The 144,179-nt window shown below is 47.1% G+C and overlaps 2 protein-coding genes across 10 annotated transcripts in view; both read left to right on the top strand.

Moving 5' to 3' along the window:
- The window catches only part of LOC136592634 (disintegrin and metalloproteinase domain-containing protein 33-like), an 81,902-nt gene extending 31,406 nt beyond the window's left edge, over positions 1-50,496 (top strand). The window contains exons 3-23 of the mRNA XM_066588620.1: positions 22,801-22,874; positions 30,838-30,916; positions 32,380-32,456; positions 32,567-32,756; positions 33,260-33,325; positions 34,229-34,300; positions 35,266-35,426; positions 36,520-36,604; positions 37,423-37,565; positions 38,061-38,238; positions 38,310-38,399; positions 38,804-38,999; positions 42,511-42,619; positions 43,496-43,700; positions 45,270-45,350; positions 45,796-45,904; positions 46,067-46,205; positions 46,728-46,839; positions 47,084-47,311; positions 47,438-47,565; positions 47,659-50,496. Of these exons, the coding sequence (XP_066444717.1) occupies positions 22,801-22,874; positions 30,838-30,916; positions 32,380-32,456; positions 32,567-32,756; positions 33,260-33,325; positions 34,229-34,300; positions 35,266-35,426; positions 36,520-36,604; positions 37,423-37,565; positions 38,061-38,238; positions 38,310-38,399; positions 38,804-38,999; positions 42,511-42,619; positions 43,496-43,700; positions 45,270-45,350; positions 45,796-45,904; positions 46,067-46,205; positions 46,728-46,839; positions 47,084-47,311; positions 47,438-47,565; positions 47,659-47,716 (2,580 nt within the window). The 3' untranslated portion in view covers positions 47,717-50,496. The remainder of the gene's footprint in view (positions 1-22,800; positions 22,875-30,837; positions 30,917-32,379; positions 32,457-32,566; positions 32,757-33,259; positions 33,326-34,228; positions 34,301-35,265; positions 35,427-36,519; positions 36,605-37,422; positions 37,566-38,060; positions 38,239-38,309; positions 38,400-38,803; positions 39,000-42,510; positions 42,620-43,495; positions 43,701-45,269; positions 45,351-45,795; positions 45,905-46,066; positions 46,206-46,727; positions 46,840-47,083; positions 47,312-47,437; positions 47,566-47,658) is intronic.
- Positions 50,497-88,694: 38,198 nt separating this feature from the next.
- On the top strand, positions 88,695-129,084 carry LOC136592629 (PC-esterase domain-containing protein 1A-like). Of its 9 annotated transcripts, none has more exons than XM_066588607.1 (10): positions 88,695-88,745; positions 106,518-106,613; positions 115,778-115,857; positions 120,292-120,524; positions 120,603-120,744; positions 121,764-122,013; positions 125,011-125,070; positions 125,151-125,201; positions 127,157-127,231; positions 128,735-129,084. In XM_066588607.1, the coding sequence occupies exons 2-10, from the start codon at positions 106,541-106,543 to the stop codon at positions 128,911-128,913; spliced, it is 1,143 nt and encodes a 380-aa protein (XP_066444704.1). In that variant the 5' UTR covers positions 88,695-88,745; positions 106,518-106,540; the 3' UTR covers positions 128,914-129,084. The 9 variants fall into 9 exon arrangements, with proteins under 9 accessions (XP_066444704.1, XP_066444707.1, XP_066444705.1 ...); XM_066588608.1 differs by having other exon boundaries at positions 88,708-88,731; XM_066588606.1 differs by lacking the exon at positions 88,695-88,745 and adding an exon at positions 102,150-102,174.
- The last annotated feature ends 15,095 nt before the right edge of the window (positions 129,085-144,179 follow it).

Here is a 144,179-nt window from a genome sequence, read left to right as displayed (position 1 = left end):
TGGAGACACTGCTGTTTGTAAACCTCCATTGCTGGTCCTGTCCTCAGCTGAGGGTTTGTTACAGTTGTAGGCAGAGTCGTAACTTGAAGCTTCTGGGCCCCAATGCAAAAGCTGTAACAGGGCCCCCAACTATAAAGCTTTATTCATAGTACTGGGCTCCCTATATGGAGAAGAGAGGCCTTATGGGCCCCTAAGGCAGTGTTCCCCAACTCCAGTCCTCAGGGACCGCCAACAGGTCATGTTTTCAGGATTTCCTCAGTCTTGCACAGGTGATGTAATTATTGTCAGTGCCTCAGACATTGCTACTGGTGTTCTTACCATAGGATATCCTGAAAACATCACCTGTTGGGGTCCCTGAGGACTGGAGTTGGGGAACACTACCCTAAGGCTTCTGGGCCCGGATGCAACCGCATCCCCTGCATCCCCTATAGTTATGCCCATGGTTGTAGGCAATGCTCTGTGAGCTCCACGGGCCAGCAGCAGCTGCACTCCTCTCCCTGCCAGTGTTACAATGTATCAGTCTGCAGTGGATACAACGGTATCCGCTTCTCAGCTGATAGCAGCACCAGCTCTGAAGAGGAAACCATGAGATTCTTATTCATTGACCACAAACAGAGAGCTTGGAACTGGTGACAAAGCTTATTAGAAAGTTGTAGAAGTTTTAGTTTAAATTACGATTTTAAGGGGTTTTCTGGGACATTAAAAAAATTATAAACTGTTAAAAGGAAGAGAAATCGAATACTCCGCTGCAATCCCAGCAGCTTCCCGTCCAGCGCTGCAGCCCCGCTGCCCGAACCCGAAAGAAGCGGCAGGTGGTCACATGGCGTTCATTGTGTATGTGACCGGTCAGCCACTCACAGCTGAAGCCTATGACTGGCCAAGAGGTAGGGTGCACAATGAACGACACATGGCTGTCCGCCACGCTGGATCGGGAGCCACCAGGGTAGGAGAGTATTCCATTTCTCTTCATTGTAACCCTTTATCATTTTTTTGAATATCCCCGAAAACCTATTTAAATAAGTTTTAGGTACTGAATGTCTGATCTGAGGTCCAACCATTATGATCCTCAGTGAACCCAAGACCTGCGTACATTGAATGCCCCATGTGAATGGAGTGGCAGTGCACATACAGGACAACCATTCACTTCTATGAGATGTAAGGAGATCGATGCACTCGGCAATCGTCTTCCATCCCATAAAAGTGAATGGAGCAATCATCATCTATGTGCACTGCCACCATATTCACATGGGGCATTCAGGGTGCCCAGATCTCAAGGGCACTGAAGGTCCCAATAGTAGGAGCCTCAGCTATCATACACTTATCCCCTATCCTGTGGAGGAGGGGGGCGATGAGTTGCATATGTTTCTGCCCCCCTACCCTCACCTGGTTCTTATAGCAGGAAACATACAGAAAATCTTTCAAGTCTGCATTAAAGGGTTGTCCCGCGAAACAAAGTGGGGTTATACACTTCTGTATGGCCATATTAATGCACTTTGTAATGTACATTGTGCATTAATTATGAGCCATACAGAAGTTATTCACTTACCTGCTCCGTTGCTAGCGTCCTCGTCTCCATGGTGCCGTCTAATTTTCAGAGTCTAATCGCCCGATTAGACGCGCTTGCGCAGTCCGGTCTTCTCCCTTCTGAATGGGGCCGCTCGTGCCAGAGAGCTGCTCCTCGTAGCTCCGCCCCGTCACGTGTGCCGATTCCAGCCAATCAGGAGGCTGGAATCGGCAATGGACCGCACAGAAGACCTGCGGTCCACCGAGGGTGAAGATCCCGGCGGCCATCTTCGCATGGTAAGTAAGCAGTCACCGGAGCGCGGGGATTCGGGTAAGTACTATCCGGTTTTTTTTTTTAAACCCCTGTATCGGGTTTGTCTCGCGCCGCACGGGGGGGCTATTGAAAAAAAAAAAAAACGTTTCGGCGTGGGACAACCCCTTTAAGTTATTGTATAGTTTGTCTCTATTTCTCAATGAAGCTCTAAAAGAATGCATATGGTGGAGGGACACATTTAGAGAAAGACCCCCTTGGTGCTCACACCACCACATACAGGAAGGAGCCCTGACACTTCTTCCCCCCCTGCAGGCTCAGGTTGCCCCCCACCACCTCCTCTTTCATTTTTTTCCCATGGAAAGTGGGAATCCTATAAATAATGAGACCCTGTGGCTTCTGGCAGCGGCAGGTATAAGATGTACCCCATGGATAATCTCTTATGAGGAAAACAGCTCTTAGAAACATCAACCTTCTCACTGGGATTGATGATCGCTTGATGACTCGATATATAGAGAAGAGGTATCAGCCGCGCGAATCTGTTCTTAGAAAATTCATAAAATCTAATTTCCTGTAATCACTCCTCCGAATTTTATGTGTCTGCTGCCAGATTACCCATTTCCCACTCAAACCCCATCCTGTGATAACTATCAATGCTGACACCTTTCCTGACCGCAGGCTACTTCTGCTCCGATTCTCAGTAATACATGTTACTCTGCACCTGTACTGAATAGAAGAGCAGTGAGGTTACCTCATTACCAGAAATACTATATTTATAACACTTCCTCCTCTGCACAAGAATATAACTACTATAATACTGCCTTCTATGTACAAGAATATAACTACTATAATACTGCCCCCTATATACAAGAATATAACTACTATAATACTGCTCCTCTGCACAAGAATATAACTACTATAATACTGCCTCTATGTACAAGAATATAACTACTATAATACTGCCCCCTATATACAAGAATATAACTACTATAATACTGCCCTCTGTGTACAAGAATATAACTACTATAATACTGCCTCCTATGTACAAGAATATAACTACTATAATACTGCCCCCTATATACAAGAATATAACTACTATAATACTGCTCCTCTGCACAAGAATATAACTACTATAATACTGCCTCTATGTACAAGAATATAACTACTATAATACTGCCCCCTGTGTACAAGAGTATAACTACTATAATACTGCTCCCTATGTACAAGAATATAACTACTATAATACTGCCTCCTATGTACAGAAATATAACTACTGTAATACTGCCCCCTATGTACAAGAATATAACTACTATAATACTGCTCCTATGTTCAAGAATATAACTACTATAATATTGCCCCTATGTACAAGAATATAACCACTATAATACTGCCCCTATGTACAAGAATATAACTACTATAATACTGCCCCTATGTACAAGAATATAACTACTATAATACTGCCTCCTATGTTCAAGAATATAACTACTATAATACTGTCCCCTATGTACAAGAATATAACTACTATAATACTGCCCCTATGTACAAGAATATAACTACTATAATACTGCCTCCTATGTTCAAGAATATAACTACTATAATACTGTCCCCTATGTACAAGAATATAACCACTATAATACTGCCCTCTATGTACAGAAATATAACTACTGTAATACTGCCCCTATGTACAAGAATATAACTACTATAATACTGTCCCCTATGTACAAGAATATAACCACTATAATACTGCCCTCTATGTACAGAAATATAACTACTATAATACTGCCCCCTATGTACAAGAATATAACTACTATAATACTGCCCCCTATGTACAAGAATATAACTACTATAATACTGCCCCCTATGTACAAGAATATAACTACTATAATACTGCCCCTATGTACAAGAATATAACTACTATAATACTGCCTCCTATGTTCAAGAATATAACTATTATAATACTGTCCCCTATGTACAAGAATATAACCACTATAATACTGCCCCCTATGTACAAGAATATAACCACTATAATACTGCCCTCTATGTACAGAAATATAACTACTATAATACTGCCCCTATGTACAAGAATATAACTACTATAATACTGCCTCCTATGTTCAAGAATATAACTACTATAATACTGCCCCCTATGTACAAGAATATAACTACTATAATACAGCCTCTATGTACAAGAATATAACTACTATAATACTGCCCCCTATGTACAAGAATATTACTACTATAATACTACCCCCTATGTACAAGAATATAACTACTATAATACTGCCCCCTATGTACAAGAATATAACTACTATAATACTGTCTCCTATGTACAAGAATAGAACTACTATAATACTGCCCCCTATGTACAAGAATATAATTACTATAATACTGCCCCCTATGTACAGAAATATAACTACTGTAATACTGCCCCTATGTACAAGAATATAACTACTATAATACTGTCCCCTATGTACAAGAATATAACCACTATAATACTGCCCTCTATGTACAGAAATATAACTACTATAATACTGCCCCCTATGTACAAGAATATAACTACTATAATACTGCCCCCTATGTACAAGAATATAACTACTATAATACTGCCCCCTATGTACAAGAATATAACTACTATAATACTGCCCCTATGTACAAGAATATAACTACTATAATACTGCCTCCTATGTTCAAGAATATAACTATTATAATACTGTCCCCTATGTACAAGAATATAACCACTATAATACTGCCCCCTATGTACAAGAATATAACCACTATAATACTGCCCTCTATGTACAGAAATATAACTACTATAATACTGCCCCTATGTACAAGAATATAACTACTATAATACTGCCTCCTATGTTCAAGAATATAACTACTATAATACTGCCCCCTATGTACAAGAATATAACTACTATAATACAGCCTCTATGTACAAGAATATAACTACTATAATACTGCCCCCTATGTACAAGAATATTACTACTATAATACTACCCCCTATGTACAAGAATATAACTACTATAATACTGCCCCCTATGTACAAGAATATAACTACTATAATACTGTCTCCTATGTACAAGAATAGAACTACTATAATACTGCCCCCTATGTACAAGAATATAATTACTATAATACTGCCCCCTATGTACAAGAATATAACAACTATAATACTGCCCCCTATGTACAAGAATATAACTACTATAATACTGCCTCCTCCGACAAGAATATGACTACTATAATACTGCTCCCTGTGTACAAGAATATAACCACTATAATACTGCCCTCTATGTACAGAAATATAACTACTATAATACTGCCCCTATGTACAAGAATATAACTACTATAATACTGCCTCCTATGTTCAAGAATATAACTACTATAATACTGCCCCCTATGTACAAGAATATAACTACTATAATACAGCCTCTATGTACAAGAATATAACTACTATAATACTGCCCCCTATGTACAAGAATATAATTACTATAATACTGCCCCCTATGTACAAGAATATAACAACTATAATACTGCCCCCTATGTACAAGAATATAACTACTATAATACTGCCCCCTATGTACAAGAATATAACTACTATAATACTGCCCCCTATGTACAAGAATATAACTACTATAATACTGCCCCTATGTACAAGAATATAACTACTATAATACTGCCCCTATGTACAAGAATATAACTACTATAATACTGCCTCCTATGTTCAAGAATATAACTACTATAATACTGCCCCCTATGTACAGGAATATAACTACTATAATACTGCTCCCTATGTACAAGAATATAACTGCTATAATTCTGCCTCCTATGTACAAGAATATAACTGCTATAATACTGCCCCCTATGTACAAGAATATAACTACTATAATACTGCCCCCTATGTACAAGAATATAACTACTATAATACTGCCCCTATGTACAAGAATATAACTACTATAATACTGCCCCTATGTACAAGAATATAACTACTATAATACTGCCCCCTATGTACAAGAATATAACTACTATAATACAGCCTCTATGTACAAGAATATAACTACTATAATACTGCCCCCTATGTACAAGAATATTACTACTATAATACTACCCCCTATGTACAAGAATATAACTACTATAATACTGCCTCCTCCGACAAGAATATGACTACTATAATACTGCTCCCTGTGTACAAGAATATAACTACTATAATACTGCCTCCTATGTACAAGAATATAACTACTATAATACTGCCCCCTATATACAAGAATATAACTATTATAATACTGCCCCTATGTACAAGAATATAACTACTATAATACTGCCCCCTATGTACAAGAATATTACTACTATAATACTACCCCCTATGTACAAGAATATAACTACTATAATACTGCCCCCTATGTACAAGAATATAACTACTATAATACTGTCTCCTATGTACAAGAATAGAACTACTATAATACTGCCCCCTATGTACAAGAATATAATTACTATAATACTGCCCCCTATGTACAAGAATATAACAACTATAATACTGCCCCCTATGTACAAGAATATAACTACTATAATACTGCCCCCTATGTACAAGAATATAACTACTATAATACTGCTCCTATGTACAAGAATATAGTTACTATAATACTGCCCCCTATGTACAAGAATATAACTACTATAATACTGCCTCCTATGTACAAGAATATAACTACTATAATACTGCCCCCTATGTACAAGAATATAACTACTATAATACTGCCCCCTATGTACAAGAATATTACTACTAAAATACTGCTCCCTATGTACAAGAATATAACTACTATAATACTGCTCCTATGTACAAGAATATAACTACTATAATACTGCCTCCTATGTACAAGAATATAACTACATAATACTGCCTCCTATGTACAAGAATATAACTACTATAATACTGCTCCTATGTACAAGAATATAACTACTATAATACTGCCTCCTATGTACAAGAATATAGTTACTATAATACTGCCTCCTATGTACAAGAATATAACTACTATAATACTACTCCCTGTGTACAAGAATATAACTACTATAATACTGTCCCCTATGTACAAGAATATAACTACTATAATACTGCCTCCTATGTACAAGAATATAACTACTATAATACTGCCTCCTATGTACAAGAATATAACTACTATTATACTGCCCCTATGTACAAGAATATAACTACTATAATACTGCCTCCTATGTACAAGAATATAACTACATAATACTGCCTCCTATGTACAAGAATATAACTACTATAATACTACTCCCTGTGTACGAGAATATAACTACTATAATACTGTCCCCTATGTACAAGAATATAACTACCATAATACTGCTTCTATGTACAAGAATATAACTACTATAATACTGTCCCCTATGTACAAGAATATAACTACTATAATACTGCCCTATGTACAAGGATATAACTACTATAATACTGCCTCCTATGTACAAGAATATAACTGCTATAATACGGCCCCCTATGTACAAGAATATAACTACATAATACTGCCTCCTATGTACAAGAATATAACTGCTATAATACGGCCCCTATGTACAAGAATATAACTACTATAATACTGCCCCCTGCGTACAAGAATATAACTACTATAATACTGCCCCCTATGTACAAGAATATAACTACTATAATACTGCCCCCTCCGACAAGAATATGACTACTATAATACTGCTCCCTGTGTACAAGAATATAACTACTATAATACTGCTCCTATGTACAAGAATATAACTACTATAATACTGCCCCCTATGTAGAAGAATATAACTACTATAATACTGCCCCCTATGTACAAGAATATAACTACTATAATACTGCCCCCTATGTACAGGAATATAACTACTATAATACTGCTCCCTATGTACAAGAATATAACTGCTATAATTCTGCCTCCTATGTACAAGAATATAACTGCTATAATACTGCCCCCTATGTACAAGAATATAACTACTATAATACTGCCCCCTATGTACAAGAATATAACTACTATAATACTGCCCCTATGTACAAGAATATAACTACTATAATACTGCCCCTATGTACAAGAATATAACTACTATAATACTGCCCCCTATGTACAAGAATATAACTACTATAATACAGCCTCTATGTACAAGAATATAACTACTATAATACTGCCCCCTATGTACAAGAATATTACTACTATAATACTACCCCCTATGTACAAGAATATAACTACTATAATACTGCCTCCTCCGACAAGAATATGACTACTATAATACTGCTCCCTGTGTACAAGAATATAACTACTATAATACTGCCTCCTATGTACAAGAATATAACTACTATAATACTGCCCCCTATATACAAGAATATAACTATTATAATACTGCCCCTATGTACAAGAATATAACTACTATAATACTGCCCCTATGTACAAGAATATAACTACTATAATACTGCCCCCTATGTACAAGAATATAACTACTATAATACAGCCTCTATGTACAAGAATATAACTACTATAATACTGCCCCCTATGTACAAGAATATAACTACTATAATACTGCCCCCTATGTACAAGAATATAACTACTATAATACTGCCCCCTATGTACAGGAATATAACTACTATAATACTGCTCCCTATGTACAAGAATATAACTGCTATAATTCTGCCTCCTATGTACAAGAATATAACTGCTATAATACTGCCCCCTATGTACAAGAATATAACTACTATAATACTGCCCCCTATGTACAAGAATATAACTACTATAATACTGCCCCTATGTACAAGAATATAACTACTATAATACTGCCCCTATGTACAAGAATATAACTACTATAATACTGCCCCCTATGTACAAGAATATAACTACTATAATACAGCCTCTATGTACAAGAATATAACTACTATAATACTGCCCCCTATGTACAAGAATATAACTACTATAATACTGCCTCCTATGTACAAGAATATAACTACTATAATACTGCCCCCTATGTACAAGAATATAACTACTATAATACTGCCCCCTATGTACAAGAATATAACTACTATAATACTGCCCCCTATGTACAAGAATATAACTACTATAATACTGCCCCTATGTACAAGAATATAACTACTATAATACAGCCCCCTATGTACAGGAATATAACTACTATAATACTGCTCCCTATGTACAAGAATATAACTGCTATAATTCTGCCTCCTATGTACAAGAATATAACTACTATAATACTGCCCCCTATGTACAGGAATATAACTACTATAATACTGCCCCCTATGTACAAGAATATAACTGCTATAATTCTGCCTCCTATGTACAAGAATATAACTACTATAATACTGCCCCCTATGTACAAGAATATAACTACTATAATACTGCCCCCTATGTACAAGAATATAACTACTATAATACTGCCCCCTATGTACAAGAATATAACCTCTATAATACTGTCCCCTATGTACAAGAATATAACTACTATAACACTGCCCCCTATGTACAGGAATATAACTGCTATAATTCTGCCTCCTATGTACAAGAATATAACTACTATAATACTGCCCCCTATGTACAAGAATATAACAACTATAATACTGCCCCCTATGTCCAAGAATATAACTACTATAATACTGCTCCCTATGTACAAGAATATAACTACTCTAATACTGTCTCTTTTGATGGAAGTGTATAGTTTATAATCCCTCCACCTCTATAGTAGTAATGTGGTGACATTATATGTAGACAGCAGGTGTTTAAGTCACCTTAGTTAAGTGTCTTAGTCGTATTATTCTATACGTCGGGAGTCTCATGAGTGACGTTACGTTCCTGGTATCCTCCCAGCAGGGCACTCAGCTCTGGGAACATGCAGTGTGAAGGACATCATCTGAGATGTCTGCTCGCCTTATTTGGAGAAGTGATGTGACTTGTGTGCCGCGCCGCTCTACTAATAGCTTACAAATGCAACAAAAATTACAGCGATATGAGGAAAACCACTGGAAAAAGCCCAACATTGTTACAGGACGACTCAGAAAACAAGCTCCACCATTAACTCTTGACGGCACCAGAGTTGTCCCTTCTAGGGAGCGCACTGTGCAACTTCTAGGGAATACAGTCATATTCCTGGGTAGAAGTATTGTATTCTGTCCAGTAGATGATGTGTGAGGAGAAGCCTCCTGAGATGTCCTCAGGGACGATTGTGACGGGAAATCTATTAAGTGATGTTATAGAGAAGACTAGGTGCATCAAGTCAAGATTTATCCTCATCGCACCCTCCTATAGTTGCATCAAGTCAACATTTAGCCCCGTCACCTTAGTCAAACCAGGGCACAGCAAAGTCAGGAGTAACACTGGTCATATTGTCACCAGGGTTCACCCTAGACCCAATGGCTCTTATATATAGTCCCATATCACCTCCAAGAGCCCCATATCTGCCCTCTATGGCCTTGTATCCCTAAGATACACTATAGCCCCATTCAGGTCATAAGTCCTCATGAATGTAGCCTGGATCATGTAGGGTTAACTACCACATATAGCCTCACATCCCATGTCTGACTCTGGAAACCTTATAGGATATGAAACAGTTCTGTGCTGGCATGAATCCCCATGACGGTTGTATTAATCGCCCGGGCCGTCTGCGCCGTCTGACATTCCAGAGATATGAGAGGCTTTATTAATACGCGGCCTTTATGACTTGTAGAAGGTGGATCATCATGAGCAATCCAAAACGCGTGGGTGGTAGAGGATGCCTATAGGCCCCTACACTAATCTATAATGTCCTCACCATAAAGAGCAGGTCCTGTAAAACTAAAATAGAGACCCCGGTAAATCTAAGTCCTTGAGTTGTCTCTTCTGTCTGGGCGGCCACCACTACAACCCCGTAAAGGCTTCCATCCAGATGGCTGAGATTACTTAATTTTTTTTGGGGGTGGGGTGGGAATTCTGACTTTACACTATTATACACTTTGTAGACAACCAGAGGTTAAATCTGAGGACCTGCTACCCCAACCAGTATTCTAGCTCTGCCGCAGTGACAGGAAACGTAACTGTTAATTAACGCACCCAGCAGCCCTATAGTTTAAGGCGAAGATTATTATTATTCTTGCTGGAAGTCGCTGAGAAATAATAGACTTTCTATTTTTGCAGCAGAGGTAGAATGTGGCGCTGAGGACCTCCGGGGAGGTAATGACCATCATCTCCCATCAGGTCTTGGAGCTTTAGACGTCCTCAGGGAAGCACTATGGTGATGGGGAGCCATCTGCACTGCCAGGAGATAGATTTGAGAGCTTAACCTTGGTCGCAGGTCTGGATAGTTGCAGCAGTTTTATTGTCTGAGTGGCATCAAATCACATCTCGTTATAAGAAATGACAACATTTTGATAATAAAACATGGACAATCGTTGGTTGCATTGTTAGGCCACAACCCTTTTATTCTAAGCCACATCATCGATGTCCATTCAGAGCAATAGTGCCTCTCAGTAACCCCCTCACAGTAATAGTGCCTCTTACTGTTCCTTTCATAGTAATACTGCCCCTCAGTGACCCTTTCACACTAATAGTGCCCTCCAGTGACCTCACAGATTAACAATGCCCCTAGCGTCTCCCTCACAGTAATAGTGCCCTTCAGTGACCTCACAGATTAACAATGCCCCTAGCGTCCCCCTCACAGTAATAGTGCCCTTCAGTCACCTCACAGATTAATAATGCCCCTTGTGTCCCCCTCACAGTAACAGTGCCCTTCAGTGACTTCACAGATTAACAATGCCCCTTGTGTCCCCCTTACAGTAATAGTGCCTTTCAGTCACTTTACAGATTAACAATGCCCCTTGTGTCCCCCTCACAGTAATAGTGCCCTTCAGTCACCTCACAGATTAACAATGCCCCTAGCGTCCCCCTCACAGTAATAGTGCCCTTCAGTCACCTCACAGATGAACAATGCCCCCTAGCCCCCCCCCTCACTGTAATAGTGCCCTTCAGTCACCTCACAGATTAACAATGCCCCTAGCGTCCCCCTCACAGTAATAGTGCCCTTCAGTGACTTCACAGATTAACAATGCCGCTTGTGTCCCCCTTACAGTAATAGTGCCCTTCAGTCACTTTACAGATTAACAATGCCCCTAGCGTCCCCCTCACAGTAATAGTGCCCTTCAGTCACTTTACAGATTAACAATGCCCCTAGCGTCCCCCTCACAGTAATAGTGCCCTTCAGTCACTTTACAGATTAACAATGCCCCTAGCGTCCCCCTCACAGTAATAGTGCCCTTCAGTCACCTCACAGATGAACAATGCCCCCTAGCCCCCCCCCTCACTGTAATAGTGCCCTTCAGTCACCTCACAGATTAACAATGCCCCTAGCGTCCCCCTCACAGTAATAGTGCCCTTCAGTGACTTCACAGATTAACAATGCCCCTTGTGTCCCCCTTACAGTAATAGTGCCCTTCAGTCACTTTACAGATTAACAATGCCCCTTGTGTCCCCCTCACAGTAATAGTGCCCTTCAGTCACCTCACAGATTAACAATGCCCCTTGTGTCCCCCTCACAGTAATAGTGCCCTTCAGTCACCTCACAGATTAACAATGCCCCTAGCGTTCCCCTCACAGTAATAGTGCCCTTCAGTCACCTCACAGATTAACAATGCCCCTAGCGTCCCCCTCACAGTATTAGTGCCCTTCAGTCACCTCACAGATTAACAATGCCTCTTGCGTCCCCCTCACAGTAATAGTGCCCTTCAGTGACTTCACAGATTAACAATGCCCCTAGCATCCCCCTCACAGTAATTGTGCCCCTCAGTCACCCCACAGATTAACAATGCCTCTTGCGTCCCCCTCACAGTAATAGTGCCCTTCAGTCACCTCACAGATTAACAATGCCCCTTGTGTCCCCCTCACAGTAATAGTGCCCTTCAGTCACCTCACAGATTAACAATGCCCCTTGTGTCCCCCCTCACAGTAATAGTGTCCTTCAGTCACCTCACAGATTAACAATGCCTCTTGCGTCCCCCTCACAGTAATAGTGCCCTTCAGTGACTTCACAGATTAACAATGCCCCTAGCGTCCCCCCCCTCACAGTATTAGTGCCCTTCAGTCACCTCACAGATTAACAATGCCCCTTGTGTCCCCCTCACAGTATTAGTGCCCTTCAGTCACCTCACAGATTAACAATGCCCCTAGCGTCCCCCTCACAGTAATAGTGCCCTTCAGTCACCTCACAGATTAACAATGCCCCTAGCGTCCCCCTCACAGTATTAGTGCCCTTCAGTCACTTCACAGATTAACAATGCCCCTAGCGTCCCCCTCACAGTATTAGTGCCCTTCAGTCACCTCACAGATTAACAATGCCTCTTGCGTCCCCCTCACAGTAATAGTGCCCTTCAGTCACCTCACAGATTAACAATGCCCCTTGTGTCCCCCTCACAGTATTAGTGCCCTTCAGTCACCTCACAGATTAACAATGCCCCTAGCGTCCCCCTTATAGTAATAGTGCCCTTCAGTCACCTCACAGATTAACAATGCCCCTAGCGTCCCCCTCACAGTAATAGTGCCCTTCAGTGACTTCACAGATTAACAATGCCCCTAGCGTCCCCCTCACAGTAATAGTGCCCTTCAGTCACCTCACAGATTAACAATGCCCCTAGCGTCCCCCTATAGTAATAGTGCCCTTCAGTGACTTCACAGATTAACAATGCCCCTAGCGTCCCCCTCACAGTAATAGTGCCCTTCAGTCACCTCACAGATTAACAATGCCCCTAGCGTCCCCCTATAGTAATAGTGCCCTTCAGTGACTTCACAGATTAACAATGCCCCTAGCGTCCCCCTCACAGGAATAGTGCCCTTCAGTTACCTCACAGATTAACAATGCCCCCAGCGTCCCCCTCACAGTAATAGTGCCCTTCAGTCACCTCACAGATTAACAATGCCCCCAGCGTCCCCCTCACAGTAATAGTGCCCTTCAGTCACCTCACAGATTAATAATGCCCCTAGCGTCCCCCTCACAGTAATAGTGCCCTTCAGTCACCTCACAGATTAACAATGCCCCTTGTGTCCCCCTCACAGTAATAGTGCCCTTCAGTCACCTCACAGATTAACAATGCCCCTAGCGTCCCCCTCACAGTAATAGTGTCCTTCAGTCACCTCACAGATTAACAATGCCCCTTGTGTCCCCCTCACAGTAATAGTGCCCTTCAGTCACCTCACAGATTAACAATGCCCCTAGCGTCCCCCTCACAGTAATAGTGCCCTTCAGTGACCTCACAGATTAACAATGCCCCTTGTGTCCCCCTCACAATAATAGTGCCCCTCAGTCACCCTACAGATTAACAATGCCTCTTGCGTCCCCCTCACAGTAATAGTGCCCTTCAGTCACCTGACAGATTAACAATGCCTCTAGCGTCCCCCTCACAGTAATAGTGCCCTTCAGTGACTTCACAGATTAACAATGCCCCTAGCGTCCCCCCCACAGTATTAGTGCCCATCAGTCACCTCACAGATTAACAATGCCCCTTGTGTCCCCCTCACAGTAATAGTGCCCTTCAGTCACCTCACAGATTAACAATGCCCCTTGTGTCCCCCTCACAGTAATAGTGCCCTTCAGTCACCTCACAGATTAACAATGCCCCTTGTGTCCCCCCTCACAGTAATAGTGTCCTTCAGTCACCTCACAGATTAACAATGCCTCTTGCGTCCCCCTCACAGTAATAGTGCCCTTCAGTGACTTCACAGATTAACAATGCCCCTAGCGTCCCCCTCACAGTATTAGTGCCCTTCAGTCACCTCACAGATTAACAATGCCCCTTGTGTCCCCCTCACAGTAATAGTGCCCTTCAGTCACCTCACAGATTAACAATGCCCCTAGCGTCCCCCTCACAGTAATAGTGCCCTTCAGTCACCTCACAGATTAACAATGCCTCTTGTGTCCCCCTCACAGTAATAGTGCCCTTCAGTCACCTCACAGATTAACAATGCCCCTAGCGTCCCCCTCACAGTATTAGTGCCCTTCAGTCACTTCACAGATTAACAATGCCCCTAGCGTCCCCCTTACAGTATTAGTGCCCTTCAGTCACCTCACAGATTAACAATGCCTATTGTGTCCCCCTCACAGTAAAAGTGCCCTTCAGTCACCTCACAGATTAACAATGCCCCTAGCGTCCCCCTCACAGTATTAGTGCCCTTCAGTCACTTCACAGATTAACAATGCCCCTAGCGTCCCACTCACAGTAATAGTGCCCTTCAGTCACCTCACAGATTAACAATGCCCCTAGCGTCCCCCTCACAGTATTAGTGCCCTTCAGTCACCTCACAGATTAACAATGCCTCTTGCGTCCCCCTCACAGAAATAGTGCCCTTCAGTCACCTCACAGATTAACAATGCCCCTTGTGTCCCCCTCACAGTATTAGTGCCCTTCAGTCACCTCACAGATTAACAATGCCCCTAGCGTTCCCCTTATAGTAATAGTGCCCTTCAGTCACCTCACAGATTAACAATGCCCCTAGCGTCCCCCTCACAGTAATAGTGCCCTTCAGTGACTTCACAGATTAACAATGCCCCTAGCGTCCCCCTCACAGTAATAGTGCCCTTCAGTCACCTCACAGATTAACAATGCCTCTTGCGTCCCCCTCACAGTATTAGTGCCCTTCAGTCACCTCACAGATTAACAATGCCCCTAGCGTCCCCCTCACAGTAATAGTGCCCCTCAGTCACCCTACAGATTAACAAGGCCCCTAGCGTCCCCCTCACAGTAATAGTGCCCTTCAGTCACCTCACAGATTAACAATGCCTCTTGCGTCCCCCTCACAGTATTAGTGCCCTTCAGTCACCTCACAGATTAACAATGCCTCTTGCGTCCCCCTCACAGTAATAGTGCCCTTCAGTCACCTCACAGATTAACAATGCCCCTAGCGTCCCCCTCACAGTATTAGTGCCCTTCAGTCACCTCACAGATTAACAATGCCTCTTGCGTCCCCCTCACAGTAATAGTGCCCTTCAGTGACTTCACAGATTAACAATGCCCCTAGCATCCCCCTCACAGTAATTGTGCCCCTCAGTCACCCCACAGATTAACAATGCCTCTTGCGTCCCCCTCACAGTAATAGTGCCCTTCAGTCACCTCACAGATTAACAATGCCCCTTGTGTCCCCCTCACAGTATTAGTGCCCTTCAATGACCTCACAGATTAACAATGCCCCTTGTGTCCCCCTCACAGTAATAGTGCCCTTCAGTCACCTCACAGATTAACAATGCCCCTAGCGTCCCCCTCACAGTAATAGTGCCCCTCAGTCACCCCACAGATTAACAATGCCCCTAGCGTCCCCCTTATAGTAATAGTGCCCATTAACAATGCCCCTAGCGTCCCCCTCACAGTAATAGTGCCCTTCAGTCACCTCACAGATTAACAATGCCTCTTGCGCCCCCCTTATAGTAATAGTGCCCTTCAGTCACCTCACAGATTAACAATGCCCCTAGCGTCCCCCTCACAGTAATAGTGCCCCTCAGTCACCTCACAGATTAACAATGCCTCTTGCGCCCCCCTTATAGTAATAGTGCCCTTCAGTCACCTCACAGATTAACAATGCCCCTAGCGTCCCCCTCACAGTAATAGTGCCCTTCAGTGACTTCACAGATTAACAATGCCCCTAGCGTCCCCCTCACAGTAATAGTGCCCTTCAGTCACCTCACAGATTAACAATGCCTCTTGCGCCCCCCTTATAGTAATAGTGCCCTTCAGTCACCTCACAGATTAACAATGCCCCTAGCGTCCCCCTCACAGTAAAAGTGCCCTTCAGTCACCTCACAGATTGACAATGCCACTAGCGTCCCCCTCACAGTAATAGTGCCCTTCAGTCACCTCACAGATTAACAATGCCCCTAGCGCCCCCCCTCACTGTAATAGTGCCCCTGCATAACCCCTTAAAATAATAATGCGTCTTGAGTCCCTCAGTGACCCTCTAACAGAAATGGTGCCCCTAGTCTATAAAAGTGCCTCTATATACCCCACTTTATTGCCCCTGCATGCCCTGCCTCCATAATAATGCTCACACTCACTAATGCCCTTTTTTATGCAGTGACAGTGACTCTGGTCAGCGCTGCCCTGCTTCTCCACTGACTTCCGTGCAGTGAGGTCACATAATCCCTGCAGCCAATCTCCAGTTCTATCGATATAATGGCTGCGGCCAGTGATTGACCACAGTGACTGTGTGCTGGACGGCATGTGATCGCCGTACTAGGAAGTGCGCTGTGCACAAGAGTGAAAGAAGAGATTATAGGCTGATTTGTCTGCGTTCCCAGCGGCCCCTGTGGATCAGGTCTCCGGCCTCCCAGGATTGTGATGTAGTCCCCAAAATCTGGGACTGTCCTGCCAAACCCGGGGTGGTTGGAAGACCAGTATAAGGAGTTACCTTTACCAGCTGCAGTAGTACTATAGAAGGAGGAAGAGAAGTGGCCCCTCGCTGATGTCACCACTGAACCCCCCAGATATTAGAGATAACTCCCAGAAAAAGAAGCCAGATACAAGATATATACTGCAGGGAAGGCTCCATCTCCATATACCCTGGTAGTAGCATGCAGCAAGCCAGATTGCAATATAGAGGAACCACAATGTTCATGTGCAGACTGATTGAGCAACCACTCAACTCAACCCAAGGCGGGGGAGGGGTGACTGCTGACAAACCCAGTCTGCATAGTATGAAGGGATACCAGGATGACTGCCATAGATAGGTGTGCCACACATACAGGCGAACAACCCCCACTGACTAAGCAGGGGATTGCCCTGCATAAATAAGTGTACCACACTGGCATGCTGCATGCTATCAGGTTAAACGGTGATCGAGCCTTTCCTGTAGTATACATCCTGTATCCGGCTTCTTTTTCTGTGAGTTGTGTCCTTGAGCATTTTTTCTCACCTTTGTGATTTCCCCAGATATTAGATGTTTTACTGTTCCTTTAAATCCACATCTCATAGTTAGTTTCTAAAGCCAAGCAGGAGGCGGCCCTAAAGGATATATTTGCATATGTAATCACACCTTGCAGTTTACCTGGCTCCACGTGGTAAATCCCTCCTTAGCAGGTATTAGTGCTATATAACTACATGTGATCAAACATGAGATCAGCACACCTTACATTACTGATGTTAACCAGGCTGTATGTGTTATGTGTGCTGCTGGGATCTGTAGTTCTAAGCTTCCTAGCAGCACAGCCCTCACAGTGTTAATTGATTGAGCTGGCTGGGTGTGGTACTTCCTGCTAGCAAATCTTCTGGGTCTGTGCTCACATATAAACCCAGCTCCTGGTCATTCTCTGTCTGGTGTTCAGGGTGAGCAGTCATGAATCCTTGTCTGTTGAAGTTTGCTGTGTGATCTGTGTCTTGCTGGTTCATGTCCGTTTATATTCTGTCCGTTTTGTGTTAGCTTGCTGTGTGACCTTCTATCTGTGTCCTGTCCTGTTGCAGCGTTCTGTGTGAACTCTGTCCGGTTCTCCTGGACTCCTGGTTAGTGTAGGGAGTAGCAGTATAACCAGGAGCCGTGAAGTGGCCCACTAGCTTCCATGTTTTGTACAAAATGTCAACTAATACCTGATATTTATATTCAGCTTCCTATCTGTTACTAGTGGTTGCATTTTGCCTGCTGTATGCTGTGTATTCTGGCTCTGTGTGTCCTGTTGCTCTGTCCCTGTCATGTGTATGTCTCCTGTTCTGTGGCGTGGTTCCTAGGAGCAGCTAGGGCCCAGATTTGAAGACTGCTAGGCTGCCCTTATTGGGGCAATGTCCCCGCTTAGGTAGGGGCAGGTCAACCTGCTGTCAGCACAGGGCCAGTTTGCCAGAAACCTGTGTGCATGTCCAGTCCTCTCTTTGGTCATGATCGTGTGGGCCCGTGTTTAGTTTGCCCACACGATCGTAACGGTATAGTTATCAAGGTTGCCGTATCTCATATTTGATCACATGTAATTATATATGAGATGTCATCAGAAAAGGATGGAGCTGTGATCAGTGTCATCAAAAGTGGGCGGGGCTGTGACTACCTGTCAGACATGATATAGGGGCTGGTTGTGAGCAGTAATAGATGATGTTACTGTAATATAAGTTGTGCAGTTCTCATATTTGATCACATGTAATAACATCAGTGATGTCATCACCAGGGGGCGGGGCTATGACTTCCTCTCGGACAGGATATACAGGCTGGTTGTTAGCTGTAATAGATGATGTTGCTGGAGTATTTACGTTTACTTGGGAGGATTGTTGGCATCTCAGCCCAGTGATAATCGCTCTTGTGCTTTCATAAAGGAGTGAGGGACGGAGATGAATAGATGAATGATTGACTATTTACTCAGGCTGATCGTTGTTTGATTTTTATGCCTGTAGAAACTGAACGATGAATGAATTATCGCTTGTTGTTCTGTCGCCGCGGCATTTACACGGAACGATTATCATTTACCATCCCGCAATCCAGCGCAAATCTGACAATGCACAAATATTCAGTGTAAAGGGGCCCTGAGGTGCGCAGATCTCATGTCTGATCACTATTTGAGATACTGGGTGGAGACAACGTTTAAATTGGCGCTCTTTCAGTATCTTATCTCTCAGGTTCAGTAACAAACAGGAACCCCCCCCCACCCTCCAGCAGCTCCAACCGCACCTCACACGTGAACATGTCTGCACGCTTCCAGCACTCTCGGTCTGTGTCATACCAGCAGTGTGTGGCTTACCAGATCAGCCGCCCGCGAACTGACTGCGCCAATACCTGCTGACAAGTGATTTATCACCTGCAGCCATGGAAGCTGCAGGGTGTGATTACATATGAAATGATATCCTCAGGGGCGCCTCCTGCTGGGCTTTAGAAACTAACTGAGATGTGGATTTAAAGGAGCAGTTACACCTCTAATATCTGGGAGGGTTCAGGGGTGACATCAGCTTCCCCCCTCCTTCTATAGTATTACTGCAGCCTGGGAAAGGTAACTCCTAATTCACATTCAGCAAGAGGGCATATTCTACAACGCTATTTAAGTATATTCCATCCTGTGTGCAAGGTTCCTGTGAGCGGCCGCGCTGTGGAGCCCCCTATCGTGAGAGCGGCCGCACTATGGAGAAGCCTCTACCGTAAGAGCGGTGACACTATGGAGGAGCCTCTACTGTAAGAGCGACCATACTATGGAGGAGCCTCTACTGTAAGAGCGACCATACTATGGAGGAGCCTCTACTGTAAGAGCGACCATACTATGGATGAGCCTCTACTGTAAGAGCGACCACACTATGGAGGAGCCTCTACTGTAAGAGCGACCACACTATGGAGGAGCCTCTACTGTAAGCGACCACACTATGGAGGAGCCTCTACTGTAAGAGCGTTCACACTATGGAGGAGCCTCTACTGTAACAGTGATTACACTATGGAGGAGCCTCTACTGTAACAGTGATTACACTATGGAGGAGCCTCTACTGTAACAGTGGCCGCACTATGGAGAAGCCTCTACCGTAAGAGCGGTCACACTATGGAGAAGCCTCTACCGTAAGAGCGGTGACACTATGGAGGAGCCTCTACTGTAAGAGCGACCATACTATGGAGGAGCCTCTACTGTAAGAGCGTTCACACTATGGAGGAGCCTCTACTGTAACAGTGATTACACTATGGAGGACCCTCTACTGTAACAGTGATTACACTATGGAGGAGCCTCTACTGTAAGAGCGGTCACACTATGCTGGAGCCTCTACTGTAAGAGCGGTGACACTATGGAGGAGCCTCTACTGTAAGAGCGGTCACACTATGGAGGAGCCTCTACTGTAAGAGCGGTCACACTATGGAGGAGCCTCTACTGTAAGAGCGACCACACTATGGAGGAGCCTCTACTGTAAGAGCGACCATACTATGGAGGAGCCTCTACTGTAAGAGCGGTCACACTATGGAGGAGCCTCTACTGTAAGCTCCTCTATGTTGCAATCTGTCTTGCTGCATCCTACCAAGCCTTCCCTGCAGTATCTATCCTGTATCTGGCTTCTTTTTCTGGGAGTCATCTCTAATATCTGGGGGGTTCAGTGGTGACATCAGCGAGGGGCCGCTTCTCCTCCTCCTCCTTCTATAGCACTACTGCAGCCGGGAAAAGGTAACTCCTTATACAGGTTTTCCAACCAGCCCGGGTTTGGCAGGACAGTCCCAGATTTTGGGGACTACATCACAATCTGGGAGGCCGGAGACCTGATCCACAGGGGCCGCTGGGATCGCAGACAAATAAATCGGCCTATAATCTCCTCTTTCACTCTGGTCCACAGCGCACTTCCTAGTACGGCGATCTCATGGCGCCCAGCGCATAATCACTGTGGTCAATCACAGAGGGGCACCTTTACCCCGAGGAGGGGCACCGTTGCCCCGAGGGGGGTCACTGAGGGTAGTTTCGTCATCACTGGTATAATTACATGTGATCCGATATGAGATCAGCACACCTCGGTTGTCAGTAAGACAACTGATATAGTATTCTAATCCTAGTCATTCTAAGCTTCAGTATGTACTATCCGGTGAGGAGGGGGATGCAGCTGCAGTGTCTCTCCATAAGGGTGTCTGTGATGGGGAAGTGGAAGGAGCAGCGGGGACACATCTGTGTATGACTGAGGAAGGTCATTTAGAAGGAGTCCACAAGTATGTATTACTATTCCTCCACACAACCATGGGCTCGTGCTGCTGCCTACTGACGCTGGGGCTCTGCTCTCACGATTAGGCCCTCCTGGAACCCTTGATTTGAAGCATCCGCCCCGTTACTGACAGCTGAAGCTGGAGTTCCTCACAGGGAAGGCTTTTGCCAGACTTTCTGTAGGATTTTTTGGCATCTGGAGCTCGGAGAGCTCAGCGGCGAGCCTCGCTAATGAGGCCCAGAGACGGCGGTTTATTTATACCCCGCGCTTGTGGGAAGAGCTTGTTGTTTCTGACTTTCATTCACAGCTTGAGGAGAGGGGGGTGAATACTTTTACTTTTCTATAAATAAACAGAAGGTGCCGTTGTGAAGGGCTGGATACTCGGACGTGGCGGAGATCCGAGGAGGACAATGCCTCGGTGGATGGAGGGACCATGTATGGACACGGCCTTCTCCACACAACTGATATAGTGACGGAAAATTGTGTTTTCTCCTATCCGGCCTTTCATGGTTATGTCTGATGGCTGGCACTGCCCGGTGGTGCCCAGACTGATGCCAAGTTAGTGAGTTGTTCTCTTCTAGTCCTACATCTGAAGCTGCCCACAGATAGGAGATAGCCGGTGGCCAAACTCCATATACATGCCCATTCCATAACTCCTGCGAAGACTTACCACTGGCACCAGTCATAGCAGGAGGAAACAATGGATCAGATAGCTAAAAACCTGACCTGGTACTCAAGCGCTACATAGAAATCATGTGATCGCAAAGTACCAATGGGTTCCCACGACAGCCAGAAGCCTGTCAAAGGTCTCCATGTCTGCCATATATCACAGCCTATAAAACAAAGTGAAAATAGTTTAAAAAATGATCTGACTTGTGGGGAATAGGAGGCTACGCCGGATCTGCTGCGACTACTACAAGGGGCCCTGCTGCAGTAATAGGGGAACGTATAGGCACTGTGTAGCTGCTGGGGCCCAAATGTAATTACTAGGGCCGTGCCTTGAGTTGGTAAGTGGCAGCGGTTCCTCTCAGGTCTGTCACAGATTTCTGTCAAAACCCAGGATGAAATATTGCGGCATGCCCGGCTTCACCCGGGGAAATACCGGAGGGCACTATACTAAGAAATCCTGCTGTGACTGCTGGGGGGAGAGAGTGGGCATTAATGGGACTACCTTTTTGAGGGTACAGCTGCACCAACAGTTTTGGGGCAGTGTGGTTCTCCAGTTTGTTTTGAGGGGGGTTAAGTGATATGTAAGGCCAGCTCACACACCTGCAGAGAAGAAGTTGGAGTTCAGCTCCTGCCTCCGGTTCCCCCACCCCCGCAGCAAGGACATCATTGTAAGCAGAAAATCTATTTTTTGCCTTGTTCTTTCGGCCTCCGATCCGCTGATCCCAATGATTTTGTCTCTCAGGTGGCTCCAGCCCGCGGAGAGATCTTACTGACGTCAGAAGGAAGACATCTCACCTTGGAGGTGGAGAGGAACCAGTAGGTGTCTGTGTGTCTTGTCTGTTTGTCCATGTTAACCCCTGTGTGACCAGGCATCATGTCTGTATTTCTTATTCTGATTGTGGGTCAGAAACGCCATCTTTTCTCCTTAGAGAGAGCGCCTTAACGGTGAGTGAGGAGACTTGTAAGGCCATTCATGCTCCTCTGGGTAATATGCAAATAAGGGAGATGGATCAATACCACCACAGTGCCACCTATGGGAGGTGCCGCCTATTTTATGCAGTCTATGGATCTTGGTTTGTCTGTTGCATCCTGGGAGGTGAGAAGTAGAACAGGGCCGTTCTCCACTATAACCAGCTTCAGCATAGATTATATTGGACTCCACTGTGACCCCCGGGGTCCTTTCCTTCTAAACCTCATCGCCCGCAGTGATCACTACCTCTGAGCGGAGTGTCCCCTCTTTAGATTCTGGATCCCACAGCAGCTACTATGTCTACTACTCTTATAGTTTTCCCCATTTTTCCACTAGTTACTATATAGCAAAGTCACTAAGCTTAGAAGTGGTGGCCGTGAAGAGACCCCCACAGCCCCCAGTGTTAGAAGGCCAGAGGAAGTTGTGGATATGACCCTTCACTGAAGAGCACTGGATCAGGGGGACAACTTCATATCTATGACTACCATAGAGTGGAACTGAAGTGGACCCCAAGAAAGAGTGTGATGGCCACCGAGTGAGGCTCAATCGTCGATGATCGCAGCTTTTACTAAGGAAAAATCCCCATTTGTCAGCAGCTCTTGCACTCGTATAACCCAGATGTGCTGCCAACAACATACAAGCTGTATGGGAACACACAACCGCATTAATGATTTCTCATCCCCATACAGTTTGCATACCGCTGATGATTGCCACATGTGCCGATGAACAAGCTATATCATCAGTCTGCGCTCGTTACACGATCTGCTCATGTCCAAGGACCCTCGCACTCCCCCACAGCTGCACTCAGTTAGAGCCTCGCTGTCCTAAGACGACTGTAATGGATCTATCTTACCCGTCTGTATTGGAATGAGATCCAGACAGGACGTGTTCGGGGTGAGGAAGTAACCGTGGGCAGGAGAAGAGTCAGCGTCTCTGGAAGACAGAGACAATGGAACAGATGAATCACTGTGGAGCCCCCGCCGCCTGGAAGGGACCCTTAACACGGGCCGCAATACTCTGTGATAAAATCCACAATGCCAACTGCAGATATTGATGTGGAATTGCCAACTGGATTCGGCTATTTTCAATTTCACACCAAAATATTCAAGTTAGAAGTGCAGATTTGGGGGCTGAATGTTCAGCAAGTGGGCATATTCTGCAACACTATTTAGGTATATTCCATCCTATGTAAGGTTCCTGTGAGCGGCCGCGCTGCCGAGCTCCCTACCGTAAAAGCGGCCATGCTGCCGAGCCCCCTACCGTAAGAGCGGCCATGCTGCCGAGCCATCTACCATAAGAGCGGCCATGCTGCCGAGCCCTCTACCGTAAGAGCGGCCATGCTGCCGAGCCCTCTACCGTAAGAGCGGCCATGCTGCCGAGCCCTCTACCGTAAGAGCGGCCATGCTGCCGAGCCCTCTACCGTAAGAGCGGCCACTCTGCTGAGCCCTCTACCGTAAGAGCGGCCACTCTGCTGAGCCCTCTACCGTAAGAGCGGCCGTGCTGCCGAGCCCTCTACCGTAAGAGCGGCCGTGCTGCCGAGCCCTCTACCGTAAGAGCGGCCGTGCTGCCGAGCCCTCTACCGTAAGAGCGGCCACTCTGCGGAGCCCTCTACCGTAAGAGCGGCCACACTGCCGAGCCCTCTACCGTAAGAGCGGCCACGCTGCCGAGCCCTCTACCGTAAGAGCGGCCACGCTGCCGAGCCCTCTACCGTAAGAGCGGCCACACTATGGAGGAGCCTCTACCGTAAGAGCGGCCACACTATGGAGGAGCCTCTACCATAAGAGCGACCACACTATGGAGGAGCCTCTATTGTAAGAGCGGCCACACTATGGAGGAGCCTCTACCATAAGAGCGGTCACCCTATGGAGGAGCCTCTACCATGAGAGTGGTCACACTATGGAGGAACCTCTACCTTAAGAGCGGCCACACTATGGAGGAGCCTCTACCGTAAGAGTGGCCACACTATGGAGGAGCCTCTACCATAAGAGCGACCACACTATGGAGGAGCCTCTACCGTAAGAGCGACCACACTATGGAGGAGCCTCTACCGTAAGAGCGACCACACTATGTAGGAGCCTCTACCGTAAGAGCGACCACACTATTGAGGAGCCTCTACCGTAAGAGCGACCACACTATGGAGGAGCCTCTACCGTAAGAGCGACCACACTATGGATGAGCCTCTACTGTAAGAGCGGTCACACTATGGAGGAGCCTCTACCGTAAGAGCGGTCACACTATGGAGCTCTCTAATAAAACAGCAGTTGCAGTAAGAGATTTTTCTATGGACTGATTTGATCTGCACTAGAATGGGGCCCCTACAATTTTTTTATGGGCCCTTCCCCCTGAGTCTAAGCCCCTGGGCGGGATATCACACTGACCCGTAAGTCCGTTTTCCCTGTAGCTCGCAGCGGTGGCGCTCACTGTGGAGACGGGCTGAGGGCTGATCAGGTTACTTCTGCTGGACGAGAAAGCACAGACTAAGCAGAAACATCTGTGTGACGCCCAGATCAGGCCTGAGATAATGGGACCGTTGTTCAGGGGCCACAGTCATAGGGGGGCGGCCGGGTCAGGGTTCGAGTTCCCATGTGCCCCGGGACTGCTGCTAGAGCTATTGTTCTCAGGAGTCTGTTCCTGCAAGATGAACCAAGAATTACAGCAAGGAGTATAGAGACTCGAGGAGGAGTCCACCCGGGTGCAGGATATAATGGTATACCAGTTGCTTATAGAAAGGGTTAATTTCTGCGCTCACATGAGGACCCACACACATGTTCTTTTGTTGAGGTCATGTCTGTGCCGCTCACGGCTAAACTGATAGACTTGGCATGGACTGTCCTACCTCGTACTATACTGATGTAGCAGAGCTGGAGTACAGATGATGTAGTAGATGTGATATCTGATGACAGTATATTATATATGGCATCCCCATCTCCACAGCAGCACAGATCCCCCTCCTGCCCCCACTGATACATGGTGAGGGGTCGAAGGGTCTCTTACACCCGAGGAGTCAGCAGCCAGGAAGAAGTTAAAGGGACCCTGTCGCCTCCCTCAGCACTGTAAACCAGGTTATATGGTGTCGTTGGAGGTGACAGGGGCCGGGGATGTAGTTTTTTTAAACTCACCCGTTCTCACGATCCAGAGCTTATCTCCTCTGAGGTCAGTGTGCGGCACAAAAACCTGACACTTTTCTTTGTCCCATGCGATGATGTCAGAGGGGAACACCGCTGGATCTCGGGCGAATATAAAAATCCATCACCCGGCTGCCTGTCACCTCCCCTAACAGCACCAGTTTTTGTGGGGACGTGACCGGTTCCCTTTAAATACCGCCACATGCCCAGCTTGATTATTAATGTTGTAAACTATAACAAAAATAAACAGAGCAGGGCCAGGTGACTACCTCGCCCACCGACTACCTCGCCCACCAGCACTAAGGCCCCTTCACGGATCGGCGTGTCGGGCGCAGATGCTCAACAGGTCGGCCCAGCGATAATCGTTCCTATGCTTTTACACAGGAACGATCACCACTAGTGATTGGAGGTGGAGCGAGTCGGGGATTGTTCCGGTCCGCCCGCCTCCATTCACGGCCAATGGGGCCCGTCTCATAGATGGGGGAATCTGGATGATTTATTGGCCGGTGTAAAAAGGCCCTGACTAAAGGACACTTTACACGGGGCAATTATGACCCAAATTCTCACTGGAAGCCGTGAATTTGGGCAGTAATCATCCTGTGAATGCCGGCCACTGACTGGGCACCGAGGGAGAAATCGCTCACCTGTCAGGGTCACTTGGTTTTTAGGAGAACTGGCAGACCGTGTAAACAGGAGTCACTCAGTGTTTGAGCAACTCCTGTCTACTGTGAATGAAGGCTGGTGGGCCAGAAGGATCACGGCCCGCTCCACCTCCATTCACTTGTGTAAAGCACAGGAGCAATAGTTGGGCGCCCGACAGTCATCCATGGAAAGGGACTTTAATACACAGAGTATCTCTTATTGTCCACTAGAGGGCTTCTCCCTACCAGCCATAAAAAATGCACTTAATTAATAATCCTTACTTACAGATCATCTGTTTTGGACTCACACAGAGCAGCTTCTGTGTCTCCGGTCGGATCAGCTTCTGTGTCTCCGGTCGGAGCAGCTTCTGTGTCTCCGGTCGGAGCAGCTTCTGTGTCTCCGGTCGGAGCAGCTTCTGTGTCCCCGGTCGGAGCAGCTTCTGTGTCCCCGGTCGGAGCAGCTTCTGTGTCCCCGGTCGGAGCAGCTTCTGTGTCCCCGGTCGGAGCAGCTTCTGTGTCTCCGGTCGGAGCAGCTTCTGTGTCTCCGGTCGGAGCAGCTTCTGTGTCTCCGGTCGGAGCAGCTTCTGTGTCCCCGGTCGGAGCAGCTTCTGTGTCCCCGGTCGGAGCAGCTTCTGTGTCCCCGGTCGGAGCAGCTTCTGTGTCTCCGGTCGGAGCAGCTTCTGTGTCCCCGGTCGGAGCAGCTTCTGTGTCTCCGGTCGGAGCAGCTTCTGTGTCCCCGGTCGGAGCAGCTTCTGTGTCCCCGGTCGGAGCAGCTTCTGTGTCCCCGGTCGGAGCAGCTTCTGTGTCCCCGGTCGGAGCAGCTTCTGTGTCCCCGGTCGGAGCAGCTTCTGTGTCCCCGGTCGGAGCAGCTTCTGTGTCCCCAGTTGGAGCAGCTTCTGTGTCTCTAGCTGCTCCTTATTTATCTACCCACCAGTTTATCTGATTAATCAGCCTGCAGGTAGTACGCTCCCTGTTGCTCCACATACAACAGAAACCAAGGGGAGATGCACCTCTGACCACACCTCTATCTGTAACAAATGCTGTCTGGAGTCCAGGATGTTTAGTTCACTGAGAATTGTTTAAACTAGATACAACGTGACAAACTCCCAGCTGTGAGAAGTAGTAATCAAGGTAGGGTTTACTCCATGCCTGTAAAAGGGATGAGTTCTATTCACAAATAGCAAGCAGAGATATCGAAAACAGTAACTTGTAATACAAAGTCTATTAAAAAGTTTCTCCACTTTCCATTCCACAATGTTGCAGCTTCAGAGCCGTTTATTTTGGATGCTGCTTGGGGTTGTCCGCAGCTATCGGTCGCGTTCAGCTCTCACTTTACTACAATATATCAGATTTGTGGATTTCAGCTTATTTTTCTGCAAATTTGTGTAAAGTTGGAGATTTGTGTTGTAGCCAACACTTCCTGCTGACACATGCGAAAAGACGAAAAACAGAGCTGGGTGAAAGCCGGGTCTCCTGAGGGAGGGAAATGTGCTGATCCTGAGGGGCATCACATCCTAGTCAGATTTATGGATGACGTACGAATCATGGTTCATATGTGGGTACATGTATATATGTGATACTATATATGTAGTTATATAATACACTGCAGTATATGTACATATGTGACTCTTTATATGAGACCCGCGTGATACTTTGTGTATATTCAATCCTTAGGTTATGCAAGTGTATAGGATGATCCGTTATATGATACTTTACATGTACATATGTGACTCATTGTATGATATTTGTTTGATGGTGTATGTTTTATTTATACTTAGATGCTTGATGCTTTAAATGTGATTTATATGAAACTATGCACATACACTTATCCGCATAAACCCATCCCTCCACTGGTAGGAGCATATATAACCTGTGGGTGTGGCAGAACCTAAAGATAAAAGTGGCAGTTCCTGCCACACTCAGGTGGAAGTGATGGCTCAGTGTAGCTGAAAGGGATGTGGGGGCCTTGATTTGGACAGGTACAATAACCCTCAAATCTTACCCTGGTAAGGTCTAGTGTGGACCAGTGGAGGCCTCAAGCCGTCCAGGGACGACAACCCTCCACTCTTACCCTTTTGGGGGTGTAAATGAACTTTGTGTTAAAAGAAAGACCAATCTCACGAGTTTTCCTGATGTGATGCAGGTGGGCGTGAAGAATCTTGTACCCTATTGTACGGCCTTTAGCTTGGATACAAGATGTGATACAGGTAGGCATGGAGGCTCTAGTACACTGTTGTACCACCTCTAGCTTGGCTACAAGATGTGATACAGGTAGGCATGGAGGATCTAGTACCCTGTTGTACCGCCTCTAGCTTGGATACAAGATGTCATACGGGGGGGAAGGGGACATGGAGGCTCTAGTACTCTGTTGTACCACCCCTAGCTTGGATACAAGATGTGATATGGGTGGGCATGGAGGCTCTAGTACCCTGTTATCCCACCTCTAGCTTGGATACAAGATGTGATACAGGCAGGCATGGAGGCTCTAGTACGCTGTTGTACCGCCTCTATCTTGGAGATAAGATGTGATACCGGCAGGCATGGAGGCTCTAGTACCCTGTTGTACTGCCTCTAGCTTTGATACAAGATGTGATACCGGTGGGCATGGAGGCTCTAGTATCCTGTTGTACTGCCTCTAGCTTGGATACAAGATGTGATACAGGCGGGCATGGAGGCTCTGGTACCCTGTTGTACTGCCTCTAACTTGGATACAAGATGTGATACGGGCGGGCATGGAGGCATACAGGTTCCATATGGTTTCCTGCAGTATATTGCTCCACATTTGCTATAACCAAGCCTCTGGATCGTGTAAACTTGTAGACTGGAAGTTGGCATCCCAGATGGTCCCATACATGTTCTATTGGTGATAAATCTGGCAAACAAGCAGCCATGGAAGTGTGACAATGTTGTGGGGGCTCCTGTGACCCTCTTGTGTGTGCGGCCATGGAAGTGTGACAATGTTGTGGGGGCTCCTGTGTGCGGCCATGGAAGTGTGACAATGTTGTGGGGGCTCCTGTGACCCTCTTGTGTGCGGCCATGGAGGTGTGACAATGTTGTGGGGGCTCCTGGGACCCCCTTGTGTGTGCGGCCGAGCATTATCTTGCTGGAAGCCACCATGAGAAGAACAAATGTGGCTGCAGGATGTCCTGACCATATCGCTGAGCTGTCATTGTCCCTCGTATCACCACTAAGGGTGACCGACTGTCATATGCTATGGCCCCCCAGACCATCAAACCAACAGGGGGCAGTGTGCCGCCCCACAGCAAAGGCAGGATTGAGGCATTCACCCGAGGTCTCCAGACACGAACATGGCCGTCGTCAGTGCCCAAACTAAACCTGGATTCATCACTGAAGACAACCCGGTTCCACTCAGTAGCATCCAGTTTCACCATTCATGATACCACTGCAAACTGAGGTGATGGTGGGTGTCAGAGGCTGTACATGTAACGTGAAAGCAAATGTCCTTCGTCCAAGTCGGACGCTCTTCTCTACTGGTGGTCTGTCAGACGCTCTTCTCTACTAGTTGTCTGTAGGGGGCGTCCTGAGCCTGGTCATCTTGTGTGCCCTCAGCCACTGGTCCCAACACCTCCTAACAGTCTGGTCAGAACGGCCCTGCGGGGGACAATTCATCAATACGACCATCCAGCTTCTCACATTAATGCGCCCCTCTAAGACTCTGGTAACAGAGATTCTTCTCTGTGTCGGAGGGGCGTCTAGTGGTCAACAAGCTCTACAAGCGAAAGAAGAGGTCACTACACACAAGGAGCCTCCGAGAGCTTCTTATAGGCCAAGGGAGGAACCACTTTTAGGGCCTCCGGTGACAAGACCGTTCATCTAATCACCACAACTCTCACCATTACAGATCTGCCTGAGATGGAATTGCATGCCAGGGTTTTACAACATAGCGACTTCTTCTGGGGGCGGAGTGTTTTGGACAAAGAGTGTAAATATAGAGTATATATTAATGTGTGATACTTTTTGATACTTTATGTGTATGATATGCTGTCTATGAATACTAACAAGCATCTTCTATCCCCTTCCAGCCTCTTGCTTTCTCCAGGGTTCACAGAGACGCACTACACCGAGGACGGAGAGATGGTGACTCTGAGCCCAAATCACACAGTGAGTTCTGCAGAAATGACAAATCTTATTTCCGGTAAACATCTGATAGAGATCTGCGTGAGATAACGCTTATCTCTCAGGATCCGGGTCATATTACTGCACCATCAATGACAACATGATGTAGGAGGAAATCACCGGAGATGTGTGTCACATCGGTTCCTTCCTGAAGACGTTACTGTAAGAAGACTGCAACACACTAAGAAGCTGTACAACTGCACACTGACGCTGTGCATACAACCCTTAAAGGGAAAGTCCCATCCTCAGCATTTATGGCATGTCTACAGCATATCCCTCACCTATCGGGTGAAAAGGGGTCCGATAACACCCTCGCAATGCAGGGCATTCATTCACAACTGCTGCAGACTTCAAACATTAACCCCTTCAGGACAAGAGATTTTTCATCTTCGTTTTTTTTGTCCTCACACATCAAGAGCCACGACTTTTTACTTTTTCCCTTCACACGAGTCGTAAGGGGGAAGAAATTTTAAAATGTAATTGCGAAATTTTTAGTGAGGGAGGTTTAGCTTTTACAGCATTTACAGTGCAGTTACAATGACCTATGAGCTTCGTTATGTGGGTCGGCCCAACTACGGTGATACCAAACTCAGAAGAGTTGTTTAAAATGTTTTTATGTTTTTAAATAATGAATACGGTTTTTTTCTTTAAAAAAACACAATGGGTTTCTGAGATTTTAAGTTTGGAGCTTTACGTGCACAGCGATACCAAATATATGAGATTTCTTAATTGTTTAGATTTTTATGGGGAAAACGGGTTGTTTCTTAACTTAATCATTTTTTTTTACCTTTTTTTTTACCCCTAAAAAACCTTGTTACATTTTTTTACACTTTAATTTACTTGAACTTGTGATTATTTGATAACTTGTACTATATACTGCAATACTTAAGTATTGCAGTATATAGTGATTTTTGATGTTTATCAAGTGGGCAGGGCTTGATAGGCATCGGTGCATAGCAGCCCAGGAAGCCGTCAGTAGGCTCCGGGCTGCTATGCTAGCTCATTAGCAACCCCCGCATCATGTTGCAGATGGTGCCGATAAGGCAAGAAGAGGGTGGCTCCTCTCCCTCTGACTGATCAGTCAGCTTTGACCATGGCATCTAAAGAGTTAACTGCCGTAATCAGAGATAACTTTGATCTCAGCAGTTCTTGGTAGCTGTCAGAAACAGGTGATAGTCGCCAAATATGGAGTGTACTTGGCTCGAAAGCAATTCCATACACACTTAAAGACCGCCCAATGTAAATTTACCGTCAGTGGTTGTGAAGGGGTTAATGTGTCGCTCCCACTGTTGAAGTCTATGGGAGTTGGTAAAGATATTCAGCTTAGTGAGGTGGAAGGCTTAATGGGTTTCCAGGCTTCTCTCCTCCCAGGTTACAGAGAGTATGGGATGATGGGAATGGCGCTCCTTCTATCCCTTCATTCACTCCCATTCTCATCCCATCTATAGGAGCATTGTTACTACCACGGCCGGGTGAAGGGTCATGACACGTCTTCGGTGGCTCTTAGTACCTGCTCAGGGATCAGGTGAGACAAATCCATGAAATGATGATATTTGATTATAAGAAGTGTTAGATCTCTTATACAATGCATCGTCACGTATGATAATGACCCGGGCCATGTGCTCTTATTTCCAGTGGCCTCATTGCCCTCAGTGCCAACAACAGTTTCTACCTCCACCCTCTTGCGGGGCCAAGCTCCAGAACCCACATGCTGTACCCGACTAAGGACCTGCCCATTAATGGAGGGAGCTGTGGGCATGAAGGACACTCCTATCCTGCCACCTCTCAGCTGGATGACTTCCTCTCGCAGCCCGGGCACCACAGGGTAAGGCTGTAAAGAACAGGGCAGAACAGCTGGGCAAGCAGTGTATTGTGCTGTATACACCGAGCAGAAGTCTCTCCAGTCTATGAACCACCCATTAGAGAAAAACCTGGCTGGCAGGGTTTCCCTTTAAGGGCTGATTCAGATGGGAGAGTACCCACCACAGTATGACAACATGAAAGTCATGCAGAATAAGCCGCCTGATGATATGATGATATCTCTCCATGAGCCTGGGGTATAGAGAATAAGCATTGCATCTCTAAGCTTTAAACTGCCATCTAGTGGTCATTGTATGGAACAGGTTTAGCACTTGGCTATCACAGTACTTTGTCTCCACCTGCTGGCTGAGTGCTGAAATGCCTCCTGCTCTAAAGATGATAGAAGTGTCATGAAATAATAACAATAAATCATGTTTTATAGTAGGTCAGAGATTTAGAAGAACGCCCCCTACTGCTGATACGTGGCTATATGTACAATCTAAATGTTAATAATCTCTCGTATTGCAGATGAAGAGGAATGTCTGGGGGGCTCAGAAGTACATGGAGTTATATATCGTCGCCGACAACTCACTGGTGAGGTTTTAAGGTTATTAAACAGAGATGCATACACGCTTTACTCACATCTAAAACATATATATGTGACCCGTATCTGTCAGTCTTTATTTCATGTCTCCTTTCCGTACAACAGACTATCCTCTTCTGTGGCTCTAAAATGTCACCCAGTCTCTTAGGCTGATAATGCCCTCGGCTTTCGCTGACTCCAGATCCTTCTTCCCATCTTCTATTTTAAGTCTCTGCATTTTCTTTTCTGTATGCCTCATGTGTTTTCAAATAGATTTAGAGGGTAGTTGAGGACCCCATTGCTGTCCCCATTTAATTAGTTTTGGATAATTCTATTTTATACAAGCCACTTGGAAACATAGAGAATTGATAGCAGAACAATATCATCTGGTCCATTTAGTCCGCCCTTATATTATTTCTCTCTTAGGATAGATAGATGCTTATCACAGGCTTCAATTCAATGCATGTTGCTTCTGATCCTCCCCCAGCTGGTCTCAGATTGTGCCCCTTGGTTCTGGTCTCTCCTTCCCATTATCCATTCTCTCACTATGTATGTCTCCTTTCTGTCTCATGTTTCACAAACTGACTTGTTCTGGTTATTTAGGGATCCCACTGCTCTCCCTTTTTCATTAGCTTCTTCTCAGTCTAGCGTATTTTACACAAGTTCTCTTCTTATAGTTCTGGTTCCGCTCTTCCCTTTGCAGCCCTTCTCTGTCTCCATGTATGTCTGCTCTATTCCACATGTGTCTTATACAGCATGGTTGGTTCTTGGGTAGTTATGGATCCCATTGCTGTCCCCTTTTTTAGCTTTGACGTTCTACACTTTGTATTACTACCTGGAACACCATTTATTTCAGTGGTGCACAACATATATTGTTGATCTCTCCATGAAATCGTTGATTCTCTGTTTGACAGTTCAGGAAACAAAACAAGGATCTGGGAAAAACAAAGCAACGTATTATGGAGATCGCCAACTTTGTAGACAAGGTGAGTGCATGAGAAGGGAAATGTTATATGTCATAGGCAACCTTAGTGGAGAATGCAAAGCTAAACGGTTCTGTGGGCCACTGTAAAGACTTCAAGCTGACTATACCCATACAGGATAGTGCTCTGATTACTATAGGGGGATGGAGATAAGCAGCCGCCAGACACCTCGGGACCAAAAATCTCCTACAAGAATAGAAATGCAGGCTTATAAAAATCTGGCAGGTATGATCTTGTGTGATCGCAATGTTTGCTCTTGAGAGTCAGTCAGGATGCTTCCTTCGGGTGCCTACCCACTAGCGCTTTTTTTCCGGTGCGAATTCGCTGCATTTATTTTTCAATTGTCAATGGGACTTTCTAATGTTAAAAACGCAGCGCACCAAAAACGGCAACTTGCGTTTTTACTGTGTTGCATTTTTAACATTAGAAAGTCCCATTGACGATTGAAAAAAAGAAAAAACGCAGCGAATTCGCAGCGGATAAAGACCCCTAGTGGGTAGGCACCCTTATGCTTCAGACTGATAGAAAATCCCACAAAATCATGGATAAACCACTTTAGTAGGACCCCCATCTAGTAGCGTTGGGCTCCTTTGGTGTTCACAACTACAGCAGTTCATCGTGGTGTAGATTCCACTAGGTGATAAATCGTCCTGCAGGAATATTGGCCCCTGCGGACAGGAAGCTTCTTGTTGTTGCTGCAGATTAGATGGAGGTGCTGAAATGTTCTGACCGGCTGACAGGAAGGGGTCAGCGATTCATGCTGCTTGCGCCAAATTCTGACCTCCCATCAGCAACAGACATCTGGGTCCAGAATTGATTTTGATAATGGTTACCTCTACAGCTTATTGTCAGGAGATCCTTCTAGCAAAGGGGGATTCTCCAAAATGCCCAAGGTGCCATTTAGATAGGAAGTGCAGATTCTGATCCCAGGTCGTGGGTGTAACTATTGTTCTCTGTTGTCTGAACAGTTTTACATGTCCGTGAACATTAAGGTTGCCCTTATCGGCCTGGAGGTGTGGACCGAGAGGGACCAGTGTGATATTCGGGATGACGCCAACTACAGTCTGAAAACTTTCCTGTCCTGGAAGCAGAAACTGAGAAAGAAGCATGACAATGCCCAGCTGATCACGTCAGTATGATATCATTGCCTCGTATATTAGTATATCGCTCCATCTTCAGTATTACATCATGCTGTACCTTCACTTATTGATAACTGTTAGTGAGTAACCCCACATGTCAGCTTGGGGGCGCTCTTGCTGCTTCACCCTAGCATACACCCGGTCCTGGGACATCATTCGCCGGCTCTACTTCTCCTCAGGGTCCTCTCCTCTCTTTCCATCTACATGGCCCCTATTGAGCAGACCGTCAGGAGATTTGAGTTTCTATATGATCTCTACACTGAAGCCACCCAACCATATACATCTTCCTGTGACATCACACCTTTGCTACTACAAACCGCCAGTGATTGTCTGTCCTCTGTGACTCTTACAAAACCTAAACTTCTTGTGTTTCCGCCATCTAATATCCGGCCTCCTCCTAACGTCCATCTGAGTCTGTGATACCACCATAACTCCTCGCTGCTCGCCCCGTTGGCTTGGGGTCATATTTGACTCTGACCTTTCCTTCACTCCCCGCATCCAGTCACTTGCTCGCCAATATCAGCGGCAACTCAAAAACATCTCCTGAATCCGCCCTTTTCTTACTGTGGAGACATTGAAAGCTCTTATTGTTGCCGTGATCCACTCTCATCCTGACTAATGTAACCCACTATGGATTGGTCTCCCCCTCACTGAACTCTCCCCTCTCCAATCTATCCTGAATGCAGCAGCCATAATTATCTTTTTATCCAGCTTCCACACCAATGTCTCCTCCCTGCACTGACGTCTCGTCCCGGGGCCGGTCGCCGCGCTGACGTCTCGTCCCGGGGCCGGTCGCCGCGCTGACGTCTCGTCCCGGGGCCGGTCGCCGCGCTGACGTCTCGTCCCGGGGCCGGTCGCCGCGCTGACGTCTCGTCCCGGGGCCGGTCGCCGCGCTGACGTCTCGTCCCGGGGCCGGTCGCCGCGCTGACGTCTCGTCCCGGGGCCGGTCGCCGCGCTGACGTCTCGTCCCCTGGGGCCGGTCGCTGCACAATATGTTGGAACTATATACAGATTATTATTCTTAAAGTTCTGCATACAAAGTGACTTTATATGTTGTTAATTATTTGTTTGTGTCTCTTTAAGGGGTGTGACCTTTAGAGGAACGACCATCGGAATGGCGCCCCTAGAAGGGATGTGTACTGCAGATAATTCTGGGGGAGTCAGTATGGTAAGAACTTGTAATTAGATGTTAGTGATCTATCCCTAATTAGCTCTACCTTATTCAACCATTTACACTTTGGGCCCGCCCCCGAGGAACCTCACTATACTTAATATGGCAGACAAGTGGACAAGAAGTTTCCACTAGAGAGAAATGACATGCTTTATATTGTGCACCCCTCATATATAAGTGGTATAGTCCACAGTAAGGTTGTGTTCACCATGGCGTTATCCCAGACGCCCTACTTCCCTTTTTCTGCTGTTTTACAGAGGCAGAACAATGAAAATTAACGGCAGGGACAGATCTGTGATATGCTGAACACTAACGACTATAATGGTCCGTCATGTTTCCATTATGGCGTCCGGTATTTGGCAAGAAAAGCAGTAGCGCTGCAGGCAGAGTTATTCTTTATGTAATCTGCGATGGAGACTCCTAATGGAACCTCTGTGATTGATGTAAAGAAGACTTCATAGATGCAATGAGGGTCGTCCCTGGCAATAATGGCTTCACTGGTGCGAGAATCATCAGCGTGTTACAAACAGCCTTACCCCTGATTTTGCTACATTTTAAATGCTGTCAGTTGCTCCTCAGCAGCAGATTGCTGTTATACATTATGTTGAATGCTGGCAGGTTTCAGTTTGTTGTTAAGGAGCGACTGATTGTCAAATATAGGAAATCTCAGTGAACCATGTCTAATGCTGAGAAAAAGCAAGAGCGGTTCCTGTAAGGGTTGATGATAATCCTTTGGATATTTCTGTGGCCCTGACGACCTTGAGTTTTAGGTGCTATGTACATTTATGGGGTGTTCTTATTTTCTCTGATTGTAGGACCACTCGGAGCTGGCGATTGGAGCGGCGGCTACCATGGCTCATGAAATTGGGCACAACTTTGGGATGAATCATGACCAAGAGCACTGCTGTGTAGAGGCCACTGCTGAACAAGGAGGATGCATCATGGCTGCTGCCACCGGGTGAGTGTGAGGACGGAAGCGAGGACATCTGGTATAAGTAATGGCCAGTGCCCATCTTCAGATTCCAGAAGGGGGTGAGCCCTATGTAGATGGGAGCATGGTTCTGCGGACCGGTGGACATCATGGCACACTTAGTGGGTAATGGGTAGAACGGAGCATTCTTTTTCTTCTTACGTAGACTCATTTGAGAGGTTCTTACAGCAGAAACCACATGTAATAAGGAGTATGGCTTCACGGGTCATTGGGGATGTAGGACCATAACTGACTAGAGCCTTTCTCTATACTGATGAGGTCCAACAAGCCAGACCAGATCTGTGCATGAATACTGTCTCTTGTTGGATAAGTCACTTTCCAAGATGACCAAGCAAGACACAGTGGCTACCAGGTCCTTCTGGTTATCGAGAATGGGTCACAGCAGTTAGACCCCACCAATCAGATATTGATGGCATACCATGGTGTCCTTCTAATGAGCGGTCTTCTCTCCTCCTTTTCCAGACACCCTTTTCCCCGTAAGTTCAGCTCATGCAGCCAGCAACAGTTGCGAAATTACTTCCAGAAAGGGGGCGGCATGTGTCTATTCAATATGCCAGACACCAAGGACCTGGTGATGGGGAAGAAGTGTGGAAATGGCTTCTTGGAAGAGGGAGAACAGTGTGATTGTGGAGAGCCTGAGGTAAGTCCTGGCCTACTGGATTTCAGTTGTCTCTCCTCTCAACACAGAATAATGGAGAATGTCTCCTGCAGGAATGTACCAATCCGTGCTGCAATGCCAAAGACTGCTCCTTGAAGGGCGAAGCCCAGTGTGCGCATGGCGACTGCTGCCAAAATTGCAAGGTGAGGAACTCCAAGGCGAAGCCTACAGCCAATGAGTGGAGTAACACATGGACTGTTGACCAGGGAAAGGGACATACCGGCTCAGAGCTATCATCTCAGATTACTCTACTTTATACTATCTTCTGACTGGCAGCCATCGTAGACATATGACTAAAACCTTTAACTTTGATGTAGAGCTTTTCACCGTAGTGTTATATGGCCTGTTAAAAGGACTCATTCTGTATCCTGATCATTGAGGGTCCGGCCAGTGTAATGGCCATAATCGTCTGACTCGTCCACGACCTGCCCGTTCTTGGGTTGTGGATGTCCCAGTAGTCTGAGCCCCACTGATCAGTGCTTTATGACATGTAGATCTGCTGTATAACTCTAATATATGTGATTCTTTTTTATCTTTGTGTCCATAGTTAAAGTCTGCTGGGACCCTCTGCCGTGAGATGTCCGGAGCCTGTGACCTGCCTGAGTTCTGCCGAGGAGACGACCCCTTCTGCCCAGCCAATGTGTATATGTTAGATGGCTCTCCCTGTGCCTACGGCGAGGCCTACTGTGTCAATGGCATGTGTCTGACCCACGAACAGCAATGTGTGCACCTGTGGGGAGCAGGTATGTGCAGAACAAGCTACATATACATTAATATTTACCTCCGATGATGATGTTGCAGTTTCCATGAAGTTATTTTGAAAGTGCAGACAAGCTTCTTAGTCAGCGTATGATGTGATCAGTTCAGGACGTTGAATATCCTTCTTTAGGCATCGGGCTCATGCCCACGGCCGCGGCAGGCTCCACAAGCGGAATACCGCAGCAGAGTCCGTCACAGCGCCCCCCCCCCAAAGACCCCATACTCACCTCTGGATGCGCTGTGCAGCTCCCGCATGCCATGGCTGCCGTGTCATATGACACAGTGGGTGGGGCGCGTATTCACGCTACACTTTTGCTGTACTACAGCAGAGGTATAGCATGAAGGCCGGCTTCTATTAACTACAATGGAAGCCATCCGGGCGTATTCCTGCGGCAAGTAGGACATGCTGCGGGTTATTTTACGCTACGGAATTCCGCAGCATGAACACTGAGCTATTAAGTGCAATACACCCTAACAGCTGCAGTGAAATGCTGCGGATTTCCACCACGTTTCATGCGGCGGAAATCTGAACGTGCGCATTAAATTCCTGTATTGTATAGTTTGTTGTGGTTGTATATCACTGTTCTGCTGGTGGAGTCACTGTGTACATACATTATTTATCTTGCACTGCTCCTGAGCTACATCCTGTATTATCCTCCAGAGCTGCACTCACTATTCTCCTCCTGGAGTCACTGTGTACATACATTACTTATCCTGTACTGCTCCTGAGCTACATCCTGTATTATCCTCCAGAGCTGCACTCACTATTCTGCTGGTGGAGTCACTGTGTACATACATTACTTATCCTGTACTGCTCCTGAGCTACATCCTGTATTATCCTCCAGAGCTGCACTCACTATTCTGCTGGTGGAGTCACTGTGTACATACATTACTTATCCTGTACTGATCCTGAGTTACATCCTCTATTATACCCCAGAGCTGCACTCACTATTCTGCTGGTGGAGTCACTGTGTACATACATTATGTATCCTGTACTGCTCCTGAGCTACATCCTGTATTATCCTCCAGAGCTGCACTCACTATTCTGCTGGTGGAGTCACTGTGTACATACATTACTTATCCTGTACTGCTCCTGAGCTACATCCTGTATTATACCCCAGAGCTGCACTCACTATTCTGCTGGTGGAGTCACTGTGTACATACATTACTTATCCTGTACTGATTCTGAGTTACATCCTGTATTATCCTCCAGAGCTACACTCACTATTCTGCTGGTGGAGTCACTGTGTACATACATTACTTATCCTGTACTGATTCTGAGTTACATCCTGTATTATACTCCAGAGCTGCACTCACTATTCTGCTGGCGGAGTCACTATGTACATACATTACTTATCCTGTACTGATCCTGAGTTACATCCTGTATTATACTCCAGAGCTGCACTCACTATTCTGCTGGTGGAGTCACTGTGTACATACATTACTTATCCTGTACTGATCCTGAGTTACATCCTCTATTATACCCCAGAGCTGCACTCACTATTCTGCTGGTGGAGTCACTGTGTACATACATTATGTATCCTGTACTGCTCCTGAGCTACATCCTGTATTATCCTCCAGAGCTGCACTCACTATTCTGCTGGTGGAGTCACTGTGTACATACATTACTTATCCTGTACTGCTCCTGAGCTACATCCTGTATTATACCCCAGAGCTGCACTCACTATTCTGCTGGTGGAGTCACTGTGTACATACATTACTTATCCTGTACTGATTCTGAGTTACATCCTGTATTATCCTCCAGAGCTACACTCACTATTCTGCTGGTGGAGTCACTGTGTACATACATTACTTATCCTGTACTGATTCTGAGTTACATCCTGTATTATACTCCAGAGCTGCACTCACTATTCTGCTGGCGGAGTCACTGTGTACATACATTACTTATCCTGTACTGATCCTGAGTTACATCCTGTATTATCCCCCAGAGCTGCACTCACGGTTCTGCTGGTGGAGTCACTGTGTACATACATTACTTATCCTGCACTGATCCTGAGTTACATCCTGTATTATGCTCCAGAGCTGCACTCACTATTCTGCTGGTGGAGTCACTGTGTACATACATTACTTATCCTGTACTGATCCTGAGTTACATCCTGTATTATACTCCAGAGCTGCACTCACTATTCTGCTGGTGGAGTCACTGTGTACATACATTACTTATCCTTTACTGCTCCTGAGTTACATCCTGTATTATACTCCAGAGCTGCACTCACTATTCCGCTGGTGGAGTCACTGTATACATACATTACTTATCCAGTACTGACCCTGAGTTACATCCTGTATTACACTCCAGAGCTGCACTCACTATTCTGCTGGTGGAGTCACTGTGTACATACATTACTTATCCTGTACTGCTCCTGAGCTACATGCTGTATTATACTCCAGAGCTGCACTCACTATTCCGCTGGTGGAGTCACTGTATACATACATTACTTATCCTTTACTGCTCCTGAGTTACATCCTGTATTATACTCCAGAGCTGCACTCACTATTCTGCTGGTGGAGTCACTGTATACATACATTACTTATCCTGTACTGCTCCTGAGTTACATCCTGTATTATACTCCAGAGCTGCACTCACTATTCTGCTGGTGGAGTCACTGTATACATACATTACTTATCCTGTACTGATCCTGAGTTACATCCTGTATTATACTCCAGAGCTGCACTCACTATTCTGCTGGTGGAGTCACTGTGTACATACATTACTTATCCTGTACTGACCCTGAGTTACATCCTGTATTATACCCCAGAGCTGCACTCACTATTCTGCTGGTGGAGTCACTGTGTACATACATTACTTATCCTGTACTGCTCCTGAGTTACATCCTGTATTATCCTCCAGAGCTGCACTCACTATTCTCCTCCTGGAGTCACTGTGTACATACATTACTTATCCTGTACTGATCCTGAGTTACATCCTGTATTATCCTCCAGAGCTGCACTCACTATTCTGCTGGTGGAGTCACTGTGTACATACATTACTTATCCTGTACTGATCCTGAGTTACATCCTGTATTATACTCCAGAGCTGCACTCACTATTCTGCTGGTGGAGTCACTATGTACATACATTACTTATCCTGTACTGATCCTGAGTTACATCCTGTATTATACTCCAGAGCTGCACTCACTATTCTGCTGGTGGAGTCACTGTGTATATACATTACTTATCCTGTACTGATCCTGAGTTACATCCTGTATTATACTCCAGAGCTGCACTCACTATTCTGCTGGTGGAGTCACTGTGTACATACATTACTTATCCTGTACTGCTCCTGAGCTACATCCTGTATTATACTCCAGAGCTGCACTGACTACTCTTCAGACTTCAGAGCTAAAATCTCAGTTATTAGCATTGTATCTAACAACATACATACTGACTGTTTCCAAAAGCCAACAGCAGAATTTAAAAAAAAAGATTAATCTTCTGCAAATCTGAACCTTGATTTTCTCTCCCACCTTTCTACAGGAGCACGGCCGGCACCGGACATCTGCTTCATTGATGTGAACAAGGCTGGGGACAAATACGGGAACTGCGGAAAAGACGGCCAGGGGCAATTTGTAAAGTGTGAATTAAAGTAAGTCAAGTTTAGCCATTATACCCAGAAAGGAAGACATAATGACGAGCAAGAGCAGACCTCCCACATTTACTGCTCTGATCCGACCAGGGAAACAATCAGCCTCTCACCCATAAGACTCCCCTTTCTCACAACTTCGGTTAGGGTCGGGGTACTCTGCTGGTCCCTGGACTTAGGTGTTCCTTGGATGGTCTAGTGATAGACCCCCTGGATAATGTCTAGTGGAGTGTAACCAGACACAAGGAGAATAGTTGGATGCTTTACCACTATGGACAATGACAAGATCAGTGATTCGAGAAAGAAGAGATGTAGTCAAACTGGAGCGTAAACTGGCCAGTAGTCAGACATGCCAGTCAGACAGGATCAGGTATGTGGTACCTTGGATTAGTCGTGAGTGTTGTGTAGGGTCAGTCAACAGAGGTCAGGCAGCAATCACCCACACGGTACCAAGGATTAGACATGAGAGTATGGATCAGGTCAGAAGAAGTATGGATCAGGTAAAGATGGTCAAGTAGAACATTTGCGATACTGTGGGACAGATGTAAGAGTAGTCAGTTGAGTGGAGGGTCAGCATGTGGTCAGACAGGATCAGGATGCAGTAAAGTGAAGAATCCTAAAGAGTATTCAAAAAAGCCAAATTACAAAACGTGAAGTTTAACCAAAACCAAATTAGGATACAAACACCAGAATCGGCACTTTAAATAAACAGCTCCTAACTGTGATTGGATGGAGAGTCACGGGGTATCTACATGTGCCACCTGGCATCCTCGTCAGCAGGCTCATTGGTCACTCATTGGGTCCTTCATCAGATCATGGGATCATTGGTTATGGTCATGTTCACCTTATCCAGCAACTCTTGATGTATTTTTTTTACAGAGATTCCAAGTGTGGGAAGATCCAGTGTGAGAGCAGCGCCCAGAAACCCAAACATGATAATATGGTGTCTATGGACACCACCATTGAGTTCAATAGATATAAGGTGAAGTGTCGAGGCACATACTACTACTCGGTGCAGGAAGGTGAAGGTGACTCCTCCGACCCAGGGCTAGTCATGACTGGGACCAAGTGTGGAGATGGCATGGTGAGTGTCAGATGATGCATTAGACATAGTACATGTTCAGTGGCATCATGTTTAGCATTTGTACATTGAGTAACATAAATGTGACCCATGAAAGGAGGCTGTGTGATGGGCCGCTAGTTGTTTGGTGTAACAATGGAGAAGACTATCCATGAGGAACAATAAAGCTAATAGTGTGGGGAAACAATCGCCCCTGCTCTAGATGATCCTCCCACTGGGAGGGGTGGACCACCTTCTGCGTGTCACCAGGCCTGGAGGGGTGGACCCCCTTCTGCTTGTCACCAGGCCTGGAGGGGTGGACCCCCTTCTGTGTGTTCCCAGGGCAGCAGGGGTGGATCCCCTTCTGTGTGTTCCCAGGACTGGAGGGGTGCACCCCCTTCTGTGTGTTCCCAGGGCTGGACCCCCTTCTGTGTGTTCCCAGGGCTGGAGGGGTGGACCCTTTTCTGCGTGTCACCAGGCCTGGAGGGGTGGACCCCCTTCTGCATGTTCCCAGGCCTGGAGGGGTGGACCCCCTTCTGCGTGTCACCTTATTGTTTTTTATAGTCTTTTGTTTTTTGGTTGTCCTTGATTTGTAACATCAATTATTTACAGATCCGTTCGCCGCGGCGGACTATTTCTTCGTGTACAATGTTTTTTTGTCACATTTTACCATAACTGCAGTAATTTGCCGAGCGTTGGTCCGCGGACCGTTTGAACATTTACATTATCAAGGGGTATTTTTCAGGCATAGACAAACAATTTTCAGGTCAGGGAGGAGCACATCATTTTTTGGGGGTGCACACTCTTATCAGGTGCCCAGGTACTTTTTTGGAAAGTTTACATACTTTTCCAGGGTACACAAACATTTTAGGGAGAAACCGTTTCCAAAGGCACAAACATTTCAGGGGGGCACACAGACTTTTTGCAGGCACATAGACATTTTTGGTTGATGCACGTTTATTTTGTTTGTTACGTGGTTTTCAGGGGGCACATACTTTTTGGTGGCAGACACATACTTGTCCATGAACACGCAAACTTTTTTGGGGGGGAAACCGTTTTCAGGGAGGCACATACATTTTATGGAGGCGCACAGAGTTTGCCCAGACGTTTTAGGGTGCATATGCTTTTTGTGGAGCTTGCATACCCTTTAAAAGACAAATACTTTTGGGGGAGTTTTTCCTCTGTACCCTCCAGACTCCTATCTTCTCCAAGCAAATGTGTTTCCTCCAGATCCCCTTGTCCTCTCCGGATCTCTCTTCCCTCTCCAGAACCCTCTAGACACCTTTGGCTGTAGTTCATCTCCAACAGCAATAAAGGACTTAGCAAGTTGAAGTCAAGCATTTCCTATCCTTCTTTCCTCTGACCTCTTCCACCAGGGCCTATCAGGAGACCCCCAAACACTCATCTCATTGGTCTCCAAGTGTTTACTTTTGTCCTTGGCCATTTTTAATTCATTCTCCCAATAATATTGTATATCTACTATTCATATCAGTGTATTACACACCGGGTATATAGACGACGTCTCATTTCTCTGCTTGAGCGGTTTCTGTATCGGAAGCCCCAGTGTGACATTGTTGTCATGTCTCATTCTAGGTGTGCAGAGATGGACAATGCCAGAACGCTTCCTTCTTCTTCAACTGGGATAAATGTATGGCTAAATGCAATGGGCACGGGGTGAGTACAAAAATGTACATAAGAAGTAGTCTACACAATAAAAACGGCCAGTAGCAGAAAAAAGCTATAATCATCAGCCACAAGATGTCAGCTTGATGTTAGTGAACAGAAACATTCTTGTCTAAATACAAAAAATGTAAAGCTTATCCTGAGGGTTTGTCACAGTGTATCAGTGTAGATAATTCTCTGTGAACCCAAACAACTTTCTCTCCGCTCCTGGATTCCAGGCGGACATCTCAGCTTTGTGAGTTGGACTACAGTAGGTCAAAGTATGGTTTAACTCCCTGGAATTAGCAGGTGGTCTATGATGTATGGGCGCATCCACCCCAATATTGTCTTGTCCTCATATTACACCCCGAGGCACATGGAGAAGATAACTACCCAGCTGCCCACATCATATACAGTAATTCATTACACACTGACCTGTCCCTTCACTATTGTCTAGGTCTGCAACAGTAACAAAAACTGCCATTGTAATGCGGGCTGGGACCCTCCATACTGTACATCGTCCGGCTACGGGGGGAGCACTGACAGTGGACCGGTTCCTGATGACTGTAAGTTAGTCCTTATGGATATTTGTGTGAATTCTACATTTGGGTAACAAATCATTACTTCATCATCATTCTCCATAGTCACAAGAAGATGATCTCAGGCTATAAACTACGGTCCACCCTCCATCACTATTTTAATGTTATACAATATGTTTCCTTTGACAGTTGAAGAAGGTCTCATTGTCTTCCTGCTACTCCTGTTCCTGGTCATCCTTCCACTTGTTATGTATGGGATCTACTATTGGTACCGAAAACCAGATTCTCAACTCAAGAAATGGGTCAACAAAAGCAGAGTAAAGTGCAGGTGAGAGAGTTATGTCATCAACGTATCCGCACTGTCCGTAGAATGTGCAGGGGGCCTGGACCTACTGTGTCACTGACTGATTTGTCTTTGGGCTACTCCTCAGGACTGGTGTAATAGGTCCTCTGATATTCCCTCTTTAATCCGTTTTTGTGGGATCTGGTCTTGGATGCAAGGAACCCTCAGGTTGTTTCCCTATAAGTAGTCTTAGTGCAGTGACACGACCCAGGGGAGTCAAAAAAGCATTTGAAGGTGGTACCAAAGGGGAGAGGCAAGGACACAGTTAAACATCTGTCTGAGGTCGGGGTAGACAAGACTTCATGCAATACAATAAATCAGGCTGGAGGCCAGGGCAGACAGCAATCGGGCAAGACATAGTCAGAGGTTGGAACAAGGGTAATTCGGGAAAGTTGTGTAGACAGGCTGATGTGTAAGGAAGGTATCTGACAAAAGCCTCCATGGCCCCAAATAATTTTCAACATAACCTCCCAGAGCTTCTTCCATAGTTGTCTTGTAATTTTACAGAATGGGGAACTCTAATCGTCAGCAGCCAGGCAGAGGACATTCCAACACAAACTTCACCCAACGCAATTTTCCATCTCCAGCTGCATCTTCAGCTACACCAGCTACACAAAAGGTAATGAAATGTCCCATGTGTAGTATTAATAATGTGGTCCATGGATTTCACAATCTGTCAATAAGTGGTATAGTCCAGCCTTGGGGTAACTAGAGACTTTCAGTCTTATGTTTTTGGAGCCCCATTGGATTTGATAGATGCTAGCTATGTAGTGTCCCAACACATCATAAGTCCATCATATTGTGAAATTCAATGTTCTTGATTCATTTTACCTATTCTCGGTGACTGATATTTCTCCCCACAGAGTTTCAGTGTTTTCCATGTGAAAAATGGAGCTTCACAAGTTAACTCTCAGCCAGTTAACATTGTGCGGCCATTGTTCACACCCAAGACCAACATACAGTTGAAACCATCAAGACCTCCTCCGCCAGTCAAGTCCTCCCCAGTCATACCAACCAAGCAGGACAATCAGTACTCAAAACTTCTACCCCCTAAGAAACCACTACCATCATGTCCTGTCCGGACCCCAAAGGTACCTCTGTCTGGTAACAAGTGTAAAGCTTTCAATTGCTGATGCTCTGCTGTATCTGAGATAAACTACTCTATAATACATATAGTTGAGGCTATAATTCCGTTTGTTTCTTTTGTATTCCTAAAGCTGACCGCCCCTCTAAAGCCGCTTCCCGGGAACCCTGTCAAGAAGGGAGGTCTTTTGGTAAAGACGCCTTCTACAAATGTGAAACCCCCTCTCACCAACTCGGCCATGCAAATGAAAGTCTCTCACTGGTAGGTGACACTTGTTATTATTATGGTCATGCCCGTATGCATGCTATTGGAGTAGGCTATGTAGACCTCACTCATATTTGTCTCTTCTTGAAGGCCAAAGCCAGTGGGTAGAGGTCAAGCAATATCTACAACCTTTCTCCAGAAGCAATGATGTAGACTCTAATACAAGAGTGGATAATGAAGCCAGGAACTAGGAGGTACGCCATCCTGATATTTGCACTGTGAGGATGAAAAGATTCCTAAAACTGCTGAGATTTCTGAGGCTGAAGGTCAAATGAGGACCAGTGATCATACTGGACACCGAGAGACCCTTCATTGTGTATTGCACTGAGCTACTTCATTGAGGAACTTCCATGATCTTCTCAAATGTATTTGAAATGATACCCTTGAATTCTACTGAGGCTTCAACATAATGAAACATACACTCCGTTGATGTTCTGCTGGACCCAGAGAGGTGAACGTTAAGAAGACATTTGTCTTTCCTGTGGACCATTATTAGACTTTGTCAGTGCCTTATAGAACTTTGTAAGAATATTGGGGTGAATGGAGAAAGACTGTCAAAAATTGCTATCTCATCATTTAACCATGTGTCTGCGAGGAAACTGGAGAAAAGTATTGCTACTCACCACGATCCCCATTATATCCTATTACATTTCTTATAGTAGATACTTCCAATGTCTTCTCATGTGGATCTATGATGATATCCGGGACTTTTGATGACACCTGTGACATTTTCCATTAGTTTGAATGTTGGTTTCATGAGAAGAAGAACTGAAGGAGTATAAGTGTTATGTTTCCTTCCAATGGATGAGAAAACTGTAGAAAAGTTATTGGCTCTTATGTTCAATAACTTCTATTATGGGTCCCTCCATTTCAATCATGATCCAAGTGATGCTTGCCTGAAATGGTCTAAATCGGCTATTTCAGTGGACCGTTATCTCATGAGTATCGCAAGTTTTAGGAAAAATATACACTGTTGACAAAAGTATTGGGACGCACATGGAAGGTGCTGAAATTTGATTTTGTTCACCTTTTTCAATACTGTGTCGGGCCGCCTTTAGCCTCAATGACTGCAGTAACCCTCCAAGGCAGGCTTTCAAATAGATGTGTGGAGGGATTTGTCTCCATTCCCCGAGGATCTTCAGATAGTGATACAGGGGATGATGGGTGTGTTGGGCGCACGGTACAGCAGTCTAGTTCATCCTGAAGATGCTCAATGGGATTGAGATCCGGACTTTGGGCTGGCTAATGAAGTCTGCAGATGTTCTACTACCCAACACTGTGCTGTATGACATGGTGCTGTACCAAAGTATTACCACAGGGTAGGTGATGCCACATTGTCCAGAATGTCTCTGTACCCATTGGTATTGAGGGTGGACTTCACTTTAACCAATGCCCGTAGTCCATCCCAGCAAACCCACCCACACCCAGCCACACACACACCATAGCAGAACCTCCACCAAACCTTACTGTTAAGACAATGCAGTCACATAGAAACTGCTCCCCAGGCAACTGCCACACCCAAGTGCCGCCATCTGATTGGTAGAAGGTGTACTATAATTCATCCACAACACTTGCTTCCACTCACTTACAGTCCGTCGCTCCGAGCACTATCACAGCCTCTATAATTTGACTGATGGAATGTTATGTGCAGCCGCTCATTCATGGTAACTCTTCACATGCAGTTCCCTACAGATGGTTATGGTACTGATGGATGTGCCAACAGACTGTGAGACCCGCTGAGTGAGAATAGATGATGTGTATGACGTCTTCTCAGCTCATACAAGATTTCGTTGTCCACGTTCTGTCAGTTTACGAGGTCTCCTTGAATATGGTGGCACCGCACACACCGGATGGCTTCCATTTGCTCACACATACTATCTACATATCCTCTCCATCTGACAGCACAGAATTGGTGGAGGTCTAATAGATTTGCCAACATAGTGTATTAAAACCTGAGAGTATTAATGTTTATTCGGAGGACTATATTATATACTGTATGCCCCAATACTTCTGCTAAGAGTTTACATTAATCTCTGGTATCATAGGAAATATGAATAATGCAATATGGTCAGTATACTATGTATACATGAGACCTGGTGCTGATATTCTGGATCCACACATAGTGACATTGGTCAATTTCTGTGCTCCTCCATCTGTGCTGACACTACCACTCCCAGCATTAGCTATGACTGCAGCTGTCAGCGTATGGTAGGAGTTGTAGTCTTAGCACAGTTGGCGGGAGCGACAGATTTCAGACCTCTCCTGTAGAAGTACCCAAGTTAACATTACATTTGTTGCCTAGGATCCTCTATGGTCACAGTATCCATTGAAGACCCCCGGTACTTTTATGAAGATCACTGCTGCAATTTTAACCTCTGCAGAGCGATATTTTTTAATAATAATAATAGAGGTGTACGTGAATATGGTTAGTATTTAAAGTGTCCCCTTAATGTATGTATTAGCTATGGGAATGACTAGCGTCAGTCTATAGTCAGAAGTGCATTATAAGATTGACAGGTGAAATCATTTTTGGTGCAGGTGGTGCTTTAAGGCCAGGTTAAGGGCTGATAAATAGGAAGGAAGTTAAATACATTTAGCTTAGTACAACACCTGGTGGCTGCATCCTGTGTTTATTGATGAGTATGAGGGACCGCCATGGGGTCTGCGCTGATGCCAGATTATAGAATTCTATCTAATCCTCCTCATGACCATAGAGCTTTATTCCTCCTTTTTTATGTTTGTATCTCCTACTATTGACCCCAGACTGCCACACCCGGACAGCCTGACAGGTGCCTTTCCCAAGACTGCTGAATGTTTACAAGGCTCGCTACTCCTGGGCCGTCTCTTGTTAGGATGATCTAATCATTTTGTATTGTATTTAATTTTGTGGTACAGAAAATAGGTTTTATTAAATTGCTTTTTTACGTGTTTTTGCTTTCTTTTCTATTTGTTATCTTGATTGTTGCACGATGTTGTGTTGCATAAAGGACAGACGTTGAAGTGAACCTGTGTAACTCTCTTATAGCCCTGCAACCATCTTCATATAGGTCAACAGATGGCAGACTGGAGTTGGCAATGTGGCGAAAGAATATTAACTCCAGTCCCGATGCGTGAATTCTGTTACTACAAAATGCGTTTTGTGACCACAGACACTGTTTTGCGGACGGCCCGCTGCACTTTGTTTTAGCTCATATGATGGAGGTGCAAACATGATCTCTATTTGTCTTTAGGGTTGTAAAATATTTCAATCACTTGCTTCTTGGCTTAAACTTGCCCAAACTGAACAGTTATTTGCCAGGTTGTTGCTGAGAATTCTAGCTTAATGTTCTTCTAACTCCATATTTCTTGTCCTTTAACTTGCTTACCTTCAAAAGCTATTCTTCCCGTCTCAACCATCTATATGCAAATTTAACCCCTTAGTGACCAAGCCTGTTTGTGCCTAAATGACCGGGCCACATTTTGGAAATCTGACGTGTGTCACTGTAACATAGAATAACTCTGTTTGGGCGTGGCCTGGTCGAGCGAGAAGATGTCGGTGTAAAAACCGAGCTCAGCTTAGGAACTCACCCGGCAACGCCACCCCAGCTTACTAACAGGGCCTTTTCTCCCTCAGCGACACCATCTGACAGTCCTTCTCTGCTGAGATGACCCGGCGCACAGCTTCTCGTGCTCAGCCCAGGCACTTGGATGATTTCTTTACAGCGCGGGAGGTCCCGCACACCTCTGCAGAGAGATCCCCTGCTTCACAGGCAGAGAGGATGAAGTGGGTCTCAAAGACACAGCTGGCAGTTCGCTAGTGCAGACAGTGACAGAAATGGTGAGTGACGCCTCTGGCTCCCCTACAAACACTCAGACGGGAGGGAAGAGACGCAGTTCTCACTCTCAATATACATCTAAAATGACGCGGACTCCTCACCGCACGTGTCGCAGAGCTCTCCTTCTGAAAGTCCTCTATGGCGCCGACCTCCTCACCGCACGTGTCGCAGAGCTCTCCGTCTGAAAGCCCTCTATGGCGCCGACTTCCTCACCGCACGTGTCGCAGAGCTCTCCTTCTGAAAGTCCTCTATGGCGCCGACCTCCTCACCGCACGTGTCGCAGAGCTCTCCGTCTGAAAGTCCTCTGAAGCAGCGGCCAAGGACAGATGAGACAATTCTCTTGAGCTTCCAGACCCCTTCTTTAAGGGAATATATAACTTCCTTGCCATCGTCATGTCAGCCGGCATCTGAATCCTTTATAAAGGATATGGTGGTAGCTTTAAGTGACTCCTTTCAAACCAGCTTTAAATCTTTAAACACCTCTCTTAAAGCCACTATAGAAGCTATAGGTGAAAGAGTGGCGAACAGTGAGAGCAAAATGGGTGAAATCACACAGTCCCACAATGGTTTGATTGACGCGCTCTACGACCTGGTGGATGAAGTCGACCAGCTTAAAGCATAGATTACAGATTAAATTCTGTGGCGTTCTTGAGTCCATCACAACATCTGAAATTACCAACTTCTTAAGACAACTTATGGCTACGCTACTTCCTGAAGCCACTATGCAGGATTTGATCATTGACAGGCCTCACAGATTGCCCAGACCTAAATGTATTGCTGACACGATCCCGAGAGACATTGTAGCCAGAATTCATTTCTTTCACACGAAAGAATGTCGGCCGCTCCCAAACTAAATCCTCTTCCAGCTCCTCATGCAGACACGTCTTTACACAGATCTGTCCACTATGCTGGAAAAGAAAGGTCTGCAGGTACCATGGCTCTTCGTCAGGCCACGATTCCATATAGATGGGGCTAACCTTCAAAAATCCTGATCCGAAGACAGTATACCACTCACGTAATTGTCGAACCCGACGACGCTGACCAGTTATTTAAATCGTGGGGCGTGTGTGTGCCCACGCCTCAGTGACAGCAGCCAACGTCTAGGAAGCCACGAAAACAGGATCTAGGTGGATCCAGAAGTGAATTTCCCGCTGAGGTGCTAGGTCCTTATCAGCGCCTACTCCAGGTGGTTCCTCAAAACTCTCCAACAGGCACACCTTTTCCGCCCCCCCCCCCCACCCCCCAATGATCAGGCCTTACTGACGGCTAAAACTCTACAGTCATTTTCCCTTCCTCTTGATGACTGTTCAACAAAATTGGGAACATTTTGAAAATATGTCATTTTTTCACATTTTCAACCGTAATGTCAAACATGCCAACATACTGTAACATTTTTGATAAGATATATAATTCCATCTATTTAGTTTTTTAACCATTTAGGAGACGTACACATTTAACATTAATTATTATTAACCTTTTAAGGAACACTTTGTTTTCTTACACCAAGCCAAGATTGAAAGGCTCATAGGCGTCAGAATGATCGATACCCCACAAATGACCCCATTTAATAAACTACACCCCTTAATGTACTCACTGAGGGGGTCAGGAGGATTTTCTTTTCAGGAGTTAATACAATTTAGAGAAGAAAAAAATAAACATCATATTTTTGCAAATATGTCATTTTAAAGACAGTTGTTTTCTTTTAAGTATACATGAAAATATGGATTTGCACCACAGTATGGATCCCTCTGTTTGTCCCGTGTTCAGAAACATACCCATTGTGGCCATAATCTTATGTCTGGATGCACAACGGGGCCCAAACCAAAAGGAGCAGCCGGTGGCTTTCAGAACAGACATTTTGCTTGAAGGTAATTTAGGCCCCATTACCCACTGGTAGAGCACTTGAGGGGCCAAAACAATGGAGAAACCCCATAAATGACTCCATTTTGAAAACTAGACCCCTTAGTGAATTCCTCTCGGGGCGTACTGTGTATTCTGACCCCACAGTTTTTGAATGAATCTAAGCAAAGCAGAAGGAAAAAGTTGCGATTTTCATTTTTTTTGGAAATCATGTCAATTTAAAAAACTGTTTTTTTTGTACAGCACATACATGAATGAAGACTTACACCTCGTAATAGATACCTCTGTGTGTCCCGTGTTCAGAAATATACTCACTGGGGCCATATTCTACTTAAAGGACACATGGCAAGGCCTATAATGGAGGGAGCACCCGTTGGATTTCAGGGCACAACTGAATAAATTCAAGGCCCCGTTCCTCATTTAATAATCCCGCCCTTCTCGCTCTTTTTGGCGCTCCCTAAATCTTAGATACAAGTTATAATGTAAACTGTGGTTTGTCCAAAGACCGGGCTGATTACGGGGCCTGGTTGGAATGGGCACACTGGGCAATAAAACCAGGTATCCCCCCTCCTTCCATGCTTTTTTGGGGGTATTTCGTGACCTCAGCGACAGGGATGGGGTGTAAAGTGGTGCTCTGTGAGGCTTCGTAAGCTTGCTGCCGTCTCACACAGAAGGCGTTCAACAAGCTGTTCCTGGAACTGCATGAAGGCGAGCGTGCCCGGGGCTTCTTGTAAATTACGTATTACAGGTAGCGAATAGAGATGAGCGAGCATTCTCGTCCAAGCTTGATGCTCGTTTGAGTATTAGGGTACTCAAGATGCTCGTTACTCGAGACGAGCACCACGCGGTACTCGACTCGATTAAACGAGCACTGACCATTGAATTCAATGGAGCCGGCAATACAGTAATACAGCCGGCTCCATTGAAAGCAATGGGCTACCGGCGAGCGCGGGATGAATTTTCGGGAAGGGCTTAAATATATAAGCCCTTACCTGAAACTCATCCTAAAATGTGTAAAAATACAAACAAAAAATGTATACTCACCTTTCCGCTGCAGCCGGAGTTCAGCCGCGGCCAGCTGGCAGTTCTCCTGAACTGCTGTGAGTAGTATTCAGTAGCCGGGGATTTAAAATCCCCGCCTGCTGAATGAGCTGCCTCTGATTGGTCACAGCCTGACCAATCAGAGGCAGCTCTCACTCACACCCATTCATGAATTCATGAATGGGTGAGTGAGTGCTGCCTCTGATTTGCTCAGCGCAGGGATGACAGCTGAGAGCTGCCCCTGATTGGTCCCTGCGCTGAGCCAATCAGAGGCAGCACTCACTCACCCATTCATGAATTCATGAATGGCTGTGAGTGAGAGCTGCCTCTGATTGGTGAGGCTGTGACCAATCAGAGGCAGCTCATTCAGCAGGCGGGGATTTTAAATCCCCGACTGCTGAATACTACACAGAGCAGTTCAGGAGAACTGCCGGCCAGACGCGGCTGAACTCCGGCTGCAGCGGAAAGGTGAGTATAAATTTTTTTTTATTTTTACAAATTTTAGGATGATTTTCAGGTAAGGGCTTATATTTTTAAGCCCTTCCCAAAAATTCATCCCGCGCTCGCCGGCAGCCCATTGCTTACAATGGACTCGGCTGTATTGCTGGCTCCATTGAATTTAATGGGCTAACATCGTTCTTCTCTTCAGCTGTTACAGCTGTGGCAGAGGAGAACGATCTTTATGCTGACAGTGCGGGGGGGGGGGGGGTCTCACTCTTGCCACTATTGTGGCTTAATAGTGAGACCTCGGAGCCCGAAATGCAGCCCTGCATGTTGCTCCTCGCCTGCCCTATCCATTTCTGTGTTTTTTACATGACTTTGGTGATTTGCTAAGATTTTCACAAATGAAAACCTTAGCGGAGCACCAGTCATATACAAAAATGCTCGAGTCGCCCATTGACTTCAATGGGGTTCGTTACTCGAAACGAACTCTCGAGCATCACTGAAAGTTCGACTCGAGTAACAGGCGCCCGAGCATTTTGGTGCTCGCTCATCTCTAGTAGCGAACTAAAAAACGCCGGGCTCACACGGCCGTATGTAGAATCCGCTTGCAGAGGCCCACAGAAGATCCCAGTACGCATGACTGTGTACTCACACAGGCGGTCATCCGCAGTACACTGTTTGTTTATACTACCCGGGCCGTCGCCCACAGCCCGAACACAATGTCGTTACGTATGGGCTACAGGCATATCCGCGACCATGGAGCACAATGGGCTCTATGTTGCGGATATCTATGGTAAAATATAACATGCTGCGTTCTATTTTCTGCGAGTGGATTACGTAATTCCGACCCGCTAATGTGAGCGGTATTGTGTAATGTAATGCATTTGATTGAACCACGTATTACCGTGGATCAGACACATGTGGAATCTGCTATTTCTATCTGGTCGCGTGAGACCGGCATAAGGTAAATCACTACCTTTTTATCATGTGACCGTGGACCCCTCAACGAGGCTACCGGTCACTGCTCCAAGCTCTCGGCTACCTATGGTAGCCGGGGGCAGGGAGATTTTTAATTTCCTGGGCCCTCCCAAGTTTCTGCCCTTGCTTCTACCATTTTGCCGACAGGCACATGTGCAGAAGCTAGGGAAAGGTCCATGAATAATGATCCCATGATCGCCGTTATCCATTGGATAATGCCAATCACATGACCAGGGACCCCGTACTGCAGCTCCCAGTGAAATCACCAGGCTCTGCGCTACTTTTGTTAGCCCCTGGGGATTAAAGCCCAGGACGTAAAAACACGTATGGTTGGTCACTAAGGGATTAATTATGCATGCATGGGTTTTAGTGGGAAAATAGATTATGTCCAGCGATTACATTTTGGGGATTTTTGACATAAACCCAGACAGAACTGGATGAAGAAAATAAAGGAGATGTGAACAGGTGCTAAAGGACAAGAACGTAGGGAGACATGGAAGCAGAGGGCAGGAAATGAAGTCCTGACTAATTCTATGTGTTACCTACACATCAGCCACACACTCGGCTATAACCCAGAATTTGCCCAACCCTGTACCACCGCCACATAATAGTACCAGCCAATCAAGTTCCTGAGTCCTCCAGCTAGATATAGTATAATTTGCGGTTGGTGCCTCTGGAAGATGGTGCTCTTCCGTCCAGAATGAATTAGAGATTCAAGGGTCATGTAGAAATCATGGCCCTCTGGAGTGGGCAATGATAAACCTTTGGTTGCCCCTGCAAGCAGGCCCAAGACTGCCCCATTGTTTGGCATTGACAATCGGGTCACACTTAGGCAAAGCCACCACATGTCCGCCAGAACCTACTCTATCTCACAATTATCTACATAAAATCACAGAAGTGTGAAAAAAAAAACAACTCACAGAAAAATAATCCAGATACAAAATATATCTTGTGAGATAGCGTAGGTGCTGGCGGACGCGTGGTGGCCTTGCTGCGGCCCGTCAGCTTATGTCTTTTGGCCAAAATACTAATAAACACCCGCATTTATCAGTGTGTGTGTGGTGCCCCATGGTGACCAAGACACGAGGCCCATACTGAGGAGCTGGCGGGTGTAGAGGTGTCACTTATTACGGTGGCTCTACCAAACTCCTGAATACGTGTAGTGGACTGGATGAGTTGTCACGCGTGACGCCACTGTTCTTTCACACCGATGATTCTCCGGTGGGTAAATAAGAGAGTCCACACACAGTTAACCTTGAATAGCTCAAATACTGGGAATGGACAGTGACTGAAACTTTACTCCTTGTGGAATAAACTTCACATGCCAGTGCAGGAATAACAATTGAAAACATGGTCAGGGAGGAGAGCACAGGATGACACCGGACCTTCAGGCTAAGTTATCTGTTAGGTTCCGCTCCTAGAAAGGGAACACTCCAGAGGAGGACGGGGAAAAGCAACACTCCACTGACACTCACTTGTACTCTGTAGCATGAACACTGCACGGCGGACTCCTTTCCTCTCTCACTCTTACACTCCTCAGAGGTGGTTCCTAGAATGGTGGACATCAGGATAACTCTCCTCTGCTTCCATCACTCTTCACCACATGAGGATTGAAGGTACCCCCATGTGGCCGGTGCTCCTACTCCACTCTCTACCACTGAAGATGACAGAAGACCACACCTAACACACAATCACTCATATTTATATTCATGCAGCACCACATGACTAGACAGACTTGTTACATTTTTCAGACATATCCCAACCACTTTTAGACATTAACCTCTTACATGCTGCAGCTGTGCAAAACTCATAACAGCAGACAAGACACTTTGCACAGTGTACCTACAGAAAAGACTTGACATGAATGATTAATATGGAGGGGCTACAAATATAGACTTCGGGCCACTAAATGTGCCTTTTTTTCTATTTTGCATGTGGTTTGCAATAGATGCTGGAGGAGCCCAGGATGGCATGCTAGTGCGGTACACTTTGGTAATACCGGGCAGTCCACTGCTTAGTCAGTGGGGGTTGTACGCCCGTATGTGTGGCACACCTATCTATGGCGGTCATCTTGGTAACAGTTCATACTGTGCAGATTAGGTGTGTCAGCAGTCATCCCTACCGGGGTATATAGTGATGGAGCCTTCCCCGCAGTATATATCTTGTATCTAACTAATGGTGTCCCAGTTTAAGCACAAATATAACTGGTTTTGGTTCTCTACAGACTCATTCAGTCGCTCCGTTCTCCATACAGTAAATGAGAACGTCTGAACAAGCGCTCCTTAAACTGAGCGAACGGCGAACGAGCCAACGATGATTTCATGCCTGGATGAAATGAACCATGAACAGTAAGCAAACAAATTATTGTTGACCACTCAGTTGTCGGCCGTGTTTACACGAAACAATTATCGCTCAAGTTAGAACCATCCAGGGATTTTTTTTTAATGCTAATCGTTGCGTGTAGACGCTCCTTCAGACCCCCCTCATGTCTCAGGAGATGAAGATTGGTAACCATCCAGACCACGTGCCTTCTCCAATGATATATAGTCTTGTCCCTGTAATTAAGGGACATCTTTCTCTTTAAATGCTCCTGTCCACGGGCGAATTTTAACTGCGTTCCCGCAGCGATAATCCGGCTGTGGGGAACACAGTGAATGCTTTCCATAATGTTGGTATGGAAAGCGCAGCCCCCCTATACACGAGTGGAGAACCATAGCGATTCTGCGAATTGCCACGATTCTCCACGGTGAGCCTATCTGTCAGATAGGCTCACCACAGAGATCCGTCAGCTGGCTCCGGCTCCCAGGCGGGGGCTCCGGCGGGCGGAGATGTGCCGCAGGATATTGCAATGCCCATGGACAGGGGGCCTAACCTTTAGTCACCAGTTGCAGACATATTGGCTTCCAACACATTCAATCCATAAAGAGATGAGCGCACGTGAAGCCACCTTCCTCCTGCGTCTTGTGATTTTCTCCAGAGAGATCCGTAGTTTAAAAAAACTTTAATAATTTTTAAAAAGTAATAAAGTTAAAAGAAGCCTTTCCCCATATTTATAATAAAAATCTGATCTATCAAAGTAACGCATTATGTACCGCGCACGGTGAACGTCGTCAGCAAAAGAAACAATGCAGGAATCGCGCTTTTTTTGGTCAGTCCGTCTCCAAGAAACAATGTAATAAAAAGTGATCAAAAAGTTGTATTTACTCCAAAGTGGTGCTAATAGAAACTACAGAATGTCCCCCGAAAAATGAGCCCCGCACAACTATGTCAACGGAAAAAAGTTACGGCGGCAGAAGATAATTACAAAAAATTAAGTATCATTGCAAATTATTAAAAGTAGAAAAGCAAAAAAAAGTTACATAAGTTCGGTATCGTGGTGATTGTACTGACCCACAGAGTAAAGTTATCAGGTCATTTTGCTGCAGTTTGTGCGCCGTAGAAATAAGACGCATTAAAAGATGGCGGAATTTCATTTTTTCCATTTCACTCCACTTTTAGGTACGTTATATGGTTGTGACAGTGCAGTAGCAAGAGTGGCCTGTAGGGGGCCTCTGAGCACAGTCATTGTGTTTGAGTTCGTTAACCTGCACCTGCAAGGGTGCGGCTACACAGGTTAAATTTCCCCTCCCTCACAAACTCGGGGTCCTTGAAGCTGTTGGGCTTCAGTCCATTTAGGCTTGTGGGGCCTGAGGTCTATGTAGACCTGGTGCTGGTCTGTGAGGGACCCAGAAGCACGGAGCGGACAGGGGGTAGTCGGCCCCTCGCTCATCGCCTGTTGAGGCTAATTCACCTTCCTGGAAGGTCCGCTGAAGGAAGCGGTTTGTGTTGCTGTGTGCACTGTGACGGACAACAGTGTGAAGTTGTATATGACATGCTGGACTGTATGTATGCTGAAAACCCTGCTATGCTTAAAGGGGTTGTCCCGCGCCGAAACGGGTTTTTTGTTTTGTTCAATAGCCCCCCCGTTCGGCGCGAGACAAACCCGATGCAGGGGTAAAAAAAACCAAAACGGATAGTACTGACCCGAATCCCCGCGCTGCGGCGACTTCTTACTTACCTTGCTAAGATGGCCTCCGGGATCTTCACCCACGGTGGACCGCAGGTCTTCTCCCATGGTGCACCGTGGGCTCTGTGCGTTCCATTGCCGATTCCAGCCTCCTGATTGGCTGGAATCGGCACACGTGACGGGGCGGAGCTACGAAGAGCAGCTCTCCGGCACGAGCGGCCCCATTCAGAAGGGAGAAGACCCGGACTGCGCAAGCGCGTCTAATTGGGAGATTAGACGCTGAAATTAGACGGCACCATGGAGACGAGGACGCTAGCAACGGAGCAGGTAAGTGAATAACTTCTGTGTGGCTCATAATTAATGCACGATGTACATTACAAAGTGCATTAATATGGCCATACAGAAGTGTATAACCCCACTTGCTTTCGCGGGACAACCCCTTTAAAGGGGTTGTCCCGCGCCGAAACGGGTTTTTTTTTTTTTCAACAGCCCCCCCCGTTCCGCGCGAGACAACCCCGATGCAGGGGTTAAAAAAGAAAACCGGACAGTGCTTACCTGAATCCCCGCGCTCCGGTGACTTCTTACTTACCTGGTGAAGATGGCCGCCGGGATCTTCTCCCTCGGTGGACCGCAGGGCTTCTGTGTTGTCCATTGCCGATTCCAGCCTCCTGATTGGCTGGAATCGGCACGTGACGGGGCGGAGCTACGAGGAGCCGCTCTCCGGCACGAGCGGCCCCATTCAGAAAAGAAGAAGACCGGACTGCGCAAGGGCGTCTAATCGGGCGATTAGACGCTGAAAATTAGACGGCACCATGGAGACGAGGACGCCAGCAACGGAACAGGTAAGTGAATAACTTCTGTATGGCTCATAATTAATGCACGATGTACATTACAAAGTGCATTAATATGGCCATACAGAAGTACTTAACCCCACTTGCTTTCGCGAGACAACCCCTTTAAGTAAACGCTGGAGGAACCGGCATTTGGACTTTACCCTGTTTCTGGACATCATTGTGGTGCTGCCACCCCTGGGCAGGGGAAAATAAGCAGGAGATCCCGGGCAAGTAACCCCAACTTGCCACAGGTACATTATATAGTACCGCTGAAAACTACTCCTCCTCCTGCAAAAAACAGCAAGCCTTCCGACAGCGATGTTGATGGATAAAGAAAAGAGTTATGATATTTTAAAGGGGGGGGGGGGGGCGGGGGGAGCTGAAGTGGTTAAAGTGGTACTTGTATAACCCTTAAGGGGTTAAACAAGTACCAGAGTCGGCGTCCGCACATGAGCGCATGAGTTCCGCTGCCAAGAGCAGTTCCTGTCAGATAACTGAGTCTGCAGGACCGGTGTCATCCTGTGTTTCCTCCCTGACCTCAAATCTGTTGTTTTCCCTGCATGGCCGTCTTTTGTAATTTGTGTTTGCACCAAGTCTTTTACAAGTACGGTTTTTGCCAGGCCCTGACCATTCCCAGGGACCTGAGGTACTTTAATACCGCTCCTTTATTTATTTACCGCCGAGGGTCATTCCGGTGGGTAACGGAACAGTGGCGTCACCCGTGACAACCTTATCTCCTGTTCTTATGTTTATTGGCCATCCCTCTCCTGGTGGTGTCCGGAAGAGGCCCAGCGCTGCTCTGGCCAAGGCTATGTGTGTCCCTCCGGGAGGGAGCCTGGTAAGTGTCACCTCGACAAGTGACCATTCTACTCTACCAGCTCCTCAACGTCTGCCCTGTGTCCGGAGTCACCCTACGGGACGCTGCAGTTGTTGTTGCTTTGTGTATGATAGCGGTGATGGACATAAATGTGGCGGGTTGTGGGGCGCGGTTTATGGTGCCATTTGCAATGTATATTTTCTACAACTTTGTATGCAGAAGACAGGAACGCACATAACCCGTTACATCCATGCCCACAGCATCGTACGGGCCGCTTCCTGGGAGTCGGAGGGTAAATCTTTGCCGGCGGTGACTTTGCAGGTTACACCTTTATCGCCCACAAAGCCAGCAGATACGACTCTTATTTTATGGTTTAGGAGTTGATGAAAAAAACACATGTAAAATGATCGCCCGAGGCGCGGGGCTTTGTGATCCGAACATCAGGTCCATAGAGTCACTCAATTTCTGCTGTGGGGTCTCGGGTTCCAATGGTCACTTCCCACACTAAGGAAAATCTAAATGATGGTGGTCCCGGCTGAGTATTACGGCGTAGAGTAGGGCGTTTGTACAAAGAGTCACTTAGAGTAGAGAAATATACTAAAAAGTGAGCGCTGTGCCATAAGAAGGGTGATAAAACCCTGAACGTAAAGAAAAACGTGTATAGTCAATCAGAGCGGCGGATTTAGAGGTTCACGCCCAATAATGAGTCTGCTTGTCAAGCTTACCAAGATAAGATAAGCCGTTACAACGACCCCTAACATACAATGAGCCACAATTCATCGCCTGGATGATGAGATTAGCGTGGCACCTTTCACTTTGCCAGAAGTGGTCGGTTGACGAGACATGTAGACGCTACACTACTCCTGTCTAAGCAGGCTGCACCGGCGTGAACGGGCTGATGATGGCGTCACTAGCTCCTTCACTCGAGTAAATGAGAATTGCGCATTTCGCATTTTGTCTAAAAGGGCCATTAGTCCCCTGCAAGGTATAACAAGGCTACAATCCCTCCCCCTCCACCATGTACCTGGACAATGGAGCATCGTGGCGTGGAGAACGGGGCAAATGGATGGAGGGGAACATGAGATCAGTAAAATAACAAATCAGTAATGGAAATAAAGCAACCAAGTGAAGTGCATCATGGGACAAAACGAAGGAGATTTCTGAGGACCCCAAAAGAAAAGTTGTCGAACCTCATCAGGCCTCATACATCCCCTGACTCCCTAACAGCACCAGAACTAAGGGCTCACTCACACGGCCGCGATTTTGGCACATATTACGTACGTGATGCACGGCCACATAACACACGGTGAATGGAGTCCATGAAAGTACGTGGACTTTCATGGATCTGTTCACGTTGGCGTGTAAACGCTGCGTGTAGATACAGAAAACCGCAGCATGCTATATAATTCTGTGTACCACGTAGCCTAAGCCATATACTTTTTTAGGGGTAGCATATGCAACGCTGTCCGTATGCAATACATTGGTTATGGGCGACGATGCATATGTACTCCACTGTAAGAGTGGGGACAAAAGCCGCACTGCGCAGGACGGCGTGAGATACATTGACATGTGCGGTGCCTTCGCTGCCACCCACGGCGATCGCTGGCTCTCTGCCGCAATCACACAGGGCGGTAAATCACTGCATGATCCACAGAGTGCTTTACGCATACGGTCATTTTAGAGGAGCTGATTGCCATTTGAAAGACCAAGTGGCGTCTTCGTTAGCTCATTCGCTCTCGTTCAGCCTTTTACATTCGCTGTCTAAGGCAGCTTTCACATGGCCGTGATAATCGCGCCAGATTTGTGTGTTGCAAGACAATGGGAAACACTTGCTAATCAGCTGAAATGCACAGCAGAGGATCGCAACTTCCCAGAAGTGATGGGAGGCTTATTTGACATGAGATTGCCGGACGTCCGCCTGATATCGCGCTCGGCAGTGAATAGGAAGCCTAAGTGAAGGACGAGGACTGAACGATCCGGGGTTAAACTGAACAATAAGTGAACGAGCCAACGATGACTTTTATGCTGCATGAAATGAATAACGAAGAAAAAGTGAATGATTGACGTTAGTTGTTCGGTCATTGGCTCGCGGTTAGACAGAACTATTATCGCTTGTTTTAACAATTTTTTTTTTTTAAACGATAATGTTTCCCTCAGGACTGGAGCCACATGGTGAGGACAGTGTGTATTCTGGGTGGCGGTCCTGGAGCTGCATGGTGAGGACAGTGTGTATTCTGGGTGGCGGTCCTGGAGCTGCATGGTGAGGACAGTGCGTATTCTGGGTGGCGGTCCTGGAGCTGCATGGTGAGGACAGTGCGTATTCTGGGTGGTGGTCCTGGAGCCGCATGGTGAGGACAGTGTGTATTCTGGGTGGCGGTCCTGGAGCTGCATGGTGAGGACAGTGCGTATTCTGGGTGGTGGTCCTGGAGCCGCATGGTGAGGACAGTGTGTATTCTGGGTGGCGGTCCTGGAGCTGCATGGTGAGGACAGTGTGTATTCTGGGTGGCGGTCCTGGAGCCGCATGGTGAGGACAGTGTGTATTCTGGGTGGCGGTCCTGAAGCCACATGGTGAGGACAGTGTGCATTCTGGGTGGCGGTCCTGGAGCCACATGGTGAGGACAGTGTGTATTCTGGGTGGCGGTCCTGGAGCTGCATGGTGAGGACAGTGCGTATTCTGGGTGGCGGTCCTGGAGCTGCATGGTGAGGACAGTGTGCATTCTGGGTGGCGGTCCTGGAGACACATGGTGAGGACAGTGTGTATTCTGGGTGGCGGTCCTGGAGCCGCATGGTGAGGACAGTGTGTATTCTGGGTGGCGGTCCTGGAGCTGCATGGTGAGGACAGTGCGTATTCTGGGTGGCGGTCCTGGAGCTGCATGGTGAGGACAGTGTGCATTCTGGGTGGCGGTCCTGGAGCCGCATGGTGAGGACAGTGCGTATTCTGAGTGGCGGTCCTGGAGCCGCATGGTGAGGACAGTGTGTATTCTGGGTGGCGGTCCTGGAGACACATGGTGAGGACAGTGTGCATTCTGGGTCGCGGTCCTGGAGCCACATGGTGAGGACAGTGTGTATTCTGGGTGGCGGTCCTGGAGCCGCATGGTGAGGACAGTGTGTATTCTGGGTGGCGGTCCTGGAGCTGCATGGTGAGGACAGTGCGTATTCTGGGTGGCGGTCCTGGAGCTGCATGGTGAGGACAGTGTGCATTCTGGGTGGCGGTCCTGGAGCCGCATGGTGAGGACAGTGTGCATTCTGAGTGGCGGTACTGGAGCTGCATGGTGAGGACAGTGCGTATTCTGGGTGGCGGTCCTGGAGCCGCATGGTGAGGACAGTGTGTATTCTGAGTGGCGGTCCTGGAGCTGCATGGTGAGGACAGTGCGTATTCTGGGTGGCGGTCCTGGAGACACATGGTGAGGACAGTGTGCATTCTGGGTGGCGGTCCTGGAGCCACATGGTGAGGACAGTGTGTATTCTGGGTGGCGGTCCTGGAGCCACATGACGAGGACAGTGTGTATTCTGGGTGGCGGTCTTGAAGCCACATGGTGAGGACAGTGCGTATTCTGGGTGGCGGTCCTGGAGCTGCATGGTGAGGACAGTGCGTATTCTGGGTGGCGGTCCTGGAGCCGCATGGTGAGGAAAGTGTGCATTCTGGGTGGCGGTCCTGGAGACACATGGTGAGGACAGTGCGTATTCTGGGTGGCGGTCCTGGAGCCGCATGGTGAGGACAGTGTGCATTCTGGGTGGCGGTCCTGGAGCCGCATGGTGAGGACAGTGCGTATTCTGGGTGGTGGTCCTGGAGCCGCATGGTGAGGACAGTGTGTATTCTGGGTGGCGGTCCTGAAGCCACATGGTGAGGACAGTGTGTATTCTGGGTGGCGGTCCTGGAGCCGCATGGTGAGGACAGTGTGTATTCTGGGTGGCGGTCCTGAAGCCACATGGTGAGGACAGTGTGCATTCTGGGTGGCGGTCCTGGAGCCACATGGTGAGGACAGTGTGTATTCTGGGTGGCGGTCCTGGAGCTGCATGGTGAGGACAGTGCGTATTCTGGGTGGCGGTCCTGGAGCTGCATGGTGAGGACAGTGTGCATTCTGGGTGGCGGTCCTGGAGACACATGGTGAGGACAGTGTGTATTCTGGGTGGCGGTCCTGGAGCCGCATGGTGAGGACAGTGTGTATTCTGGGTGGCGGTCCTGGAGCTGCATGGTGAGGACAGTGCGTATTCTGGGTGGCGGTCCTGGAGCTGCATGGTGAGGACAGTGTGCATTCTGGGTGGCGGTCCTGGAGCCGCATGGTGAGGACAGTGCGTATTCTGAGTGGCGGTCCTGGAGCCGCATGGTGATGACAGTGTGCATTCTGGGTGGCGGTCCTGGAGCCGCATGGTGAGGACAGTGTGTATTCTGAGTGGCGGTCCTGGAGCCGCATGGTGAGGACAGTGCGTATTCTGGGTGGCGGTCCTGGAGCTGCATGGTGAGGACAGTGTGTATTCTGGGTGGCGGTCCTGGAGCCGCATGGTGAGGACAGTGCGTATTCTGGGTGGTGGTCCTGGAGCTGCATGGTGAGGACAGTGCGTATTCTGGGTGGTGGTCCTGGAGCCGCATGGTGAGGATAGTGTGCATTCTGGGTGGCGGTCCTGGAGACACATGGTGAGGACAGTGTGCATTCTGGGTGGCGGTCCTGGAGCCACATGGTGAGGACAGTGTGTATTCTGGGTGGCGGTCCTGGAGCCACATGACGAGGACAGTGTGTATTCTGGGTGGCGGTCTTGAAGCCACATGGTGAGGACAGTGCGTATTCTGGGTGGCGGTCCTGGAGCTGCATGGTGAGGACAGTGCGTATTCTGGGTGGCGGTCCTGGAGCCGCATGGTGAGGAAAGTGTGCATTCTGGGTGGCGGTCCTGGAGACACATGGTGAGGACAGTGTGTATTCTGGGTGGCGGTCCTGGAGACACATGGTGAGGACAGTGCGTATTCTGGGTGGCGGTCCTGGAGCCGCATGGTGAGGACAGTGTGTATTCTGGGTGGCGGTCCTGGAGACACATGGTGAGGACAGTGTGCATTCTGGGTGGCGGTCCTGGAGCCACATGGTGAGGACAGTGTGTATTCTGGGTGGCGGTCCTGGAGCCGCATGGTGAGGACAGTGTGTATTCTGGGTGGCGGTCCTGGAGCTGCATGGTGAGGACAGTGCGTATTCTGGGTGGCGGTCCTGGAGCTGCATGGTGAGGACAGTGTGCATTCTGGGTGGCGGTCCTGGAGCCGCATGGTGAGGACAGTGCGTATTCTGGGTGGCGGTCCTGGAGCCGCATGGTGAGGACAGTGTGCATTCTGGGTGGCGGTCCTGGAGCCGCATGGTGAGGACAGTGTGTATTCTGAGTGGCGGTCCTGGAGCCGCATGGTGAGGACAGTGCGTATTCTGGGTGGCGGTCCTGGAGCTGCATGGTGAGGACAGTGTGTATTCTGGGTGGCGGTCCTGGAGCCGCATGGTGAGGACAGTGCGTATTCTGGGTGGTGGTCCTGGAGCTGCATGGTGAGGACAGTGCGTATTCTGGGTGGTGGTCCTGGAGCCGCATGGTGAGGATAGTGTGCATTCTGGGTGGTGGTCCTGGAGACACATGGTGAGGACAGTGTGCATTCTGGGTGGCGGTCCTGGAGCCACATGGTGAGGACAGTGTGTATTCTGGGTGGCGGTCCTGGAGCTGCATGGTGAGGACAGTGCGTATTCTGGGTGGCGGTCCTGGAGCTGCATGGTGAGGACAGTGTGCATTCTGGGTGGCGGTCCTGGAGACACATGGTGAGGACAGTGTGTATTCTGGGTGGCGGTCCTGGAGCCGCATGGTGAGGACAGTGTGTATTCTGGGTGGCGGTCCTGGAGCTGCATGGTGAGGACAGTGCGTATTCTGGGTGGCGGTCCTGGAGCTGCATGGTGAGGACAGTGTGCATTCTGGGTGGCGGTCCTGGAGCCGCATGGTGAGGACAGTGCGTATTCTGAGTGGCGGTCCTGGAGCCGCATGGTGAGGACAGTGTGCATTCTGGGTGGCGGTCCTGGAGCCGCATGGTGAGGACAGTGTGTATTCTGAGTGGCGGTCCTGGAGCCGCATGGTGAGGACAGTGCGTATTCTGGGTGGCGGTCCTGGAGCTGCATGGTGAGGACAGTGTGTATTCTGGGTGGCGGTCCTGGAGCCGCATGGTGAGGACAGTGCGTATTCTGGGTGGTGGTCCTGGAGCTGCATGGTGAGGACAGTGCGTATTCTGGGTGGTGGTCCTGGAGCCGCATGGTGAGGATAGTGTGCATTCTGGGTGGCGGTCCTGGAGACACATGGTGAGGACAGTGTGCATTCTGGGTGGCGGTCCTGGAGCCACATGGTGAGGACAGTGTGTATTCTGGGTGGCGGTCCTGGAGCCACATGACGAGGACAGTGTGTATTCTGGGTGGCGGTCTTGAAGCCACATGGTGAGGACAGTGCGTATTCTGGGTGGCGGTCCTGGAGCTGCATGGTGAGGACAGTGCGTATTCTGGGTGGCGGTCCTGGAGCCGCATGGTGAGGAAAGTGTGCATTCTGGGTGGCGGTCCTGGAGACACATGGTGAGGACAGTGTGTATTCTGGGTGGCGGTCCTGGAGACACATGGTGAGGACAGTGCGTATTCTGGGTGGCGGTCCTGGAGCCGCATGGTGAGGACAGTGTGTATTCTGGGTGGCGGTCCTGGAGACACATGGTGAGGACAGTGTGCATTCTGGGTGGCGGTCCTGGAGCCACATGGTGAGGACAGTGTGTATTCTGGGTGGCGGTCCTGGAGCCGCATGGTGAGGACAGTGTGTATTCTGGGTGGCGGTCCTGGAGCTGCATGGTGAGGACAGTGCGTATTCTGGGTGGCGGTCCTGGAGCTGCATGGTGAGGACAGTGTGCATTCTGGGTGGCGGTCCTGGAGCCGCATGGTGAGGACAGTGCGTATTCTGGGTGGCGGTCCTGGAGCCGCATGGTGAGGACAGTGTGCATTCTGGGTGGCGGTCCTGGAGCCGCATGGTGAGGACAGTGTGTATTCTGAGTGGCGGTCCTGGAGCCGCATGGTGAGGACAGTGCGTATTCTGGGTGGCGGTCCTGGAGCTGCATGGTGAGGACAGTGTGTATTCTGGGTGGCGGTCCTGGAGCCGCATGGTGAGGACAGTGCGTATTCTGGGTGGTGGTCCTGGAGCTGCATGGTGAGGACAGTGCGTATTCTGGGTGGTGGTCCTGGAGCCGCATGGTGAGGATAGTGTGCATTCTGGGTGGTGGTCCTGGAGACACATGGTGAGGACAGTGTGCATTCTGGGTGGCGGTCCTGGAGCCACATGGTGAGGACAGTGTGTATTCTGGGTGGCGGTCCTGGAGCCACATTTTAAATTCACCGGCCAGTCACATTTATCATCAAGCCATGTTTCTGTTATTCCTACTATATCGTAATTTTCTGCAGACATTCTTGCTTCAAGCTCCCCTACTTTACTGATCAGACTTCCTGCATCTGTTTCCATACAGTGTGTATTCAGGGTTGCGGTCCTGAAGCCACATGGTCATGTTAAGGAAATTCAATAGGTCAGATAGAATTAGGATGAAAAAAATTGAATAAGTCGGCCGCACCATTTATTTTTTTTTTTTTTATAAACAAAACAGACAAGAGGGATGTTCTGATTTCAGTAAGGGACTGATCACTGATCGTCCCCCTTCATGTATTTTTATAGTCAGAAACCTGTTTATAGTGATATGCATTACAACATTAGCAATTAATCAGGTCTGAGGCATAACCTTGGCATACGCGTTACCTTCTCATCAGAACGCTCTATAGCACTTAATACTTGGCACAATTGTCGCACCATCTGTGGAATGCTGGCCATTGTTCATAACAATGAGACCCATCACTCCTACATGGCCCTCCCTCCATGCTTAGTTGATAACCACAAACATCAATTCCCACGTTTCTCAGGATTTCGCCGTTCTAGTAAGGCTAGCTTCACACCACACACAAATCTCGCACAAATATGAGCCCCATTATTTTGAATGAGCAAGAAAAAATCGTGGCACGTCATATTTGGGCGTTTCCTTGGAAGGCCTCACCTGATCTTTTCAATGGGCCTGTAAGAGTAGCGCACAGTGGTGTTCTGCGCCAGAGGATCGCCACTTCCCTGAAGTGATGCACGGCGTTTTTGACACAATGACACCTCGGGGAAGTTGAACATTCCCGAGCGCGATATCGGGCTGAGTTTCACAGCCCAATATAGCTTTAATGCTGCCATGTTGTTCCTCTCTACCAGAACGGTGTAAAGGTCACCACGAACTTCTAGATGCTGATGGCTTAAAGGCATCCGCGCTCTTAAAGCTACTACATTTCTCTATCAATTCCCTTCTATTTCCCATCTCTGAGCCGTGAAAGCCTCAGGCCGGTCTCATGCGACTGGATTTGAATTGCAGATCCCACGATCGCTGCCCACATGGACGGTATGCGGTAATACGTGGGCATTGAAAGGGCTAGACATGCGGGTAGGAATTGCGATTTCTGCAAGCAGAAAATTCGCAGCATGCTCTATTTTAGCGTGAATTCCGCGAGCCTGGGCTCCATTGATCCCTATGGGTGCTAGCGATCCGCAGTGCATACCCAATCAACATTGCGTGTGTGAGCGGATTGACTCGCAACTTGCTATTAGCAAGGAGATAGAGTATCTCACCACGGTCACCTGAGCAATGTTCGACTATTTTCTGATATGCGTACTTCTGCGCAGAAAACCACGCGCATACGTGACTATTCACAATTCGTTTCCACAATCACTCGCAGGTCTTCCACTGCGGATATCCACAAGCGGAATCTGACCTATTCGTGTGAGCCCAGCCTTAATCCTTTAGAGGATGAGGAAGATACCTGCTCTTCCCCTGCCTGGCCCAAGGTTCGCCCCAGAGATGAAGACTGGACCTCCCCAGCACATCTCACCAGATCTGCCTGTCCTCATGTCTGCACTAAGGCCGGCTGTCCACGGGCGATGCGGTATCCCGCTGCGAAGCTCCGCCGGTCAGCCCTATCTAATAGATAGGCTAACTGCGGAGAATCGGGGCAATTTGCAGCATGCTGCGAATTGCCCGACGCGAGCGGAGAATCGCAATGATCCTCCGCTCATGGACAGGTGCCGGCGCTTTCCGTAGCAAATCACTGCCGTGGACAGGGGTTCTAAAGCAAGGGGCCACAAGAATGATATATGGGTATATAAATGCATCGTACATATGTGAAATAATGGATGAAGGCCAATTATAATAGTGCGTTATATTATATATCAGTACATCTTTTTCTTTCGAGATGGTAATGGGTTTCCACACAGTTCTCAAGGTCTTTACACGGGTCATTGTTATAAAGACCTGTATAAAGGCTCAGACATTGATTTGCAGGAATGCTGCCATTCAGTAGGTGGCGCTGCACCATGTCTTTTCTACATAAGCAAATAAGAAAGATGGAACAATACCTCTGCAGCGCCACCTATTGAATGGCAGCATTCCTGCAAATCATTGTCTGACCCTTTATACAGCTCTTTATAACAATGACTGCGAATTGTAAGCCAAGCCAGAATCCCAGACAGCCGTTTTGGGGGTTTGCCCATCACCAGTGTGCAGTAGGGTGCTAGCTTGGCTAGTGAGAGGCCTATGGCGTTGGTCGGGAGGGGTAACGTCACTCCTTAAGGAGCAGCGAGTAGGTGAGTGAGGAGACTTGTAAGGCCATGCATGCTCCTCTGGGAAATATATGCAAATAAGGAAGATGGAACCACATAACATACACAGCAATTTGCCACTTGCACTAACAGTCAGGGCATCTACTTAAGGCTCAGAATGCTTCATAGGTCCAACTGGAGTCCTTCCTGCAGAACATCTACAATTAGTTTTAAGAGTTTTCTGAAAAATCAAAACAAGAACTTCCATGATGATGCATGCCACCGGTGTTACCATGCGGCGGTTACTGGGTCCCGCAGTCGGGGCACATCCCCTCCGGCTTGTCGTCCAGCTGCCGGGGGTGCTGGTGGCTGGTGGCTCACGGGGCCGTGCGTCCGCGCGCCGGTGTGTGCAGCTGCCATGCACTAGCTCCCTTTTTGTATTGTCTGTTGGGAGTTGGCTGTCTCCCTCTCTCCGCCCCTGGGCAGAGGCTTTTGTTTATAAGTCAGGCAGTGACCTGCAATTGGTTTCCCTCAGTATGCTAGCTAGTCTGCCTCTGTTGGTCTCCTGCCCTTGTCAGCTTGTCTGCTATTTCTGCCAGGTTATTCCATCTGCCTCAGGTCTGCTTTGCATTTTCTTGTTGTTTAGTTACATCTGCCTTTTCTGCCCTTTCCACCCAGGTACGCCAGCGTCCCTTCTCGGTCCCTAGCGAAGGTAGGGACCGCTGCCCAGTTGCCCGCCTGGGTTTAGCCAGGAGTGGAGGCAAGTAGGCAGGGACAGGGGTTGCGTGTGAGATCTAGGGCACCAGGGCTGGCGTAACAAAGGCAGTATACCGTAACAACCAGGATCTAAAGTACAGCTTGCAGAAATATATGATCAAGACCGATATCATGTCTCCTAAGCCTCTGAACCACCTACGTGGGATTATATAGGATAACCATTCAGGTCATGCTTGCTCCTCCTGGGACAAAGCTTTACCATATTGTTCCTTCACCTACCTTGTTTCCCTGAAAATAAGCCCTAGCTACACTACATGAAAAAAACCATAAACATTAGGGCTTATGCCCACGGCCGGGTTGGATTTCGCCTATGAAATATCGCAGCGGAATCAGACTTGGCACCCCCCTTCCTCCCCAAGAGACCCTATACTCATCTCTCTGAATCTGCTGCGAGTGTCTCATCCGGCAAGCCACGAGCAAGTGCTGGGCTGGGACGTGGATTCTCGCAGTACCTCCGCTGTGAGCACAGCCCGGGACTCAAGTGGAAAATATGAAAGGTCTGAAGGAGGTCAAGAGGGGTGTCCTCCTCCTCCGAATCATAATTTTTTTTTCTTTTCTCTTTAAAACTTCATAAAAATTCTGAACTTGACTTGTAATAATGTTGCCATCCAATAGGTGGTGCTGCAGCTCCTACCATGTGCAGGTTGAAGGAGAGATAAGACACATCATAAAACTGTCCTGAGCTCAGTGGACTGATTTACGATGTATGTCTCCGCTCTGCTTGTCTGTTGTCTTAAGGTTGGAGTGCAAAACAGTCTCAAATTTCTGTGTGTAGCATTTATTTAGATCAAGAGGAATGTGTGTGCCCCCCCCCCCCCCCCCCAGCCCTCTGCATCTGTATGTTATAACTACGTGCCATCCTAACTAGTTTCATTCATTAGCCTGAGGAAGGGGGCGAGATATCCTGAAAGCTCGCTGTAACATCATGTGTGTTTGTTAGCCAATAAAAGCTATCATATCTACAAGCTGACTTGGTTTCTCTCACTGAGAACAATCACATATTGCTCTACTGGTGACACCGGACCATTTGTTGTATACACATATACATGCATACACACAATAGTATCCGTCTACAGGCTATATATGCATACAGCGAAGTATATATATCAATAGGGACTATTAATCAAACTAGTCATGCATACTATTACAAAGTACAGTTTCTGCCCTGGGGACAGGGGTGGGGGTGGGGGGGGGGGGGTTAGTTGCAGTTCATTCTTCCCTTGTATAGGTGTTAACAGAGAGTTAATTGGTCTTCTCTGTGGGGGCTGGTAGACCACCTCACACTCCTCAGGAATGTGGCAGACATCATTAAGTGGTCTGGACACAAGTTGGACAAAGTAGGAAAAGACACAGAATAGGACAATATGGAGGAATAAAGCAAAGTGACTTCTCTCACCTGGGTGACTGGTAATACTCCCGAGGGGTCCATATAGTGACAGCACCATGGACACCATGGGTCAGAGACCCCCTTGAGATGCTGTCAGATAATCTAGGACTATAGTAGGCTAATTAGTTAAGATTCATTTATTAGTTTTTGCACTTTGAACATCTGGGGCATCAAACAATGAATCAGTGATATTATCAGAAGTGTCTCCCAACGGTTCTATCTGCTGGGTGTTCCTCAGATTTAACAGTGTGCCAAAGACATCCCCAGAGCCGCACCTGTTTCCTAAGTCCACTAGTACCAGTGAACCCTCCAATACTGCCCCCTGTGGTACCCCACTAGTACCAGTGACCCCTCCGGTACTGCGCCCTGTTGTACTCCACTAGTACCAGTGACCCCTCCAATACTGCCCCCTGTGGCAGCCCACTAGTACCAGTGACCCCTCCAATACTGCCCCCTGTGGTACCCCACTAGTAATGCTGACACCTCCAATACTGCCCCCTGTGGTACCCCACTAGTAATTGTGACCCCTCCGGTACTGCACCCTGTTGTACTCCACTAGTACCAGTGACCCCTCCAATACTGCCCCCTGTGGCAGCCCACTAGTACCAGTGACCCCTCCAATACTGCCCCCTGTGGTACCCCACTAGTAATTGTGACCCCTCCGGTACTGCGCCCTGTTGTACTCCACTAGTACCAGTGACCCCTCCAATACTGCCCCCTGTGGTACCCCACTAGTAATGCTGACACCTCCAATACTGCCCCCTGTGGTACACCACTAGCAATTGTGACCCCTCCGGTACTGCCCCCTGTTGTACTCCACTAGTACCAGTGACCCCTTCAATACTGCCCCCTGTGGTACCCCATCAGTAACAGTGACCCCCTCGAATAGTGTTCCCTGTGGCAGCCCACTATTAATCCATCTAATACTGCCCCTGTGGTACCTCACCAGTAATGGTGACCCCTGCAACACTGCCCACTGTGGTACAAACAGTATTAACAGTTATCTTACCAATACTGCCCCCTGTTGTACCGCACTAGTAACAGGGATCCCTCCAATATTACCTCTTGTGGTACCCCTCTAGTAATGGGGAACCCTCCAATACTTTCTCCTGTGGTAAGTAACTAGTAATACTCTTTAATACTGCCACCTGAGCTACCCCACTAGTAATGGTGTCTCCTTCAATACACAACTAGTAATGGTGACCCCACAAATACTGCTCACTGTGGTACCCCACTAGTAATGTTGACACTTCCAATACTGCCCCCTGTGGTGCCCCACCAGTAGCAGTGACCCCTCCAATACTGCCCCCTGTGGCAGCCCACTATTAATCCATCTAATACTGCCCCTGTGGTACCTCACCAGCAATAGTGACCCCTGCAATACTGCCCACTGTGGTACAAACAGGATTAACAGTTATCTTAACAATACTGCCCCCTGTGGTACCCCACTAGTAACAGTGACCCTTTCAATACTGCCACCTGTAGTACCCACTAGTAACAGTGACCCCTCCAATACTGACTCCTGTGGTGCCCCACTAGTAACAGTGACCCCTCCAATACTGACCCCTGTGGTGCCCCACTAGTAACAGTGACCCCTCCAATACTGACCCCTGTGGTGCCCCACTAGTAAGAGTGACAGCTCCAATACTATCCCCCTGTTAACCCACTAATAAAAATGACCACTCCAATACTGATTCCAGCGGTAACCCTCTAGTAATGGCGACCCCTCCAATACTGCCCCCTGTGGTACCCTACCAGTAATGGTAAGCCCTCCAATTTTGTCCCCTGTAGTACACCACTAGTAATGGTGCCCCCTTCAATACTATGCCCTATGGTAACCCCACTAGTAATGACAACCCTTCCAAAACTTCCCCCCTGTGGTTCAACACTGCCCTTTGTGGCAAGCCAATGTTAATTCTCCTAATATTGCCTCCTGTGGTACCGCACAGTGATCCCTCCAATACTGCTCCTCGTGGCACCCCACTATTAATCCTCCTAATACTGCCCCTTTGGTACCTCACCAGTATTGGTCGCCCCTCTCCAATACTGATCCCTGTGGTACCCCACTAGTAATGGTGACCCTACAAATACTGTCCACTGTGGTACCCCACTAGTAATGGAGACCCCTCCCGTACTGCCCCCCTGTTGTACCCCACTAGTAATGGTGACCTCTCCAATACTGCCACCTGTGGTACCCCACTAGTAACAGTGATCACTCCAATGCTGCCCTCTGTGGTACCCCACTAGTAATGGTGACCTCTCCAATACTGTCACCTGTGGTACACCACAAGTAATGGTGACCACTCGAATACTGCCCACTGTGGAACCCCAGTACTAACGGTGATCCTTCCAATACTGTCTCTTTTGCTAAATCACTACTGGTACTGGTAACCCCTCCGATAGTGTCCCCTGTGGTAGTCTAATACTGCTCCCTGTGTTTCCCCACTAGTAAGGTTGACACTTCCAATACTGCCCCCTGTGATACCCCATCAGTAACAGTGACCCCTCGAATAGTGTTCCCTGTGGCAGCCCACTATTAATCCATCTAATACTGCCCCTGTGGTACCTCACCAGTAATGGTGACCCCTGCAACACTGCCCACTGTGGTACAAACAGTATTAACAGTTATCTTACCAATACTGCCCCCTGTTGTACCGCACTAGTAACAGGGATCCCTCCAATATTACCTCTTGTGGTACCCCTCTAGTAATGGGGAACCCTCCAATACTTTCTCCTGTGGTAAGTAACTAGTAATACTCTTTAATACTGCCACCTGAGCTACCCCACTAGTAATGGTGTCTCCTTCAATACACAACTAGTAATGGTGACCCCACAAATACTGTCCACTGTGGTACCCCACTTGTAATGGAGACCCCTCCCGTACTGCCCCCCTGTTGTACCCCACTAGTAATGGTGACCTCTCCAATACTGCCACCTGTGGTACCCCACTAGTAACAGTGATCACTCCAATGCTGCCCTCTGTGGTACCCCACTAGTAATGGTGACCTCTCCAATACTGTCACCTGTGGTACACCACTAGTAATGGTGACCACTCGAATACTGCCCACTGTGGAACCCCAATACTAACGGTGATCCTTCCAATACTGTCTCTTTTGCTAAATCACTACTGGTACTGGTAACCCCTCCGATAGTGTCCCCTGTGGTAGTCTAATACTGCTCCCTGTGGTACCCCACTAGTAATGTTGACACTTCCAATACTGCCCCCTGTGGTGCCCCACCAGTAGCAGTGACCCCTCCAATACTGCCCCCTGTGGCAGCCCACTATTAATCCATCTAATACTGCCCCTGTGGTACCTCACCAGCAATAGTGACCCCTGCAATACTGCCGACTGTGGAACAAACAGGATTAACAGTTATCTTAACAATACTGCCCCCTGTGATACCCCACTAGTAACAGTGACCCTTTCAATACTGCCACCTGTAGTACCCACTAGTAACAGTGACCCCTCCAATACTGACTCCTGTGGTGCCCCACTAGTAACAGTGACCCCTGTGGTACCCCACTAGTAAGAGTGACCGCTCCAATACTATCCCCCTGTTAACCCACTAATAAAAATGACCACTCCAATACTGATTCCAGCGGTAACCCTCTAGTAATGGTGACCCCTCCAATACTGCCCCCTGTGGTACCCTACCAGTAATGGTAAGCCCTCCAATTTTGTCCCCTGTAGTACACCACTAGTAATGGTGCCCCCTTCAATACTATGCCCTATGGTAACCCCACTAGTAATGACAACCCTTTCAAAACTTCCCCCTGTGGTTCAACACTGCCCTTTGTGGCAAGCCAATGTTAATTCTCCTAATATTGCCTCCTGTGGTACCGCACAGTGATCCCTCCAATACTGCTCCTCGTGGCACCCCACTATTAATCCTCCTAATACTACTCCTTTGGTACCTCACCAGTATTGGTCGCCCCTCTCTAATACTGATCCCTGTGGTACCCCACTAGTAGCGGTGACCCCCTCCAGTATTGCCTCTTGTGTTACCCAACTAGTAACAAAGACCCCTCCAATACTGCCCATGTGGTGTCCCAGTAGTAACAGAGACCCCTCCAATACTGCCCCTGTGGTATCCGCCTAGTGACAGAGACCCCTTCAATACTGCCCCATGTGGTACCCCACTATTAACAATGACCCTTCCAATACTGACCCTTGTGGTACACGACTAGTAATAGTGACTTCTCCAATTATGGCCTTTGTGGTACCCCACTTATAATGGTGACCCCCTTCAATACTGCCTCCTGTCATACACCACTAGTAATGGTTATCCCACGAATATTGACCACTGTAGTAATGGTGATGCCCCCAATACTGCCCTTGTGGTACCCCACTAGTAACGGCAACCCCCTCCAGTACTGCCCCATGTGTTACCCCACTAGTAAAAGAGATCCCTTCAATACTGCCCCGTGTGGTACCCCACTAGTAACGGTGACCCACCCCCAACCAATACTGCCCAGTGGTGCCTCAATATTAATCCTCCTGATACTGCCCCTGTGGTACCCCACTAATAAGTGACCCCTCCAGTACTGACCCCTGTGGTGCCCCACTAGTAAGAGTATAGTTAGAGTAGAAAAAGGTCCGCCCGCGCTACCTCAGGATACCACCAGGGAAGACGTCGCCGTGCAGTCAAAGATTTATTAAAGCCCTGAGGTAGCGCGGGCGGACCTTTTTCTACTGTAAATTCATTTACTACGCGGGTCCAACCTGACAGCTGGATACAGAAGCCCAGCAGCTCGTTCCATATATCATAGGAAGGGAGGAAGTAACAAAAAGATCACTTATGTGATCTGTACAAGCCCACTTGGACGTGGAGGTGTTAGTCCTGTTTTTTACCTTTACTATTTATTTCTACCTACATTACTCCAGGTTGTCCATAGACGCGCTGCCCTGAGTGACCGCTCCAATACTGCCCCCTGTGGTGCCCCACTAGTAAGAGTGACCGCTGCAATACTGCCCCCTGTGGTACCCCACTAGTAAGTGACCCTTTCAATACTGCCCCTTGTAGTACCACACCAGTAACAGTGACCCCTCCAAGACTGCACCCTGTGGTACCCTACTAGTAAGAGTGACCGCTGCAATACTGCCCCCTGTGGTACCCCACTAGTAAGTGACCCTTCCAATACTGCCCCTTGTAGTACCACACCAGTAACAGTGACCCCTCCAATACTGCCCCTTGTAGTACCACACAAGGATCAGTGACCCCTTCAATACTGCCCCTGTGGTACCCCACTAGTAAGAGTGACCCCTCCAATACTGCCCCCTGTGGTGCCCCACTAGTAAGTGACCCTTCCAATACTGCCCCTTGTAGTACCACAACAGTAACAGTGACCCCTCCAATACTGCCCCTTGTAGTACCACACAAGTATCAGTGACCCCTTCAATACTGCCCCTGTAGCACCCCACTAGTAAGAGTGACCCCTCCAATACTGCCCCCTGTGGTGCCCCACTAGTAAGTGACCCTTCCAATACTGCCCCTTGTAGTACCACAACAGTAACAGTGACCCCTCCAATACTGCCCCTTGTAGTACCACACAAGTATCAGTAACCCCTTCAATACTGCCCCTGTGGTACCCCACTAGTAAGTGACCCTTCCAATACTGCCCCTTGTAGTACCACATCAGTAACAGTGACCCCTCCAATACTGCCCCTTGTAGTACCCCACTAGTAAGAGTGACCCCTTCAATACTGCCCCTGTGGTACCCCACTAGTAAGAGTGACAACTCCAACACTGCGCCCTGTGGTACCCCACTAGTAAGAGTGACCACTCCAATACTGCGCCCTGTGGTACCCCACTAGTAAGAGTGACCCGTCCATTATTGCCCTCTGTGGTGCTCCACTAGTAAGTGACCCTTCCAATACTGCCCCTTGTAGTACAACAACCGTAACAGTGATCCCTCCAATACTGCCCCTGTGGTACCCCACTAGTAACAGTGACCCCTCCAATACTGCCCCTGTGGTACCCCACTAGTAAGTGACCCTTCCAATACTGCCCCTTGTAGTACCACACCAGTAACAGTGACCCCTCCAGTACTGCCCCCTGTGGTGCCCGACTAGTAAGAGTGACCACTCCAATACTGCCCCCTGTGGTGCCCCACTAGCAAGTGACCCTTCCAATACTGCCCCTTGGGGTGCCCCACTAGTAAGAGTGACCACTCCAATACTGCCCCCTGTGGTGCCCCACTAGTAAGTGACCCTTCCAATACTGCCCCTTGTAGTACCACACTAGTAACAGTGACCCCTCCAATACTGCCCCTGTGGTACCCCACTAGTAAGAGTCACCCCTCCAATATTGCCCCCTGTGGTGCCCCACTAGTGACCTCTCCAATACTGCCCCCTGTAGTACCCCACTAGTAAGTGACCCCTCCAATTCTGCCCCTTGTAGTACCACACCAGTAACAGTGACACCTCCAATACTGCCCCTGTGGAATCCCACTAGTAAGAGTGACCGCTGCAATACTGGCCCCTGTGGTACCCAACTAGCAAGAGTGACCGCTTCAATACTGCCCCCTGTGATACCCCACTAGTAAGTGACCCTTCCAGTACTGCCCCTTGTAGTACCACACCAGTAACAGTGACCCTTCCAATACTGCCCCTTGTAGTACCACACCAGTAACGGTGACCCATCCAATACTGCCCCCTGTGGTACCCCACTAGTAACAGTGACCCCTCCAGTACTACCCCTGTGGTACCCCACTAGTAAGAGTGAGCCCTCCAATACTGCCCCCTGTGGTACCCCACTAGTAAGAGTGACCACTCCAATACTGCCCCATGTGGTACCCCACTAGTAAGTGACCCTTCCAATACTGCCCCTTGTAGTACCACAACAGTAACAGTGACCCCTCCAATACTGCCCCTGTGGTACCCCACTAGTAAGTGACCCTTCCAATACTGCCCCTTGTAGTACCACAACAGTAACAGTGACCCCTCCAATACTGCCCCCTGTGGTACCCCACTAGTAAGTGACCCTTCCAATACTGCCCCTTGTAGTACCACACCAGTAACAGCGACCCCTCCAGTACTGCCCCCTGTGGTACCTGACTAGGAAGAGTGACCACTCCAATACTGCCCCTTGTGGTGCCCCACTAGAAAGTGACCCTTCCAATACTGCCCCTTGTAGTACCACAACAGTAACAGTGACCCCTCCAATACAGCCCCTTGTAGTACCACACTAGTAACAGTGACCCCTTCAATACTGCCCCTGTGGCACCCCACTAATAAGTGTGACCCCTCCAATACTGCCCCCTGTGGTGCCCCACTAGTAAGTGTGACCTCTCCAATACTGCCCCCTGTGGTACCCCACTAGTAAGTGACCCTTCCAATACTGCCCCTTGTAGTACCACACCAGTACCAGTGACCCCTCCTATACTGCCCCTGTGGTGCCCCACTAGTGAGAGTGACCACTCCAATACTGCCGCCTGTGGTACCCCACTAGTAAGTGACCCTTCCAATACTGCCCCTTGTAGTAACCCACTAGTAACAGTGACCCCTCCAATACTGCCCCCTGTGGTACCCCACTAGTAAGTGACCCTTCCAATACTGCCCCTTGTAGTACCACAAAAGTAACAGTGACCCCTCCAATACTGCCCCTGTGGTACCGCACTAGTAAGTGACCCTTCCAATACTGCCCCTTGTAGTACCACACCAGTAACAGTGACCCATCCAATACTGCCCCCTGTGGTACCCCACTAGTAAGAGTGACCCCTCCAGTACTACCCCTGTGGTACCCCACTAGTAAGAGTGACCCCTCCAATACTGCCCCCTGTGGTACCCCACTAGTAAGAGTGACCACTCCAATACTGCCCCATGTGGTACCCCACTAGTAAGTGACCCTTCCAATACTGCCCCTTGTAGTAACCCACTAGTAACAGTGACCCCTCCAATACTGCCCCCTGTGGTGCCCCACTAGTAAGTGACCCTTCCAATACTGCCCCTTGTAGTACCACACCAGTAACAGTGACCCCTCCAGTACTGCCCCACTAGTAAAAGTGACCACTCCAATACTGCCCCCTGTGGTGCCCCACTAGTAAGTGACCCTTCCAATTATGCCCCTTATAGTACCACACTAGTAACAGTGAACCCTCCAATACTGCCCCTGTGGTACCCCACTAGTAAGAGTGACCCCTCCAACACTGCCCCCTGTGGTGCCCCACTAGTAAGAGTGACCCCTCCAATACTGCCCCCTGTGGTGCCCCAGTAGTAAGAGTAACCTCTCCAATACTGCCCCCTGTGGTACCCCACTAGTAAGTGACCCTTCCAATACTGCCCCTTGTAGTACCACACCAGTAACAGTGACCCCTCCAAAACTGCCCCCTGTGGTACCCCACTAGTAAGAGTGACTCCTCCAGTACTGCCCCTGTGGTACCTCACTAGTAACAGTGACCCCCTCCAATACTGCCCCCTGTGGTACCCCACTAGTAAGAGTGACCACTCCAATACTGCCCCCTGTGGTACCCCACTAGTAAGTGACCCTTCCAATACTGCCCCTTGTAGTACCACAACAGTAACAGTGACCCCTCCAATACTGCCCCTGTGGTACCGCACTAGTAAGTGACCCTTCCAATACTGCCCCTTGTAGTACCACACCAGTAACAGTGACCCATCCAATACTGCCCCCTGTGGTACCCCACTAGTAAGAGTGACCCCTCCTGTACTACCCCTGTGGTACCCCACTAGTAAGAGTGACCCCTCCAATACTGCCCCCTGTGGTACCCCACTAGTAAGAGTGACCACTCCAATACTGCCCCATGTGGTACCCCACTAGTAAGTGACCCTTCCAATACTGCCCCTTGTAGTACCACAACAGTAACAGTGACCCCTCCAATACTGCCCCTGTGGTACCCCACTAGTAAAAGTGACCGCTGCAATACTGCCCCCTGTGGTACCCCACTAGTAAGTGACCCTTCCAATACTGCCCCTTGTAGTACCACACCAGTAACAGCGACCCCCTCCAGTACTGCCCCCTGTGGTACCTGACTAGGAAGAGTGACCACTCCAATACTGCCTCTTGTGGTGCCCCACTAGAAAGTGACCCTTCCAATACTGCCCCTTGTAGTACCACAACAGTAACAGTGACCCCTCCAATACAGCCCCTTGAAGTACCACACTAGTAACAGTGACCCCTCCAATACTGCCCCTGTGGTACCCCACTAGTAAGTGTGACCCCTCCAATACTGCCCTCTCTGGTGCCCCACTAGTAAGTGTGACCTCTCCAATTCTGCCGCCTGTGGTACCCCACTAGTAAGTGACCCTTCCAATACTGCCCCTTGTAGTACCCCACTAGTAAGCGTGACCCCTCCAATACTGCCCCTTGTAGTCCCACACTAGTAAGTGACCCCTCCAATACTGCCCCTTGTAGTACCCCACTAGTAAGCGTGACCGCTCCAATACTGCCCCTTGTAGTACCACACTAGTAACATTTACCCCTCCAATACTGCCCCTGTGGTACCCCACTAGTAACAGTGACGCCTCCAATACTGCCCCTTGTAGTACCACACTAGTAACAGTGACGCCTCCAATACTGCCCCCTGTGGTACCCCACTAGTAAAATGGACCCTTCCAATACTGCCCCTTGTAGTAACCCACTAGTAACAGTGACCCCTCCAATACTGCCCCCTGTGGTACCCCACTAGTAAGTGACCCTTCCAATACTGCCCCTTGTAGTAACCCACTAGTAACAGTGACCCCTCCAATACTGCCCCCTGTGGTGCCCCACTAGTAAGTGACCCTTCCAATACTGCCCCTTGTAGTACCACACCAGTAACAGTGACCCCTCCAGTACTGCCCCACTAGTAAAAGTGACCACTCCAATACTGCCCCCTGTGGTGCCCCACTAGTAAGTGACCCTTCCAATTATGCCCCTTATAGTACCACACTAGTAACAGTGAACCCTCCAATACTGCCCCTGTGGTACCCCACTAGTAAGAGTGACCCCTCCAACACTGCCCCCTGTGGTGCCCCACTAGTAAGAGTGACCCCTCCAATACTGCCCCCTGTGGTGCCCCAGTAGTAAGAGTAACCTCTCCAATACTGCCCCCTGTGGTACCCCACTAGTAAGTGACCCTTCCAATACTGCCCCTTGTAGTACCACACCAGTAACAGTGACCCCTCCAAAACTGCCCCCTGTGGTACCCCACTAGTAAGAGTGACTCCTCCAGTACTGCCCCTGTGGTACCTCACTAGTAACAGTGACCCCCTCCAATACTGCCCCCTGTGGTACCCCACTAGTAAGAGTGACCACTCCAATACTGCCCCCTGTGGTACCCCACTAGTAAGTGACCCCTCCAATACTGCCCCTTGTAGTACCACAACAGTAACAGTGACCCCTCCAATACTGCCCCTGTGGTACCGCACTAGTAAGTGACCCTTCCAATACTGCCCCTTGTAGTACCACACCAGTAACAGTGACCCATCCAATACTGCCCCCTGTGGTACCCCACTAGTAAGAGTGACCCCTCCAATACTGCCCCCTGTGGTACCCCACTAGTAAGAGTGACCACTCCAATACTGCCCCATGTGGTACCCCACTAGTAAGTGACCCTTCCAATACTGCCCCTTGTAGTACCACAACAGTAACAGTGACCCCTCCAATACTGCCCCTGTGGTACCCCACTAGTAAAAGTGACCGCTGCAATACTGCCCCCTGTGGTACCCCACTAGTAAGTGACCCTTCCAATACTGCCCCTTGTAGTACCACACCAGTAACAGCGACCCCCTCCAGTACTGCCCCCTGTGGTACCTGACTAGGAAGAGTGACCACTCCAATACTGCCTCTTGTGGTGCCCCACTAGAAAGTGACCCTTCCAATACTGCCCCTTGTAGTACCACACTAGTAACAGTGACCCCTCCAATACTGCCCCTGTGGTACCCCACTAGTAAGTGTGACCCCTCCAATACTGCCCTCTCTGGTGCCCCACTAGTAAGTGTGACCTCTCCAATACTGCCGCCTGTGGTACCCCACTAGTAAGTGACCCTTCCAATACTGCCCCTTGTAGTACCCCACTAGTAAGCGTGACCCCTCCAATACTGCCCCTTGTAGTCCCACACTAGTAAGTGACCCCTCCAATACTGCCCCTTGTAGTACCCCACTAGTAAGCGTGACCCCTCCAATACTGCCCCTTGTAGTACCACACTAGTAACATTTACCCCTCCAATACTGCCCCTGTGGTACCCCACTAGTAACAGTGACGCCTCCAATACTGCCCCTTGTAGTACCACACTAGTAACAGTGACGCCTCCAATACTGCCCCCTGTGGTACCCCACTAGTAAAATGGACCCTTCCAATACTGCCCCTTGTAGTAACCCACTAGTAACAGTGACCCCTCCAATACTGCCCCCTGTGGTGCCCCACTAGTAAGTGACCCTTCCAATACTGCCCCTTGTAGTACCACACCAGTAAGAGTGACCCCTCCAGTACTGCCCCACTAGTAAGAGTGACCACTCCAATACTGCCCCCTGTGGTGCCCCAGTAGTAAGAGTAACCTCTCCAATACTGCCCCCTGTGGTACCCCACTAGTAAGTGACCCTTCCAATACTGCCCCTTGTAGTACCACACCAGTAACAGTGACCCCTCCAATACTGCCCCTGTGGTACCCCACTAGTAAGAGTGACCCCTCCAATACTGCCCCCTGTGGTGCCCCAGTAGTAAGAGTTACCTCTTCAATACTGCCCCTTGTGGTACCCCACTAGTAAGTGACCCTTCCAATACTGCCCCTTGTAGTACCACACCAGTAACAGTGACCCCTCCAAAACTGCCCCCTGTGGTACCCCACTAGTAAGAGTGACTCCTCCAGTACTGCCCCTGTGGTACCTCACTAGTAACAGTGACCCCCTCCAATACTGCCCCCTGTGGTACCCCACTAGTAAGAGTGACCACTCCAATACTGCCCCCTGTGGTACCCCACTAGTAAGTGACCCTTCCAATACTGCCCCTTGTAGTACCACAACAGTAACAGTGACCCCTCCAATACTGCCCCTGTGGTACCCCACTAGTAACAGTGAGCGCTGCAATACTGCCCCCTGTGGTACCCCACTAGTAAGTGACCCTTCCAATACTGCCCCTTGTAGTACCACACCAGTAACAGCGACCCCTCCAGTACTGCCCCCTGTGGTACCTGACTAGGAAGAGTGACCACTCCAATACTGCCCCCTGTGGTGCCCCACTAGAAAGTGACCCTTCCAATACTGCCCCTTGTAGTACCACACTAGTAACAGTGACCCCCTCCAATACTGCCCCTGTGGTACCCCACTAGTAAGTGTGACCCCTCCAATACTGCCCCCTGTGGTGCCCCACTAGTGAGAGTGACCACTCCAATACTGCCGCCTGTGGTACCCCACTAGTAAGTGACCCTTCCAATACTGCCCCTTGTAGTACCCCACTAGTAAGCGTGATGCCTCCAATACTGCCCCTTGTAGTACCACACTACTAAGTGACCCCTCCAATACTGCCCCTTGTAGTACCCCACTAGTAAGCGTGACCCCTCCAATACTGCCCCTTGTAGTACCACACTAGTAACATTTACCCCTCCAATACTGCCCCTGTGGTACCCCACTAGTAACAGTGACGCCTCCAATACTGCCCCTTGTAGTACCACACTAGTAACAGTGACGCCTCCAATACTGCCCCCTGTGGTACCCCACTAGTAAAATGGACCATTCCAATACTGCCCCTTGTAGTAACCCACTAGTAAGTGACCCTTCCAATACTGCCCCTTGTAGTACCACACCAGTAACAGTGACCCCTCCAATACTGCCCCCTGTGGAATCCCACTAGTAAGAGTGACCGCTGCAATACTGGCCCCTGTGGTACCCAACTAGCAAGAGTGACCGCTTCAATACTGTCCCCTGTGATACCCCACTAGTAAGTGACCCTTCCAATACTGCCCCTTGAAGTACCACACCAGTAACAGTGACCCCTCTAATACTGCCCCTTGTAGTACCACACAAGTATCAGTGACACCTTCAATACTGCCCCTGTGGTACCCCACTAGTAAGAGTCACCACTCCAATACTGCCCCATGTGGTACCCCACTAGTAAGTGACCCTTCCAATACTGCCCCTTGTAGTACCACAACAGTAACAGTGACCCCTCCAATACTGCCCCTGTGGTACCCCACTAGTAAAAGTGACCGCTGCAATACTGCCCCCTGTGGTACCCCACTAGTAAGTGACCCTTCCAATACTGCCCCTTGTAGTACCACACTAGTAACAGCGACCTCTCCAGTACTGCCCCCTGTGGTACCTGACTAGGAAGAGTGACCACTCCAATACTGCCCCTTGTGGTGCCCCACTAGTAAGTGACCCTTCCAATACTGCCCCTTGTAGTACCACAACAGTAACAGTGACCCCTCCAATACAGCCCCTTGTAGTACCACACTAGTAAGAGTGACCCCTCCAATACAGCCCCTTGTAGTACCACACTAGTAAGTGTGACCTCTCCAATACTGCCCCCTGTGGTACCCCACTAGTAAGTGACCCTTCCAATACTGCCCCTTGTAGTACCACACCAGTACCAGTGACCCCTCCAATACTGCCCCTGTGGTGCCCCACTAGTGAGAGTGACCACTCCAATACTGCCGCCTGTGGTATCCCACTAGTAAGTGACCCTTCCAATACTGCCCCTTGTAGTACCCCACTAGTAAGCGTGACCCCTCCAATACTGCCCCTTGTAGTACCACACTAGTAAGTGACCCCTCCAATACTGCCCCTTGTAGTACCCCACTAGTAAGCGTGACCCCTCCAATACTGCCCCTTGTAGTACCACACTAGTAACATTTACCCCTCCAATACTGCCCCTGTGGTACCCCCACTAGTAACAGTGACGCCTCCAATACTGCCCCTTGTAGTACCACACTAGTAACAGTGACGCCTCCAATACTGCCCCCTGTGGTACCCCACTAGTAAAATGGACCCTTCCAATACTGCCCCCTGTGGTGCCCCACTAGTAAGTGACCCTTCCAATACTGCCCCCTGTGGTGCCCCACTAGTGACTGTGAGACATCCAATACTGCCCCCTGTGGTACCCCACTAGCAAGAGTGACCCCTCCAATACTGCCCCTGTGGTGCCCCACTAGTGAGAGTGACCACTCCAATACTGCCCCCTGTGGTACCCCACTAGTAAGTGACCCTTCCAATACTGCCACTTGTAGTACCACACTAGTAACAGTGACCCCTCCAATACTGCCCCCTGTGGTACCCCACTAGTAACAGTGACGCCTCCAATACTGCCCCCTGTGGTGCCCCACTAGTAAGAGACCCTTCCAATACTGCCCCTTGTAGTAACCCACTAGTAACAGTGACCACTCCAATACTGCCCCTGTGGTACCCTACTAGTAACAGTGACCCGTCCAATACTGCCCCCTGTGATACCCTACTAGTAACAGTGACCCCTCCAATACTGCCCCCATGTGGTACCCTACTAGTAACAGTGACCTCTCCATAACTGCCCCTGTGGTACCCCACTAGTAACAGTGACTCCTCCAATACTGCCCCCTGTGGTACCCCACTAGTAACAGTGACTCCTCCAATACTGCCCCCTGTGGTACCCCACTAGTAACAGTGACTCCTCCAATACTGCCCCCTGTCGTGCCCCACTAGTAACAGTGACTCCTCCAATACTGCCCCCTGTCGTGCCCCACTAGTAACAAGCACTCTTTCAATACTACCCCTACTAATAAAAATGACGGTTCCAATACTATCCCCCTGTTAGCCCACTAATAAAAGTGACCACTCCAATACTGCCCCCAGTGGTACCCCACTAGTAATGGTGACCCGCTGCTGCTGGCGGGCAGTGGGGTCATAGGTCAGGAGGTGGAGCTGTAAACCATACAACAGAAGGTCACATCTAGGGTTCCTCTTCTTACTTTGTGAGGATTCCTGGAGGTTTGGAGCATAAATATACAAGGGGGCGGGGCTTTATTACCAGGAGCACTTACAGATCACCTACTGTATGGGCTGACCATGATCAGCAACACGGAAGAGGGCGGGGCCATGTAGATACGGGCTGCTCAGATGGACGGAGTCATGTAGATACGAGCTGCTCAGATGGGCGGAGTCGTGTAGATACGAGCTGCTCAGATGGACGGGGTCATGTAGATACGGGCTGCTCAGATGGGCGGAGTCATGTAGATACGAGCTGCTCAGATGGGCGGAGTCATGTAGATACGAGCTGCTCAGATGGGCGGAGTTATGTAGATACGAGCTGCTCAGATGGGCGGAGTCATGTAGATACGAGCTGCTCAGATGGACGGAGTCATGTAGATACGAGCTGCTCAGATGGGCGGAGTCATGTAGACATGGGCTGTCCAGATGGGCGGGGTCATGTAGGTACCGTCTGCTCAGATGGGCGGGGTCATGTGGATACGAGCAGCTCAGATGGGCGGGGTCATGTGGATACGAGCAGCTCAGATGGGCGGGGTCATGTGGATACGAGCTGTCCAGATGGGCGGAGTCATGCAGACATGGGCTGCTCAGATGGGCGGGGTCATGTAGATACGGGTCCGGATGCTCTTAACTGCTGTTAAAAGAGGGCGCGGACGGTGAGAGCCAGGCTGTATGTACTACTGTATACCTCTAGTTATATACTATATATACTGTATACTGCCTGTTATACGGCTGTATACCTCTAGTTATATACTATATATACTGTATACTGCCTGTTATACTACTGTATACCACTAGTTATATACTGTATACTGCCTGTTATACGGCTGTATACCTCTAGTTATATACTATATATACTGTACACTGCCTGTTATACTGCTGTATACCTCTAGTTATATACTATATATACTGTATACTGCCTGTTATACTGCTGTATACCTCTAGTTATATACTATATACTGTACACTACCTGTTATACTGCTGTATACCTCTAGTTATATACTATATATACTGTATACTACCTGTTATACTGCTGTATACCTCTAGTTATAAACTATATATACTGTATACTATCTGTTATACTGCTGTATACCACTAGTTATATACTATATATGCTGTATACTACCTGTTATACTGCTGTATACCACTAGTTATATACTATATATGCTGTATACTACCTGTTATACTGCTGTATACCACTAGTTATATACTATATATACTGTATACTGCCTGTTATACTACTGTATACCACTAGTTATATACTGCATACTGCCTGTTATACGGCTGTATACCTCTAGTTATATACTATATATACTGTATACTGCCTGTTATACTGCTGTATACCTCTAGTTATATACTGTATACTGCCTGTTATACTGCTGTATACCTCTAGTTATATACTATATACTGTACACTACCTGTTATACTGCTATATACCACTAGTTATATACTATATATACTGTACACTGCCTGTTATACTACTGTATACCTCTAGTTATATACTATATATACTGTATACTGCCTGTTATACTGCTGTATACCTCTAGTTATATACTATATATACTGTATACTGCCTGTTATACTACTGTATACCACTAGTTATATACTGTATACTGCCTGTTATACTGCTGTATACCTCTAGTTATATACTATATATACTGTACACTGCCTGTTATACTACTGTATACCTCTAGTTATATACTATATATACTGTATACTGCCTGTTATACTGCAGTATACCTCTAGTTATATACTATATATACTGTATACTGCCTGTTATACTACTGTATACCACTAGTTATATACTGTATACTGCCTGTTATACGGCTGTATACCTCTAGTTATATACTATATATACTCTATACTGCCTGTTATATTACTGTATACCACTAGTTATATACTGTATACTGCCTGTTATACTGCTGTATACCTCTAGTTATATACTGTATACTACCTGTTATACTGCTGTATACCTCTAGTTATATACTATATATGCTGTATACTACCTGTTATACTGCTGTATACCTCTAGTTATATACTATATACTGTACACTACCTGTTATACGGCTGTATACCTCTAGTTATATGCTATATATACTGTATACTACCTGTTACACTGCTGTATACCTCTAGTTATATACTATATATACTGTATACTGCCTGTTATACTGCTGTATACCACTAGTTATATACTATAAATACTGTATACTGCCTGTTATACTACTGTATACCACTAGTTATATACTATATATACTGTATACTGCCTGTTATACTACTGTATACCACTAGTTATATACTATATATACTGTATACTGCCTGTTATACTGCTGTATACCTCTAGTTATATTATATATATATATGCTGTATACTACCTGTTATACTGCTGTATACTACTAGTTATATACTATATATACTGTATACTACCTGTTATACTGCTGTATACCTCTAGTTATAAACTATATATACTGTATACTATCTGTTATACTGCTGTATACCTCTAGTTATATACTATATATACTGTATACTGCCTGTTATACTGCTGTATACCACTAGTTATATACTATATATGCTGTATACTACCTGTTATACTGCTGTATACCACTAGTTATATACTATATATACTGTATACTGCCTGTTATACTACTGTATACCACTAGTTATATACTGTATACTGCCTGTTATACGGCTGTATACCTCTAGTTATATACTATATATACTGTACACTGCCTGTTATACTGCTGTATACCTCTAGTTATATACTATATATACTGTATACTGCCTGTTATACTGCTGTATACCTCTAGTTATATACTATATACTGTACACTACCTGTTATACTGCTGTATACCTCTAGTTATATACTATATATACTGTATACTACCTGTTATACTGCTGTATACCTCTAGTTATAAACTATATATACTGTATACTATCTGTTATACTGCTGTATACCACTAGTTATATACTATATATGCTGTATACTACCTGTTATACTGCTGTATACCACTAGTTATATACTATATATGCTGTATACTACCTGTTATACTGCTGTATACCACTAGTTATATACTATATATACTGTATACTGCCTGTTATACTACTGTATACCACTAGTTATATACTGCATACTGCCTGTTATACGGCTGTATACCTCTAGTTATATACTATATATACTGTATACTGCCTGTTATACTGCTGTATACCTCTAGTTATATACTGTATACTGCCTGTTATACTGCTGTATACCTCTAGTTATATACTATATACTGTACACTACCTGTTATACTGCTATATACCACTAGTTATATACTATATATACTGTACACTGCCTGTTATACTACTGTATACCTCTAGTTATATACTATATATACTGTATACTGCCTGTTATACTGCTGTATACCTCTAGTTATATACTATATATACTGTATACTGCCTGTTATACTACTGTATACCACTAGTTATATACTGTATACTGCCTGTTATACTGCTGTATACCTCTAGTTATATACTATATATACTGTACACTGCCTGTTATACTACTGTATACCTCTAGTTATATACTATATATACTGTATACTGCCTGTTATACTGCAGTATACCTCTAGTTATATACTATATATACTGTATACTGCCTGTTATACTACTGTATACCACTAGTTATATACTGTATACTGCCTGTTATACGGCTGTATACCTCTAGTTATATACTATATATACTCTATACTGCCTGTTATATTACTGTATACCACTAGTTATATACTGTATACTGCCTGTTATACTGCTGTATACCTCTAGTTATATACTGTATACTACCTGTTATACTGCTGTATACCTCTAGTTATATACTATATATGCTGTATACTACCTGTTATACTGCTGTATACCTCTAGTTATATACTATATACTGTACACTACCTGTTATACGGCTGTATACCTCTAGTTATATGCTATATATACTGTATACTACCTGTTACACTGCTGTATACCTCTAGTTATATACTATATATACTGTATACTGCCTGTTATACTGCTGTATACCACTAGTTATATACTATAAATACTGTATACTGCCTGTTATACTACTGTATACCACTAGTTATATACTATATATACTGTATACTGCCTGTTATACTACTGTATACCACTAGTTATATACTATATATACTGTATACTGCCTGTTATACTGCTGTATACCTCTAGTTATATTATATATATATATGCTGTATACTACCTGTTATACTGCTGTATACTACTAGTTATATACTATATATACTGTATACTACCTGTTATACTGCTGTATACCTCTAGTTATAAACTATATATACTGTATACTATCTGTTATACTGCTGTATACCTCTAGTTATATACTATATATACTGTATACTGCCTGTTATACTGCTGTATACCACTAGTTATATACTATATATGCTGTATACTACCTGTTATACTGCTGTATACCACTAGTTATATACTATATATACTGTATACTGCCTGTTATACTACTGTATACCACTAGTTATATACTGTATACTGCCTGTTATACGGCTGTATACCTCTAGTTATATACTATATATACTGTACACTGCCTGTTATACTGCTGTATACCTCTAGTTATATACTATATATACTGTATACTGCCTGTTATACTGCTGTATACCTCTAGTTATATACTATATACTGTACACTACCTGTTATACTGCTGTATACCTCTAGTTATATACTATATATACTGTATACTACCTGTTATACTGCTGTATACCTCTAGTTATAAACTATATATACTGTATACTATCTGTTATACTGCTGTATACCACTAGTTATATACTATATATGCTGTATACTACCTGTTATACTGCTGTATACCACTAGTTATATACTATATATGCTGTATACTACCTGTTATACTGCTGTATACCACTAGTTATATACTATATATACTGTATACTGCCTGTTATACTACTGTATACCACTAGTTATATACTGCATACTGCCTGTTATACGGCTGTATACCTCTAGTTATATACTATATATACTGTATACTGCCTGTTATACTGCTGTATACCTCTAGTTATATACTGTATACTGCCTGTTATACTGCTGTATACCTCTAGTTATATACTATATACTGTACACTACCTGTTATACTGCTATATACCACTAGTTATATACTATATATACTGTACACTGCCTGTTATACTACTGTATACCTCTAGTTATATACTATATATACTGTATACTGCCTGTTATACTGCTGTATACCTCTAGTTATATACTATATATACTGTATACTGCCTGTTATACTACTGTATACCACTAGTTATATACTGTATACTGCCTGTTATACTGCTGTATACCTCTAGTTATATACTATATATACTGTACACTGCCTGTTATACTACTGTATACCTCTAGTTATATACTATATATACTGTATACTGCCTGTTATACTGCAGTATACCTCTAGTTATATACTATATATACTGTATACTGCCTGTTATACTACTGTATACCACTAGTTATATACTGTATACTGCCTGTTATACGGCTGTATACCTCTAGTTATATACTATATATACTCTATACTGCCTGTTATATTACTGTATACCACTAGTTATATACTGTATACTGCCTGTTATACTGCTGTATACCTCTAGTTATATACTGTATACTACCTGTTATACTGCTGTATACCTCTAGTTATATACTATATATGCTGTATACTACCTGTTATACTGCTGTATACCTCTAGTTATATACTATATACTGTACACTACCTGTTATACGGCTGTATACCTCTAGTTATATGCTATATATACTGTATACTACCTGTTACACTGCTGTATACCTCTAGTTATATACTATATATACTGTATACTGCCTGTTATACTGCTGTATACCACTAGTTATATACTATAAATACTGTATACTGCCTGTTATACTACTGTATACCACTAGTTATATACTATATATACTGTATACTGCCTGTTATACTACTGTATACCACTAGTTATATACTATATATACTGTATACTGCCTGTTATACTGCTGTATACCTCTAGTTATATTATATATATATATGCTGTATACTACCTGTTATACTGCTGTATACTACTAGTTATATACTATATATACTGTATACTACCTGTTATACTGCTGTATACCTCTAGTTATAAACTATATATACTGTATACTATCTGTTATACTGCTGTATACCTCTAGTTATATACTATATATACTGTATACTGCCTGTTATACTGCTGTATACCACTAGTTATATACTATATATGCTGTATACTACCTGTTATACTGCTGTATACCACTAGTTATATACTATATATACTGTATACTGCCTGTTATACTACTGTATACCACTAGTTATATACTATATATACTGTATACTACCTGTTATACTGCTGTATACCTCTAGTTATATACTATATATACTGTATACTACCTGTTATACTGCTGTATACCTCTAGTTATAAACTATATATACTGTATACTATCTGTTATACTGCTGTATACCTCTAGTTATATACTATATATACTGTATACTGCCTGTTATACTGCTGTATACCACTAGTTATATACTATATATGCTGTATACTACCTGTTATACTGCTGTATACCACTAGTTATATACTATATATGCTGTATACTACCTGTTATACTGCTGTATACCACTAGTTATATACTATATATGCTGTATACTACCTGTTATACTGCTGTATACCACTAGTTATATACTATATATACTGTATACTGCCTGTTATACTACTGTATACCACTAGTTATATACTATATACTGTATACTACCTGTTATACTGCTGTATACCTCTAGTTATATACTATATACTGTACACTACCTGTTATACGGCTGTATACCTCTAGTTATATGCTTTATATACTGTATACTACCTGTTATACTGCTGTATACCTCTAGTTATATACTATATATACTGTATACTGCCTGTTATACTGCTGTATACCACTAGTTATATACTATATATACTGTATACTGCCTGTTATACTACTGTATACCACTAGTTATATACTATATATACTGTATACTGCCTGTTATACTACTGTATACCACTAGTTATATACTATATATACTGTATACTGCCTGTTATACTGCTGTATACCTCTAGTTATATACTATATATACTGTATACTGCCTGTTATACTGCTGTATACCTCTAGTTATATTATATATATATATATATGCTGTATACTACCTGTTATACTGCTGTATACTACTAGTTATATACTATATATACTGTATACTACCTGTTATACTGCTGTATACCTCTAGTTATAAACTATATATACTGTATACTATCTGTTATACTGCTGTATACCTCTAGTTATATACTATATATACTGTATACTACCTGTTATACTGCTGTATACTACAAGTTATATACTATATATACTGTACACTGCCTTTTATACTGCTGTATACCTCTAGTTATATACTATATATACTGTATACTACCTGTTATACTGCTGTATACCACTAGTTATATACTATATATACTGTACACTACCTGTTATACTGCTGTATACGTCTAGTTATATACTATATACTGTACACTACCTGTTATACTGCTGTATCCTACATGTTTTATACTATATGTATATACTGTATACTACCTGTTATACTGCTCTAGTTATATACTGTACACTACATGTTATACTGCTGTATACCTCTAGTTATATACTGTATACTACCTGTTATACTGCTGTATACCTCTAGTTATATACTGTATACTACCTGTTATACTGCTGTATACCTCTAGTTATATACTGTACACTACCTGTTATACTGCTGTATACCATAAGTTATATACTATATATACTGTACACTACCTGTTATACTGCTGTATCCTACACGTTTTATACTATATATACTGTATACTACCTGTTTTACTGCTATATACCTCTAGTTATATACTGTACACTACCTGTTATACTGCTGAATACTTCTAGTTATATACTATATATACTGTATACTACCTGGTTTACTGCTGTTTACCTCTAGTTATATACTATATATACTGTACACTACCTGTTATACTGCTATATACCACTAGTTATATACTATATATACTGTACACTGCCTGTCATACTGCTATATACCACTAGTTATATACTATATATACTGTACACTGCCTATTATACTGCTGTATACCACTAGTTATATACTATATATACTGTATACTACCTGTTATACTGCTGTAAACCTCTAATTATATACTACTTATACTGTACACTGCCTGTTATACTGCTGTATACCTCTAGTTATATACTATATACTGCACACTAGCTGTTATACGGCTATATACCACTAGTTATATACTATATATACTGTACACTGCCTGTTATACTGCTGTATACCACTAGTTATATACTATATATACTGCATACTACCTGTTATACTGCTGTATACCACTAGTTATATACTATATATACTGTACACTGCCTATTATACTGCTGTATACCACTAGTTATATACTATATATACTGTATACTACCTATTATACTGCTGTAAACCTCTAATTATATACTACTTATACTGTACACTGCCTGTTATACTGCTGTATACCTCTAGTTATATACTATATACTGTACACTACCTGTTATACTGCTGTATACCTCTAGTTATATACTATATATACTGTATACTACCTGTTATACTGCTGTATACCTCTAGTTATGTACTATATATGCTGTATACTACCTGTTATACTGCTGTATACCTCTAGTTATATACTATATATACTGTACACTACCTGTTATACGGCTGTATACCACCACTACTAATATACTATATATACTGTACACTGCCTGTTATACTGCTGTATACCTCTAGTTATATACTGTATACTACCTGTTATACTGCTGTATACCTCTAGTTATATACTATATATACTGTACACTGCCTGTTATACTGCTGTATACCACTAGTTATATACTATATATACTGTATACTACCTGTTATACTGCTGTATACCTCTAGTTATATGCTATATATACTGTATACTTCCTGTTATACTGCTGTATACCACTAGTTATATACTATATATGCTGTATACTACCTGTTATACTGCTGTATACCTCTAGTTATATACTAGATACTGTACACTACCTGTTATACAGCTGTATACCACTAGTTATATACTATATATACTGTATACTACCTGTTATACCGCTGTATACCTCTAGTTATATACTATATATACTGTACACTACCTTTTATACTGCAGTATACTACTAGTTATATTCTATATATACTGTATACTACCTGTTATACTGCTATATACCACTAGTTATATACTATATATACTGTACACTACCTGTTATACTGCTATATACCACTAGTTATATACTATATATACTGTACACTGCCTGTTATACTGCTATATACCACTAGTTATATACTATATACTGTATACTACCTGTTATACTGCTGTATACCACTAGTTATATACTATATATACTGTATACTACCTGTTATACTGTTGTATACCACTAGTTATATACTATATACTGTATACTACCTGTTATACTGCTGTATACCTCTAGTTATATACTATATATACTGTACACTACCTGTTATACTGCTGTATACCTCTAGTTATATACTATATATACTGTATACTACCTGTTATACTGCTGTATACCTCTAGTTATATACTATATATACTGTACACTGCCTGTTATACTGCTGTATACCTCTAGTTATATACTATATATACTGTATACTACCTGTTATATTGCTGTATACCTCTAGTTATATACTATATATACTGTACACTGCCTGTTATACTGCTGTATACCACTAGTTATATACTATATATACTGTACACTACCTGTTATACTGCTGTATACCTCTAGTTATATACAATATATACTGTATACTACCTGTTATACTGCTGTATACCTCTAGTTATATACTATATATACTGTACACTGCCTGTTATACTGCTGTATACCTCTAGTTATATACTATATATACTGTATACTACCTGTTATATTGCTGTATACCTCTAGTTATATACTATATATACTGTACACTGCCTGTTATACTGCTGTATACCACTAGTTATATACTATATATACTGTACACTACCTGTTATACTGCTGTATACCTCTAGTTATATACTATATATACTGTACACTACCTGTTATACTGCTATATACTACAAGTTATATACTGTATATACTGTATACTACCTGTTATACTGCTGTATACCTCTAGTTATATGCTATATATACTGTACACTGCCTGTTATACTGCTGTATACCACTAGTTATATACTATATATACTGTATACTACCTGTTATACTGCTGTATACCTCTAGTTATATGCTATATATACTGTACACTGCCTGTTATACTACTGTATACCTCTAATTATTTACTGTATACTTCCTGTTATACTGCTGTATACCACTAGTTATATACTATATATGCTGTATACTACCTGTTATACTGCTGTATACCTCTAGTTATATACTAGATACTGTACACTACCTGTTATACGGCTGTATACCACTAGTTATATACTATATATACTGTATACTACCTGTTATACCGCTGTATACCTCTAGTTATATACTATATATACTGTACACTACCTTTTATACTGCAGTATACTACTAGTTATATTCTATATATACTGTATACTACCTGTTATACTGCTATATACCACTAGTTATATACTATATATACTGTACACTACCTGTTATACTGCTATATACCACTAGTTATATACTATATATACTGTACACTGCCTGTTATACTGCTATATACCACTAGTTATATACTATATATACTGTACACTGCCTGTTATACTGCTGTATACCACTAGTTATATACTATATATACTGTATACTACCTGTTATACTGCTGTATACCTCTAGTTATATGCTATATATACTGTATACTACCTGTTATACTGCTGTATACCTCTAGTTATATACTATTTATGTTGTATACTACCTGTTATACTGCTGTATACCTCTAGTTATATACTATATACTGTACACTACCTGTTATACGGCTGTATACCACTAGTTATATACTATATATACTGTATACTACCTGTTATACTGTTGTATACCACTAGTTATATACTATATACTGTATACTACCTGTTATACTGCTGTATACCTCTAGTTATATACTATATATACTGTACACTACCTGTTATACTGCTGTATACCTCTAGTTATATACTATATATACTGTATACTACCTGTTATACTGCTGTATACCTCTAGTTATATACTATATATACTGTACACTGCCTGTTATACTGCTGTATACCTCTAGTTATATACTATATATACTGTATACTACCTGTTATATTGCTGTATACCTCTAGTTATATACTATATATACTGTACACTGCCTGTTATACTGCTGTATACCTCTAATTATATACTATATATACTGTATACTACCTGTTATACTGTTGTATACCACTAGTTATATACTATATATGCTGTATACTACCTGTTATACTGCTCTATACCTCTAGTTATATACTATATACTGTACACTACCTGTTATACGGCTGTATACCACTAGTTATATACTATATATACTGTATACTACCTGTTATACTGCTGTATACCACTAGTTATATACTATATACTGTATACTACCTGTTATACTGCTGTATACCTCTAGTTATATACTATATATACTGTACACTGCCTGTTATACTGCTGTATACCTCTAGTTATATGCTATATATACTGTACACTGCCGGTTATACTGCTGTATACTACTAGTTATATACTATATATACTGTATACTACCTGTTATACTGCTGTATACCTCTAGTTATATGCTATATATACTGTACACTGCTGGTTATACTGCTGTATACCTCTAATTATATACTATATATACTGTATACTACCTGTTATACTGCTGTATACCACTAGTTATATACTATATATGCTGTATACTACCTGTTATACTGCTGTATACCTCTAGTTATATACTATATACTGTACACTACCTGTTATACGGCTGTATACCACTAGTTATATACTGTATACTACCTGTTATACCGCTGTATACCTCTAGTTATATACTATATATACTGTACACTGCCTGTTATACTGCTGTATACCACTAGTTATATACTATATATACTGTACACTACCTGTTATACTGCTATATACTACAAGTTATATACTGTATATACTGTATACTACCTGTTATACTGCCTGTTATACTGCTGTATACCACTAGCTATATACTGTACACTACCTTTTATACTGCCGTATACTACTAGTTATATTCTATATATACTGTATACTACCTGTTATTCTGCTGTATACCTCTAGTTATATACTATATATACTGTACACTACCTGTTATTCTACTGTATATTATAAGTTATATACTATAAATTTATTGTACACTACCTGTTATACTGCTGTATACCACTAGTTATATACTATATATATATATATATATATATATATATATATATATATATATATATATATATATATATATATATATACTGTACACTACCAGTTATACTGCTTTATAGCACTATTAATATACTATATATACAGTATACTACCTGTTATACTGCTGTATACCTCTAGTTATATACTATACACTACCTGTTATACTGCTGTATACCTCTAGTTATATAGTACAATATATATATAAACTGTATACTACCTTTTATACTGCTGTTTACCACTAGTTATATACTATATATATATTGTGTACTACCTGTTATACTGCTGTATACCTCTAGTTATCTATATATATAAAGACGAAAGCCCTCACTAACTCACTCACTGACTCACTGACTGACTGACTGACTCGCCACTAATTCTCCAACTTCCCGATGTCGTAGAAACATGAAATTTGGCACAAGCGTAGATTATCTCCAAAATAGGAATAGTAAAGAGGTCCCAACTCGATTATTCAAATCTAGCGCAAAAGAATTAGCGTCCAAATTTTATGTACGTAATCCAATTCTCTCACTTCCTGATGTCGTAGAAACATAAAATTTGGCACGAGCATTGATTATGTCATAAATAGGAAAAGCTAATGGGTCCCAACTCGATTATTCAATTGTAAGCGCCAAAGAATTAGCGTCCAAATTTTACTTACGTAATCTAATTCTCTCACTTCCCGATGTCATAGAAACATGATATTTGGCACGAGCATTTATTATCTCATGGATAGAAAAAGTTAATGGGTCCCAACTCCATTATTCAATTCTATGCGCAAAAGAATTAGCGTCCAAATTTTACGTACAGAATTTAATTCTCTCACTTCCCAATGTCATAGAAACTTGAAATTTGGCACCAGCATTGATTATGTCATAAATAGGAAAAGTTAATGGGTCCCAACTCGATTATTAAATTCTAGGCGCCAAGGAACTAGCGTCCAAATTTTACGTACGGAATCTAATTCTCTCAGTTCCCGATGTCATAGAAATTTGAAATTTGGCACGAGCATTGATTATGTCATAAATAGGAAAAGCTAATGGGTACCAACTCAATTATTCAACACCAGTACCAAATTAACTCGGGCGAATCCGGGTATATCAGCTAGTACTATATATACTGTATACTACTAGTTATATACTATATATATTGTACACTACCTGTTATACTGCTGTATACCTCTAGTTATATACTATATATACTGTACACTGCCTGTTATACTGCTGTATACCACTAGTTATATACTATATATATTGTATACTACCTGTTATACTGCTGTATACCTCTAGTTATCTATATATATAAAGACGAAAGCCCTCACTGACTCACTCACTGACTGACTGACTGACTCGCCACTAATTCTCCAACTTCCAGATGTCGTAGTAACATGAAATTTGGCACAAGCGTAGATTATCTCCAAAATAGGAAAAGTAAAGAGGTCCCAACTCGATTATTCAATTCTAGCGCAAAAGAATTAGCGTCCAAATTTTATGTACGTAATCTAATTCTCTCACTTCCCGATGTCATTTTATATAAAGGAAACGTCGCATGGTTACCTCCACGTGGTGTTTCCTGGGTAACGCAAAGAACCATGAAAAAGGGTGAACATATTTGTTTCTTCGGTATCTCTAAAGTAACCACGACTTCATAAGATTTTCCGTGTGAACACCAGATAAATACCAGTACCAAATTAACTCGGGCGAAGCCGGGTATATCAGCTAGTATTGTATAATTTTGTGTCATCTGCAAATAGTGATATTTTGCTGTGCAGCCCCTCTATCAGGTTATTGATAAATATATTGAACAGAATGGGGCCTAATACTGAACCCTGTGGCCCTCACTAGCGACGGTGGCCCAATCAGAGTACGATCCATTTATTACCACCCTCTGCTTTCTATAATTGAGCCAATTCTTTACCCAGATACACACGTTTTCACCCAATCCGAGCTGCCTCATTTTGTATATCAGCCCATTATGCAGAATGGTGTCAAATGCTTTAGAGAAGTCCAGATATACGAGATCAATAGACTCTCCCAGGTCCAGCCTAGAGCTTAAGGCCCATTTACACTGGACGAGTGTTTGGCAAACGATGCCCGACACTCGTCCTTGTGTCTCTGCACTCCCCTGCTCCTCCATGGGAGCTAGCAGGGCTGGATTGCACATGGAGTGGCCAGCAGGGGGGCGGGGCAGTGCAGGAAATTTCTCTCCTCTCGCTCCCCCGCCTCTCTCCATTGAGATACACAACAGCCGTTCACTATTGAACGGCCGTTGTTTAAACCGCACGGTGAGCAATGATCTGATCGTCCATTGTTTATGTTGCATAAAAGATCAGCTCATCGCTCATCATGCAGTTTAAACATCAACCGTTTAATTGCGAATGGCCGCTGTGTATCTCAATTGAGAGGGGCGGCGGAGCGAGAGCAGAGAAATCTCCTGCACTGCCCCACCCCCCTGCTGGACGCTCAGTGTGCGAGCCAGCTGTGGGAGCTCCCGTGCAGGAGCACAGGAGCGTGGAGACACAGGGACGAGTGTCGGGGATCATTTGCCCAACACTCGTCCAGTGCAAATGGGCCTATACTACGTTGTAGAAGCTGATCAGATTGGTCTGACATGATCGACCCCTCATGAATCCATGCTGGTGAGGAGTTATTCCATGGTTCTCCTTGAGTATTCTAGAATGGTGACTCTCAGAAACCCCTTGAATATTTTTCCGGTTATTGAAGTCAGACTTACTGGCCTGTAGTTACCAGGCTCTCTTTTAGACCCCTTTTGCTTATTGGAACCACATTGGCAATGTGCCAATCCAGTGGTACAACCCTGGTCTTGAAAGTGTCCATAAATATAAGAAATAGTGGTCTAGCTACCACATCACTTAGTTCCCTTAGTACCCTTGGGTGTATTCCATCTGGGCCTGGCGATTTATCACTTTTAATCCTCTTTAACCGGTTCCGCACTTCCTCCTGCGTTAGGTATGCTATATGTAGCGGGGGGGGGGGTTCATTTTATTCCCCTGCATCTCCTGTGACATTTCCTTTTCATTCAAGAATACACTTGAAAAGAAACTATTTAATAGATTTGCCTTACCTCCATCGTCTTCTATAATTTTTCCTACATTATTTGTTAAAGGGCCAGTGCTCTCAGTGCAAATCCTTTTACTGTTAATATAATTGAAGAATAGTTTTGGGTTGTTTTTGCTCTCTTTGGCGATCCGTCTTTCTGCTTCCTCCTTGGCAGTTTTGATCTTTTCTTTACATATTTTGTTTTTTTCCCTGTATGATTTTAGCCCTTCTTCGCTGCCTTCTTGCTTTAGTAAGTTAAACGCTTTCTTTTTTTTTGTTTTTTTTCGTCTTTTCCTTCTACTTGTGTTTTTTTTAGGGTATAATCACAAGATGGTGATTAGAATGTTTTAAAACGTTTCCCATTTGTCCTCTGTACTGATATTTTTGAGGATGTTGTCCCAATCAATGTTACCGATAGTTCTGAGCTGATCAAATTTTGCTTTACTAAAGATGTAACATAGTAACATAGCTTGGATACAAGATGTGATACAGGCGGGCATGGAGGCTCTAGTACCCTGATGTACCGCCTCTAGCTTGGATACAAGATGTAATACGGTCATGGAGGCTCTAGTACCCTGGTGTACCGCCTCTAGCTTGGATACAAGATGTGATACGGGCAGGCATGGAGGCTCTAGTAGCCTGTTGTACCGCCTCTAGCTTGGATACAAGATGTGATACGGGCAGGCATGGAGGCTCTAGTAGCCTGTTGTACCGCCTCTAGCTTGGATACAAGATGTGATACGGGCAGGCATGGAGGCTCTAGTACCCTGTTGTACTGCCTCTAGCTTGGATACAAGATGTGATACGGGCGGCATGGAGGCTCTAGTACCCTGTTGTATCGCCTGTAGCTTGGATACAAGATGTGATACGGGCGGACATGGAGGCTCTAGTACCCTGTTGTACCACCTCCAGCTTGGATACAAGATGTGATGCCGGCAGGCATGGAGGCTCTAGTACCCTGTTGTACCACCTCTAGCTTAGCTACAAGATGTGATACGGGTGGACATGGAGGCTCTAGTATCCTGTTGGACCGCCTCTAGCTTGGATACAAGATGTGATACGAGTGGGCATGGAGGCTCTAGTACCCTGTTGTACCACCTCTAGCTTGGATGCAAGATGTGATACGAGTGGGCATGGAGGCTCTAGTACCCTGTTGTACCACCTCTAGCTTGGATACAAGATCTGATATAGGCGGGCATGGAGGCTCCATAGTATCACCTACAGCGTACACCCACCATAGTGCCATCTGCAGGGTACACCCTCCATAGTGCCATCTGCAGGGTACACCCTCCATAGTGCCATCTACAGGGTACACCAACCATTGCGCCATCTGCAGGGTACACCCACCATAGTGCCATCTACAGGGTACACCCACCATAGCGCCATCTACAGGGTACACCCACCATAGCGCCATCTACAGGGTACACCCACTATAGTGCCATCTACAGGGTACACCCACTATAGTGCCATCTACAGGGTACAACCTCCATAGTGCCATCTACAGGGTACAACCTCCATAGTGCCATCTACAAGGTACAACCTCCATAGTGCCATCTACAGGGTACAACCTCCATAGTGCCATCTAAAGGGTACACCCTCGATAGTGCTGCCTGCCGGATATACCATCCACATTGCCCTCTACAAAGAACACCCTCCACAGTGCCACCTACAGGGTACACCTTTCATAGTGCCATCTACAGGGTACACCCACCATAGTGCCATCTACAGGGTACACCCACCAGAGTGCCATCTACAGGGTACACCCACCAGAGTGCCATCTACAGGGTACACCCACCATAGCGCCAGCTACAGGGTACACCCACCATAGCACCATCTACAGGGTACACCCGCTATAGCGCCATCTACAGGGTACAACCTCCATAGCGCCATCTACAAGGTACAACCTCCATAGCGCCATCTACAGGGTACACCCTCGATAGTGCTGCCTGCCGGATATACCATCCACATTGCCCTCTACAAAGAACACCCTCCACAGTGCTATCTACAGGGTACACCTTCCATAGTGCCACCTACAGGGTACACCTTCCATAGTGCCACCTACAGGGTACACCCTCCATAGTGCCACCTACAGGGTACACCCTCCATAGTGCCAACTACAGGGTACACCCTCCATAGTGCCAACTACAGGGTACACCCTCCATAGTGCCAACTACAGGGTACACCCTCCATAGTGCCAACTACAGGGTACAACCCCCATAGTGCCATATACAGGGTACACCCCCCATAGTGCCACATACAGGGTACACCCCCCATAGTGCCATATACAGGGTACACCCCCCATAGTGCCACATACAGGGTACACCCTCCATAGTTCCACCTACAGGGTACACCCTCCATAGTGCCACCTACAGGGTACACCCTCCATAGTGCCACCTACAGGGTACACCCCCCATAGTGCCATCTACAGGGTACACCCCCCATAGTGCCATCTACAGGGTACACCCCCCATAGTGCCATCTACAGGGTACACCCCCCATAGTGCCATCTACAGGGTACACCCCCCATAGTGCCATCTACAGGGTACACCCCCCATAGTGCCATCTACAGGGCACACCCCCCATTGTACCATATACAGGGTACCCCCCTTATAGTGCCATATACAGGGTACACCCTCCATAATGCCACCTACAGGGTTCACCGGCCATAGTGTCACCTACCAAGGTTCACCTTCTATAGTGTCACCCACAGGGTTCACTTTCCATAGTGTCATCTACATGGCGTCAGCTACAGGTCTCCTCCTCCATAGTGCCAGCTACAGCTGCACAACACCCACACAATGCCCCTGGGTCATGCAGAAAGTTGTCTTGTGCAGCGCTGTACATGTGGACTGTCGGTGACGGCCCTGTCTCTGTTCTCTGTTGCAGGTCCTGGATGTTTGGCTCCTGTCATGGCCTTCTTCTGCTCGTCTGATGTTCGCCAGTTACTGCACAACAAGTTTGTCGTCGTCCTCGGAGACTCCAGTAAGTGTACAGGGTACACCCTCCATAGTGCCAACTACAGGGTACACCCTGCATAGTGCCAACTACAGGGTACACCCTCCATAGTGCCAACTACAGGGTACACCCTCCATAGTGCCAACTACAGGGTACACCCTCCATAGTGATAACAACAGGGTACACCCTCCATAGTGCCAACTACAGGGTACACCCTCCATAGTGATAACAACAGGGTACACCCTCTATGGTGACAACTACAGGGTTCACCCTCCATAGTGCCAACTAGAGGGTACACCCTCCATAGTGATAACAACAGGGTACACCCTCCATAGTGCCAACTACAGGGTACACCCTCCATAGTGATAACAACAGGGTACACCCTCTATGGTGACAACTACAGGGTTCACCCTCCATAGTGCCAACTAGAGGGTACACCCTCCATGGTGATAACTACAGGGTACACTTTCTATACTGCCACCTACAGGGCACACCCTCCATATTGCCAACTACAGGGTACACCCTCCATAGTACCAACTACAGGGTACACCCTCCATAGTGATAACTACAGGGTACACTTTCTATACTGTCAACTACAGGGTGCACCCTCCATAGTGCCAACTGCAGGGTACAGCCCCCATAGTGCCAACTACAGGGTGCACCCTCCATAGTGATAACTACAGGGTACACTTTCTATACTGCCAACTACAGGGTACACTTTCTATACTGCCAACTACAGGGTACACCCTCCATAGTGATAACTACAGGGTACACTTTCTATATTGCCAACTACAAGGTACACCCTCCATAGTGCCAACTACAGGGTACACCCTCCATAGTGCCAACTGCAGGGTACACCCTCCATAGCCCCAACTGCAGGGTACACCCTCCATAGTGATAACTACAGGGTACACCCTCAATAGTGCCAACTACAGGGTACACCCTCAATAGTGCCAACTACAGGGTACACCCTCAATAGTGCCACCTACAGGGTACACCCTCAATAGTGCCACCTACAGGGTACACCCTCAATAGTGCCACCTACAGGGTACACCCTCAATAGTGCCACCTACAGGGTACACCCTCAATAGTGCCACCTACAGGGTACACCCTCAATAGTGCCACCTACAGGGTACACCCTCCAGAGTGCCACCTACAGGGTACACCCTCCAGAGTGCCACCTTGTGGTGATCTGCAGAGGTACAAGATGACATCAGATGTCTGGATGTGTTGCGGCTTTCAAGCCTCTTTTCTGCCATTTCCGTAACTGCGCCAGCTGGGCACTAAATGGCAGAGCTCCTCCTCCCCTGTAATCAGCTGTGCTGCCCTCTAGTGGTAATGGCAGAGCTCCTCCTCCCCTGTAATCAGCTGTGCGGCCCTCTAGTGGTAATGGCAGAGCTCCTCCTCCCCTGTAATCAGCTGTGCTGCCCTCTAGTGGTAATGGCAGAGCTCCTCCTCCCCTGTAATCAGCTGTGCTGCCCTCTAGTGGTAATGGCAGAGCTCCTCCTCCCCTGTAATCAGCTGTGCTGCCCTCTAGTGGTAATGGCAGAGCTCCTCCTCCCCTGTAATCAGCTGTGCTGCCCTCTAGTGGTAATGGCAGAGCTCCTCCTCCCCTGTGATCAGCTGTGCTGCCCTCTAGTGGTAATGGCAGAGCTCCTCCTCCCCTGTAATCAGCTGTGCTGCCCTCTAGTGGTAATGGCAGAGCTCCTCCTCCCCTGTGATCAGCTGTGCTGCCCTCTAGTGGTAATGGCAGAGCTGCTCCTCCCCTGTGATCAGCTGTGCTGCCCTCTAGTGGTGTCTCCCAGAGTAAATAATCGAACAGTAAAATTTCTACAGATCATATTAAAGAATCTGCGATGGTATAAATGAGTATTACTAATTGGGCCTTCATTAACTCTTATTTGTGCGTTGACATTTGACGTTTATTGCGGGGCGAGCTGTAGATGTTATTGCCACCATTTTGGGGTACAAATAGCTTTTATTATTATTTCTGGGAGGTCAGGGTGAAAGAACACATAAATGCAGCCATTAATAATGTATAAATCGCATAGAACAACCCCAAAAAGCCAGTAACAGGGCGCAAGGAAGACTGTAAAGCCGCCAGTGAAGCTTAATCACTTAATTGAATAAAGCACCAGCAAAGGAGCGCGTTTCGAGGCCAAAGACCTCTTCTTCAGTCAGCTGCCCATCACTCACTGTGTAGGAGCTTCTCCGGGGTTGTGTCCAGGCCTGTAAGGTTGTTCTACGGAATATCCCACCCTCACCCCGTGGAGCGAGGTGTCAACCTGCTTGGCTGCTCCTCCGTTATAACGCCACCTCTACTTCCCACTTACGGACATTGAGGCATCTTAAATCTCAAACCTCCAGGCACCAACTCAGGGCTGCCTCACCTTTCTCTCCCCTCCAAAATGTTGTGTAAATTCAGTTTTTTTCTACTTTTGCACAATAAAAACCATTTTTTGGAAAATAATTAGTTTTTGATATCTCTGAATTCAGAGATGAAGAGCTTTATTCTTCCATTGATGGAGCTCTGTGAGGGCTTCCTTGTTTGTGTGACGAGCTATATTACAAATTGGTACCATTTTGGGGTACATGTGACTTTTATGGCGTTTTTTGAGAGGTGAATTTTACAAAACAAACAACTTAGCTTCATTCTGTTGCCTTTTTATGTGACTTTTATGGTGTTTTTGAGAGGCGATGCTTACATCCCACATTAGCTCTTGCTGATCTCCATCATCTTCAGACTCTCGCATTGTGAACCTTGTGCCACGTCATAGGCTAATATATAAAATGAGACAGCTCGGACTGGGCGATAACGTGTGTATCTGGGTAAGAAATTGGCTCAGAGATAGAAAGCAGAGGGTGGGAATAAATGGTTCGTACTCTGATTGGGCCACCGTGGCTAGTGGGGGCCACAGGGCTCAGAATTAGGCCCCATTCTGTTCAATATACTTATCAATGACCTGATAGAGGGACATAATAGTAAAATATTAATATTTACAGATGATACAAAAGTGCAATTGAAAAAGGCTGAACTAGATAGACATTGTCTTCATTCAGCCTAACATACTATGTTACTGTCTATGAGGAGAACGGGGGACTGATGGTGGACCTCTCAATTTTGGTATTCTCCGGCAAAGACCACTCGAGCGCCCGATGCCGGCTGTGAGTGCAGGTTCCCCTACAGAACGTTGGGCCCTCATGGAGTCTGTGTGGGACACTTGGTCAGTTGCTGCTGGAGGTCAGTCTGTAGGCCTCTGGCAGCTCTTCCTGTTCCACTGGTCCTGATGCTGGAGGTCAGTCTGGAGACCTCTGGCAGCACCTCCTATTCCTCAGGTCCTGATGCTGGAGGTCAGTCTGTAGGTCTCGGGCAGCTCCTCTTTTCCCTCCGGTCCTGATGCTAGAAGTTAGTCTGTAGGCTTCTGACACCTCCTGTTCTTCTGTTCCTGATAGTGGCGGTCAGTCGGTAGACCTCTGCAGTGCCTCCTGTCTCTCTGGTCCTGATGCTGGAGCTCAATCTGTAGGCCTCTGGCAGCTCCTCTGGTCCTTCTGGTCCTGATGCTGGAGGTCAGTTTGTAGGCCTCTGGAAGCTCCTCCTGTTCCTCTGGTCCTGATACTGGAGGTCAGTCTGTAGGCCTTTGGCAGTGCCTCCTGTTCCTCCAGTCCTGATGCTGGAGGTCAGTCTGTAGGCATCTGGCAGCTCCTGCTGTTCTTCTGTTCCTGATGCTGGAGATCAGTCTATAGGTATGTGGCAGCTCCTCCTGTTACTCCGTTCCTGATGCTGGAGGTCAGTCTGTAGGTCTCTGGCAGCCCCTGCGGTCCTGATACTGGAGGTCAGTCTGTAGGTCCCTGGCAGCTCCTTCTGTACCTCTGGTCCTGATGCTAGAGGTCAGTCTGTAGGTCTCTGGCAGCGCCTCCTGTTTCTCCGGTCCTGATTCTGGAGGTCAATCTGTAGGCCTCTGGCAGCTCCTTTTGTACCTCCGGTCCTGATGCTGGGGGTCAGTCTGTAGGTCTCTGGCAGCGCCTCCTGTTCCTCCGCTCCTGATTCTGGAGGTCAGTCTGTAGGCCTCTGGCAGCTCCTTTTGTACCTCCGGTCCTGATGCTGGGGGTCAGTCTGTAGGCCTCTGGCAGCGCCTCCTGTTCCTCCGGTCCTGATTCTGGAGGTCAGTCTGTAGGCCTCTGGCAGCTCCTTCTGTACCTCCGGTCCTGATGCTGGGGGTCAGTCTGTAGGTCTCTGGCAGCTCCTGCGGTCCTGATGCTGGAGGTCAGTCTGTAGGCCTCTGGCAGCTCCTCTTGCCCCTCTGGTCCTGATCCTGGATGTCACTCTGTAGGGCCCTGGCACCTCCTTTGGTACCTCTAGTCCTGATGCTAGAGGTCAGACTGTAGGCTTCTGGTAGCTCCTTCTGTTCCTCTGGTCCTGATGCTGGAGGTCAGTCTGTAGGCCTCTGGAAGCTCCTCCTGTTCTTCTGGTCCTGATGCTGGAGGGCAGTCTATAGGATTCTGGCAACACCTTCTGTCCCTCTGACCCTGATGCTGGAGGGCAGTCTTTAGGTCTCTGGCAGCTCCTCTGGTTCTGATGCTAGAGCTCAATCTGTAGGCCTCTGACAGCTCCTCTTGTCCCTCTGGTCCTGATGCTGGAGGGCAGTCTCTAGGATTCTGGCAACACCTTCTGTCCCTCCGACCCTGATGCTGGAGGGCAGTCTTTAGGCCTCTGGCAGCTCCTCTTGTCCCTCCGGTCCTGATGCTGGAGGTCAGTCTGTAGGCCTCTGATGCTCTTCCTGTTCCTCTGGTCCTGATACTGGAGGTCAGTCTGTAGGATTCTGGCAGCACTTCTAGTCCTGATGTTGGAGGACAGTATGTTGGCCTCTGGCAGCTTCTCCTGTTCCTCCGGTCCTTATGCTTGAGGTCAGTCTGTAGACCTCAGGCAGCGCCTCCTGTTCCTTTGGTCTTGAAGTTGGAGGTCAGGCTGTAGGCTTTTGGCAGCTCCTCTTGTCCCTCCAGTCTTGATGCTGGGGGTCAGTCTGTAGGCCTTTGGCAGCACCTCCTTTTCCTCTGGTCCTAAAGTTGGAGGTCAGTCTGTAGGCCTCTGGCAGCTCTTCCTGTTCCTCCGGTGCTGATGCTGGAGCTCAATTTTGTAGACCTCTGGTAGCGCCTCCTGTTCCTCTGGTCCTGAAGATAGAGGTCAGTCTGTAGGCCTCTGGCAGTGCCTCCTGTACCTTCAGTCCTGAAGTTGAAGGTCATTCTGTAGGCCTCTGGAAGCTCCTCCTGTTTCTCTGGTCCTGATGCTGGAGCTCAAACTGTAGACCTCTGGCAGCTTCTCTTGTCCCTACAGTCCTGATGCTAGAGGTCAGTCTGTAGGCTTCTGGCAGCTCCTCCAGTCCTGATGCTGGAGGTCAGTCTGTAGACCTCTGCAAGCTCCTTCTGTACCTCTGGTACTGATGCTGGAGGTCAGCCTTTGGACCTCTGGCAGCTCCTTTTGTTCCTCCGGTCCTGATGCTGGAGTTCAATGTGTAGACCTCTGGCAGCTCCTTTTGTTCCTCCGGTCCTGATGCTGGAGTTCAATGTGTAGACCTCTGGCAGCACCTCCTGTCCCTCCGGTCCTGAAGTTGGAGAACAGTCTGTAGGCCTTGGCAGCTCCTGCTATCCCTCCAGTCCTGATGCTGGATGTCAGTCTGTAGGCCTCTGGCAGCTCCTCTTGCCCCTCTGGTCCTGATCCTGGATGTCACTCTGTAGGGCCCTGGCACCTCCTTTTGTACCTCTAGTCCTGATGTTTGAGGTCAGTCTGTAGGCCTCTGGCAGCGCCTCCTGTTCCTCCGGTCTTGATGCTGGGGGTTAGTCTGTAGGCCTTTGGCAGCGCCTCCTTTTCCTCTGGTCCTAAAGTTGGAGGTCAGTCTGAAGGCCTCTGGCAGCTCCTCCTGTTCCTCCGGTGCTGATGCTGGAGCTCGATTTTGTAGACCTCTGGTAGCGCCTCCTGTTCCTCTGGTCCTGAAGATGGAGGTCAGTCTGTAGGCCTCTGGCAGTGCCTCCTGTTCCTTCAGTCCTGAAGTTGAAGGTCAGTCTGTAGACCGCTGGAAGCTCCTCCTTTTTCTCTGGTCCTGATGCTGGAGCTCAATCTGTAGACCTCTGGCAGCTCCTCTTGTCCCTCCAGTCCTGATGCTAGAGGTCAGTCTGTAGGCTTCTGGCAGCTCCTCCAGTCCTGATGCTGGAGGTCAGTCTGTAGACCTCTGCAAGCTCCTTCTGTACCTCTGGTACTGATGCTGGAGGTCAGCCTTTGGACCTCTGGCAGCTCCTTTTGTTCCTCCGGTCCTGATGCTGGAGTTCAATGTGTAGACCTCTGGCAGCTCCTTTTGTTCCTCCGGTCCTGATGCTGGAGTTCAATGTGTAGACCTCTGGCAGCACCTCCTGTCCCTCCGGTCCTGAAGTTGGAGAAGAGTCTGTAGGCCTTGGCAGCTCCTGCTGTCCCTCCAGTCCTGATGCTGGATGTCAGTCTGTAGGCCTCTGGCAGCTCCTCTTGCCCCTCTGGTCCTGATCCTGGATGTCACTCTGTAGGGCCCTGGCACCTCCTTTTGTACCTCTAGTCCTGATGTTTGAGGTCAGTCTGTAGGCCTCTGGCAGCGCCTCCTGTTCCTCCGGTCTTGATGCTGGGGGTTAGTCTGTAGGCCTTTGGCAACGCCTCCTTTTCCTCTGGTCCTAAAGTTGGAGGTCAGTCTGAAGGCCTCTGGCAGCTCCTCCTGTTCCTCCGGTGCTGATGCTGGAGCTCGATTTTGTAGACCTCTGGTAGCGCCTCCTGTTCCTCTGGTCCTGAAGATGGAGGTCAGTCTGTAGGCCTCTGGCAGTGCCTCCTGTTCCTTCAGTCCTGAAGTTGAAGGTCAGTCTGTAGGCCGCTGGAAGCTCCTCCTTTTTCTCTGGTCCTGATGCTGGAGCTCAATCTGTAGACCTCTGGCAGCTCCTCTTGTCCCTCCAGTCCTGATGCTAGAGGTCAGTCTATAGGCTTCTGGCAGCTCCTCCGGTCCTGATGCTGGAGGTCAGTCTGTAGGCCTCTGCAAGCTCCTTCTGTACCTCTGGTACTGATGCTGGAGGTCAGCCTTTGGACCTCTGGCAGCTCCTTTTGTCCCTCCGGTCCTGATGCTGGGGGTCAGTCTGTAGGCCTTTGGCAGCGCCTCCTGCTCCTCCGGTCCTGAAGTTGGAGGTCAGTATGTAGGCCTCTGGCAGCTCCTCTTGTCCTGATGCTGGAGGTCAGTCTGTAGGCCTCTGGCAGCTCCTCCAGTCCCGATACTGGAGGTCAGTCCGTAGGCCTCTGGCAGCGCCTCCTGTTCCTCCAGTCCTAATCCTGGAAGTCAGTCTGTATGCCCCTGGCAGCTTCTTTCTGTACCTCCGATTCTAATGCTGGGGGTCAGCTTGTGGGCCTCTGGCAGCTCCTTCTGTCCCTCCGATCCTGATGCTGGGGTTTAGTCTGTAGGCCTCTTGCAGTGTCTGCTGTTCCTCCAGTCCTGATGCTGGAGGTCAGTCTGTAGGCCTCTGGCAGCTCCTTCTGTCCATCCGGTCCTGATGCTGGGGGTTAGTCTGTAGGCCTCTGGCAGCTCCTCCGGTCCCGATACTGGAGGTCAGTCCGTAGGCCTCTGGCAGCGCCTCCTGTTCCTCCAGTCCTGATCCTGGAAGTCAGTCTGTATGCCTCTGGCATCTCCTTTCTGTACCTCCGATTCTGATGCTGGAGGTCAGCCTGTGGGCCTCTGGCAGCTCCTTCTGTCCCTCCGATCCTGATGCTGGGGTTTAGTCTTTAGGCCTCTGGCAGTGTCTGCTGTTCCTCCAGTCCTCATGCTGGAGGTCAGTCTGTAGGCCTCTGGCAGCTCCTTCTGTCCCTCCGGTCCTGATGCTGGGGGTTAGTCTGTAGGCCTCTGGCAGTGCCTCCTGTTCCTCCAGTCCTGATGCTGGAGGTCAGTCTGTAGGCCTCTGGCAGTGCCTCCTGTCTTGATGCTGGAGGTCAGTCTGTAGGCCTCTGGCAGTGTCTCCTGTTCCTCCAGTCCTGATGATGGAGGTCAGTCTGTAGGCCTCCGGCAGCTTCTCCTGTTCCTCCAGTCCTGATGCTGGGGGTTAGTCTGTAGGCCTCTGGTAGCTCCTTCTATCCCTCCGGTCCTGATGCTGTAGGTCAATCTGTAGGCCTCTGGGAGCTCCTCTAGTTCTGATGCTGTAGGTCAGTCTGTAGGCCTCTGGCAGCTTCTCCTGTTCCTCCAGTCCTGATGCTGGGGGTTTGTCTGTAGGTCTCTGGTAGCTCCTTCTATCCCTCCGGTCCTGATGCTGGGGTCAGCCTTTGGGCCTCTGGCAGCTCCTCCTGTTCCTCTGATCCTCATGTACTCAAACTGAAAGAAGACACCTTTAAGACCTTTCCGGTCCGGACGACACAAATAAGAGGAGGGAATGTAAAGGGCATCATTTGATTATGGACAATCATGGACTAAGTAATATATTTAAGTGATGTTTGAATTTAAACTTCGCCACAGAGTAAGAATTTAGGTGAAAGGTCGCCAGAGGTTTGTTAGAAGGTCACTAACAGGACTGGGCAGTTTGCGTTGTGCACAGGGACACATATGTTGAGATAAGATAAGAACTTTAAGAACATTTAGGTCACTTGGAACTCTATCAAGAAAGTCAGAATGTATCCAATGTTGGATTGAAAGCCGTCTAATCACGTTGTGACACCCCAATAAATGGGGGCTATAGATAAAGCTGCCTGATTCGGGTCAGGTAGGGTTGTTTTGCCGAAGCCATACCTGTGTGGGCTCTGTTATTTTATTCCTCCGTCATATGCCGTCATTCGTTGGTTACACCGTGCTTGCTCCCTAGTGGCTTTTGCCACGACTGGCCCTCATAGCAGAAAGCTGATGACGCCACAGAGGAGCGCCCGTCCTCTGTGAACCCTTTACATACAGTGATCAATATTGATTGAACCATGTAAGGGGTTAACAGTGGGGATTGGTGTTCTCACAAAGTTTGGCGCATAATCACGGGCATGTGATCCTTCCAAGTCACCGACCTCTCAGTAAACTGCACACATTAAGCAAGACTTCTACTGTCTCTCGTTCCTACTTGATGTACTAGCGTTTCATTGTTCTGTACCCCACATGTGCCCAGCGGTTCTCCCCCCAGTAGTCAGGTAGATGGCTCCGGTCTCATGTCTCCATCTGTCTTTTCAGTTCAGAGATCAGTCTATAAGGACCTTGTGAAGCTGCTGCGGGATGATAAATTTCTGTCTGAGAAGCAGCTGAGGGACAAGGTGAGCTCCGCTGTTATGTAGGTAGTGAGCCCGGCACCACAGGGGTAAGACGCAGGGCGGCCGACAGTTGTCCCATGACTTATTGCTCCTGCGCTTTTACACACACTCTTCTGGCCGCCCATCTGCATCAGTTCACTATGAACAGGCAGTTCTTCAGAGATGGATAACCTCCTGTTCACACTGAGCAAGAACTTGTTGCATAGTCACTTTAATTGAGTGAATTGAAATGCAGCCACTATTGAGCAATGTCCCGCTCAGCCCCCCTGCAAGTCCTGGGTCCGTTTGAGCGAATTTTCAGATGCTAGTTGTTCAGTATAAAGTCACTCTGCGTGTATGAAGAGATAGCGCTGAAGAGCAGGATCTCCTATTCTCTATGTGTGCAGTGTATGAGAGAGATATACATAGGGGAGCAGGATCTCCTCTCCTCTGTGTGTAGTGTATGGGAGAGATAGAGATAGGGGAGCAGGATCTCCTCTCCTCTGTGTGTAGTGTATGGGAGAGATAGAGATAGGGGAGCTGGATCTCCTCCTCTCTATGTATACAGTGTATGGGAGAGCTAGAGATAGGGGAGCAGGATCTCCTCCTCTCTATGTATACAGTGTATGGGAGAGATAGAGATAGGGGAGCAGGATCTCCTCTTCTCTGTGTGTAGTGTATGGGAGAGATAGAGATAGGGGAGCAGGATCTCCTCTCCTCTGTGTGTAGTGTATGGGAGAGATAGAGATAGGGGAGCTGGATCTCCTCCTCTCTATGTATACAGTGTATGGGAGAGATAGAGATAGGGGAGCATGATGTCCTCCTCTCTATGTGTGCAGTGTATGGGAGAGATAGAGATAGGGGAGCAGGATCTCCTCCTCTCTATGTGTGTAGTGTATGGGAGAGATAGAGATAGGGGAGCAGGATCTCCTCCTCTCTATGTATACAGTGTATGGGAGAGATAGAGATAGGGGAGCAGGATCTCCTCTTCTCTGTGTGTAGTGTATGGGAGATAGAGATAGGGGAGCAGGACCTCCTCTCCTCTATGTGTACAGTGTATGGGAGAGATAGAGATAGGGGAGCAGGATCTCCTCTCCTCTATGTGTGCAGTGTATGGTAGAGATAGAGATAGGGGAGCAGGATCTCCTCTTCTCTATGTGTGTAGTGTATGGGAGAGATAGAGATAGGGGAGCAGGATCTCCTCCTCTCTATGTGTACAGTGTATGGGAGAGATAGAGATAGGGGAGCAGGATCTCCTCTCCATGTGTACAGTATATGGGAGAGATAGAGATAGGGGAGCAGGATCTCCTCCTCTCTATGTGTACAGTGTATGGGAGAGATAGAGATAGGGGAGCAGGATCTCCTCTCCATGTGTACAGTATATGGGAGAGATAGAGATAGGGGAGCAGGATCTCCTCCTCTCTATGTAGTGTATGGGAGAGATAGAGATAGGGGAGAAGGTGTTAGGACAATTTTGAAAGTATGATTATTTAGATTTAATTACATTTTATTCTTTCGGTCAGGATATACTGAGTAGGTGGCTCCACCAGTCACATGTGTGTACATAGAAGAAATGTCCCTTCTTTTGATGTGCAAATTCGATAGACTTGGACACAAGGGTGAAGTCCACATGATGGACATTTGAGATTAGATCTTGGTCTAGGAAGAGGTGTCATTACCTTTGTATTCAGACAATGTAGAGTCCTTATTTATGACCATGTGCAGCTGTTTGATCTTCGCTTCACACAGGAATGGGCCCGCACCTTTCTGTTTGGAAGAATTTGGAATGCTGACATATGGTCACTTGTGTGGGCATAAAAAGGTCCTGTCTTCTCAAGTTAGAAGTTTTTTTGGAGGCTCTCATGAAAGCCTTGGAAGCTGTGAGTAGTACGGACGCTTCAGAAACAGAATGAGGATGTCGTGTGTTAAACCCCTAGAAGTGAGGGAACCTTTGGTGATGGTAACATGTGAGCTATACCCAGTTAGTTAATAATGTGTAGCTAATGATGTAATGTCACTTGCCATCTTTATACTTTGTGATGTGACGTCTGCAACCTTTATATCTTGTATATAGATATTATTCTTTGTATACAGATCTAATAGTTTACAAACTTCTCTATGTATGTAGTGTATGGCAAAAATAGTGATAGGGGAGCAGGATCTCCTCTTCTCTATGTGTGCAGTGTATGGGAGAGATAGAGATAGGGGAGCAGGATCTCCTCTGTGTACAGTGTATGGGAGAGATAGAGATAGGGGAGCAGGATCTCCTCTTCTCTATGTGTGCAGTGTATGGGAGAGATAGAGATAGGGGAGCAGGATCTCCTCCTCTGTATGTGTACAGTGTATGGGAGAGATAGAGATAGGGGAGCAGGATCTCCTCTTCTCTATGTGTGTAGTGTATGGGAGAGATAGAGATAGGGGTGCAGGATCTCCTCCTCTCTTTGTGTGCAGTGTATGGGGGAGATAGATAGGGGTGCAGGATCTCCTCTTCTCTATGTGTGTAGTGTATGGGAGAGATAGATAGGGGTGCAGGATCTCCTCTTCTCTATGTGTGCAGTGTATGGGAGATAGAGATAGGGGAGCAGGATCTCCTCTTCTCTATGTGTGCAGTGTAAGGGAGAGATAGAGATAGGGGAGCAGGATCTCCACTTCTCTATGTGTACAGTGTATGGGAGAGATAGGGGAGCAGGATCTCCTCCCCTCTATGTGTCAGTGTATGTTAGAGATAGGGGAGCAGGATCTCCTCCCCTCTATGTGTCAGTGTATGTTAGAGATAGGGGAGCAGGATCTCCTCCCCTCTATGTGTACAGTGTATGTTAGAGATAGAGATTGGGGAGCAGGATCTCTTCTCTATGTGTGCAGTGTATGGGAGAGGTAGAGATAGGGGAGCAGGATCTCCACTTCTCTATGTGTACAGTGTATGGGAGAGATAGGGGAGCAGGATCTTCTCCCCTCTATGTGTACAGTGTATGTTAGAGATAGAGATAGGGGAGCAGAATGTCCTCTCCTCTATGTGTACAGTGTACGTTAGAGATAGAGATAGGGGAGCAGGATCTCCTCCTTTCTATGTGTACAGTGTATGGGAGAGATAGAGATAGCGGAGCAGGATGTCCTCTCCTCTATGTGTACAGTGTAGTTAGAGAGAAAGGAGGAGATCCTGCTCCCCTATCTCTATATGTGTACAGTGTATGGGAGAGATAGAGATAGCGGAGCAGGATGTCCTCTCCTCTATGTGTACAGTGTACGTTAGAGATATAGATAGGGGAGCAGGATCTCCTCTTCTCTCTGTGCGCTGTGTATGCGAGAGATATAGATAGGGGAGCAGGATCTCCTCCTCTCTGTGTGCAGTGTATGGGAGAGCTAGAGATAGTGTAGCAGGATCTCCTCTATGTGTGCAGTGTATGGGAGAGCTAGAGATAGGGGAGCAGGATGTCCTCTCTGTGCGCTGTGTATGCGAGAGATATAGATAGGGGAGCAGGATGTCCTCTCCTCTATGTATGCAGTGTATGGGAGAGATATAGATAGGGGAGCAGGATGTCCTCTCCTCTATGTATGCAGTGTATGGGAGAGATAGAGATAGGGGAGCAGGATCTCCTCCTCTCTATGTGTACAGTGTATGGGAGAGATAGAGATAGCGGAGCAGGATCTCCTCTCCTCTATGTGTGTGCAGTGTATGGGAGAGATAGAGATAGCGGAGCAGGATCTCCTCTCTGTGCGCTGTGTATGCGAGAGATATAGATAGGGGAGCAGGATGTCCTCTCCTCTATGTATGCAGTGTATGGGAGATAGAGATAGGGGAGCAGGATCTCCTCTTCTCTATGTGTGCAGTGTATGGGAGAGATAGAGATAGGGGAGCAGGATCTCCTCTTCTCTATGTGTGTACCGTGTATGGGAGAGATAGAGATAGGGGAGCAGGATCTCCTCTCCTCTATGTGTGCAGTGTATGGGAGATATAGATAGGGGAGCAGGATCTCCTCTTCTCTATGTGTGCAGTGTATGGGAGAGATAGAGATAGGGGAGCAGGATCTCCTCTTCTCTATGTGTGCAGTGTATGGGAGAGATAGAGATAGGGGAGCAGGATCTCCTCTCCTCTATGTGTGCAGTGTATGGGAGATATAGATAGGGGAGCAGGATCTCCTCTTCTCTATGTGTGCAGTGTATGGGAGAGATAGAGATAGGAGAGCAGGATCGCCTCTCCTCTATGTGTACAGTGTATGGGAGAGATAGAGATAGGAGAGCAGGATCTCCTCTCCTCTATGTGTACAGTGTATGGGAGAAATAGAGATAGGGGAGCAGGATCTCCTTTTCTCTATCTGTGCAGTATATGGGAGAGATCTGGGCGTTGTCTCTGATGTTTTTGCCATGTAACTCTGTTAGTGACACTCCACCAGATGAGCACACTGCTAACCTGAAATACTCTGTGCTGCTGGTTCAGCCATTATGTTTTTTTCTCTGTAGGGGGAAAGGGTTTTTGAGAATGACATGCTGGTAGAGGGCGGCATACTGAATGGACTACACAATGAAACCACCTTCCGAGAAGTGCGTCAATTCCGGACTGGCCACCATCTTGTACGCTTCTACTTTTTGACTCGTGCCTACTCTTTTTACCTGGAGAGCATACTATCAGATTTCCGGGGTGGCCCCCAACCAGATGTGGTGATGGCAAACTCCTGCGTCTGGGATCTCGGGAGGTGACCACCACTTTTCATTGCATTGGGCTTTGCCGCCATATTGACACAACAGATGCTCATTGTCCTCGTCTCCTGCAGGTATAATGACATAAAACTGGAGGCTTACAAGACCAACCTGGGCAACCTCTTCCAACGCCTCAAGGAGGTGCTGAGTCCCCAGTGCCTCATTATATGGACCACGACCATGCCGGTCGGATACAAAGAGGACGAAATCCCAGAGGTAGGCCTATCCATAAAGAGAGATGTGAGTGGAGATGTCTGTACGGAAATAGCTGATGCCTGATTTGTGCGGTCGCCGTAATAAGACGGAGCATTGTGCTGTAACCATGCTGCACAGGCTAGATAGGACATGTGATAAGTATTCACACCCCTGTCCAAGGCCATTTCACATCACAATAATGTGTCCATTTGACATATTCACTAAGAAACGCTCCCGGTCTATATCTCCAATGGAGATCTGTGGCATATCCCACGTTACAGGCACATACAGTGGGATACCAATGTGTCTCGTGGTAATGGCGCGCTATGGATACGGTTAACGTCTACGCCAAACACCTTCACCGCGTACTAATATGATAGCAAGTTCTTCCCCTGATACTGCCTGAACTAACGGTAACGGGGGGGGGGGGGGGGGGGGTCATTTTAAGTTGTGTTATTGAAATTCACCAAGTCAGGTAGAATTAGAAGTAGACAATGTGGCGTCGGCCGCACCTCCTACTTAGAGAAAACGGACAGTAAGACGTTGCGGCTTCCATAATGATTGTAGAAATCCTTTTCCTGTGTATTTTTATATTTCAAACTTCTTCAGATAAAACAGGAAATAGTAATGAATCCGACTGTAAACACTTATAAAGTCTTGGCCTAAGTGTCCGCTTCTCCTCCATGTTCCTACGGTTTGGGCTTATTATAATACCACACGTCTACAGTATCTATTGTGTGTTAATGACCTTGACTCCTGCAATAAAACTTCCCTTAGACGATGATAACTCAAACAAATTCCTGGTACTTTCCTAGTATTCAGAGTTGTAGTCCAGCCCTTGGAGCGGGGCCAGATGGAGAAGGTTACTGTGCACTGAAGTCACGGCGTCTTTAAGACATCCGTCTACTTTAAGGAGATTACTGCATTTCTCTATCAATTGTGTAACATAAAAATGATACAAGTGCAGCATCTGTTGGTGGGCTTGTTGCGGTCCCAGTACGCTGGTGGATGCCATATAATGCCCTGTGGTTGTGATCTAGATGCAGAACCCCCAAACACACAATCTGCGGTGGGACATCGTGGAGGGGAACTTCATCAGCACCTCTCTGGCGGATATCCACAAGCTGGACGTCCTGGACATGCACTATCACTTCCGCCGCAACCTGCGCCTCAGATGCCGTGACGCCATCCACTGGAACCAACTGGCACATCGGAAGTACACCCAGATCCTCCTGACCCACATCGCAAGGGCCTGGGGAGTGGAGCCACCAAAGAAAAAGATGGCAGAAGGTGCTTGATGCTACTTATCTCTACACCATGTGTTATCTGTACTTCACCCACGATGCGTCCTGTGTTCTCAGGAGCTCACAATCTAATGTCTCTAGACTCCTGGGCTACATCATGACTTGCTCAGACTCGGGACATGAGGACTTGTATGTCTACTGCAGGTTTGGTGCCTTATCCCAAGATGTGAGTCTGGTGCTGAGAATGTCCACACGCTTACTGGGGGCAGCAGTAGGACCCCGTGTAGGCGACACACGAAGAAACATATTCTGGGGCTTGTCCTCACAGTCGGGGGGAAGCTACTTGCTGACTAGTATCTGAGATTATTGGGTTGTCCTCCTGCCACAACTGGAGGATTCCTAGAGAAAGGGCTAAATGGGGAAAACGTGTCCTAACCTCATCCCACGACTGAGGGGTTGTTACAGTGTAGACCACCCTCTGAGACCAGCCCTCCTATCCCGAGTTATGCTAAGTGACCTAACACATTCCTTTACGACCCACTACACACGGGGCAGTTTTGGGATCCTCAATGAGGCGCGGACCCAGAACCTCACGGGCCAACGTGCTTCAAGCATTGCACTCTTAGTCATGGCGATGAACATATGAGAACAATGAATTACAAACACTTTGAACCCATCACAACCGCATCATGTGATGACACACCACGATGTATTGCAGAAACTAGGACTTAATATCCATACATGATGTCAGTTTTCTAGTTTAAGCCAGCAGGGTATCTAGTATGAAGCCGATGGTCCACTAAGCTTCTCGCCGTAAGAGCCGGACGCATCAATCTTCACCCCTTCTGGCTTTGGTAACTATTTCTGTCCCAAAGTAACTGAATGGGGCAATATGCCATCATCTACACCCCAGGGGGGTCTGGCATCACCTGAGACCTTCCCATCAGATGGAATATCTTCAGTATGCCCCGAGCTGCGCGGCTCGTGTAGCCTGCATATAATAGATGGCATGCGCTGCCCCTAATGATGTAACACAAAAACAACCTTGTTTAACCCCTTAAGGACAAAGTGTGGTCAATAGATGGTGCTTGGTCCTGGGCTTTAATCCCGGACAACAGCAGAAGTATGATGAGGGATTAAAGTCTCTGCTCCTGAGTCACAGCTGAGGACCTGGAGGAGAAGGAAGAAGCATTTTTTAACCGTTTCTGCCTTCTCCTTTCTCGCGCATAGCAATGCTATGGGATCACAGCATATTGGGCAGGGAGTGGTGTGTGCTGGGGGCCGCTGCACCAGTTCCATCACAGCATATTGGGCAGGGAGCGGTGTGTGCTGGTGGCCGCTGCATCAGTTCCATCACAGCATATTGGGCAGGGAGCGGTGTGTGCTGGTGGCCGCTGCATCAGTTCCATCACAGCATATTGGGCAGGGAGTGGTGTGTGCTGGGGGCCGCTGCACCAGTTCCATCACACCATATTGGGCAGGGAGCGGTGTGTGCTGGGGGCGCTGCTCCTGTTCTCAGTTCCATCACACCATATTGGGCAGGGAGCGGTGTGTGCTGGGGGCGCTGCTCCTGTTCTCAGTTCCATCACAGCATATTGGGCAGGGAGCGGTGTGTGCTGGGGGCCGCTGCACCAGTTCCATCACACCATATTGGGCAGGGAGTGGTGTGTGCTGGGGCCGCTGCTCCTGTTCTCAGTTCCATCACAGCATATTGGGCAGGGAGTGGTGTGTGCTGGGGCCGCTGCTCCTGTTCTCAGTTCCATCACAGCATATTGGGCAGGGAGTGGTGTGTGCTGGGGGCGCTGCTCCTGTTCTCAGTTCCATCACACCATATTGGGCAGGGAGTGGTGTGTGCTGGGGGCGCTGCTCCTGTTCTCAGTTCCATCACAGCATATTGGGCAGGGAGCGGTGTGTGCTGGGGCCGCTGCACCAGTTCTCAGTTCCATCACAGCATATTGGGCAGGGAGCGGTGTGTGCTGGGGGAGCTGCACCAGTTCCATCACAGCATATTGGGCAGGGAGCGGTGTGTGCTGGGGGCGCTGCTCCTGTTCTCAGTTCCATCACAGCATATTGGGCAGGGAGTGGTGTGTGCTGGGGGCGCTGCTCCTGTTCTCAGTTCCATCACAGCATATTGGGCAGGGAGCGGTGTGTGCTGGGGGCGCTGCTCCTGTTCTCAGTTCCATCACAGCATATTGGGCAGGGAGCGGTGTGTGCTGGGGGCGCTGCTCCTGTTCTCAGTTCCATCACAGCATATTGGGCAGGGAGCGGTGTGTGCTGGGGGCCGCTGCACCAGTTCTCAGTTCCATCACAGCATATTGGGCAGGGAGCGGTGTGTGCTGGGGGCGCTGCTCCTGTTCTCAGTTCCATCACAGCATATTGGGCAGGGAGTGGGGTGTGCTGGGGGCCGCTGCATCAGTTCTCAGTTCCATCACAGCATATTGGGCAGGGAGCGGTGTGTGCTGGGGGCCGCTGCACCAGTTCCATCACACCATATTGGGCAGGGAGCGGTGTGTGCTGGGGGCGCTGCACCAGTTCTCAGTTCCATCACAGCATATTGGGCAGGGAGCGGTGTGTGCTGGGGGCCGCTGCACCAGTTCCATCACACCATATTGGGCAGGGAGCGGTGTGTGCTGGGGGCGCTGCACCAGTTCTCAGTTCCATCACAGCATATTGGGCAGGGAGCGGTGTGTGCTGGGGGCGCTGCTCCTGTTCTCAGTTCCATCACACCATATTGGGCAGGGAGTGGGGTGTGCTGGGGGCGCTGCTCCTGTTCTCAGTTCCATCACACCATATTGGGCAGGGAGCGGTGTGTGCTGGGGGCGCTGCTCCTGTTCTCAGTTCCATCACACCATATTGGGCAGGGAGTGGGGTGTGCTGGGGGCGCTGCTCCTGTTCTCAGTTCCATCACACCATATTGGGCAGGGAGCGGTGTGTGCTGGGGGCCGCTGCACCAGTTCTCAGCTCCATCACACCATATTGGGCAGGGAGTGGGGTGTGCTGGGCCCGCTGCACGAGTTCTCAGCTCCATCATCTGTCTCTACAGGAGCTGCATTTATTCCAGGATACACATCCTTCGATGGAAGTAGCATTGATGCCACGCCTGGTTAGTATTACACCCACATGCCTTTCTATGGACATGATACCCAGTAGTGTTATGTGTAACCGGTTCCCTCTGCCTGCCAGGTGTCCTGTGCTCTGGGGACTTCACTGATGATAAGCTTATCAGTCCAAATGGTGAGAACCAAAGATGTCTCCATGCTCCTCTATCTCATCTCTTCTTCTCCTCTTCTTTCATGTCGTCTTTTTCCTCTGCTCCTTCTTTTTCAGTCTCCTCTTTTCTCTTCTTCCATCTCCTCCTCTTCTTTCATCTCTTCTCATCTCTGCCGTCTTTTTTTTTTGTCTTGTCTCCTCATCTTCTTTTTCTGTCTTGTGTTCTCTCCTCTGCCCTCTTTTTTTGTCTCGTCTCCGCTGCCCTATTCTTTCATCTCCTCTCCCCTCTTTTTCTGTCTCATCTCTTCTTTTTCCGTCTCGTCTCCTCCTCTTCTTTTTCTGTCTCATCTCCTCTCCTCTGGCCTCTTCTTCTGTCTTGTCTCTTTTGCCGCCTTCTGAATCCATCTCCCCTTCTCTGCCCTCTTGTTCTGCTCATCTTCCCTCCTCTGCCCTCTTCTTCTGTCTCGTCTCTTCTTCTTCTGTTTCCTCTCCTCTGCCGCCTTCTGATTCCATCTCCCCTTCTCTGCCCTCTTGTTCCGCTCATCTCCTCTCCTCTGCCGCCTTCTGATTCCATCTCCCCTTCTCTGCCCTCTTGTTCCGCTCATCTCCTCTCCTCTGGCCTCTTCTTCTGTCTCGTCTTCTTTGCCTCCTTCTTCTTCCATCTCCCCTTCTCTGCCCTCTTGTTCCGCTCATCTCCTCTCCTCTGCCCTCTTCTTCTGTTTCCTCTCCTCTGCCGCCTTCTGATTCCATCTCCCCTTCTCTGCCCTCTTGTTCCACTCATCTCCCCTCCTCTGGCCTCTTCTGTCTCGTCTCCTTTGCCGCCTTCTGATTCCATCTCCCCTTCTCTGCCCTCTTGTTCCGCTCATCTCCTCTCCTCTGGCCTCTTCTTCTGTCTCGTCTCCTTTGCCTCCTTCTGATTCCATCTCCCCTTCTCTGCCCTCTTGTTCCACTCATCTCCCCTCCTCTGGCCTCTTCTTCTGTCTCGTCTCTTCTGCCGCCTTCTGATTCCATCTCCCCTTCTCTGCCCTCTTGTTCTGCTCATCTTCCCTCCTCTGCCCTCTTCTTCTGTCTTGTCTCTTCTTCTTCTTCTGTCTCGTCTCCTCTGCCGCCTTCTGATTCCATCTCCCCTTCTCTGCCCTCTTGTTCCACTCATCTCCCCTCCTCTGGCCTCTTCTGTCTCGTCTCCTTTGCCTCCTTCTTCTTCCATCTCCCCTTCTCTGCCCTCTTGTTCTGCTCATCTTCCCTCCTCTGCACTCTTCTTCTGTCTCGTCTCTTCTTCTTCTTCTGTTTCCTCTCCTCTGCCGCCTTCTGATTCCATCTCCCCTTCTCTGCCCTCTTGTTCCGCTCATCTCCTCTCCTCTGGCCTCTTCTTCTGTCTCGTCTCCTCTGCCTCCTTCTTCTTCCATCTCCCCTTCTCTGCCCTCTTGTTCCGCTCGTCTCCTCTCCTCCGCCCTCTTCTTCTGTCTCGTCTCCTTTGCCTCCTTCTAATTCCATCTCCCCTTCTCTGCCCTCTTGTTCCGCTCGTCTCCTCTTCTTCTTTTTCCGTCTCCTCTGCCTTTTCCTTTCGTCTCCTCTTCACTCTTCCTCTTCTGTTGTCTCCTCCTGCACCACCTTGGTGTCCGATATCCCATGTTTTTTGTAGTCGGTGCTGTTTGTTTCTGGTGAATGCCTTTATTTTGCTCACTCTCTTTGGCCCACTGATACCGCTTATTTCGCTGAGTGTGAAGAGCCATGTAATATGCGAATGCACATTATACCACCATTTACTGTGACATCGCTGGGACATTGTACAAATAATAATGCTGCATATCCCCATCATCTCCATGACTGTTATTGGAGCCACCCAACTCTGCTGTTATATTATACATATATAATGACTGTAAATCAATAGTGCCATCACCGTGCCCATACATGAGCTGTCTATAGACCCTACATCTGTATACTGGTGGGTTACACTGATGGTGTTTTCTATGTTCCAGCTTCTTCGGCCTTTGTAACTGATAGTCCACTACTGACCGCCAACATGACCTGCGGATACTACAATCCTCCTCCAGGTAATGACCGCACAGTCTGTATCCCCTGGGGGGATTCATATAGGGGTGACGTCTCCCCCTCCCGGTCTATACGTGCCACTAGCACTATTACAACCTCTTCTCTCTACTATCCATGGAGATTGTAATGTTTCCCTCAACCTAATGCAGAGGTTGTAGACCTGTAGGGGGCGCCCTAATCACTGGTCGAGGCACATTGGCCCAGTGCATGAGAATCCGGTCTTATCTCTTCCTCCCCCCACACCCACCCACTAGCTTCCTGGAGATTAGACAGAAAGACCTTGATAGTTTGCTGTACTGGCTAACACCTCCCAAGCTTTATTCATTATACCTAATAGTGGAGAACGCTCTACACCCTGGGGGGGTGGGGGAAGGGGCGACTGCTCTACACCCTGGGGGGGAGGCGACTGCTGTACACCCTGGGGGGGTGGGGGGGGGGGGCGACTGCTCTACACCCTGGGGGGGAGGGGGGGCGACTGCTGTACACCCTGGGGGGGTGGGGGTGGGGGGGGGGGCGACTGCTCTACACCCTGGGGGGGAGGGGGGGGGCGACTGCTCTACACCCTGGGGGGGTGGGGGTGGGGGGGCGACTGCTGTACACCCTGGGGGGGTGGGGGTGGGGGGGGGCGACTGCTCTACACCCTGGGGGGGTGGGGGTGGGGGGGCGACTGCTGTACACCCTGGGGGGGGGGGGGGGACGACGACTCCACGAGTGTCCTCTTCTGCTCCCTATTCATTACTTTCTGGGAAAGCTGGGTGAATGGCAACCCGCATGGCTATTGTCAATAAAATATGGCTGGACGAGATTTCCAAATTATTGGATACTTTTTTAATTTACATTTTACACAGCATCACAACTTTTTTGGAATTTCGGTTGTATAATCCAACCTATCCAGAACACAAGGCGGCTGTTACATCATGTCTTATACTCCAGTCACATCTAAAGCTGCAGTCACAAGCCGGCTGTTACATCATGTCTTATACTCCAGTCACATCTAAAGCTGCAGTCACAAGGCGGCTGTTACATCATGTCTTATACTCCAGTCACATGTAAAGCTGCAGTCACAAGCCGGCTGTTACATTATGTCTTATACTCCAGTCACATCTAAAGCTGCAGTCACAAGGCGGCTGTTACATCATGTCTTATACTCCAGTCACATCTAAAGCTGCAGTCACAAGCCGGCTGTTACATCATGTCTTATACTCCAGTCACATCTAAAGCTGCAGTCACAAGCCGGCTGTTACATCATGTCTTATGCTCCAGTCACATCTAAAACTGCAGTCACAAGCCAGCTGATACATCATGTCTTATACTCCAGTCACATCTAAAGCTGCAGTCACAAGCCGTCAGTTACATCATGTCTTATACTCCAGTCACATCTAAAGCTGCAGTCACAAGCCGGCTGTTACATCATGCTTTATGCTCCAGGCAGAAGTTGGCTAGTTTATAAGCAACCAGTAGGTTAATACGCTCTTGTTAATACAACTCGTACTTCCCTCTTCTAGGTCCGGCGTTCCCCAGATATCGAGTGCCTAGGAACTTCCTCCTCCCCAACATGCCACCACCCATGAACTTTCCACCGTTTCCCCTCCGTGCCCCATATCCACAAAAGGCCTGGAAAATGAAGAGGAAATCAAAGAAGACATTGAAGTTGAAAGGGGTCTGGTCCCACCCGTACCGATGACCTCCAGTTGGTCTGGTCCCACCCGTACCGATGACCTCCAGTTGGTCTGGTCCCACCCGTACCGATGACCTCCAGTTGGTCTGGTCCCACCCGTACCGATGACCTCTAGTTGGTCTGGTCCCACCCGTACCGATGACCTCCAGTCGGTCTGGTCCCACCCGTACCGATGACCTCCAGTCGGTCTGATCCCAACCCGTACCGATGACCTCCAGTCGGTCTGGTCCCAACCCGTACCGATGACCTCCAGTCGGTCTGGTCCCAACCCGTACCGATGACCTCCAGTCGGTCTGGTCCCACCCGTACCGATGACCTCCAGTCGGTCTGGTCCCACCCGTACCGATGACCTCCAGTCGGTCTGGTCCCACCCGTACCGATGACCTCCAGTCGGTCTGGTCCCACCCGTACCGATGACCTCCAGTCGGTCTGGTCCCACCCGTACCGATGACCTCCAGTCGGTCTGGTCCCACCCGTACCGATGACCTCCAGTCGGTCTGGTCCCACCCGTACCGATGACCTCCAGTCGGTCTGGTCCCACCCGTACCGATGACCTCCAGTCGGTCTGCCAGGGATCTATTGGCCATGACCAGCTGGGTTCTCCAGGGTCTACTTTACTAAAGGAGGTGCTGGCATCCCCTTTCCAGGACCTGAGATCACATGACACATTCTAGGTCCCGGTCCTGTGTGAGTGCACCCCCGGTTACATGCACTATGGTGTTTTCTGTTTTTTTTTCAGGTTTTTTTTCTAGAGTGAAAGTTGTTTTTTTTCTTTTACCCAGAAGCACTCGGGAGGTTTTCTAGAATTTGTTTTATGAACTATTCCTGCCTCTGTGGATTGAATATTGTTCACCCTGGGGTGGTAATTCCATCAGGCAGCCCCTGAACTGCCTCTAGATTCTGGCATTCTGTGGCAGTAAGTGCAGAAGAAATCCCAGACCCAACTTATATAAAGGGCTTGGGAACCCATAATTCCAAGCCAGAGATCCCAGAGGCAGAATCAACCACTCAAAAAATCATATTAAAATATGCACTGTGGTGACAAAAGTATTGGGACTCCACCAATCCCGTGTCCTCAGGCCTATGTGTGAGCATTAGGTATAAATGAGAGGATCACACAGGCATATCCCAGTACAGAAGCCATCAGAACATCATGAGGTGTAGCGCTAAAAGACTTCCAACAGGAATGGCAGTGGGATGTCACCTGAGCAACCAATCAGTATGGGTCATCTAAGTGCTTTTGGACCTTCCAAAGTCCACTGCTGGCCATGTTATTGGGAGATGGAGGCCATCCGGTGTGTGCGGTGCCGCCACGTTAAGGGAGACCTCGTAAACTGACAGAACGTGGACAACGAAGCCTTCTAGGAGCTGTGAAGACATCACAGACATCGACTGCCCACGCTTAGGGAGTCTCACAGGCCACTGGAACATCCATCAGTACCAGAACCATCTATAAGGAATGGCAAGGCAAGGGTTACCATGGACGAGAGGCGCCTGTGAAGGTGCTTGGAGTGTTGTTCTAGAATAAAAGGGGGTTTGGTCCGGTGTCACCAGTAGACCAAAATGTGATTGTTCTCAGTGAGAGAAACCACGTAATCTTGTAGATATGAGACCTTTTAATGGCCACAAACATACATGATGTTACAGCGAGCTTTCCAACCTGTCAGGGTCCTTCCTCAGGTCTATGATTAACGGCACGTGTCCTCTGTTTCTTTATGTCTGCATGTGTGGATCATCTAATAAAGACGGAAAGCTTTTAACCCAACGCTGGACTTTCTCCATTTTCCCGTGTATCCCTCTTATTAGGTTCATCTGTTCCCATGGCAATATGTCATTCAGCTACTTATGTATAGGGTCATCAGAGTTGAATCCATATCCTCACTTTAGACACTAGTTATGTACCAGTATCTTACATAATCTGGACCCACAGATCGGTGCAGATACAAATATGACATTTGACAAGAGCTTTTTTTTAGAACGTTTATTTTAGGACGTAACGTGCTCAGCTTTAAATTTCAGTTATACCAACAAACACAAGGGACCGCCATGGGCACGAGGTTTGCCCCCAGCTAGGTGAATATCCTCATGGGAACATTTGAGGCATGACATAGGTTCAACAATAGCCAGTTTAGTCATCAGATCCATCTTTTCTAGACGCTACATTGATGACATTCCAAGGATTGGATGGCAATGGATTGGAATCTACTGACTCTGTTATTAACATTAACCACAACAGAACATTGCTTTTCTGCAAATATACTTAAACAATGAAGATAAGAATAATTTTAGGTTTTTCTAAAGAGTCATTTTTGACTCTTTAGAAAACTTTTCCTATTGACCATCCATAATATCCTTACCCCTAAAAAGCAGATACCTACTGGTTGACTGAAGTTTTGTCTTTCCCTTTCTGTACGTGACGAGGATCCGTCGTATTGGTGTGACCGGTTACCTCACAATCAGTCTAACTTGCCTCTAACTCCTGTAAGTCACTGCCAGGACCCGTCACACACTCGGCTTTTCAGTTTTGATCATTTTTGTACCTAATAAGAATCTGTAGCATTATTGGTCTCCAAGCAGCCAGCCGAGCCAACGGCTGCTATTATGGAGTTTTCATTATTATGTTACAATATCAGTATTGACGTATTATCTGGGTATTATATCATTGTTGATATTGATCTTTTAAGTATTAAGACCATACCTGTCTATTATAGCGGCATTCTCATATGGGCCCCCAGCCATGTCCCGCGTCACTTTGTCTCTGGCCACCATGTCCGGTGTAACAGTAGTAGCCGATCACTAGGTGTAGAGCTGACAATGAGGTCTGGCTGTGGGATGTCACCAGGTGTAGCGTTGACAACAGCGTCTGGTGGGGGGGATGTCACCAGGTGTAGAGCTGACAACGGGGTCTCGTGGTGGGATGTCACCAGGTGTAGAGCTGACAATTGGGTCTGATGGGGGATGTCATCAGGTGTAGAACTGACAATGGGGTCTGGTGGGGGGATGTCACCAGGTGTAGAGCTGACAATGGGGTCTGGTGGGGGGATGTCACCAGGTGTAGATCTGACAATGGGGTCTGGTGGGGGGATGTCACCAGGTGTAGAGCTGACAAAGGAGTCTGGTGGTGGGATGTCACCAGGTGTAGAGCTGACAACGGGGTCTGGTGGTGGGATGTCATCAGGTGTAGAGCTGACAGTGGGGTCTGGTGGTGGGATGTCACCAGGTGTAGAGCTGACAAAGGGGTCTGGTGGGGCGATGTCACCAGGTGTAGAGCTGACAACGGGGTCTGGTGGGGGGATGTCACCAGGTGTAGAGCTGACAATGGGGTCTGGTGGGGGGATGTCACCAGGTGTAGAGCTGACAATGGGGTCTGGTGGGGGGATGTCACCAGGTGTAGAGCTGACAAAGGAGTCTGGTGGTGGGATGTCACCAGGTGTAGAGCTGACAACGGGGTCTGGTGGTGGGATGTCATCAGGTGTAGAGCTGACAGTGGGGTCTGGTGGTGGGATGTCACCAGGTGTAGAGCTGACAAAGGGGTCTGGTGGGGCGATGTCACCAGGTGTAGAGCTGACAACGGGGTCTGGTGGGGGGATGTCACCAGGTGTAGAGCTGACAACGGGGTCTGGCGGTGGGATGTTAGCAGGTCTAGCGTTGACAATGAGGTCTGGTGGTAGAATGTCACCAATTAATCAGTATGGAATATAGCAGCACTTTTGGACTCTCCAGAGTCCACCGTTAGCCATGTTATTCAGTAATGGAAACCATTTGGTTTGTGCGGTGAGGCCACATTCAGGAAGCCCTTGTGAATTGACAAAATGCGGACAACAAAGCCTTGTACGGGCTGGGAAGACATCACAGACATCGTCTGCCCTCTCACAGGCCACTGGAATATCCATTAGCACCAGAAGCATCCATAGGGAACAACATGTGAAGGGTTATGATGGACGAGCGGCTGCCCAACATCTCAGCAGTGAATGCACAGCGGCGCCTGCGATGGGGCTTGGAGTGTCGGACTGTAATTGAGTGGAAGCAAGTGTTGTGGATGAATCACCGTCCACTATCTTCCATTTGGATGGCCGCACTTGGATGTGGCGGTTGCCTGGATATCAGTTTCTACATGACTGCAGCGTCCCAACAGTGAAGTTTTGGAGGAGGTTGTTATAGTGTGGGGGTGTTTCTGCTGGCATTGACTGGGGCCATTGGTTATAGTGAAGTCAACCCTCAACACCAATGGGTACAGAGATATTCCAGACAATGTTGCATAACGTACCCTGTGGGTATACTCTGGTACAGCTCCTTGTCTCCACCAACTGACTGAGAACCAAGTCATACAACATGCAGTGTTGAGGCTTGGTTCTGAGAAGCTTAATGCCTGTAAACTTCCTTGTCCAACCCAATGACTGGATCTCAATAACATCGAGCATCTTTGAGACGAACTAGAATGCTGTATCCGTGCCCAACGCACCCATCATCCCCCCCATCACTATCTGAAGCTCCTCGAGGAATGGAGGCAAATCCCTACACACATCTATGGGCAATTGGTGGAAAGCGGCCGAGGAGGGTGACTGCAGTCATGGAGGCCAAAGGTGGCCAACACTACTGAAACATGGGAATAAAATCTAATTTCCTCACCTGTTCTGTGTGTCCGAATACTTCTGTCATCCCAGTGTAGTATATAACACGGAGTGCGTGACTTTGGCCCAAGCAGCACGAATCGGTCATCCTTTAGACTCTACATTTTAGAGGACTGTTCTATAAGGTGCTTTTCGAAGGAACGTATATAGTTCAAATACATCGTTCAAACAAGTGAAGGTGAACGATAAGCGTTTGTTCTAAATGCGAGCCGACTGAGCTGGTTCGTTCGCATTAAATGGCGATCGCTCCGTCATTCTCATTCGCTTATACAGGGACTGAGCGATTCTGAACACTTCTCGTGTGAACGAGCCAACAATTCCTTTCTGTATAGACCGGTGGCACGAGGGCGGACAGGTCAGCGGGGGCATCACTGACTCGTGCAAATGAGAATCGGTTTGTCAGAAAGAACCCTAAGACAAGACTTTTTTACAGATAAGACCTCTGCTGATGCTACGGACAGCATGCCGATAAACCACAATGTTATATGGGGTGGGGTAAGCCACAGGTGCAATGCTGCTAGGAGCGGGAGCATTAACCCCTTAGTGACCACCCATACGTGTTTTCACATCCTGGGTATCTAGGCTTTAATCTACAGGGCTGCTAAAACACTCCGACCCTCTAGAAGCCACGGGTTCTCTGTGTGTGACAGCTCACTGATAATGGCTGCCAGAGGTGGCCCATAGCAGGTAGTCGTCATCAGGGGTTGCGGTGTGTGACCCCACGGTCATAAAATTTAGAAAAAGTTAAAGTTTCATCTCCCCTCACAGATCAGATCCATGAGAAGAGCTGAAACTACTCACCTCAAGTGTCCCATGGCGATATGGTCCTGCAAAAAGTAGCCAAGAGTCTGGTGATTTCACGGGGGCCGCGGTGTGCGGTCTCTGGTCACGTGATTGCCGTTATCCAATGACAGTAAAGAAAAGTTTCACCTCCTTCCATGGGTCTGTTGTGTGAGGGGAGTTGAAATTACTTACTTTAAGGCCTCCAGCGATGTCCCCCGACGGGATCTTTATCCACGGACCTTCCCCGGCTTCTGTGTATGTGCCTGTCAGCAAAATGGCAGACACAAGCACAGAAGCAGAGGAGAGCCTGGTCAATTTAAAGTCTTGGCCTCACTATGGGTTGAGTTAGAGGCATTAAAAATAACTCCATACACCTTCCCAAGTCTGATGTAGTCGGCTAGCCATATGCTTTCCAATTTGTGCAATACTAGCCCACTTACTTACTATTCGATGTGGATACGGAGAAACATCTGTTTTACATATAACCTCTACAAAGCCCCCTAGGATGCTGCCCCTAATACCAATAGTCTTTAAAATAGGGTCATTTCTGGGGGTATCTATCATTCTGACACCTATGAGCCTTTGCAACCTTGGCTTCGTGTAAGAAAACAAAATGTTCCTCAAAAGTTTAACAAGTAATGTGAAATTTGTACGTCTCCTAAATGGTTGAAAAAACCTGAAGATTTTATAATGTGCTTCCAGAATAAAGTAAACCGATGGAAATATATATCTTATCACAAATATGTGCAGTGTGTTGGCATGTATTTGACATATTGCAGTTGAAAATGTGAAAAAAATGACAATTTTTGCAAAATCTTCCCAATTTTGGCGCTTTTATTAAAGATCCACAAGTTCTATCGTTCTATTTTTACCATCTAAATGAAGTACAATATGTGATGAAAAACAACACCAGAATCACTGGGATACACAAAACCTTTACGGAGTTATTCTATGTAAAGTGACACATGTCCAATTTCCAAAATTTGACTTGGTCATTAAGGCGCAAACAGGCTTGGTTACTAAGGGGTTAATTGCCCTCTCGTGACTGTCCAGGGCAGCATAATGGTGGCAGCGTCGCGTGCCCCACGTGGCTCCAAGGGCAGAAGGCCGCAGGGGGGAGGGCAGAGATGTACGTCCGGCAGCAGGCCGGTGCAAGGAGCCCTTGTCAGCAGGGCTACGGGAGCGAGTCCCTCAGCAGTTCGACGGCAAGCAGCGGGGGGGGGGGGGGATGCCAGCAGGGGTACAGCAGTGAGAGTGATAGGGGACAGAGGGGAGGGGGGCTAAGGGGGAGTGAGAGGCAATGGGGTGCAGTAGAAGCGAAAGGGACAGTGATCTGAGTGCCTTTAGGGGACAGAGAAGGGGGGCGAGTGTAAGGGAGAGGTTTAAGGGAAACAGCCAGGGGAGGTATTTTGAAAGGTTTAATCATGGGGGGGCAGAGATGATCGGGGCAAAAAACGGTCGCAGGGGTGAGGGTCACGTCCTCCCCCGATATTGCGGCGGAATTCCAGCAATTTTACTCAAAGTTATATAATTTACGCCCTCAGAGGGATAGATCCGGTATAGTAAAAGCCAGTGATCAGATAGCAGAGTATTTAAAAAAGCTTCACCTCCCAAGCCTAGAAGCGGGCTCTGGGGAGGAACTCTTGGCTCCTGTAACAGAGAAGGAGGTGAACGAGGTCCTCGACTCTTCCCCCCCAGGAAAGAGCCCCGGCCCAGATGGCCTATCCCTGGTATATTATAGAGCTTTTCGTTCTACTTTAGTTCCACATTTAAAGGGGTTGTCCCGCGCCGAAACGGGTTTTTTTTTTTTTCAACCCCCCCCCCCCCCCCCCCCGTTCGGCGCGAGACAACCCCGATGCAGGGACCTAAAGAAAGCTTACCGGAGCGCTTACCTTAATCCCCGCGCTCCGGTGACTTCTATACTTACCGGTGAAGATGGCCGCCGGGATCCTCTTCCTCCGTGGACCGCAGCTCTTCTGTGCGGTCCATTGCCGATTCCAGCCTCCTGATTGGCTGGAATCGGCACGGGGCGGAGCTACACGGAGCCCCATAGAGAACAGGAGAAGACCTGGACTGCGCAAGCGCGGCTAATTTGGCCATCGGAGGGCGAAAATTAGTCGGCTCCATGGGAACGAGGACGCCAGCAGCGGAGCAGGTAAGTGAAAAACTTCTGATAACTTCTGTATGGCTCATAATTAATGCACAATGTACATTACAAAGTGCATTAATATGGCCATACAGAAGTGTATAGACCCACTTGCTGCCGCGGGACAACCCCTTTAATGGAAATATTTAACAGTCTTCTAAAAGGTGGCTCTCTCCCTAAACAGGCCCAAGAGGCCCATATTACTTTAATCCACAAGGAGGGAAAAGACCCGGAGATGTGTGGCAGTTATAGGCCCATCTCTTTGATAAATCTTGACGTTAAGCTATGGGCCAAATTGCTTGCCAAGCGTATGGAGAAATTTATCCCACATCTGATCAATAGAGAACAGGCGGGCTTCGTGAAGGGTAGGGAGGGAAGGGACAACTGCATGCGCATCCTCCACGCAATACACTATGCGAACGAGAAAGGAACTCCATTAGCCTTAGTAAGTACTATATTAGCCCTGGAACCCTTGCTCCAAGATGTTAGGCTGGACCGGAAGATACGGGGATTAGACGCGGGGAAGGGGGGAAACACGCTCTCTGCGACAGCTTTCGCAGACGATATCATCTTTCTGGTTACCAATCCGGAGAAAGGATTGCCCAAGCTAATTGCAAGTCTGGAGCATTTTGGGACACTCTCAAATTTTAAAATTAACTTTAGCAAATCAACAGTCCTGAACGTTTCTATTCCAAGAGCTAGGTGCCTGAACCTGGTGTCGGGGTCCCCGTTCTCCTGGTCCGACACGACAATAGAATTCTTGGGAGTAAGGCTGACTAGGAAGATCGGCGATCTATACACAGCAAACTTTCCCCCGCTGCTAACTAAAATCAAGACTTTGCTTCAGAACTACGATGTCCCTTACATTTCTTGGTTCGGGAGGAAGAACCTAATAAAAACCTACATTTTCCCTATAATCCTATACTATATCAGATCCCTCCCGATACATCTACCACCTAGCTTCTTTAACACGCTGCGCTCAATGTTCATAAAATTCATATGCAGACAGAAGAGCCCTAGATTGGCCTATAGTTTAATGATAAAGAGAAGAGAGGAGGGAGGAATAGGGATGCCCAATATCCACGACTTCTATATAGCCGCACACATCAGCTATTGGCTGAAATTGACCTCTCCCGCAGGAGATCCTCTGCTGTATCAGCTGACTAAGGAAATGTACGGCGACTCCATAAGAGGGGATCTGTGGTTCCCCAGGAAAGCCACTTATAAAAACAAAAAATACAACCCTCTGCTGCGTGGACCCTGTGAGGCTTGGGACCTGCGGGGGGAGGCACTGGCTCCAACACCATCTCCGATCACCCCTTTAAGCATACTACCCGCCCTTTTGGGCCTACCGACGGACCCATGCAAAAACAAACTTTGGCTGGAGTTCGGGGGCAAACCCCTCGGTGAGCTTCAGACCTTGAGCTATCTAGGCCCCAGAGAGGCGGTGGAGTCCTTGCTGCCCGACCGGCCACTGACCTTCCTCCAGCAAGCACAGGTGGAGGGGGTGATGGGAGACTTCATTAGGACGTATGTATCTACTAGGCCCCTCACCACCTTTGAAAGGGCGGTAAAGGAAAATAGACCACAGAGCGGGAAAATCGCGTTCATACGGAGGTGCTGCTGTCCCCCTTTGCCGGACGCTAAGCCAGCATTTTTATTTTCTTGGGAAAAAGAGCTACATATTACTCTGACAGCCCAAGAGACACATTTGATCTTAAAATTTGCGTACGGACTGTCGCCCTGTATCACCTCGCAGAAGGCCCATTATAAACTTCTTACCAGATGGTATAGAACTCCACAGTGGCTCTTTGACCATAAACTTTCCTCAAGTAGCAAATGCTGGAGATGTGAAAAGGATATTGGTACCTTCCTACATATTTGGTGGAGCTGCCCAGTTCTGAACACCTTCTGGCAGGAGATATCAGAGTCCCTCCAGAGGATAGCCCCAAATTTTGTACTCACACCGGAGGTGTTGTTCTTGTGGAAGCCCTCGAGTAACTTTAACCCTCACAAACACAAATTGTTAGCACAAGCGATTGATATTGCCAAAGCACTTATCCCTCTAAAGTGGCTGCAAAAATCCCCCCTGCTTCTGAGCCAATGGAGGGACAGAATGGATCAGACCTACAGTTTAGAAGAACTCTCTGGTTGGTCTAAAGATACTCATGATGAATTTCTGGTGACTTGGGGACAATGGAGCATCATCCGTGCTACGTTGATTCCCTAGAGGGTATTGAGATGGGAGGCGGAGTCACGTCTGCGGTTTCTGAAAGGAGGTATGGATCAGCGATATTGGAGAAGTTGCTCGCACCAAGACGCCTCTTTCCCCTTGAGCGGGCATCCCCCGGGGGCCCTGACCCCTTCTTTCCCGACCCAACCCTTCCCCCCCCCCCCCTCCTCTACCTGTCTGTCTTTGTCTGTCATGCCGTTTGGTTACTCCATACCAAGCTAAATGTATGGCATTTGTTTGAACTGTTGCTATATTTTGCATAACACCAGCCAGAATTATCTGATGTCTGTCCTAAGAGCTTGGCTTGATGTTGATTAAGTTTATAGTGTATGTTTATCGTGTATACTTATGTTACAAAAATCCAATAAAAATCTTGATTTAAAAAAAAAAGAGATGATCGGGGCAGTGCAGGTACAGGGGTGAAAGGGGAGAGGAATAGTTATAGCATAGGTCAGCACTCTGGTCTGGGGAGGGGGGCAGCGAGGGGCCACCGGAGGCTAGTTTATGGGCAGGAGCGCGGTAGAGGGGGCGAGACTTCGGGGGCGGCAGTGCTGGGATACTGGCTCCTCTTCGTCTGTGTCCACAGAGCGAGACGTAAATTTTCATGGAGAGCAACCGCGGAGGAGAAGAACGCAGCAGGATGCAGCGCACGGTGGCCGATCTTACGGGCTAATGCGACAGGTGTATGTTGCAGGGAAGCCAGCAGTCACCATCCGAAAGGGCGTTAAGGTCCTCAAGAGATGAAGTAAAGGAAATGCAGCATGGCAGAACCGCAGCAGGAGCTTCAGCCCAAGGGGCTTCGGAATCCTGCGCTAGAAGGCACAGTGGTGCCTCCCATGTGTGGGCTCTTGAACGGCACACGCCTCCGCGTCAAGGGGATCGTCAACATTCATCTTTCAGGCCGTTTCTTCCCCGAGGGGTGTCGGAGGCCAGCAAGGACAGTGAGTCATCATGCCAAAGGGTTTGGGACAGTAGGGTTCCCAATGACAATCAGGAGTTTATGGCAGCGCTGAAAGCGCTGGTATATCAGTTTGAAATTGAAAAAGGGCTTCCAGTGTCCTATGGTTTTCTGGTGGGCGCGGGCCCGCCCGACGGTGGAAGGTCTTCTCAAGCAGCTGGCGGTTCACCTAAGAGGGTGAGCCCCGGGCGCGAAGAGTTGGTTGGGGAAGGTTTAAAATTCGTAGACTCGATGTTTTGTGTAGTCGTTCCTTTGGTTGTAGGGTTAGCGAAGGAGGTAGTGGAAAAAATCAAAAGCGGGTTATATGTAAATATTTGGTCCTTACTTTTGGTGGATCATGTCGCTGTGGACAAGGAGCGTTTCTCGGAACGGGGATCGGATAAAAAGCCGTAGGTCGCAAAAACTTTCGGTAATTGGTTGCAGGCCTACCTGGTCCTGGCACATATTGCGTGTCAGCAGCAGCCGCACAAGGGTCCGGAACTCCTCATTTATCTTAACACAATACACAGCGCGTACAAATTACACAGTGGCTCGGCATGGTGGAGGTATGATAAGGATTTTCGTCGTCGGGTGTCGGGCAACGAATCAAGGAGTTGGGCGACAAAACCAACGGTTATATGGATCCAGTTGATTTTAGCCCACAGGCCTCAGAAATAGTTTTTTCCAGGCGGAGCCGCAGATGCAGACAACAACCAGCGGCTGCGGCAGCAAAACCCACTGGCTCCTGTTAGACATTTAATTAGGGACATTGTCGGTTTTACGCCGCGTACAAATTTAAGCATGATCCTCGGTGTGCGGCGGATCACACGCAGCAGTTCGCTGCTTCCGCAGACAGCGACCGGGTGCGACAACTGATGCAACCGGTACAGCAACGAACCCCAGTGAAAAGCCGGTATCTGGAACCATGGTTAGACAGGTACCACAAGAAACAGGAGGCAAACCTCCTTAGGCAGGGTTTTTCAGAGGGGTTCGTCATACCGTTTGTTCCGGGGTCGTCACTGTTGCTTTGTGCTAATTTAAAATCTGTGGTTGATAATGTTGAGTTAGTGAAAGAAAAGCTGTTGAGAAAAGAAGGTTGAGTTAGGTCACTGGCGGGCCCTTTCCAGGAGCCGCCTTACGATAACTTATGAGTCTCTCCTTTGGGCCTAGTACCAAAGAAAGAGGTGGGTAAGTTTCGTTTGATACACCACCTATCGTTCCCGGCGGGTGATCCCGTTAACGACGGTATTTTAAAAGAGCAAGCAGATGTTGTATACACCTCTTTCGATCGGGCGGTTTTTCTGGTTCGGCAGGCGAGCGCTGGTGCCCGCCTGGCAAAGACAGACATTGAATCGGCTTTCCGTTTGTTGCCAGTGCATCCCGAATGATTTCACATGTTGGGTTGCCAGCTGGAGGGGCAGTATTTCGTGGACGTGTTTGCCCATAGGATGCTCCATCTGGTGCTATTCAGCTCATTCTTGGAATGGATGCTGAGGTGCGAGTCGGGTATCATGTCGGTAGTACACTACCTGGACGATTTCCTATTTGTCGGTCCAAAAGACTTGTCGGTTTGCGAAATGTTGCTTTCTTCGTTCCGGAAGCTGATGCGTAACGTTGGCTTATCACTGTCCGAATAGAACATGGTCGGACCACTTTCGGGTCTGGTATTTCTGGGGATAGAAATCGATTTGGTGGACATGGTCTTCAGGTTACCAGTCGACAAGGTGGCGCGTTTGCGCCAGATGATTGAAATGGTGGGCATCTGACGCAAAGTGACGCTACATCAGAGGCAGGTGTGGCTAGGTTTTGCTAAATTTTGCATGCAGGGTGATACCGATGGGTCGGGCGTTTTTACGCCGTTTATCCCTAGCGACAAAAGGGGCGAAGGAGCCGCATCATTTCATCCGTGTGACGAAAATGATGCGAGCGGACTTGCACATCTGGAGCGTTTTCCTTCAGTTTTTTAACGGCCAAGTAATTTGCCAGGAAGAGGAGGTCCACAACAGCGAGATTTGTTTGTTTTCAGATGCGGTGGGATCTGTTGGGTTTGGAGTAATTCTCGGAAACCACTGGTGCAGTGCCCTATGGCCATGTTCATGGTTTGAGAGACAGTGGGTCAAAAATATTGCACTTTTGGAGCTTTTTCCACTCATAGTGGCAATGGAGGTCTGGGGTGAGGAGTTGGAGAACAGATGCATTTGTTTTGGTCCGACAATGAGTCGGTGGTACAAGTGGTCAAAAAGCAATCGGCCTCATCGCCCTTGGTGCTGGGGGCGCTGCGGCATTTGGTTTTGAGATGCCTACAGCATAACATACGATTTAAGGCCAAGCACGTTCCAGGATGTGAGAACAGGATGGCTGACGCTCTTTCTCGATTTCAGATGGAGACATTCAGGGAGCTGCACCCGTAAGCGGATGTCAAGGTAGTATGTTGCCCTTCTTTCTTATGGGATCTGATAGAAGAGAGCTCCTGAGCTTGGTGCACGCGTCGGTGGCGGAGTCGATGTGGAAGAACTATAATAGCATTTGGTCTATTTGGCTAGATGTAGTGGGCGGCATTTTTCCAGAAGGGGAACAGGCACGGGCTGCGACGTTAAATTTGCTGTCGTTTTTGCAGGAAAAAGGGGGATCTATGGGGGCCGCCAAAAAACATATTTCGGGCATTGCTTTTCTGCTGCGGTTACACGGTCGGCGAGATATAACAAAATATTTAGTTTTTCACCAAATTTTTAAAGGATGGAAAAAAGAGCGCAAGTTTTCCGCTGATAGAAGGCCCATTACTTTTCAGTTGTTATGTAAAGTGCTAAGGGTCTTAGAAGAGGTATGCAGCGATTCCGGCGAGATTTCGCTTTTCTGCGTCTCCTTTTCATTGGTATTTTTTGCAGCACTCAGAATCGGCGAGCTGGTGTCAGCTAGTAAAGCCAGGCAGCTTGCGCGGTGCGGACGTCTTAGTGGAGGACGATGTGATAAAAATCAAAGGTCAAAAAACGACGTTTACGGCAGGGGAGAATGGCTGCAGATAAAAGCATTGGGGTCGGAGTGGTGCCAGGTCAGGTTGTTGCGCACCTACGTAGAGCAGGGCGCAGGGGCCCATACTTTTTTGGCGTACGCATCTGGGGCCCCAGTAACTAGATACCAGTTAACAGCAGGTATGCGGTCGTGTTTAAAAAAGCTGGGTTTAAATCCAATGGAATTTGGCACGCATTACTTTAGGATAGGAGCGGCCACGACGGCTTATTCATGCGGCCTTAATGCGGAGGAAGTGAAGCGGTTGGGCAGGTGGAAATCTGAGGCATATCGGTCATATGTTAGGCCGGATTTAAAAATCGTTTAGGGGGTTTAGTCTGCAGTTTTGGTTATTTTTTGGTTAGTTGGCCATTCATATATTTATTGGGCAGAAAAGAGAGCAGGGAATCGGCCCATCGGAACCAACTAGGATTAAAGAATGCCAGGGTGCGGTGGCATGGGGTTCAAGGCCTCCAATGGTCCAGGCTGCTGCACGAAGTCCTGGTAATCAGCAGGTGGACACCGAAGAACATGATACTGCTGATACACGCCGGAGGTAACGCTCTTGGGAAAGACAAAGTTGGTGAGCTGATGGCACTGATGAAGGAGGACATCCTGCGTTTTAGGAAATTTTCAGCAGAGTCATCATAGTGTGGTCAGATATAGTGGCTAGGAGGGCTTGGAGAGGGACCAGGGATTTTGAGGCAATTGATAGAGTACGGAAGGGTGTTAATTTCAAAATTTCCAAATCTTCAGTCATTGGGGTGGGTTGCATTGGTCTGGAAGGTGGCTTTGCAAGCCCTTTTGATGGGGCTTTCTCACGCCTCGTTTGGTTCTACGTTTTGGACTCAAGGTTTTTTTAATAACGGAAGCATGGAAGGGATTTTTTTTTTACTTTGAAATCTTTTTAAAAATTTGAAATCTTTAAATTTTACAATTGTTAAAGTGTTTTAATAAAGCTGTGGCCTGTCCCATGATAAAAGCCAGCAACTGGTGTAGGTGGTCATTTTCTGGGGAAAGGGGAGCTTGAGAGGGGAGCTGGTAGGGAGCAGTCTATGATGTGTGTAATACAACATTCACTAGATATTAGGTGGTGGTCCGGGTATATATGTCTCTTCGGACCACCACCTAATAATATTATACACACAGTATATATATATAATTTGTGTCTATATAAATCACATGCACTGAAGGCAGAACAAGGCATTCATCATTAACTGCAAGAACAAGGAAAGCCGTAAAACAAGTGTATCAGTCTTCAGCATTTCACTCCCACTCTCTGTTCCCGCTTACATACTGGGCTGTAGCCTTGAGAACTTGTACTCTTCACATGGCGCCTCGCACAGTAACTTCTATCATCACTTCTCATTGTTGGATGAGAATCAGGCGTCGCTTTATTAAACATCTGGATACAACCAATCCTCGTATATATCATATAGAGAAGGTGAGGTGGTGGAGGTCCTCCAGATCAGTCATCCATAGAGAACATAAAACCTTCATCGCTCAACACTGGGAATAGCAACCTAACCTTCTATA

The sequence above is a fragment of the Eleutherodactylus coqui genome, unplaced genomic scaffold (assembly GCF_035609145.1).
Source record: "Eleutherodactylus coqui strain aEleCoq1 unplaced genomic scaffold, aEleCoq1.hap1 HAP1_SCAFFOLD_32, whole genome shotgun sequence".
Lineage (NCBI taxonomy): Eukaryota > Metazoa > Chordata > Amphibia > Anura > Eleutherodactylidae > Eleutherodactylus > Eleutherodactylus coqui.
This window is presented reverse-complemented; position numbering and strand designations above follow the sequence as displayed.

Excerpts from the sequence above, each read along its gene's own strand:
- LOC136592629 (XM_066588606.1), top strand. Across the intron at positions 120,525-120,602 it reads TGCGTCTGGGATCTCGGGAG|GTATAATGACATAAAACTGG; the intron begins GTGACCACCACT and ends CGTCTCCTGCAG. Across the intron at positions 127,232-128,734 it reads ATACTACAATCCTCCTCCAG|GTCCGGCGTTCCCCAGATAT; the intron begins GTAATGACCGCA and ends TCCCTCTTCTAG.